At 48.4% G+C, this 114,066-nt stretch overlaps 3 protein-coding genes and 1 pseudogene across 3 annotated transcripts; 1 reads left to right on the forward strand and 3 right to left on the reverse strand.

Annotated features, from left to right (window-relative positions):
• Window positions 1-18,596: 18,596 nt before the first annotated feature.
• SLC37A3 (solute carrier family 37 member 3) lies at window positions 18,597-57,001 on the reverse strand. Its single transcript, XM_049774876.1, has 15 exons — window positions 56,926-57,001; window positions 47,588-47,751; window positions 45,765-45,873; window positions 41,489-41,581; window positions 38,234-38,317; window positions 37,717-37,862; window positions 36,404-36,500; window positions 33,259-33,343; window positions 32,165-32,349; window positions 27,953-28,094; window positions 25,938-26,039; window positions 25,505-25,552; window positions 23,990-24,141; window positions 20,663-20,728; window positions 18,597-19,891 (listed from the first exon to the last, which is right to left on the reverse strand). Exons 2-15 carry the CDS (start codon window positions 47,674-47,676, stop codon window positions 19,799-19,801), a joined length of 1,491 nt encoding a protein of 496 aa, XP_049630833.1. The 5' UTR covers window positions 47,677-47,751; window positions 56,926-57,001; the 3' UTR covers window positions 18,597-19,798.
• On the reverse strand, window positions 52,645-52,744 carry LOC126028680 (uncharacterized; annotated as a pseudogene).
• Window positions 57,002-60,603: 3,602 nt separating the features above from the next.
• On the forward strand, window positions 60,604-74,657 carry RAB19 (RAB19, member RAS oncogene family). The gene is made up of 4 exons (XM_049775585.1): window positions 60,604-60,681; window positions 64,460-64,687; window positions 66,459-66,642; window positions 74,365-74,657. Exons 2-4 carry the CDS (start codon window positions 64,487-64,489, stop codon window positions 74,631-74,633), a joined length of 654 nt encoding a protein of 217 aa, XP_049631542.1. The 5' UTR covers window positions 60,604-60,681; window positions 64,460-64,486; the 3' UTR covers window positions 74,634-74,657.
• A 6,220-nt stretch (window positions 74,658-80,877) lies between these two features.
• Window positions 80,878-108,060, reverse strand: MKRN1 (makorin ring finger protein 1). Its single transcript, XM_049774851.1, has 8 exons — window positions 107,957-108,060; window positions 95,813-95,941; window positions 87,617-87,846; window positions 86,858-87,084; window positions 84,475-84,689; window positions 83,640-83,750; window positions 82,896-83,034; window positions 80,878-82,576 (listed from the first exon to the last, which is right to left on the reverse strand). Exons 2-8 carry the CDS (start codon window positions 95,932-95,934, stop codon window positions 82,364-82,366), a joined length of 1,257 nt encoding a protein of 418 aa, XP_049630808.1. The 5' UTR covers window positions 95,935-95,941; window positions 107,957-108,060; the 3' UTR covers window positions 80,878-82,363.
• Between the last annotated feature and the right edge of the window lie 6,006 nt (window positions 108,061-114,066).

The raw sequence follows: 114,066 nt of genomic DNA on the forward strand, positions 1-114,066 counted from the left end.
TTTCCTGAAGAGGCCAATTTTCTGGCCATTCTTTATCAGAAATTACGGTAACCTGAGCACCCGTATCTATCATTCCATCAAAGGGTTTGCCTTCCAAGTGAAGTTTGATCATTGGGTGTTCATCTTTACATTTAGTAACCAGAGCCACGATTGGGTTTTGAGCAGCACCCGGATCTGTGCTTCCAAAACCTCCAATTCTAGTCTTATCTGAAGTCCCAAATTTGACATAAGGCACTATTACTATCTGGGCAATCGCTTCTCCTTTTTTAAAGGTCCATGTAACTGGTACAGTAATAACTACAATGATTTCTCCCATGGAATCTGAGTCAATGACACCAGTGATTACTGATATACCCTTTATGTTGAGGGAACTTCTGCCAAGAATCAAACCCATGGTATCTGGGGGTGGCGGGCCTACAATGCCAGTTTCTAACATGTAAGGGCATGCTCCTGGGTAAATTGTAATGTCCTCTGGGCATAATATATCTAATCCGGCACTCCCTGAAGTAGAGTGGATTAATTCCCTTATCGTGATGAATTTTCTTGGGCTGGGCTTGGAAGGATTATTGTCTGTGAACTTTGCCCCTGATTTGGAAGGGCCTGGGGGGAGGCCCTGTAGGCGTTTCCCTGCATCTTGTATGTGTGTTCTTGGGGAGCTGAATTTATAAGGAGACGACAATTTCTTTTGATATGTCCCTGTTTTCCACAATGGTAGCAGGTGATTTGCCTCCTGGGGACTGTGTTAAAACCTCTACTTAGGTTATTATTAATGAGGTTTCTGGATCTGCAATCTTTCGCCCAGTGGCGACCCCTTTTGCATTTTGGGCAAAGACCTGGTTTCCGGAAAGTGTTCTGTCCCCGAGGGGAGTAAGACATTGTTCCCTTGGTAACTGGGAAGGTTTGTACTGAGTCTGAGTGGGGTGGGGGTTGGGGTTCCACATAGACATTCCGGCAGGCATAAAGGTAATCATTCAGATCTGACTTTTCATTTAATGTATTCAATACTAATCTACAGGCTGAATTTGCATTATGATAGGCCACAGATTTTACTAGGAAGTTTCTTATCTCCTCATCTTCGACTTGTAACTTCAGAGCATCTTTAATCTTACCTACAAACTCTGCAAATGACTCATAAGGGCCTTGGGTGATTTTTAAAAAGTTTCCTCTACCAATGCTGTTAGAATCAATTTTTTCCCATGCTGACAATGCAATCTCCCTGATTAAATTTAAGATTTCCTTAGGTAAAGCTGCTTGTGTCTGAATATTTGCAAATTGATTTTCTGCCATTAATAATTCATACGATAGAGTAACACCTGCCACTTGCTTTTTCATACCATCCGGACTATATAATTTAGCTTTTACGCCTTCTGAATAGTACATTTCCCATTCAGTTCGCTGTTTAGACAACAGGCATATTTCAGCGATTCTTTTAAAATCATACAAAGTCCAAGATGAGTTATGACTCCAAAGTCTTAATAACTCCACACTGTATGGCGATTTTGGCCCATTTTCTTTACATGATCTTTTAAACCGATCTAATTCTTCCATCTGATAGGGTACATAGTTAGAAACATTTACCCCGTCTATAGGGGATAAGGCCTGATTAGCAAAATTACTCTGAATAGAGCTCTGAGACCGAGCATGTGGTTCATTTTTTGAATCTGCTCTGCTCTGCGATTCAATTTTGTGACTAGAAGGAGGCATACTTCGTGGAGTTAGCACTGGAGGTAGATCATTATCTGAGTCACTACTGTCAAGCAATTCACTAGAATCAGGCTTAACATTCTGAGTTGTTTTTCTTCCAGCAAAAATTTCTATATTGTTGATGGTGGGGCTGGATTCGTCAGCCTGCACCTTGGTCTGAGTTTTCGTCAGATAAATTTCCTTATTATCTATACTGGTTTTAGCCTCACCATTTCTACACTTTCTATTTCCTAAATAGAAATAACAGCAAATAACTATGCTCATAATAATAACGTTAGTCAACACAGAAATTCCACAAACTATGATGGCTAGAGACACTACACTTTTCATTTGAAATATAGACCACAACCATCCAACTGCAGTGATTGTCCTTAGATCAAAACCAATTAGTTTTAAACAAAATGGAATGATCCACTTGTATACTAGAGCACCAATGCGTAAGACTAAGGGTGGTAAAATCCACATGACTAACCACAGAAACCATTTGATGGTCAGCATAGGAAATTTCCAATGAAATATTTCACTTACAGTTCTGAGGGTCCAGGGTTCAGGTCCCTGTTCGGGCGCCATTATGTAGCAGGACAGCCCCTGAAGAGGTTGACTGATGGAGGGATGGAGAATGAGGCCCTTTTCTTCCAGCTCGGAGCACGTGTCTGCCACCCTGTCTAGCCCACGGTTCTGAGGTGAAACGGCGGGTAAACAGCTCGCAGACAGTCAGGCTCGTGGAAATATTTGCTTTATTCGGATGGACAAAACTGAAGTCCAAAGACTCAGCTTCAGTTCCAGCCAGCAAAAAAGCCCCCGCCTTCCACAGACCCTTGTTCTTATACTCCAGAGTCAGGTCCCACCCCATGGTGGGATCAGATACCAACCAATGGTGGAAGCAGAATCAGGTCCTACCCTAGGGTGGGGGCAGAATGCCAGGTCACACCCTAGGGTAGGGCACAATCATCTAATCAGATTAGGGTGAGCAACATAGTAATCCCCCAAAATATTTACATACACAACACCTCCAAAATGCTAGTTGTCGTGGATTGCCTTGGCCAGGGGAGCCAAGCAATTGGTGCTCTAGGAGACATTGTTGACAATCTTGAGGAACTATCACACTTCTCATGGTTCAGACCCACCACAAACATAGGGGCATCTGCAGAAGGGATAGAGATGATAACTCCGTTGGCTGCCCCCTTCAAGTGAACCAAGCCTTCTCCAGAGCAGTGAAGACCCCACTGCAATTCACAACATACTCAGTGTCAGTGTCACCCCATGATGTTGACCAGATCTCACTCCTGGAAGATAGAGATGGGCTTTCCATTAATAGCTTCCCATTCTCGACCCTGACTGTGCCACTAAACTTGCCATGGATGGAATCATCGGAACACATAGACCATGTGGTTGAGGTCAATGAAGGCATCATTGATGGTCCTTCATTTTCCACTTTGTGAGAAGTCAAGGCAGCCCAGGGAACCAGGCGGCCAATACAAGCAAATCTGTTCACTCCAGCTTCTATCATTGTGACTCAGGGATGCGGCTGGCACTGTGCAAGAAGAGGTGGCTTCTGTGGAATGGGGCAACAGGAACCCAAAGCTCCTTTATACAACCAAACATATGAGAATACAGTGGTTGAAGTGATAGTACAACAAGTAAGACACTTGCCTTGCACGTGGCTGACCCCGATTCAATCCTCAGCATCCCATATGATTTCCTGAGCCTGCCAGGGTTAATTCCTGAGTGTAACCCCTGAGCACCACTGAACATGGCTCAGAAAACGAAAACAAAAATTGAGAGAATACAACTTACATTATCTTTTCCCCCAGCTTTGGATGATGTTCAATGCTCTGTAGCTGAGGCCAGAGTAATAGCACAGCAGTAGGGCATCTGCCTTGCATGCAGCTGACCCAGGATGAACCTGAGTTTGATTCCCGACATCCCATTTGGTCCCTCGAGCCAGCCAGGAGCAATTTCTGAGCACAGAGCTAGGAGTAACCCCTGAGTGCTGCCAGGTGTGCCCCACCCCCAATATAGTTAATTTAGCACAGCTCATTTAGAGTGAAAGGTGATGAAAAGGAAGAAAGGGAAAGGAAAAGAAAGATAATCCATGTGATCAATCTGTTCTAATAAACTGAGAAGAAATGCTTGCAACTAATAGAGTTTTATTAGTGTGAACTATTCCTTGATGTAATTAGGATTCACAACTTTCCTGTATCTATAAGGGGCAGAGCAATAGCACAAAGGGTAGGGCATTTGCCTTCCATGTGGCAGACTTAGGTTCAATCCCAGGCATCCTGTATGCTACTCCGAGCCTGCCAGGAGTGATTTCTGTGCGGAGCCAGGAGTAACCTCTGAGGGGCTCTGAAACCTCTGAGTGGCCCCGAAACAAACAAACAAACAAACAAACAAAAAATCCTTGTATCTACAAATTCCAGAAATTACTCTTGGCAGGCTCAGTGTACTCTTCAGTTTCCTCATTTTCCTGTTCCTTTAAGGCCACAGGAAAGATGACTATCTGAAATGCATCTGAGGGTGTGAACAGTTCAGATTATTTTAGCCACCTTTCACTTTCTCTAGGAATTCTTCCCCTCCAACTCCCTCACCTGTCCTATTACTTTTCTCTGATAAAACCTGGAGCTATACCCATGGTTCCCACTCATTTTAGTGTCACAGACCAGTTTAACCTTTATAAAAGGAAGAAAATAGGATTTTTTAGCATTGTCTCTTTATTTTTCCATTAAAAATGTAAGGAAGCTTTTATTTTCAAATCCCAAAATACTAACAGCAAAGAAAAGGGTATCCAAACACCATCAAACTAAAAGGTGCAAAATCTCAAAGGATGTTTCCAAAATGATATAGTTGGCATCTTACTGTGTCTTATCAAAACAATATTATTACTATTTTTATTATTATTTTAGTTTTGGGTTTGCACCCAGTGCTGTTCAGGGCTTACCCTTGGCTCTGTGCTCATGGATAACTCTTGGTGGTGCTTAAGGGACCACATGGGGTGCTGAGGATTGAACCAAGTCAGCGTGTGCAAGGCAAGCATCCTACCCACCATATTATCTCTCTGGTCTTGCTTTCACCCTTCTAGAAATGATTTTTCCTTCCTTCCTTCCTTCCTTCCTTCCTTCCTTCCTTCCTTCCTTCCTTCCTTCCTTCCTTCCTTCCTTCCTTCCTTCCTTCCTTCCTTCCTTCCTTCCTTCCTTCCTTCCTTCTTTTATTTTTATTTTTTATTTATTTTTTGTTTTTTGGGTCACACTCGGCAGCACTCAGGGGTTACTCCTGGCTCTGTATTCAGAGATCGCACCTGGCAGGCTCAGGGGACCATATGGGATGCTGGGATTCGAACCACCATCTGTCCTGAATCAACTATGTGTAAGGCAAACACCCTACCGCTATACTATCTCTCTGGCCTCCTTCTAGGAATTTCTGCTCTAATAGAAATGACCCTTGTAGAATCACGGTCCTCTTCATCAGTCCTGGTGAGAAAACATGGCAGGTCATTTCCTTTCAAACAACCCCTCTTGGATCAAAATCTTCAGACCCAGATGCCCTTGGTCTGGGTCCCCTATAGGCACAAAGGTGCCTGGTTTTCCAAGTGTTGCATCTGTTGTCAACTTCAGAACTGGTGGGCAGGTCTGGGGCTGTGGAATTAATTGGACCCCATCCCACTCAGTATAATAGGCCTTGTTACTCACTGGTTGGAAACATCTTTTTTGTTAGTTTGTTTGTTTGTTTTTGAGCCACACCCGGTGACACTCAGGGGTTACTTCTGGTTTTGTGCTCAGAAATCGCCCCTGGCTTGGGGGACCATATGGGACACCATGGGAATCGAACTGCGGTCCATCCTAGGCTAGCGCAGGCAAGGCAGATGCCTTACGCCCTGCGCCACCACTCCAGCCATGGTTGGAAACATCTTTAAATGTAGTACCTTGGATTGTTTAGACCACCTAATTCCACCTCTGGGTGTGGTCTATTCCTTCTTAATAAATTTTTGGGTTTCAGGGCCCAGAGAGATAGCACAGCGGTGTTTGCCTTGCAAGCAGCCAATCCAGGACCTAAGGTGGTTGGTTCGAATTCCGGTGTCCCATATGGTCCCTCGTGCCTGCCAGGAGCTATTTCTGAGCAGACAGCCAGGAGTAACCCCGGAGCACCGCCAGGTGTGACCCAAAAACCAAAAAAAAAAAAAAAAAAAAAAAAAATTGGGGGGGTTTCAGAAAAATGTGTTCTTGCATTTCCAGACTTTCCATGGAGATTCCTGTTTCGTGTGTGTGTGTGTGTGTGTGTGTGTGTGTGTGTGTGTGTGTCCATGTCTCTCCAGTGTCCTGGCTTTGAAACCTGAGGCCTAATTCTAGATGGGTGTACCCAATAAATAGATGCAAACAGAACCAGAGTCTCTGGACGCCTCAACATAAGCGTGAAATAATACCAGCCTTCAGAACTCAGGATGAGCTCACAAAGTGCTTTCTGTATCTGTCTCCAAGTGTGACAACTGTCCTTGGCTAAAGTTGCTCTCCAGTAGTGCCCGGTAGAGAATGAACCGAGCACACTTCAGTGAAATGGGCTGAAAGACCTGAAATACGGAGATGAGCCACTTACTGGTCAAGGTGGCCAGTGGAAAGCCGTCCCGAGAAAGTTTGTACTCATTTGAAAAGGGAATCGGGTGGTGCTTGTCTGGGCCACACATGGCCCCTTGTACACACTCTGCTTTAGACACTGGGAAAATAGCATTGACAAAACTCTTTTTTTTTAGGGGAGGTTTGGGCCACACTGGTGGTGCTCAGGGGTTACTCCTGGCTCTGCACTCAGAAATCGCTCCTGGCAGGCTTGGGGGACCATATGGGATGCCGGGGATAGAACCCGGGTTCATCCTGGGTCTGCCATGTGCTATCTCTCCGATCCCTGACAAAAACTTATTTTCCTTTGTTTCTGACTAATGCCCTTTCTTGGGTGGACTGTTTCCTTCTGGAAGAGGCATTGAGTTTCTCACCCCAGCTGAGGATGAAGTAGTGATTCAAATTTATTCTTTTACATGTAGATGCAGACCTTACTTTTTGTTTCTATTTTGGGGAGGTGGGGGGGATTGGGTCATACTGAATAGGCTCAGGACTCTGTGCTCAGGGGTCACTCTTGGTAGTGCTAGGGGGCCATATGTCAGCTGATGATCAATCTTGGACTGACTGTGTGCAAGGCAGGTATCTTGGCCTCTGTACTATTTCTCTGGCCCCTATTTCTATTTCTTATTAACTTGTTCTCTGTATGATCTCATAACCCAGTTTTCCATAAATCACCTTTCAGACAATTTTCATCAGCCTGAAGTGCTAAAAAAAGAAAACCTTAATGAAGACATATTTTAAAATGAGGAAACGGTTAGCCCATTCCCAAGGGCCTCTAATCTGCAATTCATTTCTTTCCTTTTAGACTTTGCTTAGAACAGTCCACATGGACTCCATCATAACTCCACAAATTCATCTGTCCCCAAACCTCAGTTATTCAATTAAAAAAGTCAATATCAAGTCCAGAGCTCAGAGTTTTGCCTTGCATGCATCTGACCTGGGTTCACTCTTCATCATCCTATGGCATTCCCCTAAACCATCTAGGAGTGAACCAAGTGCAGAGCTAGGAGTAACCACTAAGCACTGCCAGTATGGCCCAAAACCTCCCCCAAAAGTCACAAAGACTAAAGACCAGACTGTTCCCTTGGGTCCCAGGAAATCAGCTCCAGGCAGGCAGAGCCTCTGCTCTAACCATCACAGTGGGATGAGGGACCATGTGAACTGATGCTGACACCAAGAGGTAGGGGCATGCTCGGATCCCTTGGTGAATTTGTTGCAGTGAAAATGTCACCGGATGCCATTAAAGACACTTGGGTCATGAATAGCCTCAGTAAGACTGTTTGATTCATCATCTGGAGACCACTGGAAATTGCTCTGAAGTTGCCTATAATGGCGAAAAGTGATGTTTGCCTGTGATCACATGGATGAGGACAAGCAAGAGAGAAAGGAGGCTGAAGTGGGGAGCAGGCAAGATCTAAGGAAGGGGATTCAGACAAAGATTAAGAAAGGGCCCAAGGGGGCCAGAAGAATAGTGCAGCAGGTAGAGCCTTGCATGTGGCTGACTCAAATCCAATCCTTGGTGTCCTATATTGTCTTCTGAGGACTGCCAGGAGTGACCCCTGAGTGCAGAGCTAGGAGTAACCCCTGAGCATCACTGGTTTTGGCCCCCACCAAAAACAAGAGGGGTGAAGAGCTGGAGTGACAGTATAGCAGGTTGAACATCTGCCTTGCAGCTGACCCAGGTTCGATATCCAGCACCCCAAATGGGTTCCTGAGCACTACCAGGAGTAAGCCCTGAGCACCACCAAATGTGGCACACATACACACCCCCAATACAAATAAAAGAAAGTCTAGGTGAAACAAGCCAGTGCTGGGGGCCAGGGTGATAGCACAGTGGTAATGCGTTTGCTTTGCACATAGTCCAACAAAGGACAGACGCTGGTTCGAATTCTGGCATCCCATATGGTCCCGAGTCTGCTAGGACTGACTTCTGAGCAAAGAGCCAAGAGTAACCCCTGAGCGCTGCCGGGTATAATCCAAAAACCAAAACCAACCCCCCCCCCCAAAAAAAAAAAAACAAGCCAGTGCCATCAGGAGAGAGTCTAGCCTCTACTGCAGACCAGATTCTCCAACACATGAGCCCAGGAGCAAATATTTTATTGTCATTTTATTTTGTTTTTGGGCCACACCAGGTGACACTCAGGGGTTACTCTTGGCTATGCGCTCAGAAATCGCTCCTGGCTTGGGGGACCATATGGGACACCTGGGGATAGAACCGTGGTCTGTCCTAAGCTGGCATGCACAGGGCAGACACCTTACCGCTTGCGCCACTGTTCTGGCCCCTTTTAATGTCATTTTTAAAGAGTGATAGCACCTCAGCAGGGTGTCTGCCTTGCACATGGCCAAACCAGGATGGACTCTGGTTCAATTCCCAGCATCCCATATGGTCCTCAGAGCCTGCCAGGGGCTATTTCAGGAGTAACCCCTGAGTGCCGCTGGGTGCGGCCCAAAAACAACAAAAAGATATCCAAAATGATAAAAATCATATTAAGTTACTGTTAGTCATCCCCAAAGGATACATTCTAGAGTGTTGTATGGGGTTCTAATGACTAGTAAAAGTACAATTAAAAATATTGCTTAGGGGTTCTGAGAGGATCACACCAGGCAGTGGGGTGCACAGGATTCAAATGCCCATTTTGGGGCACCAGCAACTGGTCACTTGCTGTGCTAGAGCTCAGAACAGAAATAAATGGCAGCTCAACTGGGAAGCAGCTCAGCATGAAGGCAACACCAGAAATCCAACTCACAGCCCCGTGCCTCAAGGCCCTACCATGGTAACACAAGCCTTGGGGCCCCTGGGCTCTAAAGTCTCATGTACCTTCAGCCTGTCTATTCTCTGGCCTCCTGCAGGGCTTGGCCACACAGCTGCAAGGCTTCCTCTGATGTAAACAGAAAGGAGGGGAGGGTCTTATCAACAACACCACTTTCTCTTGGTCTCAGGGTGGGCATCAGAAGCAGGAAATCCTTACCCTCCCCCCACAACCCCCAAGGAGAGCCACTACCACCCTGGTGCCATTCTGGAGGGCAGGATAGGCCCTCTCACCTGAGTATCAGTGAATTCCCAGCAGCAAGGTCTTTACTACAGAAAGTAGGGTGTGGGGTGGGCAGGTGCTCCCCAGATTAATCACAGACTGCTTTGTGTGCAGGGGGTCTGGGTTGAACCCTCCAACAACCTCCCCAGCACCAACAGGTGAATTCCAAGCCTTACTGTGCGGAAAGCAGATGGCCAGATGAAGCAGGACCCCTTTCTCAGCCTACTGGGCATTCAAGAGGGTCAAACTAAACTGTTAACTGCAGATTCATGGAGGACCTTTAGTGTGACTTGGGGAGGGGAACACAGGACCACCTCTCCAGGTCAGCCTTGTGATGTGGGATCCCCCCCAGCCTGCCTGATTTGGTCAATGCCCTGAATGCAGGGCAAAGAAGGGTAAGGAGAAAGGAACAAAGACAGAGTAACAAAGGGTGGTGGGGTGAGGCTAAAGACAGACTGAATTCATTTGTGGGATATTAAAAAAGATAGTATGGTAATAATGCCCAAGGACAATAGAGATGAGGGTCGGGAGGGCCAGTCCTTGATAAGAACCTTGCCACAAAATGCAGTTAGGGCAGAGAAGGAACCACAATGACAATGATAGTTGGAAATTATCATTCTGGACAAAAACCGGGTGCTGAAAGGAAGTAAAGCAATATGCATGATACACTGCTGCGGACAACTTGCGTCCCTAAGCAAAACCTTAGTGGGGTCAAAAAACCTCACTGGGAGAGAGCGGGTACATGAGGCAGACGGATATGAAATATAAAATAAATGAGACCACACAAAATGCATTGTATGGGGACCCATGTCCGTGAGACGAGAGACAAATTTTTTGGAAGAAATGTATTTGCAGTGGCTGGAAAATGGATTTTTGGGGGGACGGAAATAATTGTTTACTACCATAGAGCTAGACTCAGAAAAACAAGCTGTTGGTGCCAGGTTATACTTGAAGTAAGAGTCACAAATAGGGCCCGGAAAGATAGCACAGCGGCATTTGCCTTGCAAGCAGCCGATCCAGGACCAAAGGTGGTTGTTTCAAATCCCGGTATCCCATATGGTCCCCCGTGCCTGCCAGGAGCTATTTCTGAGTAGACAGCCAGGAGTGACCCCTGAGCACCACCGGGTGTGGCCCCAAAACAAAACAAAACAAAAAAGTCACAAATAAACTAGCCAGCAGGGAGCTTTTGGGGGGCTTTCTTTGGTACCGAAATTCCTTTGTGAGTGTAGAAAGGCTAAGGCCGAATTTCTGTAGTAGAAAAGAAGACAAAAATCAAATAAAAGGAAAAGAGAAAATGTAATGTCACAGCCGTGTCAGAATTATAGCCAGTAATCCACGCAAAGGGTCAATGATTTGATTTCTCTAACGGACCTTCTGGTAGATAATTTTTGAGAGGAAAATTAGGCACTGCACCAGGAAAGCCAAAAGCCATGTCTGGTGCGTGCTTCCTTAATAAATGGAGACATACCTTTGCGGGTAGTGACAATACACCTTCAGTAACACTATTTATTGCAAAGCACATTGCCTAAAGGGAAGAGAGAGAGAGAGAGGGAGAGAGAGAGGGAGAGAGAGAGAGAGAGAGAGAGAGAGGGAGAGAGAGAGAGAGAGGGAGAGAGAGAGAGACAGAGAGAGACAGAGAGAGAGAGAGAGAGAGAGAGAGAGAGAGAGAGAGAGAGAGAGAGAGAGAGAGAGAGAGAGAGAGAGAGAGAGAGAGAGAGAGAGAGAAGGAAAGTACCTGCCTTCAAGGCTGGCAAAGAGGAGGGCAGGAGGGAAACTGGGGACATTGGTGGTGGCAAATGTGCACTGGTGAAAGAAAGGTACTGGAGTACTGCATGACTGAAAGTCAATCATGAATAGCTTTGTATTAAAAAAATAAAAAGGTTAAAAAATAAAAAGATGGACAGAGATAGAATAAAGATGAGGACACATCCCTGCAGGCACCCACCCATGTTCCATTTCTGTACCCACATGGTGTCTCATGCATCACTGATGCAAACCTGAAGGTCCCAAGCACAGCTGGGGTACCCTGGGTATCCCCAGCACCACATCCTCGGGCCCCTGAACTAAACCAGTAGCCTCACTATATGAGAACTGCCCATCAGTGGGGGTTCCCTGAGCCTCCTAACCACCTAGGAGCTCCCTTCAAAAACAGATGCCAGAATATGGTGTGTGGGCTCCCCCTTAGGAATAATGCTCAGTACCACAGAACTACAGAGCAATTTAGACTTCTGTAGGTCCTTAACATGACTGCTATTTTTCAGTCCTCAGGGTTTCCCTTCTCTCCTAAATTTCCTGAGGGTTCAGTGCAGCTGGGATTAGGTGCCCTGCATGGCTGGCTCTGCCTCCTGCATCCGGGTCTGCCTAATGAGGGTGAGCACTGAAGTGAGGGGGTAGAAGTCTCGCCTGACTCATGCTGTCCTCAGCCTGGATCGAGGAGGGCAGGCTCCACTGTGATTCACCCAGAACTGTGTGGGCTATTTTGAAAGCTGCCAAGGCCCCAGATGCTGGCGCTGGCACTCTGGCATGCATCACAGAACCTCTCTCCTTCCGCCCCCTGCTGCCAGCACACAAGTGTGGCATCAATGGAGTATTTGGGTGGAGAGTGTGTGTGTTTGTGTGTGTGTGTGTGTTATTTATTTTTAAGTGCCAGACAGAAATGGTCTCACTCCTTCTCTTACTGCTTTCTTCCCAGTTCCTGAAAATCACTGCCAGGGTTGGAGGCCAGGCCTCTCCTTGCAAAGCCCTGGGGAGGACCTCCCTTGCGCAATTACCCAAGTGAATCATCAAGCTCTTTGTTCCCACAGAAAGTGCTCAAGAAGCGTGTGTATTCAAGTTCTTGCTTCTGCTATGGCCATGGCACGGGTCCCCAGCACTGATAGCCTCGGGACACCTGAATGCAGGTCTCCAGCCAGCCAGGAAGACTTCTGACCTCCCAGTCACAACGGTGTGAGCTGCTCAGAAATCTCAAACTGGCAGCATACTGCAGCCCTCGATTAACAGGAAAAGGAGGATTTTGTAATCATCTGGGCCATAAGCAGAACACAGTAACAAAACCATGTCTGCTATGTGCCAGACAAGGCCCTAAGGCTGTCCTAATTCTCCAGCCCAATCCAGTTTGTTTGTCTGGGGGGGAGGCACATCTGGCAGTACTCAGGATTTACTCCTAGCTCTGTGCTCAGGGATCACTCCTGGCAGTGACGAGGACGTGACGAGGGGTGCCAGGGATAGAATGCGGGTCAACTGCATGCAAGGGAAATGCCTTCTTCACTATATTATCATATCACCCCAGTCTATAGTTTTGAGGCACAAAAAGACAACAGATACAGGAAGTCCAACCGTAGCTGCCAGGTTGAGGCCAGGGCATGAGAGAGACTCCAGCACCTCTGTGAATCCTTTTGCCAAGAAAGGTAAATGTTCCTGGGCCTGGACACAGATCCCTGGTAGGCAGCTGCTATGAGTTCTGTTCCTTGCACCACCTACCTGTTAAGTGTGACTGTCATACTGGCACTGTTTAGTGGCATCTTCCAGGACCCAGCATGGTGAGACATACCACAGCCAAATGTGTGGCTCAGATGGCATAACAACAACAAAGGGTAGGGAAAAATTAAAAAAAAAATCAAGATTGGAGCCGAAGAGATAGCACATCAGTAGGGCATTAGCCTTGCACACAACTGATCCAAAACCGATGGTGGTTCAAATCCCAGCATCCCATATGGCCCCCGAGCCTGCCAGGAAAAATTTCTGAGCACAGAGCCCGGAGTAACCCCTGAGTACCACCGGGTGTGATCCAAAACCAAAGCAAAACAAAACAAAACAAAAAAAATCAAGATTATTTTCTAGGAACTGGAGCAAAAGTACAGTGCCTTGCACATGGTTGACAACCAGGCTTCGATCCCCAACATCCTATAAGGTCTCTGATGCACCTCCAGGAATAATTCCTGAGTATACGTAGAACTAGGAGAAAGCTCTGAGCGCTGTCAGGTATGAGCAAAAATACAAAATTATTTCTGGACCGGAGTGATAGAACAGCAGTGGAGTGTTTTCTTATATGTAGCCAGCCCAGGTCAGGCCTGGATTTGATCCCCAGCATCCCATAAGGTCCCCCAAGTCTGCCAGGAACACTTTCTGAGCACAGAACCAGGAGTAATCCCTAAGCACTGTCAGTTGTGGCCCCAAACAAACAAACAAAAAATAAATACTTCTAAGGTTCCATAGTATGATAGGCACCTGGCTAAATAGCTCTAAAGCAGGGGTCTCAAACTCCCGGCATTTTGTGGCCCTGCCCTAGAGGAATCTCTTTTTGTTTTGTTTTGTTTTAGTTGTTTGGGTCACACTCCCCAATGTTCAAGGCTTACTACTGACTTTGCACTCATGGATCACCCGACTTTGCCTCCTGCGGCCCCCAGGTAAATTGAGTGAGACCCCTGCGCCACAGAGACAATAACAAAACCCTAAATGTTACTAAGAAAAGATAATATACTCAAAAAAAAAAAAAAAGAAAGAAAAGATAATATAAAGGTTGATAAGCTTGCCTTGCAGGTAGCAGACCCTGGTTCAGTCCCAGGCACTGATTGCATATGGACATCAGAGTACCACCAGGAATGATCCCTGAGTGCAGAGCCAGGAGCAAGCCCTGAACACTGCCAGGTGTGGCCCCAAAATAAAAGGAAAGTAAAAAATGTACAACTAAAATGTATTCACTAAAACCAGACTACATGGGGCTGGAGAGATAGGACAGCGATAGGGCGTTTGCCTTTCATGCTGAAGGATGGTGGTTCGAATCCCATATGGTCCCCTGAGCCTGCCAGGAGCGACTTCTGAGCCTGGATCCAGGAGTAGACCCTGCACGCTGCCAGGTGTGACAAAAACAAAAAAAAAAAATAGTAATACCATATTTTCTGGCATATAAGACAACTTCTGAAACGAAAAAATGTCAACCGAAAATTGGGGTCGTCTTATACACCGAATATATCCCAAAAAAAGTTTCAATATGCCGCTAAACGAAAATCGTCTGGATATTGCCATGAAACGAATTTTCCAACTCGATCCTGCACCAATCACTGCAAGGCTGCTTGGACTGCCTCTAACTCAGCCAATCCAAGCAGGCTTTCTATGCATGCAAATTAGACAATGTTCGGGGCTGGAGAGATAGCATGGAGGTAAGGCGTTTGCCTTTCATGCAAGAGGTCATCGGTTCGAATCCCAGCGTCCCATATGGTCCCCCGTGCCTGCCAGGAGCAATTTCTGAGCATGGAGCCAGGAGTAACCCCTGAGCACTGCCGGGTGTGACCCAAAAACCACAAAAAAAAAAAAAAAAAAAAAAAAAAAATTAGACAATGTTCTGGACCTGAATCTACACTGTAAAAAGCCTGCTCAGATTGGCCAGAGTCGAGAGGAAGTCTAAAATTAGGGGGTCGTTTTATATGCCCGGTCATCTTATACACTGGAATATACAGTAGTAATAAAACCAGACTACAGGGGCCGGAGCTGTGGCGCTAGAGGTAAGGTGTCTGCCTTGCAAGTGGAAGCCTAGGATGGACGACGGTTCGATCCCATGACGTCCCATATGGTCCCCCAAGCCAGGAGCGATTTCAGAGTACAAAGCCAGGAGTAACCCCTGAGCGTCACCAGGTGTGGCCCAAAAACAAAACAAACAAACAAACAAAAAAAAAACCCAGACTACAAACTCAAAAGAATTTTTTTAAATAAGTAGGGGCCGGAAAGATAGCACAACAGTAGGGCGTTTGCCTTGCATGCGGCTGACCTGGGACCCGGTTTGATTTCCAGCATCCCATATGGTCCACCAGCCTGCTAGGGACGATTTCTGAGTGCAGAGCCAGGAGTAACTCCTGAGCATCGCCGGTGTGGCCCAAAAATCAATCAATCAATCAATCAATAAATAAAGTTTTAAAAAATAAATAAGCAAACCTAATCACACCCATGATTGGGGCTGTAGTTCGCTGGTCCCTCTGGGGCCTTACAGAAACTAGTAAACAGGCCAAGAAAGGCTTTTGAAGTCCTTAGATGAAAGGTTTTACCTAAATACAATTATCCCATTAAAATCCACAATACTCAAACAGGGTAGCCTTTTGATCAGCACCTGTGATAATTTGTTCACATGATTTCTGCTCTCCTTATCCAAGGGCAGAGAGGAAAAAGCCAACCCATGACATTTGCAAAACAAGACATTCATTTTTGCAGAGCAGAGTCATCCCACAGGCACAAGAACACAACAGCTGGGCTAGAGCGATAATCCAGTAGGTAAAATGCTTGTCTTGCACGAGGTTGACCTGGGTTCAAATCCTGGCATTCAATACAGTCTACAAAACATGCTAGGAATGAATGATTCCTGAGCACAGAGCCAGGAGTAACCCCTGAGCATTGCAGGATGTGGTGGCCCCCCCCCCAAAAAAAAAAAACCCCAAAGAACACAGTGGCTCTGAGCAGAGATGTGCATGTGAAAATGGCCACTCAGTTGCCTTACCTGGGAGAATGGCTTGCACACGAGCAGAAGCATGAGTGGAAGAGGCCACAGAGAAAAAGAAGCCATAGCTTAGTGGTGGCAAGTTAATCTGAATAGGAATAAAAATCACCACTCACGGGTGGTGAATGACAAAGCCAAGCCAACAGTGTACATTCCATTCTAGGCAATGCTCTCAGAAGACACAACACACAAATCTCGAAAACTATTTGAGCCCCTGTTCCTAGTTCGCACAGCATTTTCACAAAAGTCAAGATAGGAAATCAGGGGCTGGAGAGAAATCACAGCAGTAAGGTTTGCACGCTACCAACCCAGGAGACGGTGGTTCGAATCCCGGCATCCCATATGGTTCCCTGAGCTTACCAGGAACGATTTCTGAGCCCAGAGCCTGGCTCCTGGGCATGGTTGGGTGTGACACAAAAACCAAAAAAAAAAAAAAAAAGATAGGAAATCAACCTAAATGCACTGACCCAAAAACCAAAAAAAAAAAAAAAAAAAAAAAAAAAGATAGGAAATCAACCTAAATGCACATCAACAGGCAAATGGATGAAGAAGCTGAGTCAATCAGGGAATATTCTACTGTCAAAGAGGACTGGAAAGATAGAATAGTGGAGGTCTTCCTGGCATGCAGCTGAGCAGGGTTTGATCCCAGGTCATAGAGTCAGGTAAAGCCCTAAGCGTAGCCAGATGTGGTCTCCCAAACCCCCAGTCCCTGCTACCAAAAATAAAAAGAAAACTGCCTTTGGGGACCAAATGCTAGAGAGGGGATGTGATCCTAGGAGAAAAGAGGATAAAGCAAGACTTTCCTGGGCCATCATGGACCCTTATCATATTGGGCTCACAGAGGAAGTTGGCAGGAAGCAAACATAGCCCAGTAACTCATAGGGCTCGGTTGTGTAGAGAGCACAGCAATCAGGTACTATTTGGGATGAATGGGTTGAAGCTACAGTGTGTAGAGAATTTGCTTTGCACACAGTTGATCTGAATTTGATCCCCAGCATGTCATATGATCCCCCTGAGCACTCCCAGGAGTAATTCCTGAGTGCAGAGCCAGGAGTAACCCCTGCACATTACTGGTATTACCCAAAACTTAAAAAAAAAAAAAAAGATTCTATCGATGACTTCCATGCAGGAAAAGAGAACTAGAGTTTTCTAGAGGACAGAGTAGGAGCCCCCGATGAAAGCACCTGCAAGCTCCATCCCTGTAACGGGGAGCTTCTCACGAAACTATGCAGTAGTAGTAAGCACTGGAAAAGGCCTGAGTCCCACTAGTATCTGGTGCGTACCAGAGATGGCTAAGTCAGAGGAAGCACTTCCAGAACCTTCCTTGGTGGACAGAACCACCTGATCCTGCCATCCAAGCCTGTAAAGCCGTGGATCCACCCGCAGTATGGGACCCATGTGAATAGTCCACCTCTCATGGGACCCTGTGTGCACCCATCTGGCCCTGTCTACCAGGTCAGCAAAACCACACTACCACAGCAGTGTGCAGTGCATCCCTCCTGCACAGCCCACATCAATGTGCCTCAGCCTTACTCAAAACTCAGGCTGGGACAGCACGACTGCCCCAACCACACCTCATGAGCCCAGATGAGCCTCTGCCTCCTATTCAAGGGACAGTTTGTTTGAATCTCTCCCACATAGCCTGTAAACCCAGCATCACGTTCCTATGTAGAGCTGTCATCCAGGTCTGAGTGAGCCTGTTCAGCATCCTGGGTCCAGCTTGGGGGTCCAGAGAAATAAGAATTTGATCTCAGGGGCTGGAGTGATAGCACAGAAGTAGAGCATTTGTCCTGCATGTGGATGACCCGGGACGAACCTGGGTTTGTTGATCCCTGGCATCCCCAGAACCTGCCAGGAGCAACTTCTGAGCCCTAAGCCAGGAGTAACCCCTGAGCACCACCAGTAGGGCGTTTGCGGCCTACCCAGGACCTGCATCCCATATGGTCCCGAGCCTGCCAGGAGCGATTTCTGAGCATAGAACCAGGAGTAACCCCTGAGCGCCACTGGGTATGGTCCAAAAAAAAAAAAAAAAAAAAGATATGACCAAATTGATTATGTGTGGGGGAAATGACCTGGCCGAGTTCAGGGGTTGTTATTCCTGGCTCTGCACTTAGGAATCACTCCTGGCGAATTCAGGGACCATTTGAGATGCTGGCGCAATGAACCTTGGATCCAACAGGTGCAAGGCAAGTGCTCTACTTGCTACTTTATCTCTAGCACCTTTGTGATATTCTTTTTGTTTTGTTTTGGTGTTTTTTGGGCCACACCCGGTGATGATCAGGGGTTACTTGTGGCTATGTGCTTAGAAATCGTTCAAGGTTTGGGGACCACATGAGACAGCCATGGGCTAGGCAAATGCCCTACCGTTGCGCTATCATTCTGGCCCCGTTCGTGAGATTCTTGAATTACCTTGAAGCAAGTCTTCGATGCCTGGCCCAATTCCTCATTCTGCCAAAACTTTCCCACGCATCACGGAAACAGGAGATGATGCCGGGCAGTCTGGCAGCACCCTGAATCACCGCCAGGTCGGCTGGCCATGTGAGCAGGAAGCAGGAAGGCAGGACGCCTGTTCTAGAACTTGGAGCGCAGTTTTGAATATGTCAATACCAGGTGGACATGACTGTTACAAAAGTCAGTTTATTTTCTCTTCCTGTTTCTGATTTCCCTTTTGTGTCCCTAATGAGTGTGTGACTGATTAGAAACGCACCTGATTAAATAACACGCAAACAGCTTGTGACCACACCCCATTTTCGAGCATTAACACAAGAGGTGGAAGGAAATGGCTGGCCCCTTGCCTGATACATATATATATATGATATATACATGTACATACCATATATACATGTATGTATATATCAGATATATATGTATATATACATATATATGGAAGAAGCCTTTGAAATTTCATGTTTTCTTCCTAGCTTGCAGACATAATTTAAGACCTATGTACAGAATGACCTTAAAATATCCAACAGTGAGCAGAAAATTCATCGCCTCGAAGACATACCCTCTATGACTCCAGGAGAAATGCTGCTGGCCACTCACATGGGATAATCACAGATTAAAAGTCGACAAGGGGGGGGTTCTCCCTTTCCTCTACCTCCAATCTGGTGCTGAGGGACACCAGATTCCAGATGCCACAGGGAACAAGAATTCAACACCAAAGCTTCCCAATGGACCCCTGAGTCACTGGACAGCTGGACCACCACCCTGGAATGTCCCCCATAACCGGTAGTGTTCGCTGTGCCAGGAAAGGAAGTCAACATTGTGCACTCAGACAGGGTGACGGGAGATGGGTCGATGATCATTTGTAGGGATATCTGATTCAAGTGGAAAGTCTTGAGGTTAGATGGTGGGTTGGAGGTCCCCAGGTAGCTCCTGGGACCGGCCCCTCCAGAGTTCAGTCTTTCTGGGGTTGGGGGGAAGCATCTGCCACTTCCGGCATAAGTGCTCCAGCCAGACCCCATACAAGATGTTCTCAGCCACTCATCCATACCAGCTGATCTTCCTGTTAGCAGAGGCTTCACTGGCATCTCCTGGTCACTAGAAAATCACTGATGCAGGATGATGTCCTGGCCACAAAGTACTCAGAAGGTGAAGGGGCAAAATGTTCCAGGCCAGACCGAGACACAGGCTGCCCAGTACATCCCACGAAAGCGATCAAAACCATTCATTCATTCCTGTAGTGTAGGCAGGGTTCAATCCGCAGCACCACTTACGGTCACTTGAGCGATCCCTGAGCACAGAGCTAGGAGTAAGCCCTGAGCACCGCTGGATATGGCCCAAAAAAAAAAAAAAACAAAAATGATAATTCCTGTAGTGTAGAAAAATAGCCCTGCCTAGAGAGCTGCTCAGCACCGTGGGAGGCCGATGATGAGCTTTGGTGACACTGTCTTAAGAAAACCCGGACAGGTAAATTCCTAGAAACACCAGGCCTGCTGGCGCCTGCAACTTCTGTCCTGCGGGCATGGTCACTCGCTCAGCGTGTGCACTTGCTGTCTCTGCATTAGATGACGAATTTCCCTCACTATCAATGGCGAGATAAACAGAATTGTGCAGCTCGTCTGCAAAAAAGAAATGAAGCAATCAAGAAAGGAGTAGGGATAACAGAACTGATTCTGCCTGAGTGTCGTGTGTTAAACATAGTAAGGATTAGAAAACAATTTTGCAAGAGTCAGTATCATGGAACACTTGATGCTATGCCAGTCTCCAAACAAATCCAAACACACAGCAGCAGGCAGGGCGCTTGCCGAGCTCCTGGTTAACCCAGGTTCAACTCCTGGAGCTAGGGGCAGATACTAGGTGGACTCCTGGAACTAGGGCACCCCCCAGGGATGAAGTCTTCACTAACACTCAAAGAAGGCCCCTTCTAAGTTTTGACACCCCAAGTAAGTTAAGGAACATACCACAGGCTAATTCATAGAGATGTTCTAGGATGCCACTGGTTCAGCCCTGGGGCTGGCCTGAGACTATGTGGCTATTTCCTGAAGCTCGCCTCCATACCTTGACCTCCATAGAGGAACCCTTCCAGGCCCAAGTTGTTCAGTGCACACTGTCATTGCCATTGACACATTCTACTGGGCAAGTAGAATGTTCTGGAAGAGGATGCTGAGAAATGCCTGGCACCTCTGAGACTGGGGTGAAAGGCTAAGACTATGAGGAAAGGCCCTTCCTGTCCTCCCTGAAACAAGGTGTCCCTCAGACCAAGCCCTTTGTACAAAGGGCTCTTGTCTATTTAAGAAACCATTGGTGGATAGGCTTGGAGCTACATTCAGAAGAAAAATGATCAGTTTCTTTTTTTTTTAATGGTTTTTTTTTAAAAAGCATGCACTTACCATGAGAATGAAGAAGTAGAAAACCCACATCCATCCGAGGTTGTCCTGGATCAGAGACACTAAATACTGAGGGGGAAAGAAAGGAAATCAGGTCACTAAATGTGGACTTCCTGAGGCTGTTTTAGAACACAGGAAGAAAGAGGGCCTGGACTGTGGTTTTCAGTTTATTAAACTCTCCAACACACAGTCTTAGGCGCCCTTCTAGAAAGAGGGCCTAGACTGTGGTTTTCAGTTTATTAAACTCTGCAACACACACTCTTAGGTGCCCTTCTAGAGGGTACAAATATAAACACAGCATTAGGAGGTAAATCTGAGGGCCAGAGCGATAATACAGTGCGTAGGGCATTTGCCTTACACACAGGTGACTTCGGTTGCCAGGAGTTATCCCTAGGTGCAGAGCCAGGTGGATGCTCCAAAACAAAAAAGCAACAAAAAGATGAGGAGACTCAGAGGCCCAGGTTCATTCGCTGAGCTGTGAAGAGAGAGAGAAACCAGAGTCCTGGAACAAAGCTTAGGAACTAACTTCCAGTCTCATGAGGAAGACTCAATTCTCTTATCTTGGAAATAAGGAGGGAAGGCTGAGGGGGAGAAAATGGACAAATAGATAAAGTGATCTCAGGTGATTTAATGAGGGTGACTGGGGACAAAGCTGAGTATGTTTTTAATTTAGTTTTATTTTTTTTAAACTTTACTGATTAATTGATTGGGTTTTGGGCCACACCCAGAAGCACTCAGGGGTTACTCTGAGCTCTGTGCTCAGAAAGGGCCCCCAGCAGGCTGGGGGACCATATGGGATGGCGAGAATCAAACCAGGTCCCTCCCCCGGTTGGTAGCATGCAAGGCAAACGCCCCACTGTTGTGCTACTTCTCTGGCCCTCTGAGCATGTTTTTTAATACCAGGTCATGGAGCTGGGTATTTCACTGCTCAGGCACTGGAAGTCACCCATGATCAACACAGAAGGGAAATGAATGAGGCTGACAATGATTTACTCTCCACTCTGCTGCTGCACCCTATGGGAGTCAGTCCAGTCCTGGACTCAAGGTCACACCTGGGCTCTGAGCACAAACAAGCATTGTCTCTTGTACTTGAGACAGTCAAGATTATAAAATAATACCCAGCTATCAACCCCAAAGAAAGGTGTTCCCCCAACTTCCTCTTCCTAGTAACCTCTTCTTTTGGCATGTAAAGCCCACCAAAATTATTATAGGACCTTCCCCCCACCTGGTGGATTTGGTTCTGGAGAATAAAGGAAGAGCAGTTCTGGCTTTGGGGGCGCAGAGGGAGCACATGGCAGAAAGAGCCCATGAGGCAAAAAGCAGAATGAATCCTAGGACTCTTCCCTGACTGGCTTGGTATTATTTCTCTACCATTCGTTACCCTGCTTCATTAGACCTGTCAGCATAAGGGGTTAGAAACAGTGCCTGGGGGCCCGGAGAGATAGCACAGCGGTGTTTGCCTTGCAAGCAGCCAATCCAGGACCAAAGGTGGTTGATTCGAATCCCGGTGTCCCATATGGTCCCCCGTACCTGCCAGGAGCTATTTCTGAGCAGACAGCCAGGAGTAACCCCTAAGCACCGCTAGGTGTGGCCCAAAAAACAAAAAAACAAAAAACAAAACAAAACAAAAAAAGAAACAGTGCCTGGGGCAGTCTCACCACTCTACTCGTGGATTTTTATTTACACAAGATCAGCCTTCCACATCTGTTTCATACCTGTGACACAGCACCTGTCCTCTCTCCATCTGTGAAGCCCAGGGGAGCCCAGTGGTTTTCAAACTCCAATGACTATGAAGCAACAGCTGATGTCTGCTCCAAAAGAAGTTAATTAAATCCTTCCCCCTCCAAAAAAATAGACGTGTTTAAAAAAATATCATCTAGGGGCCAGAGAGAGTAAAGTGGGTAAGGCACTTGCCTTGCATATGGCCAACTCAGGTTCAATCTCCAGAACCTCAACACAATACCTCAAATCCCACAGCAGTAATCCCTGAGCTCAGATCCAGGGAAGCGCTGAGCACTGCCAGGTCTGGCTTCCAAAATATAAACAAGCAAACAAAGAAAACCTCATAAACTAATTCTGCCAAAATGCAATAATCTTAGGGATGCAACATAAAACAAAAGGGCCAGAGCGATGGCACAGTGGTAAGGCGTTTTGCCTTGCACATGGCCAACAGAGGACAGACCCCAGTTTGAATACCGGCATCCCATATGGTCCCCTGAGCCTGCAGCAGCGACTTCTGAGTGCAGAGCCAGGAGTAACTCCTAAGTGCCACTGGGTATGACTCAAAAACAAGAAAAACAAACAAACAAAAAAACACCAAACCATAAAACAAACAAACCTTCAAAAAAACATCAACCCTTAACTAAGGAAGGTGAATCTCCTAAAGGCCAGGATGATGCTAAGAAAGCTGAGCACCTGCTTTGCAGAGGGGAGCCCAGATTTGATTCTTGGCACTTCATGGTTCCCTGTGTAGTACAGGAAGCAAGCCCAAAGTTTCAGACACCAAAAGAAAACAAAGCCAAAGAAAAACTAACACCATAGGCCAGAGAGACAGGACAGCAGGTGGCCAGCCCAGGTTCAATCCCCAGCACCCCTAATGATTCCCTGAGTTTGGCCGGGAATGTTCCTATAGCACATAGAGCCAGGAGTAAGCCTTGAGCACTGCCAGGTCTGGCCCCCAAAATACAAATAAGCAAAACAAACAAACAAACAAAAAAACCCCATAAACTAACTCTGCCAAACTACAATAATCTGGGGCCGGAGAGATAGCATGGAGGTAAGGCGTTTGCCTTTCATGCAGAAGGACGGTGGTTCGAATCCCGGCATCCCATATGGTCCCCTGTGCCTGCCAGGAGCGATTTCTGAGCATAGAGCTAGGAGTAACCCCTGAGCACTGCCGGGTGTGACCCAAAAACCAAAAACCAAAACCAAAAAAAAAAAAAACCAAACTACAATAGTCTTAGCAATGCGCAATCCTTTCCTGACTCTCCCAGTCCCAATGATACAAGACATTCCCGACTGTCTTTAAGTCAGAGGAAGCAGAGCGGTTTGTCCTACCGGGGACCCAGCAGTGTAGATACAATTTCCTGTGGTGAAAGGCCAGAGCCAGGCTGGGAGGAAGGAGCATACTACAGAGGAACTGGCCTGATTCTAGAAAGGTCCTAAGAGGTTCAGGTACAAAGGAGTGATGTAGACTGACACCTTCTCCAGGCACCTGGGAGGGGCTCTGGGACGGCACACAGGTGCACTAGCGCCACCTACCGAAACCCACAGGCAAATGGTCAGTCATCCCACATATGCGCCTTCCACCCACTGCGACCCCATACTCACTTGGCCCACGGCAGCACCAATGCTCCCCGTCCCATCCACGATCCCCGTGACCGTCGCCAGAGCCTCGCTGCTCCCTTGAACCAGCTCTTGGCGACCCAGATCCGCTGAGATGGCAGAACTGATCATGTTCGAGGGGCCACCGATGAAAAACCCTGAAAGGCACCAAGATCAAACCCCCAAGTGACTCCTCGCGCTAACAGCAATCAATCTGGCAGGGTCTTAGCCCAGAATTTAGGTTAGGACATGGGAGAGTAGTAGGGAGAAAGGGAATTCTAGGTTTTTACAGTTTACAAACTATTGTTTTTGGTTTTGGTTTTTGGGTCACACCCCGCGGTTACTTCTGGCTCTGTGCTCAGAAATCGCTCCTGGCAGGCACGGGGAACAATATGGGATGCCAGGAATCACTGGTGTTCGTCGGGGGTTGGACACATGCAAGGCAAACAAATGCCCTCCTGCTGTGCTATGGATCTGGCCTCCAAACTATTGTTCTTAAGTATATTTGCCAGGTCACACCTGGCAGCGCTCAGGGGTCACTCCTGGCTCCACACTCAGAAATCACTCCTGGCAGGCTTGGGGGACCATATGGGATGCTGGGATTCGAACCACCAACCTTCTGCATGCAAGGCTAATGCCTTACCTCCATGCTATCTCTCCGGCCCCCAAAACTATTGATTTTAAGCAGCATCCAATCGCTTCTTCTCGAATGATGACTGGTTTATGTTTCAGAAAGGAGAGATCTGAGTGTGAACATGGCCTTTTGAACGCCAGGAAATGTGTTCTCATTAGGCTAATGTGCACTAATGATGCTTGCTGTCAAATTCTTTAACAGTGGCATTTCATCACATGGGAATCAGACTACTCACATCCAACCATGCAGAGTGAGAAAATGGCAAGAGGGAACCGAGGAGAAACCTAGCCCTCGGTGCTGGTGGTTCAGCTGGCTCCACTCACTGACAGGCCCAACTTAGACCAACAGACACCTGTCCCTGCCAATCAGACCATGGGACTCATGTCACAGGTTTCATGCGGCCAGCAGAGCCACCCTCCTCAAAACAGCTTCAGAGGTCCAGTGCAATAGTGCAGCCAGTAGGGCATTTGTCTTACATGGCACCCAAGTTTGATTCCCGGCATTCCATATGGTCCCCCAAGCCTGCCAGGAGTGATTTCTGTGTGCAGAGCCGGAGTAACCCGAGTGTCGTTGTACAGGAACGTTGTACAGGCCCAGAAACAAGAACAATACAAAACAAAGTTTCAGAGCAGACCATCTTTGCTGCCCCGCTTCCCAGGCCAGGGAAGTGGGGAGGCCAGAGAAAGGGCTGGCTCGAAGCAGATTACCCAGGTTTCGGCCCATCTCCACATTGAGAGGTGCTCCTGCACCCACGAGCCGAGGCGCTGCAGGGGCATCTTCCCGTGGGTTCTCTGAGGCCCCAGAACTCCGGCTTTCAGGGCACTTGAACTCGGGTTGACACCCCCTATCCCCCATCTTCCCTGAGAGGAACATGGAGCTGCCCATACCTGTCACAGCCATCAGGAGAGCGTTGATGGACTTGTCATTGGGAGAACCTGTGGGGGAGAAGAGTAGTTCAGGGAGGCAGTTCATGAAGGGGGATCCCCCGCTACCACCCAGGAAAACAAAGGGGCATGGCTCTGCACCCCAACCTCCTCCACTAAGGGGCCTTCTGTTCCCAGTTAATGAGTCCTTTAAAGAGCTCAAAAGGCCCTCCCTCCCACAGAGGAGTGGTGTGGACAGGCTGGGAACCCACTAATTACTACCCGCCTCTTTGGAAACCCTCCACATTTATGGCTTTATTGGCTCCATTGCTGGGCCCCTGGAGCCAGCTGTGGCCACAGAGAAGCAAAGGGAGATCAGTGTGAATGACAGCAGATGCCAGGACCTGGCTATCGCCAGTGGAGGGCCCAGGAGACAAGAAAGCAGAGGAACACTCACGGCTGTAGCCCACAAGAGAGCCAATGGCCAGGAGCAAGCTGAGGGCTAACACAGGTGCACGCTTCTGCAGCAGGTCCGAGATGAAGCCCTGGAGAGTCCCACCTTTAAGCAGAGAGAGAGGGAGAAAGAACAGAGCTCATGGCTGCTCTCTATGATGGTAGGAACATGCTGACCATGGCATCTCTGCCCCTCTCAGAATCCTGTCACTGGGCAACCCTGAGAGATCTTACAACTTTCCTCCATACGGATAAGGGGTTTGGTATCTGGCACCAGGTAGCCCCCACAACACCATGAAATGCAGGCCTAAAGGCCCCTAGGACCATGGAACCCGAGCAGGAAGTGCAACTTAAGCCTTGGCATTGAATAGCTAAATCAATCAACTGAAAGTCACCAGGCATAGTCCTGAAATCCTTTGAGAAGCCACTGGGTGTCTCTATATGCCCCACACAAATAAAAACAAACTTCCTTTATACATTTCTCTTTTGGAGGGTTTGGTCAGATCTGGCAGTGCTCAGGGGTTACTCCTGGCTCTGTGCTCAAAATTGCTCCTGGCTAGCTCGGGGGACCATATAGGACACCAGGAATGTAACCAGGGTCCATCCCAGGTTGGATGCGTGCAAAGCAAACACCCTACCACTGTGCTATCACTCCAGCTCCCCTTTACACATTTCTTCCAGGAAGATTCCTCAACTATTCATCACTGTGATGGCTGATGGATAAAGGACAACAGAAATCAAGACACCAGAATAAAACACAGGAAAATGCATCCACCTACCCATCATCCCTTGCTGCATCCCTTTCTCACACCAGCTGGGAAGCCTCCAGCTGGTTCTTGTGCATTTAGAAAAAGGGAAAAAGATAAGCCTGAGACTAATCCTCAAGAGGAGGACCAGTGAAGGTTTTCTCTGCAGGAGACACAGGTTCAATCTCTGACACCACAGAGTCCCCAGCATGAGGGGAGAACCAACCTATGAACACCTGAGCACCATCATGTGAGGCCCCAAACTCAAAATTTATCAAAAACAAATCACCTTCTTTGAGGCCAAAATGATGCCACAGTGGTAAGGTGTTTGCCTTGCATGCAGCTGACCAGGGACAGACCTGGATTTGATCTCCGGCATTCCATAGGGTCCCCCGAGCCTGCCAGGAGTGAGGAGCAATTTCTGAGTGCAGAGTCAAAGTAACGCTGGGTGTGGCCCAAAAACAAAAACAAAAACAAACAAACAAAAAATCACCTCCTGGTACTTTTCAAACCAGAGCAATTGGACACTCCAGAAACTGTTATTCATGACATTTTTCTTCTCTGGCCTGGGATGTTTCAGGACGAGGCAGGGGTCAGGACAGAACATTCACATGCTGACCTGGTCTGATACACACAATCAACTGTAGAATAAAGATGGCACTTAGGCATAAATGGTCCCACTGAGGAAGCCCCCAGGAGCGATTAGAGCCCAGACATTCCACACAGCATTCAGGTCCAGCTCCCATTCAGGGGGATGTCTTGTTTTCCAAGTTCGGCTTTTTACTGGGGGAATGAGCTGTGGGCTAAGGAATCAAACCTCTGTTCATGTTCTGCTTGGGGGCCACACCCAGCAGTGCTCAGGGGCTACTCCTGGCTTGGGCAGTGCTCAGGAACTATTCCTGGCAGTGTTTGGGGAATCAAACATGGCATCTCTTGCAAGCAGAGCAGATGCTCAGCCTCTCTGAACTTCTCTCAAGTCTAATTAATCACCAAGGCCAGTTTCAGAACCCAGTGAAAGGGATGAATGACTTTCTCTTTGTTACAGAAAACAGACAAAGCAAAAACGCAGCAGGTAAAGGTGCTTGCCTTGCTTGCAGCTGACCAAGTTTCAATCCCCAACAACCCATCTGGTCCCCTGAGCCTGCCAAGAGTGAACCCTGAGCTCAGAGCCAGGAGTAAGCACTGAGGACTTCGAGGTATGAGCCTGAAATGAGACAAAGGAAAAGACCCAAACAAACAAAACAAAACAAAATGACGCCTTGCAAACATTTACCTATGATTCCGCCAACGTCGTACCAAATGGACAGCTTATCTGCTTCGGCCTCCTTCCACCCAAAGTTGTTACTCAGATAAAAGGGCAGCCAGAAGAAGAAGGAGTAGTTTACCAACTTCAAGCAGGCATAAGCCAGCGAGTACTGCAACGAAACATTCAATGGGGCATCAGCATTCTGAACAAAACTGTAAAGCACAACTTAAAAAAAAAATCACAACATAACGAGCTTAAAACTAGAAACTAGGGGCTGGAGAGATAGCATGGAGGTAAGGTGTTTGCCTTTCATGCATAAGGACGGAGGTTCGAATCCCGGCATCCCATATGGTCCCCCGAGCCTGCCAGGAGTGATTTCTGAGCGTGGAGGCAGGAGTGACCCCTGAACAGTGCTGGTGTGACCCAAAAAACAAACCAAAACAAAACAAAAACAAAAAACTAGAAAGTAAAGTTTAAAAACGTGTTTAAATAAAAAACAAAACAAAAGCAAGATGTTCAGTATGAAGAGCACCTGGACTTTTCGTGGTTTTGTGCAAGTGTATGTTCTGTTTCTTGGGCCACATCTGGCAATACTCAGGGTTTACTCCTGGCTCTGTGCTTAGAAATTATTCTTGGAAGGTTCAGGGACCATATGGGATGCTGGGGATCAGACCCAGGCCAGCTGTAGTGCTAGGAAATGCCCTACCTACTGTACTATCACTCCAGACCCCAGCATTTGGACTTTATTTATTTTGTTTTTTGGTTTCTGGGCCACACCTGGCAGTGCTCAGGGGTTACTCCTGGCTCTGTGCTCAGAAATCGCTCCTGGAAGGCTCAGGATGGGATGTTGGGGATTGAATCCGCGTAGGTGCCAGGTCGGCTGCGTGCAAGGCAAATGCAGTGCTATCACTCCAGATCCCACTACCTGAACTTTAAATGACACATTGTATATGTACTACAGTTTCATATACACAATGGAATACTATGAAAGCCATCAGAAAAATGAAGTCATGAATTTTTCCTACACATGGATGGACTATTATGGACTATTATGCTGAAGGAAATAAGTCAGAGGGAGATAGACATAGAATAGTTTCACTCACCTGTGGAATTTAAGAAAAATAAAAGACAATATGGTAATAATACGTAGACACAATACAGATGAGGGCTAGAAGGACCAGCCCACAGTATGAAGCTTACCACAAAGAGTGGTGAGTTCAGTTAGAGAAACAACTACACTGACAACTACCATGACAGTGGTAGTAAGTGAGAAATAGAATGCCTGTCTCAAAGATAGGCAGGGCGTGGGGGAGGAAGGTGAAAGGGGGGGCATTGGTGATGAAAATGTTGCACTGGTGAAGTCTTTTTATGACTGAAACCCAACCAAAAACAAAAAAATCCCGAGACATTGTATACATTCCCATTGCCTGTCTCTTCCTAAAGTCCCCCCTCTGTACTTCCCATCTGCTCAGGAAAGACAGAGACAGGAGGCCCCCTTAGAATACAAAATGTGTATGACTATTTCTGAATTGTCCCCAGACTCTCCTCCTTTCAGTTCCAGTAGAAGCAACAAGAACTTTGAACCTACAAAGCAGGGAGGGCACATTCTCTTATTTCCTCAGTCAGACAAAGATAAAGGCATGAACGCCACACATGAGCATTAACCATGTGCAAATAAATCTGGCCCACGTCAGGCTCCCCTATTCCACAGCACAGACGGCCAAGTCTTCTCCAAGCGCTCTCCCTGCTCAACATTTTCAGAAACACAGAAAGCAATGGCAAATGAGCAAATGAGCCTGAAGGCCCGAGCAAGGCCCTCACAGAAAAGCTTCCCACATGCTCATTTCCAAGGGGATGTGTGGACCACAGCCAGTGGGAAGGGAAAGAAGTTGTCTGGAGAATTGTTTGGTAAGTCAGAAATGAAAGACCATGAAACCTGGGTCTGATTTAGGGGCAGACTTGAGTCTGATCTCCCCCACCTGATCCCTGGGAAATCCTGTCACCACCAAGGGAACTGGCTTCAAAGGGTGTCTGGCTGCTACATTCCTTTCCTTGGAGCAGCCAATAACTCCCTCGGCATCACTTGGGTTAATGCAGCTCCCCGGGCAGGACTCGTCCCACTGTGCATTTTGTCCAGACAGTCCACAATGACAGAGACAAAGGAATTCCGTGAAGTCAATTTTCTTTCTTTCCCAGGGCAGGGGACAAAAGGCTGGCAGATCTGGAGAACGCCATTCTCAGCCAGACAGGCTTCTGTCCTGTGTCAGGAATGAATTAGCAGTGGGGATTTGGGGGGGGGGGTGAGAAGGGAGCCACAATTGATGATGCTCAGGGGTTACTTTGTCTCTACACTCAGAAATTATCTCCGGCAATGCTCGGGAATGCTGGAGATGGAACCAAGGTTGGCTGCGTGCAAGACAAGCACCCTATCTGCTATTATATCAATTCAGCCTACCAGTGAGGCTATTCTTGCTAGTCTGTTTTTGGCTTTATGGGCCACAGCAGGCAGTGCTCAGGGGTTACTCCTGGCTCTGTGCTCAGAAATTATTACTGGCAGGCTCAGAAGAATGCATGGGATGCCAGGTTTAGAATCTGAGTTGGCAGAGTACAAGACAAACATCCTATTTGTTGTGCTATTGCTGGAGACCCTCTAATAACTAGTTGTTTTGTTTTGGTTTGGTTTGGTTTATTGGGCCACACCTGGTTATGCTCAGGGGTTACTCCTGGCTATGAGTTCAGAATTCGCTCTTGGCTTGGGGATCACATGGGACTCCAGGGAATTGAACCGTGGTTTGTTCTAGCCACGTGCAAGTCAAAAGCCCTATTGCTGTGCCACAACTCCCACCCCTCTAATAACTAGTTTTAAAGAAAAAAGAAAGCAAACCTTTAGCCTAAGAACAATCCTGCTATTTCCCTTATGCCACACATGCCACCCTTTGGGGCAAGAAATGTGGGGACTTGTGCTGGTTCTTCTAAGTCAGAGTGACCTGTCAGTTTGCTAAGGTCAGTCCTCACCTGGAGTCACAAAAAGAATGATCCAATGTGAAGCAAACCACGATCGGAACAGTGGGGACTTATCAAGTACTTGGTCGTGATACAATTGCACTCCATTCCAGTCCCCTTGGAAGGCTTTAAGGCAGTAGGGCTAGTGGCTAGTGAGGGTATGCCGAGTAAGTCAGCTCAGTTCTCAATGAGAGCTAGTGGGAAAAGCTAGGAAGGTAACCCCAGGCCCACTTCAGTTTGCTTGTTTTGGGATCACACTGTGAGGGGTGCTCAGGGCTTATTCCTGGCTCTGCACTCAGGGATCATTCCTGATGGTGCTCAGGACTATCTGAGATGTCAGGTATTGAATCTGATTGGACATATGCAAGGCAAACACCTTACCTGCTGTACTATTCCTCTGGCCCCAACCTAGGCCTCTTTAACTTCTGCTCCTGTGCATCCCAAGAAAACAATGATAGGCGAGATCAGTGTTGATGCCAGCATTCTAACAGCAGAGAGCAAGAAGGCATTGCTCTGAAGCTAGGCTCATAGAAGCTCTCTCCACAGCATGGTGAGAACACCATGGGGTCAAGGAAACTAGCTGACAGGACTGTGCAAATCATCCTAGCTGTATGGATGCACTCAAGTCTAGAATCCTTCAAGGGCCCCTGCGGTCTCTAGAAAAATACTGGTGTGGCCAACTTCTTCCAACTCCAGATCAGGTCTACAACCTGAAGCTGGAGGGCAATCCAGGCCAAGGCCTCATATTACTCTTCCCCCTGGGCTTTCCTATGCTCTTACTAGAACTGAACCGTCATGGGGCCAGAGTAATAGCACAGGGGTAGAGTATTTGTCTTGCATGCAGCCAACCCAGGACAGACCTGGGTTGGATCCCTGGCATCCCATATGATCCCCTGAGCCTGCCAGGAATGATTTCTGAACATAGAGTCAGGAGTAACACGAGTGCCGCCAGGTGTGGCTCAAAAACAAAAACAAAACAACAACAAAAACTGAGCCATCATGAGAGGCTGAATCTAAATCACGCTGTGGCCTTCCTCTGCCCCCACCCCCAGAATGGAAACTGGCACCTGGCACCAAAAATAAAGAGCAAACAGAATTTAACATTTTGGGGGTGACAAGGTAGAAGCTAGCTGAAGTGCATGCTGCCTCTGAAAAGCCCATTTCTGAAATGAAGTTTCAAAGGGCCGGAAGCTGAGAGATGGGCCCTCACTTGGAGGATCTCTTGCAATCACTTACCGGGATGACACCTGGAAGGCAACATGCCTGGTGGAAACTGATGGCCTGGGCAGGGGCAGCGGGGGTCACGGGGTCTTCCTGGATGGAGTAATTCGGGTCATACTCATCTTCGTTGTCCACCCCACTGATGAGTGGCCTGTGCGAGTCTTCTTCAGCATGCTGGTCAGCCTCAACCGCAGGGAGACCTGAAATGTCCCCCAAATCCCAGCATTAAGAATGTGACTTCTAGAAGGTCTGTGCCAGACAGAGCTCCCAGAAGGGTGGCAGGGTTTTCCTCTCCTGGGCTCTGAAACCGAGGTGGCCTCCTAAAATCCTGAAAGGTCACTCAAGAGCACATGTCCTGCACTTGGGTTTCCATAAAGCTGACAACATCAGAGTGAAGCTGCCTTTTTTTTTTGTTTGGTTGTTGTACTTTTTTTGTTTGTTTTATTTTGGGTCACACCCGGCAGCGCTCAGGGGTTCCTCCTGGCTCTTCACTCAGAAATCACTCCTGGCGGGGCCGGAGAGATAGCATGGAGGTAAGGCGTTTGCCTTTCATGCAGGAGGTCATCGGTTCGAATCCCGGCGTCCCATATGGTCCCCCGTGCCTGCCAGGAACAATTTCTGAGCCTGGAGCCAGGAATAATCTCTGAGCACTGCCGGGTGTGACCCAAAAACCACAAAAAAAAAAAAAAAAAAAAAAAAAAAAAAAAAAAAGAAATCACTCCTGGCAGGCTCAGGGGACCATGTGGGATGCTGGGATTCGAACCACCGTCCTTCTGCATGGAAGGCAAACGCCTTACCTCCGGCCCCAGAGTAAAGCTGCTTTAAGTGGGTGACATTCTTGATCATAAGATGGCTAATGAAGACTACTAATCTGACACCTCTGGTACCAAAGAGCCAGACAGCTCTTGGCCCCTGCAGCTCTGCTGCACTCGGAGAGAGGCCAGTTGCTTCCTGAGACTAGAGATGGCTGGCAACAGTTGAGATCCAGCCAGGGTCCCAACTGTGAATTAACTCCCTGCCTCAGACGTACGGCCATCCCATCTCAGGACCCCTAACCCAGGGGCCCAGAGCTCTGGGAAGAATGGCCACCACCATCCCCCAGTCCTCACCAATCTCTTCTGGTGACACCAGGAGCCCAAAGAAGATGACGATTCCGCCAGCAAGCTGTACAGCCGCTGTCACCAGGAAGGCATACTGCAAGAGAGGACATGTGGGGACAGTCACTAGGGGCAGAATCAGAGACAGGAAGACCCGGGGAAGGCCTGAGGGTTGTAAACTGTGAGCCTGAAGCACTTAAGTGGACTCTGTTCTCTCCCAAGCACTGAGGCCCCCGGGGCACTAGAGATGATGACAGTCTGGAAATAGGCAGGAACTCCTTGAATCTCTGCACCCTGGGAGGCATCTCAGGACAGCCAGGGCCTGTGGTTTCCCCATCCAAGGAGTACCAAGATCCAGGGAGTAACCAAGAGCAGGCACAGCAGCTGAGTCAGGGAGAGCCCAGCCCTGAGAGGCAGCTAGGGATGGAAGTGAGGAGAGAGGCAGTGAGGTCAGGCTCCGAGGAAGAGCTAGAAAAAAAAGGTATAGACAGCCCTGCTCTTGCACCCCAGCCGCAGGAGTGCAGTGGGGGACAGTAAAACATAGGGTTGGGGTTGGGGGTAGGAAGGAAGAGAAGGGATTCCAGGGAGGGTGAGCAAGAGACCCTCAGAGGGCCAAGTGCAGGCATGATTTTCTTGGACCCTGGTGGGGAAAGAGGGTTTGTATTTCTTTTATTTTCTTTTTGGGCCACACCCAGCAGTGTTCAGGGGTTACTCCTGACTTTGCACTCAGAAATCACTCCTGGCAGGCTCGGGGACCATATCAGATGCTAGGGATCGAACCAGGGTCAGTCCAGGTCATCCTCATGCAAAGCAAACACCCTACACACTGTGCTATCACTCCAGTCTGGGTTTGAATTTCTGAATAAGGCAGTATCCCCCCGGCCCCAAAAGTACATTTCTAGAAGTGAAATATGGGGTAGAGAGAGAGAATAAAGAAAAAGTTCGATCAGAATCAATAAAGACAACTCAGGGAAGATGCTGTGAAGCCTGGATGACCTTGTCTGGGGGACCATAAAGTCCCCGCTGTGGGCACTGGACTGGAAGTCTTCAGACACCAAACACTCAGGGAGCTGCTAAAAAATTTATCTCCTGTCGGAAGAGCCACTTACTTTTAATTATTTATGTTCTGAACCAGCAGTTGGCTCAGAGGATTCAGGCGACAGAGGCAGACGGAGAGTAAATACTGCCACCACCCAACCCTCATTTTCCCAACAGGTACCCAGTGTCACACCTAATTCCTACAGACAGAGACTTTCAGGCATATGCAAGCTAGCACACAGACACACATATTTAAGTTTCTGGGCCACACCTGCCATGCTAAGGCTCATGTCATGCCAGGTAGTGCTTGGGGGACCACACTTGGTGTACTGATTCAGACAAGGAGGGTCTGGGCCACAATCGAGCAAGCATCCTAACCTTTGTGCTCTCTTTTCCCACCCTACATATAACTATTTTTCTTCAGTTTGGGGCCACACAGAGGTTCTCTCCAGCCCAGTGTTTGGGGGTTTCTACTGGTGGTTCAGGGGATTATATAGTGCTAGGAATGGAACTGGAGCCATCATACATTAAGCAAGCACCTCCTGTCCTTTGAGCTGTCCATTGGCCTGTATGTCTGTATTCTTTCTTTATTTGGTCCAAATAGCCACACTCAACACGTGCCACTTTGGAAGCCTGTACCCCTTATTTGATGCTCTGTGTGAATCCTTCCCTGTAGATGAGTCACCCTATCTACCCGAGCCCTCCACCCAATGCATGGTCTCCACCTTGTTCACTAGCTAAGCCAGCTGAATAGTGGTCCCACCACCATCGTGGCTCTCCTATTACCATCCTGCTGGAGCAGACTATTGTGTCTGTAATCACTCCAGACTTGCAATCGCAAGACCTGTGTCACTCTCAGCAGGGAGCTGCTGACCCAGTGGTCAGTGCAGTGGCCATTTTGACAGAGGACACCCCTCTCATCTTATCCCCTCATCCCACCCCATGATTCCTTGGGTCTGCCCCTAACTGCCAACCAGGCTGCTCATTCCAACATCTTGGGAAACACAACTTGCCGGTGAAATTAAAGTTCTCATCTGGGAAGTGTACAGCGGGGTCTCCATGTCACCCTGTGGGGTGTGCACCCTTGTCCTATTCCTGTACAGGGCAACTCTGATGCACATGACGCTGCCTGCTAATGCCACCGCCCTCACAGGGCAGGCCCATCTCTGCTGCCCAGAACACTCTTTCTTCTCCCATTGAGCCTATGAGCACATAGAATGGCTGAATAAACATCTACTGAAAGGATGAAATCTTGATTCCCTGGGATCGCAGTGACTACGTGCCAGAAAAACCTGTCCACCTGCTCCAGGAGCTCTGCACTTACAAATTTTGCACCTTTGTGTGTGTGCATGTTGCTGGTCTCTCATCCACATGTGTGGTGATTCTTCGATGGTGGGGAGCTTAGATCTTCATCTGCAGAATTTACATGCTCCTTCTCCCACTGATGTACATTAGGATTCTCTCCACAAGTGATTTTTAGGGGTACAAATTGATCACACTAATCAAGATTGTCCCTTTTCCACACAAGCCTTGCACCACCCTTTCTTTGGTTTTTGGGTCACACCCAGCGCTCAGGGGTCATTCTTGGCTCTACACTCAGAAATCGCTCCTGACAGGCTCAGGTGCTGGGATTCGAACCACTGTCTTTCTGCATGCAAGGCAAATGCCTTACCTCCATGCTATCTCTCCGGCCCCTATTTTGTTTTTAGGCCACACCTGGTGGCGCTCAGGGGTTACTCCTGGCTCAGAGCTCAGAAATAGCTCCTGGCAGGCTCGGGGGACCATATGGGATACCAGGGATTGAACCCGGGTCTGTCTCAGTCCATCTGCATGCAAGGCAAACATCTTACCACTGTGCTATCACTCCAGCTCCATGGCAGTTCTTTATTTTATGTTTGGGAACACACCTAGTGGTGCTCAGGGACCATTTTTGGTGGGACTCCAGGGGCCAAAATGGGGTGGTGGGAATTGAACCTGCATTGGCCTAGTACAGTGCAAGCAACCACCCTCCCTGTTGTACTATTTCTGACCCATCAGCCTGGTAATTCTTAATAGTCACAGAATTTTTTCTTAGAAAATAAAGTCTATGCTCAAGAGAAATCTGGATGGTGACACCTACCTCATAGCCATACTGTAGGACAGAAGAGGCGAGGCAAGCTCCGAGAATGTTCCCTACCGACGCACAGGCACTCCAGAGGCCGAACACGACACCACGGCTGTGGAGATGATGGGGTCAGAGAGAACACTGGGATAAGAGGAGACTCTCAGTGCATTGTGAGTACAAAACACCCCAGTGACCTGCTGGCCCCTATCTGAGGCCCTGGGTTCCCACCCAGCACACCAATGATTAATGAAAAATCTAAACATGACTACCTCAAAAGTGAAGGTTCACAGGTCAATTAATCTGCATTCTCAGATGTTAGTCTCAATAATTTCTTTTTCTGTGTCTGTGGTTTTTGGGCCACACCCAGTAGTGCTCAGGGTTTACTCTTGCCTCTGCGCTTAGAAATCACTCCTGGCAGGCTCAGGGAACCATATGGTATGACGGTGATCAAACCCAGGTAGGCCGCATGCAAGAAAAATGCCCTATCTACTGTGCTATTGCTCTACTCTCGGCCAATCACTGGGTGTGGCCCCAAAACCTAAATAAATAGAATTAAAAAAAAAAAAAACTTTCTGGGAGCAAGACAGTGGTTGAGTGCTTGCCTTGCATGTGGCCAACCTCGGTTTGGTCTTTGGCACAGAATATGGTCTCCTGAGCACCTCCAAGAGTGATCGCTGAGTGTAGAACCACAAGTAAGCCCTGAGCACAGCTGGGTGTGGCCCCCAAACACATAAACGTAAAGGGAAGGCTGAAGCAATGGTACAGTGGTTAGGGTGCTTGTCTTGCACACGGCCGACCTGGGTTCAATCTCCAGCAACCATATGATCCCCCGAGCACCTCTAGGAATGATCCCTGAGTGCAGAGCCAGGAGTGACCCTCAGCATCACCAAACAATAACAATAAAAACAACAACAAAAACAAACAAGAAAAGGGCTGGAGCAATAGCATAGTAGGTAGGGCATTTGATTTACAAATCGACCCAGGTTCAATCCCCAGTATCCCATATGGTCCCCTGAGCCTGCCAGGAGTAATCCCTGAGCACTACTAGGTGGCCCCAAAACAAAATAAAACAAGAAAACCCATGAAAAGAAAGAAAATAATGAATTTCTTTGGCTTCACTCAGAATCTAACTGTGGCCAAGAGCAAGCCCTGACTATGTTCAAAGTACTGGATCAGCCCAAATCCACTTCACTCCCAAATGACAGGCAAGAACCACTCCCTGAGGGTCCCCACCATGACAGAGATTCTGCTAACAAACATCGATGGCTTAGAACATTCTGGCAACCCGGCTCAATCACAAGAGACGCAGGGGGAAAACGGAGGCCTACCCAGCTTTCCCGAACCAGTTGCCCATGACAGCGACCACGCAGGGCCAGCCCGTGGACTGCAGCAGGCCGTTGACTACCCACAGGCAGCAGTAGAGCCCCTTGTTGTAGAAGTGCAGCCACTCTGTGAGGGTGCCGAAGATAAACACCTGCGGGGATAGGGACACTGGGGTCATTAGAGGCTGGGGAGGCTACAGAGTTGCACAGATGGCAGCAGAAGAGAGAGCTCCTTGAGAGGCGGACAGCAGGGAGGCTCGAAGGGGAAGGACTCAAGAGGATACGGGGGAAACCGCCATGACACATGGCGCAGTGACAGAGGTGACTTGTGTGTGGCCTGTGTGTGTCTAGAGCATGGACTCTCCTAGGGGATGGCACTGCAGGAGACTCAGAACTGTATCCTGAAATCTCCTGCTACCAGAGGGACCCAAGGCAGAGCTTCCAGATCTCCACAAAGCAATAGATGTAGAACAACCTGGACCACTGGGTGGGGAAGGCAAGGACAATGCCCTTTGCCACTTACCACCAGGGCGGATGAGCACATGCCAAAGGACAGCACCCATCGCAGATTGAGGCGGTCCCCAACGATGCCACTGATGAACAGGCCCTGGAAGAAAGCTCATGTCAGGGCCAGAGCGATAGCACAGTGGGTTTGCCATGCATGCGACTGATCCAGGTTCGATCCCCGGCATTCCATATGGTCCCCCAAGCCTGCCAGGAGCAACTTCTAAGTGCATAGCCAGGACTAACCCCTGAGCACAGCTGAGTATGGCCCAACACCCCCAAAAACCCATGTCATGGGGTCCTGTCTAAGCAACTGTCTAAGCTACAGTATAGACCCGACAGACAGAGGGACTCAGTTAAACACGCTCCCAGGTCTAGAGGTGTCTACTAAGGGTTTCGTAAAACTACTATGGCCTCTGACACACTTCCAGACTCAGAGATCTTGGCCAAACCTGGGTGCTTTAGGACCCCCTAACCTCCTAAAAGGGGAGTTAAAAAGAAGTGAACAGATAAGGGCAACATTGGTTAAAAACCATGCATAACTGGGCATCTCAGCCCAAGGTATGAACTAATGGCGGCTCCTACTGCAGAGGGGCAGGTGGGAGAGGGAGGGCATTCAGCTGACCCTGTGTCCTTCCTTGTCCTCCGGGCCCTGGCACTGTGGTCAGGCCTGAGTAGCTAGAGAGAGTGGTAGAGTCTCGATGCCAAAGAGCAGCAGAACATAGATGGGCCACACACTCTAGGTTTCCCCTTAAATATGCCACATGATGGGCGATAGCACAGTGAGAGGGCATTTGCCTTGCATGCAGCCAACCTGGGTTCAATCCTTGGTAACCCATATGGTCCCCAGAGCACCTCAACAAATGACCCCTGAGCTAAGAGCCAAGAATAACCCGAGTATCATCGGGTGAGGCCCAAAAACAAAAATGCCTCATGAATGAAAATCTTGATTCCAAACCCATTTAGGTGCCAACACACTTAATAGCTCACTTGATGTTAGACCAGCCAGATGGCATGGGCTAGTCAAAAGCATCTCCCTCACTCTCGAGGCACCTTGAGGCCTGCAGGGCAGGGTGGGAGGATGAAAGAAGTTCAAGGGCCACTGTGACACAGATCAGAGACTACTAGGGCTACCCTCAAAGGTGCTGCGGGGCCAGGCATTAAACTTCTCAAGAGACCAGGCATGAAGTCTGCCTGGTCCCCAAAGAGCTATGATGCTGTTTTCTTTTGGCTTTTGGGGGTTACATCTGGTGAGATTGACAAATTCCTTATGGCTCTGAACTCAGATATCACTCCTGACCATGCTTGGGTACTACATAGGGTACTGGGGATAAACCAGGCCACACTTAGTGGCATTCAGGGATTACTCCTGGCTCTGTGCTCAAAAATAGCTCCTGGCAGGCTTGGGGGACCATATGGGATGCTGGGGATCCAACCTGGGTTCGTCCCAGTAGGCAAAATGCTCTATCCCTATGCTATTGCTCTGGCCCCCCATCACAATTTTATTTGGAATCCCAACGACCTTAAAATCAGCCTCACTGGGGCCAGCGAGGTGGCGCTAGAGGTAAGGTGTCTGCCTTGCAAGTGCTAGCCAAGGAAGGACCGAGGTTCCATCCCCCGGCGTCCCATATGGTCCCCCCAAGCCAGGAGCCATTTCTGTGCACTTAGCCAGGAGTAACCCCTGAGCATCAAATGGGTGTGGTCCGAAAAACAAAAAAAAATAAAATAAAATAAAAATGAGCCTCACTTTCTTTATTCTGCAGCTATTCTACCCATCCTCTGCCAACACAGACCCTGCAGAGCCAGCCCTCATCCTCTGCTACCCCCAGGACCCCGCACACCCTCAGGGACAGTCCCTATCACCTTCTGGCCTTATCCTTCAGCATATGGGTCACACTGAGCCACTGGCCTACTTCAGGTATCCCTGACTTAGCAGTCTTCCCAGCACCCTACTCTGATCCCAGCATCCTGTGTGGCTGCTGGTACCCCCTTCTGGACCACCTCATCTCCATAGCAATCAGTACCTCCAGGCACACCCTGTCATTTACTTTTGAGGAGAGGGTGTGGCCACTGAAGGTCCCTGAGTCCTTCCCCAAGAATAAAGACTTCAAATGTTTTTTTTTCCCCTTTGTCATTCTCTAATGGTTCATATTGGAAAAGTTCCCAGCACGAGCCATGTGCTCTGTACATGTTTCTCATGTTACAGGAGAGAAGGATCAATGGATGGAGACAGAGAGAATAGATGGATAGGGATGAACAGACAGAAGCAAGACTGAATGGAATGAAGGCAAGGGAAGACAGATGGATGCTTACTATTGGATGCCACATCCAGTAGTGCTTAGGGACCATTCCCTACAGGTGGATGAATATAACCTTTCTCCCAACTTCCTTTTTCCCTAACCTCTTCTTTTTTTGTTTGTCTGTTTGTTTTTGAGTCATGCCTGGCAGCACTCATCAGGAGTTACTCCTGGCTCTACACTCAGAAATCACTCCTGGCAGGCTCGGGTGACTATATGGAATGCCGGGATTCGAACCACCGTCCTTCTGCATGCAAGACAAACACCCTACTTCCATGCTATCTCTCGGGATGAGGGGGCCCTAACCTCTTCTTTTGGTATGTAAAAGCCCACCTGGATTATAGGACCTTCTCTCACCCTGGTAGGTGGGGTTCTGAATAATAAAGAACAGGTCTGGCTTTAGGGAAGAGACAGCACATGGCATGGCATAGGCAGCACATGGCAGAGAAAGACCTCAAGGCAAAAAAGCACACTAACTCCAATGAATCTTTAACTCACTAGCTTGGTGTACTATTTCCCCACAGCTACCTTGCTTCATCAGATATGTCCGCCTGAAGGATTAGAAACACAGTGCCTTGGAGGCCAAGAGAAAGCACAGCAGTAGGGCATTTGCAGAAGGACAGTGGTTCAAATCCTGGCATCCCATATGGTCCCCTGAGCCTGCCAGGAGCGATTTCTGAGCCTAGAGTCAGGAGTATCCCCTGTGACCCAAAAACCAAAAAAAAGAAAGAAAGAAAGGCGATGCCTGGGGTGGTCTCCAACTTGTGGATATATTTTTATTTTTATTTTACAGATGGAAAAATATATATGGCTGGAAAGAGGGATGGAGAGATGGGTGATGAACACATGGAGGGATTGAGGGACAGAAGGATGAAGGGAGGAGGTAGGAGGCAGTGGCTGGGAAAGGCAGGCTCATAGAAAGTAAAACTGAACCATACTAAATTCTGATCATACTGAATTCAGGCCATGAAACTCACCACGGCATAGGAGAAGAGAAAGATGGTGTCCAGCGTCCCAAGAAAGAGCGTGGCCTCCTCCGCACTGGGAAACAGGTGGTTGCGGCTCCAGATCTGTAGCAGACATAGGGCCATGCTGTCAGTCCCGTGCAGGCAGCAGGCAGAGAAAAGGGGCCACAGAGGCCAAATAGCACACCCCCCACAGAGGCCAAATAGCACCAAAATAGACCATATGTGACTTGCCTTTTCCATTCAATGATTCTTCCACAGATGCAGAAGCACTGAGGGTCGGGAGTGGGGCTCAGAAAGAAACAGCTGTGCTACTGATCTCAACATTCTTTTTTTTTTTTTTTTTTTTGCTTTTTGGGTCACACCACCCTGTGGCGCTCAGGGGTTACTCCTGGCTCTGTGCTCAGAAATCGCTGCTTGCAAAAAAAAAAAAGAAAGAAAGAAAGAAAAAAAGAAAGAAAAAGAAAAAGAGGGGCCAGAGAGATAGCATGGAGATAAGGCATTTGCCTTTCATGCAGAAGGTCATCGGTTCGAATCCAAGTGTCCCATATGGTCCCCGTGCCTGCCAGGAGCAATTTCTGAGCATGGAGCCAGGAGTAACCCCTGAGCACTGCCGGGTGTAACCCAAAAACCACAAAAAAAAAAAAAAAAAAAAAAAAAAAGAAACCGCTTCTGGTGGGCTCAGGGGACCATATGGGATGCCGGGATTTGAACCACCATCTGTCTTGGATCAGCTGTGTACAAGGCAAATGCCCTACTACTGTGCTATCTCTCTGGCCCCTCAGCCACAACACTCTTTACTGCCACAGTGCTCAGAGCTTAGACTTTTAGCTCTGTGCTCAGGGCTGACTCTTGGCAGGCTCAGAGAACCATATGGGATACTCAAGATTGAACCTGAGTTGGCTTCATGCAAGGCAAACACCCTACTTGCTGTACTATAGCTCCAGCTCTTCACCTGGCTTATTTTCTTTTGGGGGGGGGTTGGTTTGGGGGCCACATCTGGCAGTGCTCAGGGTTACTCCTGGCTCTGAGCTCAGGAATCACTCCTGGCAGGCTTAGGGAACAATATAGGATTGCAGGGATCAAATCTAGGTTGGCCATATGTGAGGCAAACACCCTACCCGCTGCGCTACAGCTCTGGCCTTTTCACTTGGCTTTTGAAAATAATGTTCTTGGGGGCCGGAGGGATAGCATGGAAGTAGTGCATTTGCCTTGCATGTAGAAGGACGGTGGTTTGAATTCTGGCAACCCATATGGTCCCCTGAGCCTGCCAGGAGCACTCTCTGAGCAGAGAGCCAGGAGTAACCCCTTAGCACTGCTGGGTGTGGAACCCCCCCCCCCCAAAAAAAAAAAAAAAGAAGAATGTTCTTGGGACAGAGGAAAAAAAACACAACACAGGCTTCATGGAGAGAAGGCTGGGTTTGAGCCCCAGCACTACATGGCCCTGAGCACCACTGACATGAGTATGACCAGGTATGGTCATATGAAGCACAGTCTCTGAGCAGCCACTGTCCTCATCACTGTGCTCCCAGCTACCACTATACTGGTCATGGTCACTGCACTCCCAGTCATGAGCCTTTTAGCAAAATCAAAACCTGGTCTTCCAGGGCAAAGAACACCATGAACACTCAGCTCTGCCCTCCCTAATGCCAGAAGTACAAAGGTACCACAGGCTAAGTCCAAGCTGGCCTCTGACAGAATCCGCATAACAATCAGTACATGGGATGGGCAGTTCTGGAACCAGAATGAAAAACCAGTCAGGGCAGGATGACCTCAGTAAACAGAGAGAGTCTACAGGAACCTCTAAGAGGGTGCTGAGGGTCAGGCGGGCCGGCTGGCTCTAGAAGGACTGGGAACCAGGCTGCTTTGGCCTCTGCACCCTACTGAGTGGGTACCACTACCCAGATACACAGCAGCTCTTCATGAAGGTGTCTTGTCCCACACTGTCCTCTTTGTGCCTTCATAGGACACTTCCCTGGGCCATCACAGCCTGCAGCAATGTTGCGGGGAGGGCAGTGGGGGGCTTCCCTGGCTGACCTCCCCCTGGAATAGAACTGCCCTTGCCTGTATGAGGTTCTGGGCTCAAACCCCAGCACCACAAACATGACAAACATCTGCACTGTGATGATATTCCGGGGTTCCTTAGCAATCATCAAACCTGAGGGGAAGGACTCCAATCCAGTCACTGACCATGTAAAGATAACCTCAGGGGGCCAGAGAGAGAATACAGTGGGGAAGGTGCTTTCCTGGTACACGGCCAACCCAGGTTCAATTCCCTAGTACTCCATATGGTCTCCTAACAATACCAAGACTGTTACCTGAGCACAAGTCAGGATTAAACCCTGCACACCAAGCTGGGTGTGCAAAAAAAGAAAAAAACGGGCTGGAGTGATATCACTGAAGTGGAGTGTTTGCCTTACATGCGGCCACTACAGGACAGGCCTGGCTTTAATCCCCAGCATCCCATATGGTCGGTCCCCCAAGCCTGTCAGGAGCAATTTCTGAGTACAGAGCCAGGGGTAACCTGAGTGCCATCGGGTGTGGCCCAAAAACAAAAAACAAAAACAACTACGCATAACAAGGACAACCTCAGGTTATTCACTGGATAACATATTCCCAGACCAAACCCTGCTGGCCAAATTATACTGAACAAACACAGAGGTATATTATCTAACTTGAAAACGGAGGCAGATAAGTTTTCTTCAAGTACTCAATAGACTATTATACAGCAGAAATTAGCTGAGTATGCATGGCTCAGGAAGGTACCAAAACAAAATTAAACAGAACACTTCTGCTCAATATAAGAATTTCCTGGGCCACAGAGCGCTCCCAAAGGGCTTTGCATGCAGGAGTCCTGGGTTCAATTCCCTAAGTCCTTCAAGTCCTTCACCAGAAACACCCCCAAAGTACCAAGCTGTTCCTTGTCATGTATGTCCAAAAATTTAAAAAAAAGGCGGGGGGCCAGAGAGATAGCATGGAGGTAAGGCATTTGCCTTGCATGCAGAAGGTCAGTGGTTCAAACCCCGGCATCCCATATGGTCCTGGTTCCAATCCCGGCATCCCATATGGTCCCCTGAGCCTGCCAGGAGTGATTTCTGAGCATGGAGCGAGGAGTAACCCCTGAGCAACGCCAGGTGTGACCCAAAAACAAACAAACAAAAAAAGCGGGAGGGTGGAGAAAAACTGAGGACATTGGTGGTGGAATATGTGCACTGGTGAAGTGTACTGTATACTCTATACTGAAACTCAATCAGGAACAATTTTGTAACTAAAAAAAAAATTGTATTATGAACAACTTTGCTAACCAAGGTATTAAAATAAAGTAATTTTTTAAAACTAAAAACAAGGAAGGCCCAGGACAATAGCACAGCAGGTAGAACATTTGCCTTATAATCTGCCAAAATAGATTTGCAGCCCCCAAATTAGAAATAAACAAACAACAACAAAAAAAGAATTTTCAAATATGAGTGCTGCATACAAATATAACTGTTCATCTCCAAAACAAGTGAGTTTTGGGGGCCAGAGATAGTACAGTGGTTAATGCAGTTCCCTGGCACCATATATGGTTCTCCAAGCACTTCCAGGAATAACCTGATTATCTCTGGGTATGGCCCAAACACCACTGTTCCAACCACCAGAAAGAAAAAAAATAAAAAGAGGATTGATGAGATAGTACATTGGCTAAAACATTGGCCGACCAGTATTCAACTCCCCAGCACTTGTAAGGGTCCCAACCCCCAGCACTGCTAGGAGTGATCCCAGAATACAGAGCCAGGAGTAAGCCATGAAAACAGGCAGGTGTTGTCCCTAAATAACAAAGAGTTTCCTTGATCCCTAATTAAGTCAAGAAACTAAGAGCCTGAGCTAAAGAAACAACTGGAAAGTCAGTCAAAGCCAAAATCTCAGACTAGGACACATTCAGAGGGAAAAACTCAAGAGAAGCCGGAGAACCCTGGAGAGGCAAAGAAGCATCCCGGCTTCACACAAAGGGAAAGGCAGAGTCAGGAAGTAAAAAAGGACATGTCTTGGCACAAGGCAGAAGCTCCAAGGCAGCCAGGAGCAGGTCTGTGCAGAACCTGCTGGAAAAGCCGGGCCAGCCTGTAGACACTGTGGATGGGGACAGGCCCCAAGGAGATGACACAGGTGACACCATGCAGAACAGGAAGCAGAGAGCCATGGGGGGGGGGGCATAAATGACAGGAAGAGGTGGGGGGAGGATGAGGTGAAAGGATGAAGGGGGAGGGGATGAGAGAAGGACATGGAGCTTGGGGCCCATGAAGCCTCTCACCTCAATGGGCAGCTCCAGTGACGTGTTGGCAACGCTGGGCGTCCACTGCTTAGAGATACTGACTTTGACATTGCTGAAGGTCTTCCTCGAGGCATGGAGCAATGAGTAGCTGCCAAACAGAGCCAAGACAGAACAGTGAATGGCAGGGACAGAGACCTGGAAAGGACAGCTAGACACCAGCCATTTAACTCAACCTCCAGAGCCTGCTCTTTTATTGTGGGGCATGAGGTTGGGGAGGAGGTCACATCCAGAGGTACTCAGGGCTGCCTCCTGGCTCTGCTCAGGAATGACACCTGGCAGTGCTCATGGCACTGGATGTAGTACCAGGAATTAGAACCAGGGTTACACCCCTCACAGCTGCACACAAGGTAAGTGCTTTACCTCCTGCACTCTCTCTGCCCAGGCTACTAAGGAAAAAGGAAAAGGGGACAAGGGGGTAGAAGAGGCAAGACAGACAACATCGATAAAACTTTAAAAAAAAAAAGAGCCAAATAATAACATAGCAGTACGCCATTTGCCTTGCACACGGCCAACCTGGGACAGACCCAGTTTGATTCCCGACATAACATATGGTCCCCCGAGCCTGCCAGGAGCGATTTTTGAGCGTAGATCCAGGGGTAACCCCTGAGTGCCACCAGTGTGGCCCAAAAACAAAAACAAACAAGAGATATAGCTCAACAGACTGAGCACATGCTTCTCCTGTAACCAACGTTGCTCCCCAGCTACAGGATCCCCCAATCTTCCAGGAGTAACCTGGAAGTACCACTTTGGGGAACAGCCATCAAAGCAAAATAAATAAAAGCGAGTATCTACTTAGAAGAAGTCAACAGAATAGCTGAGTTATATATATCCCTAATATACCCCTTCCTTTCAATAGTCAGAAGAAGTATTTTACTCCCCCCCACTACTGCTGAGAGCCTGGGGGGTCCACAGAGCCTTCTGTAGGGACAGCCTCGTCCCTGTTAGCCCACAGGGCACTGCCTGCCACAGTCCTACCCTGCTCCTGAGCACCAAAGCAGAGCCTAGAGTCCCCCTCCCCAAAGGTACAATGGCTCTGACTGGAACAGATGGGCTGGGAGGACCAAACAAAAGAACAGTCATGTGAATGGGATGGGGCCAAGGAAGGGCAGTAGGGGCTATTCTGGGCAGCTCCACTCTAAATCAGACCAGTGTTGGAATCTGACACTCCCAGTCGATCAAGTGTCCCAAGAAACATGCTCCAGGGCATCCCAGGAACATGCAGCTGGGATCTTCATCAAGGACAGGAGGGGGCCAGAGTGATACCAGAGTGGTAGGGCATTTGCCTTGCATGCAGTCAACCTGAGACAGACCGCGGTTTGATCTCCGGCATCCCATATGGTCCCCTTAGCCTCCCAGGAGCGTTTTCTGAGCACAGAGCCAAGAGTAACCCCTGAACGCCGCTGGGTATGATCCAAAAACTAAAACCAAAACAAAAAAAGGACTAGACAGTCCTAGGCTACTGTTAGGAAATGGGGGTGATGCCTGCACCCTGTATGATTTCAGGGGTACCCCTGATACCTTTTGAGAGCCAAATGCCAGGTACCTCCCCCAGACACCCCACCTGTGACACCCAAGCTATCTACAGGCCTACAAACAGGCAAACTGGTGCCAGAGCTCTTAAGCCCTCAAGGCTGGGTAGGTGGGTCGGCGCCAAGCTTAGGGCTCCCATCAGACAGGACACCCTGCCACTGGCTGAATTTGACTGGGGTTCTGGAAAGGAGAACCCAGCCCAGGTTACTCCCGCAGGAAGCACTCAGGCTGGCGGCTCTCCCAGAGGGCATGGCAGGGTGGCACAGACGGACCTGAAGAAAGTGAGCAGGAACACAGTGACATGGTGGTGGCTGAGGTGGGAGGGCGCAGCGCCCCGAGGAATCAGCTGTGGCCAGGCCATGCTCCCCCGATGGGTCCCTGCTGCAGGCTCTCACGTCTAGACTGAATAAACGAGTGCCTTACATCATTTCATCCTCTGCAAAGACAGACCATAGGATTTCTGTTACTTGAAATGAGAAGATTATCCCCCAAATTCAACTAAGATGCATTAAAGAACCTTGATATGAAATCTCAGGACAAACAAACCAGGGTGATAGCACAGAGGTAGGGTGTTTGCCTTGCACATGGCAGAACCAGGATTGACATGGGTTTGATCCCTGGTATCCCACATGGTCCCCTAAGCCTACCAGGAGCAATTTCTGAGCACAAAAAAAAAAAAAAAGAAAAGAAAAGAAAAGAAAAAAAAATAAACAAACCACCTTGGTATAAAGAATAAAGCCTGCTGGAGCAGAAGCGACTGTACAGTGAGTAGGGTAAGATAACGCGTCTGTCTTGCATGTGGGCCACTTGGATTAGATCTCGGCATCCCATATCCTTACCCAAGTCTGCCAGGAGCAATTCCTGAGTGAAGAGCCAGAAGTAACCCCTAAGCATCACTGGGTACGGCCTAAATACAATCAGCTCCCCGGCCCCCAAAATGCACCTCTGCCAAATGCACCCTTTGCCCAGGCAAGAAACAAGTAAACAACATTCCTAACTGTTCTTCCTCCAAGCAGTCACAAACCTGGGAGCTATTGGTATTCCAGTAAAAATGTCTCTAGAACCCAAATTAATAAAAACTGCAGGGGCCAGAGAGAGAGCATGAAGGTAAAGTGTTTGCCTTGCATGCAGAAGGACGGTGGTTCGAATCCCGGCATCCCATATGGTCCCCCAAGCCTGCCAGGAGCGATTTCTGAGTGTAGAGCCAGGAGTAATCCCTGAGAGATGTCAAGTGTGATCCAAAAACCAAAAATAAAATAAAATAAATAAAAACTGCAGGGTCCAGAGTAATAGCACAGCGGTAAGGCATTTGCCTTGCATGCAGCTGACCTGGGACAGAACCCCGGTTCAATCCCCGGCATCCCATATAGTCCATTGAGACTTCCAGGAGCAATCTGTGGAATAACCCCTGAGCGCAGTAGGGTGTGTGGGGCAAAAATGAAAAAAAGAAAAACTGCAGTGTATGTGCTGGTGTGTGTGTGTGTGTGTATGTGTGTGTGTGTGTGTGTGTGTGTGTTGTGCTGACTTTTGGTCCACACCTGACAATGCTCAGGGCGTGTGTGTGTGTGTGTGTGTGTGTGTGTGTGTGTGTGTGTGTGTGTGTGTTTGTGTGTGTGTGTGTGTGTGTGTGTTGTGCTGGCTTTTGGCCCACACCTGACAATGCTCAGGGCGTATGTGTGTGTGTGTGTGTGTGTTTGTGTGTGTGTGTGTGTGTGTGTCCCTAAGCTCAGGGATCACACCGGAAAGACTCAAGGAACCACCATACTGTGTGCTGGGGATCAAGCCCAGGTACATTGCATACAAAGAAAGCACCTATCCACCATACCATCTCTCTCGCTCTTAATCACTTTATGTAATGACCATCTGTACTTCATTCCTAAATAAATCATCTTTTTCTCTGCTATAGTGACAGGAGAAAAAAGCTTGATAATGAACTCTGAAGAAGAGTTTTAAACTTTTGCCCTCTCTTGGCAGAAAGCTATTTAAAACCAACATTACTATAATACATTGTCCTATGTAATTATAATTAATAATACCACCTTTTGGATCATTCAGATCAGCATAGTAAAGGCTTTTAATCATTCGGGGGCCCAGTTGTCTGAGACCTGGGATGCACAGACAGCTGTTACCAAACATAAATCTGCAATCATATCCCACTTTTGGAAGCAATCCTATTTTCTTCCTGGCTCAAAATTTAGACTAAATGTGTGCCTTTCTAACTTGTTTTGTTTTTAGGCCACACCCGGTGGTGTCCAAGGGTTACTCCTGGCTCTGGGCTCAAAAATTACTCCTGACAGGTTCGGGGTACCATATGGGATGCTGGGGATCAAACCCAGGTTGACCACATGCATGGCAAACACCCTACGTGCTGTGCTAACACCCTGGCCCCACCATCTCTTTTTTTTTTCTAATTAGATATTTTTCTTTTTTTTTTTAATATCTTTATTTAAACACCTGATTACAAGCATGATTATGGTTGAGCCCCACCATTTCTAACATTTAAAGTGTCTGAAAATGCTGCTGTACTAGAACCAAAATTCAGCTGAGGATTTCAGAACTAAAGTACAATGTCATCTGGTAGCTTCCTGATGCAAAGAAAGTACAGAACTGCCATATGAGAACAAAAAAATAACAACCAAGAGCCATAGAAATGGTTTCAGAATTAAAGCACTTGCTTTGCGTGGTCCCCAGGCAGTGCTGGGAGTGACCTCTCAGTACAGCCAAAAAGCCTTCAAGCACTACCAACGTCCAAAATTCCCGAAAATAAATGTTTTTTCTTTTGTTGATTTTGGTTTTATTGTTTTGTTTTGGTTTTGGGGGCCACACCTGGCAGTGCTCAGGGGTTACTCCTCACTGCACTAAGTAATCACTCCTGAAGGCCTTGAGGCACTATATGGGTATGGGATGCCAATGGTCAGTAACTGAACCCAAGTCAGCCATGTGCAAATCAAGTGCTTTACCTACTGCACTATTGTTCTGGCCTAGTCTTCTGTTGGTTTCTGGATTATACTTAGTGATGCTCAAGGCTGACTCCCGGCTCTGTGCTCAGAGAATCATATGTGGTCTCAGGGATCTAATCTGTATCAACTGCATGCAAGGCAAAAGCTTACATGATATACTATCTTTCTGGTCTGCAATTTTCTGATGTTTAATTTAATCTTTTTAAAGAAGACCACTGGTGAGGCTGGAGAAATAGCATAACAGGTAGGGCATTTGCCATGCACACAACCAACCCAGGTTTGATTCCCAGCATCCCATATGGTCCCCTGAGCCTGCTAGGAGTAATCAGAACAACACTGAGTGTGGCACAAAAATCAAAAACAAAAAGAGGGTCATAGAGACAGTGCCAGGTTAAGATATGTGAATGGCACATGGCTCACCCTAGTTCTATCCCCAGATTGTTCCTGGGAGGCTCAAAAGCTGAGCAGCACCATCCCCTTAGAACTGCCTGCCAAGGATCATAGGGTGGACCATCAGCCCAGAGCACCACTTGTGAGCCCCTCCACACACACAGTAAAAGAAAAAACAAACAACAACAACCAATTCATAACAATGTAGTCTTCTGGCTTTTTCACAAATCAGGTCCAAGCTCTCCAAAAAGTGTCAATACCACTAAGCCAGGTTCTCCTTCCCAAAGCCAGTTCCTGCTCACTGACTTTTCTCAGCCCAGAAGGCCACATTTATGGTTCTTTCCAGAACAAAACGCTCCATGTTGTGTGCCCAATGATGAGTAAGAGGCAGTTCAGGCATGATGTGGCAGGTGGAAAAGTCCATTATAAAACCCTGCCTGAGGGCCAGAACAGGTCAGGTCTTGCACCTGACCTTGCACCTGCCCAATCTGGGTTCCCCTGAGCACCACTAGGAGGGATTTCTGAGTACAAAGTTAAGAGTCACCCCTGAGCACTCTGGATGTGGCCCCAAGACAAACAAGCCTGCTTGAGGCCAGAGAGTTAGTTTCAGGTTATGGTGCTCGCCTTGTCCATGGCCCACTGCAGTTCAACCCCTGGTGCCACATGGTCTCCTGACAAAGCCAGAAGTAACCTCAGTACCACCATCTGTACTTCAAAGAAAAGATACCTACTCGAACAAAACACTGCAAACATGTTGCTTTCTATTTAGAGCCCAAACCAATCCAAATCAGAGAAGATTGAGGTTGCTCCTTCGGGCTAAGTAAGGGCAGAGCTGCAGTTGCCAAGACAGGCACAGCCTCAATCCTACAGGGCCCAGCACTCAGTGTGGCCTCCATGGCCACTAACACCAATGAAGTTTCATTTAGTACCGTGGCCTGACCACCATCTCCCAGCTGCTTCCGTGCTGTGGGGAGCTGAAGCCTAGTAAGTCTCTGGCAGACGCCTGAGGCCTAACAGTCTCTAGCAGTCTCTCAAAAGGCCTGTACAAGGATGCAGGCTGCCTTTACAAAGGTCAATCTAAAAGGTTACATGAGGCATTGTGACAAGCCAAAGGGAACAGTGAGGCCAGTAACCTTGGGAGAAAAACATACTTTAGACAGAACATATTCTACACACATTCTGTGGGTTGGGAGAAGCAATATTTGTTATCTATGTAGCCAGGTGCTAGGGGGAGTTATGTTAAGGGATCACTGTTAACTATGTAGCTAGAGGACTTGAAGAATTTTAGCGAAAAAAACTTATGCTATTATCTGTGTAACCACAAGCCTTGAGAAGTAGCTGGAAGTGTTTTGCTCTACACTTCTTTTTACTGCTCTTTGTTTGCCCCATCCACCCCGCCATTAATTATAATAATAATCTGCCCTCTTTACAATAAACGGAAGCTAGCTGATTCTCACTAGTTTTCTCCCCCCTTTTTTTTTGTCTGTGTGTGTTCCTTGTATGTTTTATTTTTGGGGTTTTTTTGGGTTTTATTTTTTTGGGGGGGGGGTTGGGTCACAGCAGGCAGAACTCAGGGGTTACTCCTGGCTCTACGCTCAGAAATTGCCCCTGGCAGGCTCAGGGAACCATATGTGATGCCGGGATTCAAACCACCGTCCTTTTGCATGCAAGGCAAATGCCTTACCTCCATGCTATTTCTCTGGCACCCTTTGTATGTTTTTTGTCCTCTTAAAAAATATGAAAAAAAAAAACAAATAAAAACAAAAACAAACGGGGGCTGGCGAGGTGGCGCTAGAGGTAAGGTGTCTGCCTTGCAAGCGCTAACCAAGGAAGGATCGCGACCCAGGTTCGATCCCCCGGCGTCCCATATTGTCCCCCAAGCCAGGGGCAATTTCTGAGTGCTTAGCCAGGAGTAACCCCTGAGCACCAAATGGGTGTGGCCCGAAAAACAAAAAACAAAAAAAAGAAAATATATGGAAAAAAATATGGAACGCTTCACAAATCTGTTTGTCATCCTTGCGCAAGGGCCATGCTAATGTGTCATTCCAATCTTAGTATATGTGCTGCCGAAGCGAGCACCCTTTGTATGTTTTAAACTCATATTCCCTCCAAGAAATTAACCTACATTTGTGGCTTCCCTGCAGGGACAAGGGAGCCCAAACCACACCACCATGGAAACAGCTACCACCGCCAGGTGGGTCACCCACTAGCCAGCAGTGTGTCCTCCTGGTCCCCACCAGGAACTGTGTCACTTCCCCGAAACTTCCTTCCTCTCCATGCATACAACTTACTTCCCTTGTCCCCTTCCTCGGTCACTCAAGGAACTGCCCGCACTCACGACCACTCGACTCCTCAAGCCTCCTGTGCTGACTCGAGCTTAAAGACTCCTACGAACTGGGAAGGCTCCCATTCTGCTTTCTTGCTGCCAGTCTCGGGCCTCCTTCTTGGCACCAAACAGCTGAGTGTGGCCAAAGAGAAAATCACACAGGCAGGCTGGTTTTCCTTGTTAGACTCAAACCACAAACCCCAAAGGGCATGCAATGCTGCCCAGCAAGTCAAGCCCACTTCCCTAATCTCTGCTTTCTCAACCTCGAAGTCAGGGTGTGCTTGTTGGCTACTCTCAGTCCTCAAACCCTCAATATGACCCTCAAGCCCACACATCTCTAACCTCTGGACCTCTAACCCAGCCCATCTCTAAACCTTCACATCTCTCTGTTCCTTTTATCTAGTCCAATGCCTTCTGCCAACGTCTTCCTAATCAGTGGCTCTAACACTAACCCAGATACTCTGAGGGTACCCCAGTCCAGCCAGCAGACCATCTGCTACTCTTTCATGCCTCCATCACTTCTTCCCTCTCTGCCCGCCCACCCAGGCTCCCTTCAACCCAGTTTGCGTCTACCGCCTGCTGCCTCTAAGCTGCCCTGGGAAACTGGCTTTAGTCCTCTGTTTGCTGCTTCCACCTTCAGCCCTAACTTCCTTCCAGAATGTACATCCAACCCCTCCCGCATCCCCCCCCATGCCAGTCCAAGGCCACAGCCCCCTGCAGGCTCCTTCTGTCACAACCTTAACCCTAATCCTACCCCACTGCCACACTAGCCAGAGACATCTGTGGGCACTTCTGGTCTGGGCTCCTGAGCCTGTATTTCATCCTCGTCCGCCCATTCAGGCAGTGGTGAGAGGGAAAAGAAAGAGGTTACAGTCTGAAGAGACTGGCTTACTTTTTTTTTTTTTGCATTACTAATTTTCTTTTCCTTTTTTTTTTTTGGGGGGGGGGGGGTCATGCCCAGCAGTGCTCAGGGTTACTCCTGGCTCTACGCTCAGAAATCGCTCCTAGCAGGCTCGGGGGACCATATGGGATGCCAGGATTTGAACCACCGTCCTTCTGTGTGTAAGGCAAATGCCCTACCGCTGTGCTATCTCTCCGACCCAGCATTACTAATTTTCAAAGAGCACCCAAAGGCCCACTGTGCTCACTCAGCCCACTGACCAGCTCCTATTACACCCTTGCACAATCACAAAGCACACATGAACAAGCACATGGACACACGCACACAGCTGCCCAGTGCTCTTGGGACCCTGTTATGGTGCTTTTTGTTATCTCCCCACCCTCCAGCTTACACCAGGAGGTAGCATTTCCTGTTTAATATCAGCCCATCTGCCTCACCTAATCCCTTCTTCCTCTGGATCCTTGGCTATACCACTGCCTAAAAAGCTTTCCTCAAGCAAGGTTTCCTCCAGAGCTTGGTTCATTCTGATGATGCCCCATCAATGACCACCTCTCTCATCACTCTCTCTTCCCTTCTCCACTGGTTGGTTACATTTACTCTAAGCTTCATCCAAATCTGTTAGAAAGCTTAAAGGAGGAGTCAGAGAGATAGTATAGCAGGTAGAGTGATTGCCTTGCCAGCTGCCAGTTTGCTCCCCACATCCCAAAGAAGATCCTAGAATTTGGAAAGGAGGACCTCTGAGGAGGTGAGTAGGTATTTAAACTCGAACCCACGCCCTATGCTGTGCTGTTGAAGAGGAAAAGTTCAAAGGGAAGAACCCAGGCTATAATTAGAAACCTCCCACTCAAAGGCAACAACGCAGAGCTATGAATCCAACATAAAAATGTCATTATGTATAGAAATGCAGGGAAAGCCAGGGAGCGAGCTCAAAGGTCTGGAGTTCAGGCTGGGGAGTGGAAGGCGCAGGCTGCAGAGCAGCACCCCCTGGGATGTAAACTCATAGGGAGTCCTCTGCATGGCACCAGGAGGTCCAAACCAGCAGTCCCACACTTCCAGAGAGTTTCCTTACTAATTACTTTAGGTTTTGGATTTAGGCCACAATTGGCAGTGCTTTAAGACTTTACTAATCCTGGCTCTGCACTCAGAAGCCAATCCTGGCAGTGCAGGGGGGAATCGTAGGGGGGAAGAAGGGGGAATCATATGGGGTGCAGGGAATGGAACACAGGTTTGCCTAGTGCAGGGCAAGTGCCCTACCTGTTGTACAATCTCTCCAGCCCTTCTGGGTTTTTCAAATCCCACATTACCTCATTTGATGCCCTTAACTAGTGTACTTTCATTCACTTAAATGGTTTCATGACCACAGATAAAAAGTACCTATCAGTTATCTGCAAAATACTCTTATTCCACTCTTGTTCCACCAAGCAACATTCTTCGTACTTGTTTTGAACAGATTCCAAAGACAACTTTTCTTTCTTCCTCTTTTTTGGGGGGTGTCTTTGTTTGTACTACATCCAGCTGTGTTCAGGGATAACTCCTGACAGCACTTTGGGGATCACATGTTATGCCTAGGATAGAACCCTGGTTGAAGATTTAACTCCTTTTCAAAATGAAAAAATCCTTTCCTTGCTATGGGTCTGGAGTGTTAGTATAGCAAGAAGGGCACTTGTCTTACACATGGCCAACCTGGGTTGGATCCCCAGCATTCCATATGGTCCCTGAGTGCAAAGCCAAGAATTAGCTCTGAGAACTGCAAAGTGTGCCCCCCACCTCAATAAACAAAACAAGCTACCAAAAAAAAATCCTTTCCTAGACAAGTAAATGGTCATTGCTGGAACATTCTATTATCACAGATGAACAGGGTGGATTCAGAATTCTGACATGACCTTTATCAAAGTAGTGTTTCAGGGTTATTTCCTGTGCTGGAAACTAGAGCTTACCGCACAGAAAAGCATCAGGACCTGCGTGTGAGCCACAAAATGGCATTTAAGATCAAGCTGGGGGCTAGCCATAGAACAGCGTTTGCCTTGTGGTCGATCTCTGGAATCCCATATGGTCCCCCCAGCACAGCCACAAGTAACCCCCGAGAACTGCTGGCTGTGGCCCACAAAAAAGTTAAGCTTCAATCCTCCACTGAAGACTTCTCTGAGCCTCAATTTCTTCCTTTCATGAAGAAATGAGATCATTGAGAGTTCTTACCATAGAATCTTGTTTAAGAAACAGCTACCTACTTGCCAGCCACCAAAAGGGAAAGATCGGGGGAGATTATTTAAACACCAAAATACTGAAGAAAGGTTTAGTCAGATCTTCACTCACCGAGTCAAGGAAATGTCTCCCCAAATACATTTCAGTTCGAGTTACCTCCCAAACCTCATTAGTCACTATTAAAAAGAGAAAAACACAGATCACATCGCACAAAGAACAATGAAGGCATGATGAAGTCATTAGCCCCAATTCCCTTACTGTAACTGTAAAAAAGAAGGGGGTGGGGGAAAGTTCCCAGACAGTGCAGCGAATCTTGCCTTACAGGCTCCAGACGTGGGTTCGATTCCCCCAGCATCCCATATGGACCCCCCTTGCCACCCCAGCCATGCCAGGTCAGATCCCAGAGCTCAGAGCCATTAGGTAAACCCTAAGCACCAGACAAGTGTGCCCCAAGCCCCCCCCCCACACACACACCCAAAAAAGAGACAAGAAAAAGTGATTCTTTCCCAAACCTTCCCACCTGACCTGCAAAAAGACCCTTCCACCTCTCCAGGTCAATGCATGCATGCATTGCAGGCCGGGGCCCAGGCCTCCGCCTCCCTTCTCCCCCCATGCCACCCCGCTCCCTTCTGCCCTGCAGGGCCTACAGCCAGCCAGGTTTAGTTGCAGAAAGCGGACAGACGCCACACCCATCGTGCATCCCCACGCCGCGCACGCGGTGCCAGGGATTGGGGTCCCCGGGACTCCCCTCGACGCCCCTGTTTGTCCCGCGGGGATCCCACCTCCCTCCGCCCAGAGCCGGGCTGCAGACCCCCTCCCCGGGTCGCGCACCCGCCAGGGGCTGAGCCCGCCGCGTCACACCCGATGGTGTAGGATCCGCACTCGGCTCGCTGATCGCCGCCCCCGCCCGCCACCTCACCCCCGGGCCGCGGCCAGGGTTTCCGGGCGCTCACGTGACCGCCCGCCCCGTGGCATGCCGGGAGTTGTAGTCCCGAGGCTCCAGCGCACCTGGGCTCCGGGTCGCTGGGAGCTGGAGGCAAACGGGTTGCAACTGCGAGCCAGCCGAGACCTCCCTGACCCTGACTATGGGCAGGGGAGGACCAAGGGTGTTAGTGAGTTGGAGAGAGACGGTGAGGAAAAACAGAATCTGGGAAGAAAATGCCTTGAAGATCATCTTTTCTCAAAAAAGAAAAGAAAAAGAAAAGCGCTTTTTAAATTTATTTCCGGCCGGGAGGTAGCACTCACCCTGCTGGTGCACTTGATTTTCGTGCAGCAAACCCGGGTTCAAGTCCCCCAGTACTGCTGCTGCAAGGTCCCTGGAGCAGCGCTGGAACCAATTCCCGGAGCAAAGGGCCAATAATGCACTCTTGAGTATTCTGCTGGTCGTGACCCCACCCCCCAAAAGACACCAAACAGGGCTTCAGAGTTAGTAAACACAGGTAAGGTGCTTGCCTTGCACGTGGCAGACCTAGGTTTTATCCTAGGTACCCCATATGGAGCCCCAAATGCCATTCTGCTGGTTGTGAAACCCTCTCCAAAGATATCAAAATTGGGCTTCAGAATTAGGAAAACAGGTAAGGCGTTTGCCTTGCACGTGGCAGACCTAAGTCGGATCCTTGGTAACCCATATGGTCCCCCCAGATGCTACTCGGAGTGATTTCTGAGCACAGAGCCTGAGTACTCCCGGGTGTGCCTTCACACATAGACAAATACACATACACACAACCAAAAAGTTTTAATGTGTTCTTTGTTGTTGATTTTTATTTTGGCCACTCCCAGCAGTGCTTGGCTGCGAGTGGGAGCTCTGTCTTGGGAGTCAATCTTGGCAGTTGCTAAGGTGCCAGGCTTGCCGGGGATTTAACCCAGGGGGCTCAGCCTCTGAGTTGTCTCCCATTGATTGATCTGCCAGTAGCAGGAATAGTCTTGAAATCCAAGCGCCACCCTCCACCACATCTTCAAAGAAGCTCGGACTCTTTGGGGCGGGAGGGCACCCCAGGAGGTACTCAGGGCTTACTCCTGGTTCTGTACTCAGAAATCACTTCTGGCTGCATGTGTGGTGCCAGGGACCCAAACTGGGTCAGCCCCATATAACCTGTTGTACTATCTCTCTGGCCCCTCTTTTTGGTTTTCTTTTGGTTTTCAGGCCACATTCATCATGGCTCTATACTTAGAGTGGTGCTCTGGGGACCAAATGCAATGTCAGGAATTGAATCTGGGTCCTCTGGGCTGTGTGCGAGGCAAACAAATAAATGCTTTTCACTTCCCTCCCTTGGGAATCACTCATCTTGAGGCTCAGGGGACCATAGGAGGAAGGAAAAAAGAAAGAAGGGAAATTTAATGCTGTCTCCCACCTCCACCCACAAGCCCAAATGCTTGTCCTCTCTCTGCACTTACCCAACATCCTGCCCATGAAGAGACAGGAAGAGAAAGACTCTCCCTGGCTTCTGGGGCTGGAGAGATAGCATGGAGGTAAGGCATTTGCCTTGCATGAAGAAGTCGGTGGTTTGAATCCCGGCATCCCATATGGTTCCCCCGAGCCTGCCAGGAGCATAGATCCAGGAGTAACCCCTGAGCGCTGCTGGGTGTGACCCCCCCAAAACAACAACAACAACAACAACAACGTTTGCCATTTGTTTCTACCCTCTAGAAAAAAATGGTAGTCACTCTCCAAGGTTTGGGTCTGAGTCATATGATGTTCTCTAAAGACTGTTACCAAAAGAAACAAACATTTAAACGTGTAAACTTTTTTGGGGGGGGCACAGCCAACGGTGTTCAGGGTTTACTCCTGGCTCTGCACACAGAAATCACTCCTGGCAGCCTTGGAGGACCACATGGGATATCAGGAATCGAACCTGAGTTGGCCGTGTGCTAAGCAAATGCCCTATCTGCTGTGCTATTGCTCTGGCCTGACAGGTTTTTTGTTTTGTTTTGTTTTTTAGGGGGCCACACTCTGTGGCTCTCAGGGGTTACTACTGACTCTGCACTCAGGAGTTATTCCTGGCAGGCTCTGGGGAACATATGGGTAGCCCTGGATTTGCAAGCAAGGCAAACGTCCTACCCACTATGCTATTGCTCTGGCCCTCGACAGTTTCTTTAGTGATGATTATTTGGGGCAGCAGAGAGTTCAAGCAAATATGGCAGGGGCTGTAGTGATAGCACAGTGGTAGGGCGTTTGCCTTGCACGCAGCCAAATCCAGGACGGATAGTGGTTCGAATCCTGACATCCCGTATGTTCCCACAAGCCAGGAGTGATTTCTGAGTGCAGAGCCAGGAGTAACCCCTGAGTATCACCGGGTGTAGCCCCAAAACAAACGAACAAAAAAGCAAGTATAGCAGATGGGGCATTTGCCTTGCATAGGCTAACCTGGGTTCCAGGTTCTATTCCCAAACTGCAGATAAAACTGCAGACTGCAAAAAAAACAATAACAACAACAAAAAAAAAAACCTGCAGACTGTGGAAAGCAAAACAACTCCCCCCCCCCCAATAATGCCTTCTAATGGGTTCCATTCTGCCCCTTCATCCCCTGTGTTGAATCCCACTGTACATTTCCAGGGAGGGGTGAGCTGAAATCAAACAGCAAATCAGAATCCATTCCCATGGGTGCTTGCCAAGGGCCATGTGGTTGGTGCTGGCGATCCAACCCAGGCCTCCTACATACACTGAGCCCATGGGACCGTCTCTCTGGCTCAAAAGCCACGTTTTACTATTTTCTGGGACAGTATCTTTTGTGTTTGTTTGTTTGTTTTGTTTTGTTTTGTTTTTTGGGCCACACCCGTTTGATGCTCAGGGGTTACTCCTGGCTTGGGGAACCATATGGGACGCCGGGGATTGAACCAAGGTCCGTCCTGGATCAGAATCGTGAAAGGTAAACGCCATACCGCTGCGCTATCGCTCCGGCTCCGACAGTATCTTTTTTTTAAAACCACATTCGACAGTGCTCAAGGGCTACTCCTGGCTCTGTGCTCAGAGGCCACTCCTGACATTGCTTGGGGAGGGGAGTGGGAAGCACAAGTGGCACCAGGCTTTGAACAGAGGTCGACAACATGCCAGGCAAGGGCTTTATCGGTTGTACTATCTGCTTCCTATTTACTTCACAGTCCTTTGGTTCGTTTCCTGTTTCAGTGGCCCTCCCTCAAACAATCTTTGCAGCCTCGGTGGCCCCTTAAAAACTCTTTCCAGCTCAATACAACCACTCCCTGTCTCCAATAACGTCCTGACCCCCACCTGGTCAATCAAGGGAACCCCAGGGAAAAAAATCAGAGGGTGGCACCCGAGGAGGCAAGGAGGGGGAAGGGCAGGGAGCTGGCAGTGCTGGCAGGTAAGCGCTGGAGTCTGGCCTTTGGCTGGGTGACAGCGTGGCCCGGCTCACCTGCTCACCTGTGCCTGTCGCAGCAGCAGCAGCGGACGCAGAGGGCGGGCGCTTTCCTTTGGCTTCCTCTGGGCGCCCAATCTGACCCTGGGGTGCTCAGAACTACAGTTCCCACCTCGCCACGAGGCAGGAGGAAGAAGGGGCGCCCGCAGGGAAAGAAAAGTGGAAACGTCTTACCTGGAGGAGGCCCCGGAGCGCGCAGGAGCGGTGCGCACAGGTGAGCGAGCAGGCTGGATGAAATGGGATGGGATGGGTGGGGACGCCTTCCTCCTGGCAGGGCCGTTTTGGGGAAGTGGGGGGACGGCTGGGGTCCAGTTCGAGGAGAGGGGATAGCGAAGGGGGGTGTCAGATTTCAGCTCAGGTTACAGGGATCAGGCCCCGGAAGTGGAATGGCTTTTCTTTATTGGAAAATGTGAGAAGGGCGCAAAGGGAGGGTTATGAGGTGGGTGGGTGGGCCGTGCGCCCTGGTGGCTCATCACTCAGTTCTGGCACTTCAGAACCTCCTGGGAGGACTTGGGGGCTGTATAGCGCAGGGCTTGGGGACTTGGTGTCACCCATGAGGTGTGATGAAATCTCTCCCTTTTCTAGAGCCTGGTCAGCGGGGGTAGGGGATTTGGAGAAGGAAGTTAGTTGCTCACGGTTCTGGTCGCAGGGACCTAATCAGGGCACAACGGGGAGGGCCAATGGCTCCAGGGCCAGGCTCTTGCTGAGAATATCTGCTGGGCTGTCATGTGGAAGGGTCACAAGCAGCCAGGGAGTGACCCACCCAAAGCCCATTGAAGCGCCTGAGCAGAACCCAGAGGCCAAAGTAATAGTTCAGAGGGGAGGGCGCTGGGAAGACTTTTGCCTTGCACATTGTTCAGCCAGGTTCAATCCTCGCCATCCCATAAGGTCCCCCAAGCACACCAGGACACCAGGAGTAATTCTGAGGGCAGAGCCAGGAACAGGAATTACATTTGCACAGGAAGGAAGGAAGGAAGGAAGGAAGGAAGGAAGGAAGGAAGGAAGGAAGGAAGGAAGGGAGGGAGGGAGGGAGGGAGGGAGGGAGGGAGGGAGGGCAGAGCCAGGAAGGAAGGAAGGAAGGAAGGAAGGAAGGAAGGAAGGAAGGAAGGAAGGAAGGAAGGAAGGAAGGAAGGAAGGAAGGAAGGGAGGGAGGGCAGAGCCAGGAACAGGAATTACATTTGCACAGGAAGGAAGGAAGGAAGGAAGGAAGGAAGGAAGGAAGGAAGGAAGGAAGGAAGGAAGGAAGGAAGGAAGGAAGGAAGGAAGGAAGGAAGGAAGGAAGGAAGGAGAAAAGAATCCTCTGGGGAGAGTGTGTGTAAATATATGGAGGACCTCAAGTAGATAGTGCAGCAGAACACCTGCCTTGCATCCTTACCATAACCAGCTGTGGCTCCAAGGTTTTTCCTCAAAAAATTTGCAATAGAGAGGCCAGAAGGATAGCATAGCAGGTAGCAACTTTGCCTTCCCTCTGGCTGACACAGGTTCAATCCCTAGTACCCTCATTTGGTCTTCCTAATCCTGACAAGAGTGAGCCCTAAGTACAGAGTAAATCCTAAGCACTGTGGGGTGTGATCCCAAAACCAAAATAAATGGGGCCAGAATGATAGTACAGCGATAGGGTGTTTGCTTTGCACGTGGACGACCCAGGACAGACTTGGGCCCAATCTCCAACATCCCATATGGTCCCCGAACCTGCCCGGAGCAATTTCTCAGCACAGAGCCAGGAGTAACCCCTGAGCGCTACCAGGTGTAACACAAAAACCAAAAACAAAAATCCATAAATAAACCCCAAAGTAAATAAAAATCAAATATACAATATAGTGTGTGTATTACATAGTCTAAGATGAACTTCAAATATTGGTATTATATGTTCTTTGGGTTTTGAGCCATATATGACCATGGTCAAGAATTACTCCTGATTTAGGGGTCACTCCCAATAGTGCTCCAAGGACAATGTGCTCAACTCCATGTGTCATTTGCTGGCCTCCACAATTTATCTTTGTCTCCTAGGCAATTATGATCATCTTTAATTAGGAAAATACTCCTAATACTCTTTCACATCCAGTGGTACTCAAGGCGTAATTCCCCCTGGTTCTGTACTGCACTCCTGGCAGTGCTTGTGAAGCCATGTGGTATACTGGGATCGAACGTGGGTGGGCTCTGTGCAAGGCCAACATCCTATCCACTATACTATTGTTCCAGACCCTCAATAGAAAATCTATTTTTTTTGTTTGTTTTTGGATCATACCCGGTGACACTCAGGACACCAAGCTCCTGGAGATCAAACCGTGGTCTGTCCTAGGTTAGTGTGTGCAAGGCAAAATGCCCTACTGCTTGCGCCACCGCTCCAGCCCCTCAATAGAAATTCTTTTTCTGGGGGTTGGGGTTGGTTTTTGGATTTGCTAACTTCTGATTCTGTGCTCAAGAATTACCCCTGGTGGGGCTTGGAATGCTGAAGATCAAACCCAGGAAAGCTGATTGTAAGACAGGTCCCTCATTAAAATTTTGGGGGGACTGGGTTTGGGCCACACCTGGCGGCATTCAGGAGTTGCTCTTGGCTCTGCAACTCAGAAATCACTCCTGGCAGGTGGACCATATGGGATGCTGGGAACCAAACCTGGGTCTGTCCGTTCGGGTCAGTCTCATGCAAGGCCCTACTACTGTGCTATCTCTCCATCCCCATTAGAAATCCTAAGGAATTTTCTGGTCTGTAGCTAAATATGCCATAAGCCTTCAAACCATAGATCTCATTTCAAATATTTACTTTGTTTGCTTGTTTGTTTGTTTTTGGGTCACACCCTGTGGCACTTAGAGATTACTTCTGGCTCTGCACTCAGAAATTACTCCTGGCAGGCTTGGGGGACCATATGGGATGCTCGAGATTGGACCTACATTGGCCAGGTGCAAGGCAAATATCTATCCCACTACCCAATCACTCAGTTCCCCACATGTGAAATATTTTCAACAACCTCATTTCCTGGTTAAGAAATATGAGGTCCTGGGGCCAGGAAGGTGGCGCTAGAGGTAAGGTGTCTGCCTTGCAGGCGCTAGCCTAGGACGAACTGCGGTTCCATTCCCCGGTGTCCCATATGGTCCCCCAAGCCAGGAGCGATTTCTAAGCGCATAGCCAGGGGTAACCCTTGAGGGTCAAATGGGTGTGGCCAAAAACAAACAAACAAAAAAAAAGAAATATGAGGTCCTAGGTCAGGAAGTGGCCAGCAGAAGAGCATGTGCTTTGCACATACAATGTCCTGAGTTCCTTCCCTGGCACCACACACACTCAGATGCCAATTAGAAGTAAAAGGTCATCCTGTTCCCTAAATGGCCAATTCTGTCACATCTTTTTGGGGGTGGCTGGAAGATAGTACAGTGGAAAGGGCAATTTACCTTGCCAAGTGGCTGGCCCGGGTTCAAATTCAGGCATACCATATGATCTAATGTGCCAGGAGTGATTCCTGAATGCAGAGCCAGGAGTAACCCCTGAGCACTGCCAAGTATCACCCCAAACAAACCAACAAAACAAAACAAAGCACTAAATTTTTTCTTTTCTCTGGTTTTGGGCTTTATCCAGCAGTGTTCCTGGTGGTGTTTAGGGGACCATACAGTGTTGGGGGTTAAAACCGGGTTTCCACAGGCAAAGCCTGTACTCAGCTTTGAGCTCCGTCTAAGCTGCCTGACAATTTTATCCCCCACTGGCTTTTGGGAGGCTAAGTGTCTTGTCTGCTCTCCCCACACCCCTCTGGAGATGGGCAGGAAATAGACATGAATCTTTCCACTGATGACAGCAAGTCTGCATGGCTGTGGGTGTCTCCTCTGGCCATGTGAACAGAGTGTGAGACATTCAGTGTCTCTAACCAAGGTTTTGATTGATGTCTTCATCCCCTAGTGTCTACTGCACCCAGGGCCAGGCAGAGGGTGGTGGGAGTGGTACATAAGTCCTGTGATGGTCTGGGAGTATGTCTTGATGAATGGCTTCCTCCTTTCCTTTCAAGCTTGGCACCTTTCAAGCAAACAGAGCCATGCAGTTTCCCACTCTTGGGAGGGCAGCGGATGAGAACTTCGACTACCTGTTTAAAGTCATCCTCATTGGGGACTCCAACGTGGGCAAAACGTGCGTGGTGCAGCACTTCACATCTGGGTTGTACAGTGAGGCGCAGCAGAACACCATTGGCGTGGACTTCACCGTGCGCTCCCTGGAGGTCAATGGCAAGAAAGTGAAGGTCGGGCGGCTTCACCTCTTTGGGCAGGGGTTTCCTTCAGCACACACAGACGGTTCAAGAATGAATGGTGGGAACAGAAAACATGAGCCCCCTAAAAATATCAGTGATTTCCCCCCAGCCCCCAAAAGCTTTGGGGCTATTTTGGGGGGAGTTACACCCAGCGGCACTTAGGGGTTACTCCTGGCTCTATGCTCAGAAATTGCTCCTGGAATGCTGGGGATCAAACCCGGGACCATCCCGGGTAGGCCAAGTTCAAGGCAAATGCCCTACCAGTGTGTTATCTCTCCAGCTCTCTTTGTGACTATTTAAAATCAGGGGTCGGGACCAGAGCGGTGGTGCAGGGCATAAGGCATCTGCCTTGTGCGTGCTAGCCTAGGATGTACTTCGGTTCAATCCCCCTGGCGTACCATATCCCTAAGCCAGTGGCAATTTCTGAGCGCATAGCTAGGAGTAACCCCTGAGTGTCACTGGGTGTGGCTCAATAAATAAATAAAATCAGGGGTAAAAGCCTAAATGGAACTACTCTCACTCACCTTTTAAAGGACAGACCTGTCCACTTCTCTGTATCTCTAGGAAGGTCAAATTCCTAATTGCTAAGATACCATGAACAAAGTCAAAAGATAAATGGCAAACACGGAACTTGGTAAATAGCTCCTGGCAGGCATGGGGGACCATATGAGATACCGAGATTCGAACCATCATCAGTCCTGGGTCGGCAGCATGCAAGGCAAACAAACGCCTTACTGTTGTGCTATCTCACCAACCCCCTGACTCTCTTTTTTTCTTTTTCTTTCATGTTTTTGTTTTGAGTTTGGGGCATACCAGGCAGTGCTCAGGGACTATTTCTGTCTTTGTGTTCAGGGATCACACCTGGCGGGATTCAGGGGACTATATGCGGTGACAGGGATGTAGTCTGGCCCTATCACCAGTGCTACCAGGAGTGACCGACCCCTAAGCACAAAGCCAGGAATAAACCCTGAACACCGCTGAGTGTAGCCCCTCCTCCCAAAAGACAAACACACACACACACACACACACACAAAGAAAATCTTGATGCCAAACAGAAAAACTTTCATGGTTCCCTGAATGCATCTGGAGGTGATCTCAAGGTCCCAGCTGAAATAGTCCCTAAGCCCACTGGGTGTAGCCCCAAGTCAGAAATAAAGCAAAAGATACCAGATCTCAGGAAAACAGCTTCATTTTCCTGACAAGTGTGCCTTAGGATGGTGGCCCAGAGGCCTACGTGTAAATTCTGTGTCTAGGGAAGTAAGAGAAAAAAATTAAGTCCTGGCCCAGTCAATCCCAGATGTGTAAGCTGAACCTTGTAAAAGTGAAGTACAAAAACCTGCCTTTTTAAAAATTCTAGCTCATAGGAGTAACCCCTGAGAGCTGCTGGGTGTGGACCCCCCCCCCCCAAAAAAAATTCTGGAGCTGGAGCGGTGGCACATGCAGTAAGACACCTGACTTGCTCATGCTAGCCAATGGTTCGATTCCCCGGTGTCCCATAAAGTCCCCCAAGCCAGGAGCGATTTCTTAGCGCATAACCAGGAGTAATCTCTGAGTGTCACCAGGTGTGACACTAACAACAACAACAACAACAAAAATCTGAAGGTAGGTGCTCAAGGGACCTTAAGGGATGCCAAGAAAAAGCCCAGATCAGCCATGAGTAAGGCACTATCCCACTGGACCAGAAAACGGTCCTTTTCAGACGAGGAGTGGCACTTCCCAGGAGTGGCAGCCCCTCAATCCGCCTTGTTCCTGCCCCCTCTAGATGCAGGTATGGGACACAGCGGGCCAGGAGCGCTTCCGGACTATCACACAGAGTTACTACCGCAGCGCCCATGCAGCCATCATCGCCTATGACCTCACACGGCGCTCCACGTTCGAGTCTGTCCCGCACTGGATCCACGAAATAGAGAAGTATGGGGCGGCCAACCTGGTCATCATGCTCATCGGTATGTGGGCCTCAGGGGAAGGGTGGAAGGGCGAAGGGCAGGTCTCTCTAGCACCCTCTGCAGGTGCTCAGCTTTCTTTGTGACCCTTTGCAAGAGGCAGTGAAGCTTGATGGCTGAAGGGGTCTAGGCCATTTCTTGCCTGTGCAAAGACCTTGAGTTCAATTCCCAGCACCTCGTGGTCCCCAGAGCACTGCTGGGTATATGCCCCATGGGCCCCACCCAATAACACCAAGCAAGCAGGGCTGTAACTCAACTCAATGGTAGATGAGTCCCTGGGTTTGATCCTTGGTCCCTTTAGTGCCACAACCCCCCCAAAAGTCCAAGCAGTAGACAAGAGTTCAGAACAAGTGGGGCCCAGAAATTAGCATGAGATTCAGTTTGAGATCTGGTGGGATTGAGGGATGGGATATGAACTCTTAAGAAAAAAGATTCTGGGGGCTGGAGAGACCATGGAGGTAGGACTTTTGCCTTACATGCAGAAGGACGGTGGTTCAGATCCCGGCATCCCATATGGTCCCCCGAGCCTGCCAGGAGTGATTTCTGAGCGTAGAGCCAGGAGAAACCCCTGCGCACTGTTGGGTGTGACCCAAAAACCAAAAAGAAAAAAAGATTCTGTGGGCTGGAGAGAAAGCACAGCAGTAGGGCTTTTGCCTTGCATGCTCTGGACCTGGGATGGACCCAGTTTGATCCCCAGCATCTCATATGGTCCCCCTGGGAGCCTGCCAGGAGCGATTTTTGAGCACAGAGCCAGAAGTAACCTGAGTGCCGCTGGGTGTGGCCCAAAAACCAAAAGAAAAAAAATAAAGATTCTGGAGGTTGGAGATAGGACATGAAGTAATAGCACTTGCCTTACACGTGGCTGACCCAGGTTCGATCCCTAGCACCCAATATGGTCCCCAAACCCTGACAGGTGTGATCCCTGGGCACAAAACCAGGAGCTAATAAGCACTTTCAAACCAGCAAAAAAAAAAAGAAAAGAAGAAGAAGAAGAAGAAGAGGAGGAGGAGGAGGAGGAGGAGAAGGAGAAGGAGGAGGAGGAGGAGGAGGAGGAGAAGGAGAAGGAGAAGAGAAGGAGAAGGAGAAGGAGGAGGAGGAGGAGGAGGAGGAGGAGAAGAAGAAGAAGAAGAAGAAGAAGAAGAAGAAGAAGAAGAAGAAGAAGAAGAAGAAGAAGAAGAAGAAGAAGAAGAAGAAGAAGAAGAAGAAGAAGAAGAAGAAGAAGAAGAAGACGACGACGACGACTGTGGGCTAGGAGACAACACAAATTGAAGGCACATGCTTAGTCTGCAGCCAACTAGAGTCACCCTGGACACCATGAGGTCCCTAAAGCATGACTGGGTGTACTCTGAAGGCGCTGAGCGCTGCTGGGTAAATCTGCACTGAAGGGATAAGCCTTCTATGAGTCCTTGCATTCAATGCCTGCTGCTTAATCAAGAATTGCTGGGGCTGGAGCAAGAGTGCAGTGGGTAGGGTGCTTGCCTTGCACTTGGCCAATCCAGGTTTGATCCCCAGCATCCCATATGGTCTCCTGAGCCCTGCCAGGAGTAATTCCTGAATTCCTGAGTGCAGAGCCAGGAGTCAGTCCCCCACTCCAAAAAGGAAGAAAGAGAAGGGAGGGAGAAAGACAGAGAGAGGAGTGTCAGAATAACCAGTTTTCATTCTGTTCAGGATCATTCTTCTTTGCTAGAAGAACTTCCAGATTGGTCCCTTACTCTCTGTTACCTATTACCCTTGGGACTGGTCTTTCACTTCCCAATAATGGCCTCAGGTCTCAGGGAGGAGCTTCTTTCAGTTTCTTTTCCACATCTAGGTTGTCAGAAGCAGGTATTTTTGCCTGCTGGCAAAAAGAGCTGTGGTGGAAGTTCCTGAACCTGTTTTATCTCTCTAACCGTGTGTGGATTATTTTATGTGTTGGTGTTGCTTCCAGACCCAATACATCTCCCCAGTTGGGATTGGGGCATGAAGGTTCCACTTCAGGAGAGAGAGAGAAAACTGAGAATTGTCAGTGGAGACCCCAGGCCCCCTGAGCACCCTCAAGAAGCTCCCCCTAATTATTCCCCCAAATATTTTTTCTAAAGGATAAAGAATACATGCTCCCTGGTACTCAGTTCCAGAAATCATGTGGGGTGTGGCCATTCAGAAGGAATGTCTTGCTAATGGGCATGTAGGTGCCTCAGGAAGCACCTGGAGTCTAGGTCATGCTCAGGCATCCCCAAAGCCTGCGTGGAGCTTGGAAGAGACCAGTTGTGGCACTCTGGAATGAGTTTTGACTTGTTCTGAGGGACACCCAGCAATGCTCAGGGCTTATTGCTCCTGGGTATGCACTCAGATCATTCCTGGTAGGGCTCCTGGCCAGCTGCATGCAAGGCAAGTACCCTGTCTGTTATACTATCACTTCAGCCCCCATAATGATATTTTTAGCTTTGTTTTTGGGCCACATCTGGCCTAGCTCTGTGGTCAGGAATCACTCTTGGTGGGCTTGGGGGACATGGGATATTGGGAATCAAGCCTGGGTTGGCTACATGCAAGGCAAATACCCTACCTGCTGTGTTATCACTCCGGTCCCTTAAAATGACTTTTTGTCAGAGCCAGTAAAGATGCCTCACAGGGCTAGTACACAGGTTTGGCATGCTAGAATCCCAGAGTACCATAGGGTCTCCTGATACCACTAGGAATGTACCTCAGGACCCCAGGTACCAAGAGAGTATCCCCTAAGCATTGCTACATGAGGGTTCAAACACACACACACACACACACACACACACACACACACACACACACACACACACACACACACACGGATCCAAAGTCAATTGAGACAAAGCATGAAACGAGCAGAAACTTTTATGGTTCACAGTGATTGAGCCTGGATTCTGGCAGGTCTGTGGCATCTTTCAGAAACTTGAACCAAGCTCTGGTCACTTCTGCTGCTTCAGTTGTGCAAGCAAGCAAAGCTGCCTTTTTACTTCCTCCTAAGTGTTCAGCTATGTGCCAAGGAGATGCTTCCTCTGGGCGGGTTGGCTCAAGCCCTACTGCACAGGGCAGTTTGAAGGCCAAAGGCATCCACTGCTGTAACTCAGCATGCAGGGGGCCTCCTGCTCCCTCTCAGGTCTGCTCAGATTGTTTTTGTCTTGTTTTGAGCCACACTCAAAACAGCAGCTGCTCGGGATCTCTGTGCTCAGAAATCACTCCTGGCAGGCTTGGGGGACCATGTGTGATGCTCAAGATTGAACCCAGGCTGGTAGAATGCAAGGCAAAGTCCCTACCGGCTATGCTATCATTTTGGCCCATGTTTTTTTTTTTTTTGTCATACCTGAAGTGCAAGGTCTATTCCTGGCTCTGCACTCAGAGGTTATTACTGATGGTGTTCAGGGGACCACATTGGATGTCGAAGATCAATCATGGGTTGGCCTTACCTGCTGTCCTATCTCTCTGATTTTTCATTTTAAAGGAATCCTATGACTAGAGAGACAGGCCTTGCCTGTCAAGAGGGCATTTGCCTCACATGTGACCTACCCTTAATGGTTTCCTGACATCACATATAGTCCCACAAGCATTGCTAGGGGTCACTCCTGAACACCCCCCACCCCCCCCAAAAAAAATATATATATATATAAAAGACTTGATATGGGCCAGAGAGATAGAATAGGACAGAAGGCACTTACCTTGCTGTGACTCTGGTTCAAATTCATGAGCACTGCCAGAGTCACAGAGGTAGGACTAGCCCTTTAATATTGCCCCCAAAACAAACAATAAAATTTAAGGGCTGGAGTAATAGCACAGTGGTAGGGCATTTGCCTTGCATGCAGCCAACCTGGGACAGACCCAGGTTCAATCCCTGGCATCCCATATGGTCCACCAAGCCACCAGGAGCGATTTCTGAGCACAGAGTCAGAAGTAACCCCTGAGTACTGCTGGGTGTGGCTCAAACACCAAACAAACAACAAAATTTAATGAAATGAGTATGTTTTCATGGCAATAAAAAGTGCTTAGTAAGGGACAGAGCAATAGAACAGCAGGTAGGGTGCTTGTTTTGCTATAGTTGACCTGGGTTTAATCCTTGGTGCCACATATAGTCCTAAAGACCTGACAGGAATGATCCCTGAGCACAGAACCAGTAGTAGCCCTGAGAATTCACTATGTGCAGCCCCAATTTCCTCCACCTCCCCCCCCATTTTGCTATCTGCACCATTCCTGTGGCTGTCTGCCCCCACAAGGCTGGGTTGGGGCTATGCTGGAGTCAACTTATATTTACTTGCAGTTCTCAAAGGTTTGCTCCAGCCACAGGACACTTGTCATTCTGATTCTGACCCCTGACCTCCACCCTTGATTTCGTGCCCTTCCTGTCCAGTCAGCGTTCTTATGGCCACCAGATGGTGCACGTACACCTGGCTGAGGTGTTGTGGGCATACCAGGGGTCGCATACCCTTTTGTTTGGATGCCCATAAGCCTGATCTCCCAGGGGTTGTGCCCTTTAGTGGTGGAGCTCACTAAGGGGCCACACCCTGTAGTGGCTGTGGCAACACACACTTGACTATACACAGCTAGATTGACCAGGACTCCTAGGCCACCCAGGCACTTAGTGGCCAACAGAACTTCCTCCTACGGACAAGTATGTCCTTATCTGACTGGTGGACATGACTTGTAATGCCCTGTTTATAGTGACAGAGCATCTTTTCAACCATGGGAGTGTCTCCTCATTATTTGAGGGGTTATTCAGTCTCCTGCCCTTTTTCGGAGGGGAGGGTGGTAGCAACTCACAGTGCTCAGGGATCAACTCAGGGACTCTTAGCGGGACACAGGGACCATTCCTAGAAGGGATATGGGGAACTTTTGCAGTACTAGGGATTGAACTTGGGTTGGCTGTATGTACGACAAGCACCTTAACCCCTGAACCACCCAGCTCCATTTGGTTAGACTGTAAATGTGATAAAATGACACCTTGAAGCTGGAGAGATGGTACAGGATAAGGCACTTGCATTGCACATGATTGAGCTGATCTTGGCTTGATCCCTGGCATTACGCATGGTCTCTTGAGCCCCGCCAGAAGTGATCCGGAGTAGAGCCAGGAGCAACCCAAGCACTGTCAGATGTACCCACCCCAAAACGTGTGACTAATTACACATATACACACCCATACATGTGTGCCTGTGCATGCACATACCACACACACACACACACACACACACACACACACACACACACACACACACACACGGGCATGCAAGTGTGACCTGAGGCCTGAGCCATATCTGTGGGTCGTGTCTGTTTTGTGTTGGGGCCACACTCGGCGGCGCTCAGGGGTTATTCCTGGCTCTACACTGAGAAATCACCCTGGGGGCCAGAGCGATAGCACAGCGGTAAGGTGTTTGCCTTGCATGTTGCCAACATAAGACAGACCCCAGTTCGATTCCCAGCATCTCATATGTCCCCTGAGCCTGCCAGGAGCAACTTCTGAGCAGAGTCAGGAGTATACCCCCTGAGCACTGTCGGGTGTGACCCAAAAACCAAAAAAAAAAAAAAAAAATCACCCCTGGCAGGCTTGGGGGACCATAGGAGGTGCAGGGTATCGGACAGAAGTCCGTCCTGTGTTGGCCGCGTGCAAGGAAACGCCTTATGCTGTGCTATCACTCTGGCCGTGTCAGCAATTTCCTGTTTTGTTTTCTCTTCAGTTTTTAATGAGACTTAGATGTGAGTGAGGGGAGAGAAAGGGAGAAGTATGTGTCAGAGAGAGAACATGGGCTTCTGTAGAGTAGAAATTGGCAATAAACAGACAATCAAGAGTAAGGGAAAGCAGGGGGCTTGAGATCAAGCCATTTCCAGGTTTTGATCTTGTACTTTGTATGTGTGTGTGGGGTAAACCGGGTAGTGGGTAACACGACTGTGTATTTGCAACTTCCTGCCAAGTCAACCCTGTCTCTGTTCAAATGTGGTCAAGTTTTTCCTGGGAGAGGAAAGTGGGGGGCGGTTTAAAAGGTTCCTCATAGGGCAATAATAAAAACCAGGTGCAGAAACCAGCTAGCCTGACTTCATTAGGCATCTTAACAAGGAGAGCAGTGCAAGGAATCCCATGTTCCAGAAGAGCTTTTGCCTTTGAATTCCTGCTTTTATAAATCAAAGTACACTGCCAGAATGGAGACAGGGATGGAAGCTCAGGCGCAGAAGAGATGGGACATTGACCCAAGAAGGCCAGGCCAGGCCTGCCCTGTCCTCAGTTTTCGATAAAATTAGGAATTTTTATTTTATTTTATTTTTTGGGTCACACCCGGCGGTGCTCAGGGGTTACTCCTGGCTGTCTGCTCAGAAATAGCTCCTGGCAGGCACGGGGGACCATATGGGACACCGGGATTCGAACCAACTACCTTTGGTCCTGGATCGGCTGCTTGCAAGGCAAACGCCACTGTGCTATCTCTCCGGGCCCTAGGAATGTTTTATGTCTGCAAAGATCGTGTCAAAGACATTGTCAAAGTCATTGAGAGGAAATACCACATATGTGCATTTTATTGTCTATTAATTCTCACCTAGGAAAAAATGTGAGGCTTCACAGAAAATACAGGAGTAAAACACATGCCTGGGGCGGAGAGATAGCACAGCAGTCAGGACGAACCCTGGTTCGATTCCCGGCAGTCAATATGGTCCCCCAAGCCTGCCAGGAGCCAGAGTAACCCCTAAACACTACTGTGTGACCTAAAAAAAAATGGGCATGCAATTGACTCCAACTTAATCCCCAGTACTGCATATGGTCCCCCAAGCACTGTCAGGAGTGATCCCTGAGCACAGAGCTAGGGGTAACCCTTGAGCACTGCCAGGTCCAAAGCAAATAAACCAACAAAAACAGATTTGTCACACCACAAAAGCATGCCCCTGCAGTTCAGACAACCTGCAGGACTCAGCTGAGTGATCTCTCTTCACTACTACTCCTGTTCCCAATAACTGCCTGCCCTCCATTTATGCAAGCAAGTGCATAAGCCCTGAATGAATGTTCTTCACCTCTTGTAGGGAAAGCAGATGGTCCGATTGGATGGGGATGCTTGCACCTGGTCAGATGGCCAAAGGGCTTGCACAGGGCCCCTTGCTTGGTCAGGAATGAGTCGCAGTTCCTGGCTGTAGTGCTTGCATGTGGCTGCTTGTGCATTAGGGAAGATGAGCAGTACAGGAATCAAACTCCAGGCCATGTGCATACTTCAAAGGCAGATTGTTTTTGCCAGAATACCTTCCCCACCCTAAAATGCTCACTGAGTCTGGATTGTTTTTTTGTTTATGTTTGGGGCCACATGAGCAGTGCTGGAGAGAGGGAAGTTACTCCTGGCTCTGCACTCAGGAATTACTCCTGGTAGTGCTCAGGGACCATATGGGATGCTAAGAACTGAGAGTCAAATCTGAGTCTGTTGAGTACAAGGCAAATGCCTTCCTTATCTGTTCTACTAGAGCTCCAACCTCTAAAGCCTACCTACCTTTTATGGTAGGAGGCACACCCAGTGGCCTCAGTAACTGTGCACACCCAGTTACTCAAGGGTAACTCCTGGCTGTGCTCAGAAATTACTCCTGGCAGGCTCAGAGAACCATATGAGATGCCGGGGATGAAACCTAGGTAGACCATATGCAAGGCAAAATGCCCTACTATGGCTCTGGACCCCAAACCTGCTTTTTTTTCCCCCCTAACCGAACAAGAAAACCACCAAGATCTGAAGAAGCTGCTGCTCATTGGCTTCTTTCCGCTTGCAGGGACCAAATCGGACCTGTGGGAGCAGCGGTGTGTGCTGTTTGAGGAAGCCTGCTCGCTGGCGGAGAAGCACGGCCTCCTGGCAGTGCTGGAGACATCGGCCAAGGAGTCCAGGAACATTAGCGAAGTCTTCCTGCTCATGGCCAGGGAGTTGGTTGCCCGCAACAGCCCACAGGCCTGTACTGATAGCAGCCCAAGCAATGTCCCCCACAGTTCTACCTCCATCATCCTGGCCCAGGAGTTGAGCGAGAAGACCCACTGCACTTGCTGACCATGCTTGTGAGGTGGCCTGCGGGGCCCTGAACCAAAGGCAGTCTGATCCCCAAGAGGTGCAGAGTATCCGAGATTCTGCTGAGCCCACTATCCGCTCAGTGTCTACTGAACCTCTTCTTACTGCATTGTACCCCCAGTGATATTAGTGTCCCAATATCAGCAGAGTGCCCCAAATCTGAGTTCCCCCATGTCCACTGAGTATCTTTGCTATTGAGTACTCCGGTATCTGCAGAGTGCCCCAGTGCTGTGCCTTCTGAGCCCCCATGTCTGCTATTGAGCCATATAGCATACCAGAGTGGACTTGCCACTCATTCTTAATCCTTGCCAAGAGGCCGAGTCCCTCTGCCTGGTCTCCCTCTAGCACACATACCAGAAAAGGCACCATGGCCCAGGGAAGCTGGAACTTAAGGCCCAGAGACGGATGATGGGTTTGTGTGTTTTTGCAAATGCCAGAGAACAAGTCCAGAGCTTCTGTGCTCTAGTGCAACATCCCAGCTCCAGCTTCCCTTCCCTGTCCCCTGCCCCTTCAGCTGTGTTCTACAGAGGTCAGGAAGTTTGGAACATTCCAGAGCCCTTCTCAGGAGCCCAGCTTGGGCAGATGGAGACATCAGCCTCAGGCTCAGTGATTCTGTGGGCACCAAGGTCAGGAGCTGTGCAGTGCAGGCCATAGGCTGAAATTGGATTCTGCCTCCCCATCTCTTCTCACCAAGCTCACATGATTGTAAGTGTCCAGAGTGTCCCAAGTTACCTTTATCTGGAATTAAAACAATTCTAAGTGTCTGGGAGGCCCAAGGGGCTGCAGCTTGCATACTCCATGAGCAATAAAACCTTTTTAGATAGAGCTGGGTGTTTGCTGCAGAGATGCCTCATGCGATGCTGGAAACTGGAGAAGCTGAGCTGGTCCTTCCCCAACACTGGCTCAAGACAAATATCTGTGGGGCTCACCTCTGGCCCAGGGACTATTCCCAAACATTTCCAGCTCTGAGTATTAATGCGATAGTGACCTGTACAGACAAGGCAGACCTACACAGACCTCGTGGGCAGCTCCACATTTTGCACGAAGCAGAGCTGTTGCAAAACGTGGATACCAAGGCACCCAAAAACGAATCTTCCTCATGGAGCTGGAGAAATAGTATTGGGGCCTATGGCCCAGGGACCAAGGCTTTTCCTACAGTGCCCACAGCTGACCTTGGTGTGTTCTAAGAACTCTCAGATATGGCCCAAACTCCTCCCCACAAGATATCTCAAGTGTGACTTAATGGTATGGACCCTCAAAATAAACAATCATTTTTCTCACTAGTTTTTTTTTTTTACTTTCTGGTGCTCAGGAATGATTATTGTGGTGTTTGGGGAAAGTAGTATATAGTACCAGGGATCTCATCATGCCAAGGGATGTAAGACAAGACCCTTAACCAATCCCTGGATTAGCTCTCTGGCTTTCTAGTCCTGCTGTTGGCTTATTTTCACATTGGATCAAGGAGGCCTGGTTTGACCAAGCAGCATACCTGGGCCCCCAGAACCACCAGGGGTGGCAACCTGAGCACTACTGGTGGCGCCAACTTCCCCTCCCAAAATGGAGGTAGAAATGCCAATGGCTGATTCAATTGCCAGAAGGAGCTAAGGAGTTGAAGGAAAGGTTGTGCCCAGTGGCGGGACAGGAAGACAGCAATCTTGGATGGTGACCTTGGTCCACAGTTCTTGAAGGCCCAGGTTGTGTCCCCTCAGGTTTGCCTCTAGTCACCACCTAAATATAGGTTAACAACCAGGAAACCAAAGGCAAATGATAGACTCAATTAAAATTCATTCCATTGTAAAGCTGAGATGCCACCGAACTCTTATAGAATTAAAATTACTGATGCAGGTGCCAAGCACATCGGAATCGTTCCATAAAATGAGGCTTAGGAGTCCAGTGGGCAGGGTGCCTGCCTTACATACATACAGCTAACCTGCTTTGGATCTCTGGCTCCCTATATGGAGCTATCCTGAGTGCAGAGCCTGGAGTGACTCCTGAGCACTGCTGGTGAATTTTCCAGATCAGCACACAATAATCACAAAACCATTGTTTTTTGGGGACCACACCTGGGGGCTGGATTAAGATCAGTAGTATCAAAGGTGAGAATCTTACCATGTTCTCTCAGGCCCAAAAAGTATTTTGGGGGGTGGTCGCTAGGCTGCACCCAGAGGTGCTCAAGGTTACTCCTGACTTTGCCCTCAGAAATTACTCCTGGCAGGTTCAAGAGACGATATGGGATACCAGAGATCTAACCTGGGTTGGTGTGTGCAAGGCAGTCAGTCCTACCTACTGTGCTACTGTTCTGGCCCCATGCCCCCAAAAAGCACTGTTAGGCAATCTGCAAATTTAAAGCAGAGGTGACATGAACACAACCCCCTTTTTTTGGCACAGGGGGTATAATCATCTGAAAAGGCTGAGGCATGAGTGCTCTTGAGACTAGATTTTTTTGTTTGTTTGTTTTTTCTTTTGTTTTTGGGTCACACCCGGCAGTGCTCAGGGGACCATATAGGATTCGGGGATTCAAATCACTGTCCTTCTGATGAAAAGCAAGCGCCTTACCTCCATGCTCTCTCTCTGGCCTGAGACTAGATTTTGGGTCAAGACTTACTCCAGGGGCCAGAGAGATAGCATGGAGGTAAGGCGCATTTGCCTTGCATGCAGAAGGGCGGTGGTTCAAATTCCAGCATCCCATATGGTCCCCTGAGCCTGCCAGGGGCGATTTCTGAGCGTAGAGCCAGGAGTAACCCCTGAGCACTGCTGCGTATGACCCAAAAACAAAAACAAACCAAAAAGACTTATTCCAGAGGGAAGGCTGACTTCCAGATGGTGAGTGGGGGAAGGGGCAACCAGTAAAATCAAAATGCAGATAGTACTTTGAGAGATGGGCAATTAAGGAGAGGATGTGGAGGGGCTGGGAGTATTATGCAAATATAAAATGAGCTGGAAGGTGCCTCAAAATGTCAGTTAGCAACTGGCCTCTGTCCACACAAGAGGAAGGAAACATGGCCACAGAAAACTTGGAAAGCAATTTGATCCAGAATGGACGCAAAAGTCTCTTAGCTGGAAGAGCAGCAAAAGGTGTCTTCACCATACCCTGGGATATTATTCATCCGTGAAAGGAACACCCAGCATTTTCTGATACACTGATACATTTTCTTTTTCTTTTTCTTTTTTTTTGGTTTTTGGGCCACACCCGGCGGTGCTCAGGGGTTACTCCTGGCTGTCTGCTCAGAAACTGCTCCTGGCAGGCACGGGGAACCATATGGGACACCGGGATTCAACCAACCACCTTTGGTCCTGAATCGGCTGCTTGCAAGGCAAACGCCGCTGCGCTATCTCTCCGGGCCCGATACATTTTCTGATGCAGTGTGAAAGCCACTTGCCTAGCAACAAGTGTCTTATATGAAATGTGCAAGGTCTGCAGCCAGTCTACAGGGAGGCACTTGCCTTGCACATGGCAGTGATCCCTCAGCAGTCAGGAGTCAGTCCCAAGTATGGCTTAGTGTGGCCTCCAAACCTCAAACAAGTCCAGAATGAACTCTCCAAATGGACAGTCACCTCTGTGGCATGACTGCAGGGGCTGAAGAAAAGAACAAGGAGCAATAGGAAGAAGGAATGTAGTCATGACAGAGGTAAAGGCCTCTACATACAAAACAAATGCTCTAAGCTTGAACCACATACCCCAATCCCTCCAATTATACTTTGAGGTTGGGGAAGAGGGCCTCAGTCAATGAGGTCGTGCTAGGGGATTAGCCCTAATCCTGTGATCTCTGAATGATCCCCAGGGGTGTTGGGGAACCATAATGGGTCAGTGCCTTACCTCCTATGCTCTCCAGTCCCCCTCAATTATACACTGCAAAGGAAGAGGTTAATTTGATGGTGTGTAATTATACCTCAAAACGTTTCCAAGAGAGAAATAATGTCAAATCAGGATTCAGGCTATGCTTACAGTTAAATCAAGAGGGCCAGAATAAGGGGACTGGAGAGGGACACAGGTCTAGTTCCAGAATTGTCTCAGTACCAAAGCTCCAAGGACCAGAAGCCTCAAAGTAATATCTGAGCACTATCAGGTTTGGCTCCAAAACCAAAATGGATAAAATAGAAAATTAAAAAATAAACACCATTTTGTGATTACATAGGAAAAATTTATATTTAGGCTTCACTTGGTGATCAAGAATTTTGGTTGCTTAAGCCCTGTAAATCATCTCCCTGACCCAGGAGACACTATCTTCTGGCTTTGTGCTCAAAGATTGTATCTGGTTGTGCTTGGGGGCCCATTACTTGACAGCAGTTTTATGTGGGGGAAAATACCCCACACCTGGTTGTGCTTGAGGGAACACACGTGTAGATAAATTAAACGTGGGTGACCCCAGCCAGCTGCTGTGCCATCTCTTCAACTCACCTACCCCAAGTAGCTCAATAGAAAGGTTTTATCTCATTATTTCACACTGTTTACAAGCACACACAGCAGCTTTACTGTGTGGTTTCTGCTGGCAGGTCAGAGAAAATACAAGAGGTAAGTAAAGCACTTGTTCTGCAAACGGCGGACCCTGGTCTGACCCCTGGGCTCCAAATCTGAATCCCTCCCTAAACCAATAGTAAACCCTGAGCACCACTGGGTTTGACTCCAAAGCAAAATTACTAGGCTGAGAAGGTAGTTTAGGACTAGCTCAATGTCAGATCTCAGAGCCTCAGCACCCTGGGCAGTGCCAGAAAGGTTGCCTAGCTATGATCGCACCAACAGCTGGTGTGACCCCACTAAAAAGCCTGTTAGTGGAAGAGAAAGTGAATATCGTGCTATGCAAATGGAAGCTAAAGTGCTACAGTTTTATCCCTAATTGTGAAGCCACACCCACATGTGCTCAGGAGACCATGCATGGTGCCAGGGTTGGCTGTCCCAGGTCAGCTGCTTGTAAAGCAGTGTCTTACCCCTATTCCCCCCCCCCCCCAGTCAATCCTGGGGGTTGCCAGAAATGAGCATTGTATAGGCCAGCCTGATTTCAGTTTCATATTTAAAACTCATTATTCCCAAGCAGACAAAGTTCAAACCTTTTGGAAGTTCATTTCTAAACACCCCCCAAACCTTAGCAGTTAACAGACACATATACCCCAAAACCTAAGCAGTGACCCGCCCCCCCTAAAAAAAAACTAAGTAGTAAACTCCTTTGCTGCTCAAAAGGGTTCTGGTATTTGAGTCACTTCAAAATCTATTGTCCAAAGCACAGCCTCAAAACTGCTCTCCCTTGATCCTCCAGGGGGATCAAGCTGAATCTCTGAGGGGCACTATCATAGTGTCTGAGGGACTCTATGGGGGGGGGGGGCGCACTGGAACTTCAGAAACAGACCACTATTGCCAAGATGACAATAAGCATGTGTACAAATCCTAGATTCTATAAAGTGTCCATAGGGGTTGAAGTGACAGTACAGAGGGGAGAGGGCTTGCTTTGCACACCAGACTTGGGTTGATTCTTGGCACCTCACATGGTCCCAAGCTCCACTAAGAATCATAACCCTGAGCGTGGTCAGGTGTGGCCCTGCCAAATAGTGTTGATATGTTTCATACTGAAACCCAGGAGCAAGAAAGTGCCAAGCTCTTGAAGTTGTCCAAGGAAGCGGCAGCACGGCTTTTAGGAATGTATGTGCCATGACACTGAATACCTTGAGTGTGTGGCAGCCCCCAGGAATCACGTAGTTGTGTAAAGCAGACATAAAGACAAAGCAACAGGGAGCTGGCACTGAATTCAATCCCCCAGAAATCAAGAGAGGGCCAGGATAGAGGGCACTCATCTTGCAGAGCAGACCCTAGTTCTATCCCTGACACCATATATGGACCCTATGCACTACTGGGCATGGCCCTACACCCTCAAGCCACCAAGGTAGGCTAGTAAATTCTCTTTTTTTTTTTGTTTTTGGGTCACATCCGGCAGCGCTCAGGGGTTACTCCTGACTCTACGCTCTATGCTGGAGGACCATATGAGATGCTGGGATTCGAACCACTGTCTTTCTGCATGCAAGGCAAAGGCCCTACCTCCATGCTATCTCTCCAGCCAGTTGGCCTGGGGGGCTTTATTGCAAACATTTTTCAGCAGGGAGGGAGAGGCAGTGTAGAGAAAGAGCCTCAGAAATAAGCCCAAAGGGGCACTGGACAGCAACAATCAAAGATCCAAGGGATGGCTTAACCTGGGCGCATTCCGAGACAAGACAGCTCATCACATGAAACAGAGCCAGCTTTGTTTTTATTGTTTTATTTGGGAAAAGTGCTTCTTACAAAAGGGCAGCTGCAAAATACAGAGACCTCTGCAACAATTCCTTGTTTTCTTAAAGTGAACAGGTGGGATCAAGGAATCAGAGCAGCAGATGGACAAATGAGGAGCATCTCCGAGTTATTTTTAGGAAATAGAGCAACACAACGCAAAGCTAAAACTTCCCTTTCAGGAATTCTAATAACTGGATTTTAGCTTGTCTTGTGAATGACCAACCCCCCCCTTTTAGTGGAAAAGCAGGACGTTATTACTGCAAACCAATGACTCCACTACAAGAAACACCTCGGGACGTAGCTTGGAATCACATCTGTCTACCCGCAAAGCTCGGGGATGGAAAGAGGCAAATACCCACAGAAACAAACACAAAAACCCGACAACAAAACCCCTCGAACGAGGACAAAGTTCATCAAAAAGTGCCCAGACTGGAAAGGCTAAGGGAGCAGAAAACATTAAATATAACTGTGTATCCAAGACCCAGTTTGTGTTAATATATGGGCTAACCAGACAGCGCTCACCTCTATGGCTACACCCGTTTCTCTATTTACATCAACAGAGCTGGCACTGCTCTAAAACAACTAGAATCCACAACTGCTGGTCCTCTCCTACTTTCCAACCCTGGACAGAACCAGAATGGCCAAGTTTTCCCCGCTAAAGAACACTGCATCTCTGCAGAGTGAGAAGCGGACTACCTGGGTGTGCCTGCTGGTTCAGCAGCCTTGGGGAGGGATGGGAGGTATCCCGTCCAGTTCTGCCTGCACCCAAGGCCAAAACCTAGCCCTTGTGTCCTCTCAACTTCCCATCGTGCTCCACATAGTGAAACTCCCAAGACCTTCACACTTGGTTCTGATTACCCAGTAGTATTTATTCCTTGTGTGCAACTGAACAAGAGACCCAAACCACAGATCGAGTGCACAGGGTAGGGGTGGCAGGGTAGAACAGATCAAAAAAACCAAAATACAGATGTGCAGATTTGACCAAAGCCTCAAGAAGACAGCCCTGAAGTCTGGAGCTGAAAACTTCTTGCCAGTTCAGATCCTTTCACCAACCCACCCCGTGCCCAGAGGCCGCAGCCATTACCTGAACCTGAGGTCCTCACCAAGAGTGTAGTAATTCCACACACATTCCCCTAGACTGAATCTGGCAACAAACCTACACTAACTGTCTGACAATCAAAACCATTACCAAAAACAAAAAGAAAAAACAAAACAAAACAAAAAAACCACAAACTAACTTTAAGATTGGTTTTTGAAACTTTTTTTGAACAGAGAAAACAACACACTCCTTGGGGGAAAGGTGGGGGGTCGAGAAGACAGGCCCTGGGTAGGAGGATCACGACAGCACCTGGAGTTTCGAGGCCTGCCTAGGAGAGGACCACGGGCACTGCCACACCAGCACAGGGACGGCTACTGTCTGGGGCTCAGCGAGCCCGGGGCACGCGGCCAGGCCAAGCTGCTATAGATCCAAGTCATAAAAATCTTCCAGCTCGTCATGAAATAAGTCCCACTCGTCTTCCGAGTCTGTCAGGTCGTCGTCCCCACCTGCAGCCAAAAGCATAAGCAACATCTCGCCCAGCTCAAAGGTGACAACCTCCTCTTCGTCGTGGTCAAAGGGGTTGCTGCTCTCTCTTTCCTCAATGAGCTCCCAGAAGTGGTTCCTTCGTTGGGCCTGTAAAAAACAAGGCCATGATAGGGATGGCACTGGCGCGTGGCATCTTCCTTCGATGCACTTGGGTTCTAAGGCACACCAGAGGGCCTGACGAACCAGACTTCCAAGTTAGGGCTTCCACTGTACCACTTCCTCCCCTGGGTTCTGCAGGGCCCGACGGCCAGGCTGCAGCTTATTAGACCTTCTGTAGGGCTGCCTTCTCACCCTCCCCGTGTCCTGAGGCCTCATTCTCTGGCTTCTCTCGCCCCTACCCCACGCAACTACGCAGGACTAAGAGTGCAGGACGGACTTTCCCCTCAAAGAAAACAGCGAGAGTTACCCGGTATCTGCTTGATGTTCCCACTTTCTGTCTCTGTGGCTCCTCTCTACGGCCATCAGGGTAGGCATGCTTGTAAAAACAGTTCCCTCCAAATGGACAGCTCCCGCGTCCTTCATCAAAATACCTGCACGCCTTGTTGCTGGAAAGGAAAATAGCGCAGCCCTTATTCACAGTGGATTTCAGGTCTCGTATTTGACTATCATCCGGGGTGTTATTTTTTTTAAACAAAAAAACAAAAAACAGGAAGAAACAAAACAGTACGTCTTATTTGGAGCCTGCCCCAGCCCCAACATGTGCTCTTAAAAGTGTGTACTCTAAGAATATGCAGGAAACACTAACTGCAAAGAGAGACTGTTCCATCAGTCTATACTGTGTAACAGTTCAGTGTGGCACCTAAGGCAAAGATCATCTAAGAAAGTTCATCCACAAGAATAAAGGACCACTGTAACAAGGATTCAGACAGTAAGGAAGGTAAATGCTCTTCAATGAGTGTGACCACCGGCAGTCCAGACTTCATTATGATACAGGCCCTTAGCAGGATAATACCCCCAGGGCTGTGTTCTATCTAGCAAGACACACACACAATACAGGGAAAAGTGTCATCAGGGCAACAAAATAAACTGTACTGGGAAGTAAAAGAAAGGGTAGGAAGGAGGTAGGAGTGTATAACGCAGCGCTGTTCTTTCTAAAGTCAGCCCTAGTTGGCCGGGCTCTGAGCTGAAGAAAAGGCTGCCGTGCTCATACCTCATTGCCTCCTTGTATTTCTGAATGAGTTTCTGCTTCTCTTCTTTCTCCTCCACCCAGTACTCACTTGGAATGACAAAGTTAGATGTGATCCGGCATTCTGGGCAGGACCTGGGAAACAATGAACAGGCTGCAGTGCAAATTCCCCTTCCCTGGCCCACGCTTCAAGGGACACACCCGGGTGCGCCACCTCCAGATTCAGAGATACACCAACACACACTGACCACTTCTTTTGAGGCAAAACAAACGCCTTCGTAAATCCAACTCAAAGGCTAGCCAGTTCATTTAAAAATAGTCATAATATCATAAATAACTTTGGTTTTTAATATGTTAAAAAAAAGCCAACAACAAAAGAAGACATTTCACACAGACTCCTTTTTCTTTCGTTTAAATAAATTTATTTCTTGTAACTTTGCTCTGTTTCGATTAAGTACTTTTTGTTCGGTTATGAGAACAATCTTTAAAGGATGGTGGATTATTGGCTAGCTTAATGAATGAAATAGGAAAGTGGAAAATGTCAAACGTCAGGAAACATACATTCAGAGCTAGGTACGTGTTCACTGAGCCTAAACTGGCTGATCCATTAAACACAATCTCCTCAGAAAAGCACGAAGATGCTAACGGATACAGAGGGTTTCCTCATTCCAATCAAGTAAATACACCAAACTAACCTAGAAGCTAGCAGCTGCAATACAAAGAAATCCCCTTAGAATACCCAGTTTTTGAGATAAAAGGCATGCATTTAAATGCGGTCCATCTGGTTGAGAGTTGGCACAAGATACTAAATTCTTCCCCAAAATAGAAAGCACAAACGAAGGTTGGGGAGGAGTCTCACTTTATGATCTTGCTCTCAAATTGCTTCGCACTCCTCCACTTGCGAATGCACTTGAGACAGTAGGTGTGGTTGCAGTTGGAAAGAATCCCAAAGCGGCGCTCACTGGGGTTGGCTTTCTCATAGACCACCTCCATGCAGATCCCACACACCATGTCCTTACTGCGCTGGACAGCAAATGAGAGCTCCATGTCTTTCTCATGGGCCTCAATGCAAGACTAGAAGAAGCGGAGAGATAAGACTGCATGAAGTCACTCATAGTTAGACTCAAACCCAACAGTCAACGACTCAGGCATGGAGTCTGATGAACTGCTGACGCCCCGGGGACATGGAGGACAGCCCTGATGTCCATGGCATCAAGGGGGGTTTTGGTAGTGGTGAGTCAGAATGTGAGGGCTCAACGTAAACAATTCCCATCCGCCCCCTATGGCAGCCCACCTCCTCTGCCTGTTACCTACAAGCAAGATGATTTTCTCATCAAAAAAAGCTCTTCTATATAATTATGAGACCACTGCACTCCCCCTTTTGGGGGTGGGTGGATCACCCCCAGCCGTGCTCAGGGCTTGGAGGGCAAGGCCCAGTACTCACTTCTTCAATGTACAACCAACCAGTTTTCTGGTTATGTCAGTTAACAACCATCACCACCAATTATTCCTGAATGAGACCATTTTCACCACTTCGTAAGAAACCCAGAGAGATAGCACAGCGGCGTTTGCCTTGCAAGCAGCCGATCCAGGACCAAAGGTGGTTGGTTCAAATCCTGGTGTCCCATATGGTCCCCCGTGCCTGCCAGGAGCTATTTCTGAGCAGACAGCCAGGAGTAACCCCTGAGCACTGCTGGGTGTGGTCCAAAAACAAACAAACAAAAAAAACAGAACTCTTGGGTGGGGGGGAAGGTCACTCATCTTTCCTAGCCCATTAACTGCTTTTATATGAGTTGCCTACCAGGGATACTTTAAATATGTGTGACCTTTTGTGACTGGCAGTTCACTGGGTATGTTTTCAACTTATTTGTGCTGTAGAATGGATCAATACTTCATCTGTTTCATGCCAAGTAAAGCCCTATTATAGATACTTCATTCTAATTGTCCACTGGGTCAGGTGATCAGCATTTAGATGCTTTTGGGCTAGTATGAAAAGTACTATCAAGAACACAGATGTATAGTGGAATGAGATCATTCATAATCATACTAATCACATTTTAGTGTATTTTGTCACTGATATTTAAAAATCCCACAGAAGGCACTATCTAATTTTCAGGTTAAAATTAAGCAACAATTCAATCTGTGAATCTCATGTAGCCAAATATATCAGATAGGTAGATAGGATTGTCTCAACTGCTGCTACAAATGCTCTTAAAATCAATCTCAGTGGCCTGAAGAGAGAACAATGGTTAAGGCACTGGCCTTGCAAGCAGAATATCCCAGGTACCACACCACATGATCCTGAATCTTTTCATCTGAGCACTGTCAGGAACAGCCTACTAGGTAGGCCAGAAAGGCCCCCTTGAGCTCTCAAGATCAAGAAACTCTTATTAAATACACAATACAAACACGGGCTCTCCACTCAAAACAACAAAACCTCAGCCAGAAACTCTTATATACTAGTCACCATATGACCAAGACAAACAAAGCCACATCCAAAAGAAACCTCCACACACATGCCCAGCACGTGTTCATAATAACCATAAGACAAAACCCATCTAAATGTCCATCAACTATAGAGTGGGAACAAAAAGTGCTGCCACAAATAAATGTGTGTAACTATTGCATGAATAAACTGAAATAATCCAGTCACAAAAGGCCACAGTAGATTCCACTCTTACACTACGTCTAGCACAATCAAATCCAGAACAGATCCATCAGATGAAGAATACAAATCATTGAGTCAGGAAGCTTGGGGTTTCTTTGAGGATGATAGAACACATTGGGCAAAATAATGGCAATGACTGGGCAATATAGTATGTACTTCACTGAACACCAATGAGAGGTGTAACTGAGAAGACTAAGCAATATGGCATAGGATTCAGGGGGGGGGGGGGAACCCTAATTTGAAGTCCTAAAATAATTTTTTGGGCCACGGGTCACCTTCCAAGCTGTTGGGGGGTGGGGGTGGGGTTCCAGGGATCACTACCAGGAAACCTTTCCCAACAGGCAAGAGAGTTCAATGTCTGGAGACAGAAAGCTGTGGATCACCAGGTCACCCCTGCAGGGAACCTAAAAGCATCTCTTGATCAAGCTTTTCAAGAAGCAGAGGAAGAAAAACACCCCCTCTTACAGATGTCCTTCCATACTTCAACACCTTTGCTCAGGCATTGGTCAGTCACAGGGTCACAAAGGAAGTAAGTTAGCTCACCCCTCATCTTCGAACATGAGCCCCCACTTACTTTGATGTGCTGTGACCTCTGGGCAGCATCCATGGGGTGCAGGACCTGCAGACCACACATGTCACAGGAGTCTCCGTGGAGGTACACACAGTTCTCCCCATAGCGGCACTCGCCCACAGCTGCGTAAGGGCACAGCTGTTTCTTGGTCTCCACTGCAGAGGGCTCCTTCTCAGCTTCCTCCTTGGTCACTGAGCCCTGCAGGGGCGCTTCGGTGCAGGAAGGGGCAGCTGAAATGTGTAAGAGGGTGATAAAAATCCAACATGGATAAGGCAGAAAGATGAATTGCAAGGTACCGAGCAGCTTATAGACATACTTTAATTAGCACACACAGTGCACCAACTTTTAATCTGTGACGAACTACTCAAGCATTCCAGTGCTTGCATCTCCAAAATTAGGTTTGGAATAAGCATTTTATCTGCAATCTGAATACTCAAAGAGGCTTCTCCAAACATTCTTTTTTTTTTTTTTTTGTGGTTTTGGGGACACACCCGGCAGTGCTCAGGGGTTGCTCCTGGCAGGCATGGGGGACCATTCGAACCAATGACCTTCTGCATGAAAGGCAAACGCCTTACCTCCATGCTATCTCTCCGGCCCCTCCAAACAATCTATTCACTGCTATTTGGTCTCCCAAGTTTACTATGTAAATCTTAGGTGATCCAGGTCCAAGTATTCAAATTAGAATAAATAGGGAAAGCAGGAAGGTGGGGTGACTGTTGGACTCTAAACTTTCTAGCTTGCTCTATTCTTCACAATACTCACTCCGGCCACAGTACGGCTGCCCAGGAACGAACTCAATGGCATTCACCCAGTCCTCCGAACCCACTCCTAGAGCGGCAAAGTTGGCATTCCTTGTCTCGGCTTCACCCGTATTCATTTCAGCGACTGGTCCGACTACTGATGAGAGACTTGAGGAAGCAGCAAGAGTTGGTTTTGCAGTTAGATCTGTAGCGGTCACTTCTTCCTGCTTCAATGGTTTGCTGTGTTCATATCTTAAAAGATTAAAAAACAAAAGTAATTCACGCTAACTCTAGATGCAATGTCCTATTTCCTAATACTGTACCAAAATTTTAAACAAATTGCTGAAACACTTTAACTACCTCTTTGCTTAGTCTGGAGCAGAGCTCTAAGTCCTGCATAATTGATAAGCCCCTTCCTTATACCAGATCACCCACAGCCAGTTCAGGGAACTTACTGAAGTAAAAGACTGTATTATAGATCAGAGGGTCAAATACTCATAGCACGTCAGACACACAGTCACAGCCATTTCAACTCTACAACTTAGTTCAAAGTCCCACAGGCATTACTGGAATAAATAACGGCTCTGGCTCCAATAAACCTTGATAAACACCAATCTGGAGCCAGCAGTTTTACAGAGTTCCCAGGCAGTCTCTGCAGACTAAATTGATTGGTAAGGACATCCAAAAATTCTGAACCAACAGGCAGTTTTTAAATAAATGATCCCTATTAGGAGGGGGAAGTAGGGTTGTTTTTACTGAGGAGGGAACCCAGTGACGCTCAAGGGTACTCCTGGCAGGCTCTGGGGATCATATAGAATGCCAGGGATTAAACCTGGGTCAGGTACATGCAAGGCAAGTACCCTGCCCGCTGTGCTATAGCTCTGACCCCAAGAAGCAGTTTTTAAATAAGTATTTCCTTCAACAGCACAATGATAGGGTGTGCCTGGCACATGGCCCACCTGGGGACAGACCAGGGTTTGATTCCCAGAATCCCATAGGTCCCCCAAGCCTGCCAGGGGCAATTTCTGAGCTCAGAGCCAGGAGTAACCCTGAGCTATGGACTGGTGTGACCCAAAAGCAACAAAAGAATTTGTTATGTGTATTAACTCAATTATAAACAGAGAAAGCCTTTAAAGACTAAATCAACATCAAGGGGCTGGAGAGATAGCATGCCTTTCATGCAGAAGGATGGTGGTTCGAAACCCGGCATCCCATATGGTCCCCGAGCCTGCCAGGAGCGATTTCTGAGCATCAAGCCAGGAGTAACCCCTGAGCGCTGCTGGGCGTGGCCCCAAAAAACCCAAAAATAAATAAACAAACAAACACCAAATAATCACCACTAAATAACTGGGTATACTTAGGTTGTGTTGTTGAAATCATGTAACACCTAAAATTCTGTAAAAATATTTTCTACAGGGGGCTCGAGCAATGGCACAGTGGTAGGGACATCCCAAGCCTAGCCTGCCAGGATTGATTTCTGAGCACAGAGTAATCCCTGAGGGCCACCAGGTGTGGCCCCAAAGCCAAAACATAAACAACTCATTAATTCACTCGATTACTTCCTCTCCGGAGTTCTTGCAAGGCAAACACCACTGTGCTCTCTCTCCCAACTCAGAGCTTTGAGCTTTTATTTATTTTTTGTTTTTGTTTTTTTTTCCAGGCCACACCCATCTGATGCTCAGGGGGACCATATGGGACACGGGGGGGGGGGGGGGTGTCAAACCACTGAGGTCCTTCCTTGGCTAGTGCTTGCAAGGCAGACACCTTACTTCTAGCACCACCTCACTGGCCCTGAGTTCTTGCTATTTACATTTATTTCCCTCTGCCTTTCTTCTGTAAAATTATTGTTAAATCACATCTCCAAATATAGTAAAACAACTTCCTTCAAGAAGCAACTTTCAGGGGCTGGAGCAGTGGCATGAAGAGGTAAGGTGTCTGCCTCGCCAGTGCTAGCCTAGGAAGGACCACGGTTCGATCCCCCATTCTATCCCCAGGCATCCCATATGGTCCCTCAAGCCAGGAGAGATTTCTGAGTGTCAGTAATAACCCCTGTGTATTACTGGGCGTGCCCAATCCCCCCCCCAAAAAGCAACTTTCCCCCAAAGAAAACTATTGAGCATTTACACTGATTTGTTCAGAAAAATGATATAGCAAACAGAATCCTGCTATAATACTATCGGTGGTTGCAATTAAATTCTATAGGCCTGCTTAAAACTACAAACTAAAGGGGCCAGAGAGATAGCATGGAGGTAAGGCGGTGCCTTGCATGCAGAAGGACAGTGGTTCAAATTCTGGCATCCCATATGGTCCCCCAAGCCTGCCCAGAGCGATTTCTGAGTGTAGAGCCAGGAGTAACCCCTGAGCACTGCCGGGTGTGACCCAAAAAACAACAACAACAACAACAAAAAAAATACAAACTAAAGATTATTCTTCAGCTTGAGGCTTCTATTTACAAAGTGGCTCAATCATTTTTTTTTTTTTTTTTTTTTGGTTTTTGGGCCACACCCGGCGGTGCTCAGGGCTCCTGGCTGTCTGCTCAGAAATAGCTCCTGGCAGGCACAGGGGACCATATGGGACACCGGGATTCGAACCAACCACCTTAGGTCCTGGATCGACTGCAAGGCTAGCACCACTGTGCTATCTCTCCGGGCCCAGGCTCAATCATTTTTATCATTTCAAATCTTACCCTGATTCTACTCTGCCTTGCAAAAGTAAGTAATTTGTGTTGTTACAGGAGACAACACCCACGTCTCACTCCATGAACCGGATATTTGCAAATGAAGGCTAAAGGGAAGGAGAAGTACTTTCACTAGTGCTTGACCCCAAAAGCCAGAGTATTTCATCATTTCAGAGCTACCAGATGACAGGATCAAAATTAGTGGCAGGTCTAAGTCAGGTGACTTTAAAGCTGCTTTGAATAAACAAAATGCAACTTTTGATCTTGTCTAAAATTTCAAAAGGGAGGCAGGGGTTGGGGTCAGAGAGATGCACAGTGGTGGGACGTTTGCTTTGGATTCAAGACAGATAGATGGTGGTTCGAATCCCAGCATCCCGTAAGGTCTGCTGAGCCGGCCAGGAGCAATTTCTGAGTGCAGAGCCTATAAGCGCTGCTGGGTGTGACCCAAATACCAATAAAATAAAATGGAGGCAGGGGCCCTTGAAGGACTTAAGACTATGTTTTAGAGCAGGGGTCTCAAACTCAATTTATCTGGGGACCGCAGGAGGCAAAGCAGGGGTGATCCTTGAATGCAAAGTCAGTAGTAAGCCTTGAACATTGGGGTGTGTGACCCAAACAACTAAAACAAAACAAAACAAAAAAAGATTCCTCTAGGATAGGGCCACAAAATGTTGTACGGAGGGCCGCTGCCCGCGAGTTTGAGACCCCTGCTTCAGAGAGAACCCTCGGGTCTGATCCTCAGCAAGGCAACACTCCCTAGCACATGGCCGGAAGCCACCAGCAAGGCTCACAGAGAAGGAACCTAGTAAAGGGACTAGTGTTGGAATACTGTCTGAAAATCAAGCCTAAAACACGGGCCCCGTTCACAAGTCAAAAAAGAAAATCTAGGGGCCGGAGAGATAGCATGGAGGTAAGGAGTTTGCCTTACACGCAGAAGGATGGTGGTTTGAATCCCTGCATCCCATATGGTCCCCTGAGCCTGCCAGGAATGATTTCTTTTTTTTTTTTTTTTTTGTGGTTTTTGGGTCACACCCGGCAGTGCTCAGGGGTTACTCCTGGCTCCATGCTCAGAAATTGCTCCTGGCAGGCACGGGGGACCATATGGGACGCCGGGATTCGAACCGATGACCTTCTGCATGAAAGGCAAATGCCTTACTTCCATGCTATCTCTCCGGCCCCAGGAATGATTTCTGAGCATAGAGCCAGGAGTAACCCCTGAGCACTGCCGGGTGTGACCCAAAAACAAAACAAAAACAAAATCTAGCCACAATATAGCCCACAGAGCCCTTGCCTGGCATGTAGTGGACAAGGGCAGGTCCCAAGATTAAAACAATTAACCACCCTGGGGGAAAAAAATCTTAAGAAATAATTCCTTCTACGAAATATTTTTTTAAATCATTGCCTATGACCAACCAGTGTCCACCAAGGTTTGCTTCAGGTAGAATCACTCTGTTCTAAACCAATAAAGCTATTTGTAAAACAAGTTATTTGCCATACAGAATGTAGACCTTAACAGATGGGTCTCTCACAGAGGTGCTGGGGGCAGAGGGAGGCATGTGTGGTGCTAGGGATAAATCTGTTTGTCTGGCCTGAAATATGTATCCTCCAGTCTCTTGGGTCCTCAGACAATTTTTATTCCTTTGACCACAAAATCCCATCTTTATGCTCAGGGTCACTCATACATGTGGTACTGGTCTAGCAAGCCAAGGTGCTGCATCAGGCAGCCAGAAGCCACAGGCACAGACAAGTCTCCAGTGCTGTTTTTCCCCCTTCTCTGGTGGGCAACTTAGATTCACTATGAACCATTAAGGAACCTGGTTGTACGCTAAGGTGGCCTAAAATCTGCCCTGTCCTATTAGCAAAATCTAGACCAACAGATGGTTCAAAGGGCCTGTCAGTACACATGCTTTGTGTGTCGGAACCCTGGGATTGACCCTGATATAAGCAGGATCCAAGTTCTGTGGCATAGAGAAAAAAACCTGCTCATTCATAACAGGATAGAGACTTGACATCTCCGACTTCCAAAATAACTGCACAGGGCTGGAGATAAAGTACAGAGAGGAGGAGGAGAGCACAGTCTTACATGTGGTTTGACACTGACATCCCCTATGGCCTCCTGAGCCATCTCCAGGTGTTATCTCTGAGCTCCTCCAGTATGAAGCCCTGAATGCTAAAGGGTGTGGCCTAAGATTCAAAACAAACCAAAAAACCAACATATGGAGCCAGATAAAGAATAGCAGGTAAAAACTTGTACATAGCTGACTGGTATGCAAAACCCTAGCACCCAAAAAGGCCTGAGCACTGACAGGCGTGACCCCTGAACATAGTGGTGACAGGAGTAAGCCCTGAACAAAACACAGCTGGGTATGGTCTCCACACAGAAAATTAAATTTAAAAAGGCCTAAGAGCCTGAGCAGTACAGGGAATTAAAGAGGGCAAGGCCCAGGCTTCAGAAGCAGCGAGGGGGAAAAAAAACTAATACTAAACCAACCACCAGCAACCAAAAAAAATCTCTCCAAAATATGTTATCAGGTTTGTTCTGAGTGGTGTCATTGTGTTTTTTCCCCAGTTCAGCAAAAGTACAACAAAAATTACCAGCACAAAGTGACTAAACTCAGGGGCCTGAAAGATAGTACAGAGGTAGGGCATTGGCCTTGCACATAGCCGACCTGGACAAATAGTGGTTGAATCCCAGCATCCCATCTGGTCCCACGAGTCTGCCAGGAGCGATTTCTGAGCACAGAGCCAGGAATAAACTCTGAGCTGCTGGGTGTGACCCAAAAATCCTAAACAAAATCAAAGTGACTAAACTCAAGATTAGGGTTTCCACAGAGCTTTCAACATTTTTTTTGGGGGGGGGGGGCGCACACCCATTTGATGCTCAGGGGTTACTCCTGGCTAAGGGCTCAGAAATTGCCCCTGGCTGAGGGGACCAAACCGCGGTCCTTCCTTGGCTAGCACTTGCAAGGCAGACACCTTACCTCTAGTGCCACCTTCCCGGCCCCAGCTTTCAACTTTCTTTTAGCTGTCCTATGGTGGGATGTCTTAGTGGGTGGGGAATTAAGGGATTCCTTAATTTCTTAATTCCCTACCCACTAAGAACTTTGTTTGACCAGTAAATACTTAAACTCCATAGCTGGCACAATTTCAAAATAGGGCACACAAAATGACTGACGTTGCCTGACTGAGCCTCACCTAGCATGACGGTCAGGAGTATGCTTGTACCTATGCAAGTGTGTGTGTGTGGTAGTTTGGGATCAGGTCATAGCTCCCCCAACAAGCTGGGTGTGATCCTGGTTTTAAATTGGAGGGACTGAAAGAAAGGGCTGTTCAATAAGCAGGACACTTGCCTGGATTGGCAACCCAGGTTTGATTTCCCAGCACCCTAGCTGGTCCCTTAAGCAAAGCCAGGTGGGGTTCCAAAACAAAAATAAGGTGAAAAGAAAAAAAAAAAAAAAAAAAAATAAGGTGGGAGTAGATATAGCTGGAGCCACCCAGCTATGCCCATCTGGGCTGTAAGCCTGCCCCCCCCCCCACCAAGTAATGGGGTTGTTTTGAGGGGCCACCCAATTACAAGTAATGAACTCTTCTTAAAGACACATTTGTGGGCCCGGAGAGATAGCACAGCGGCGTTTGCCTTGCAAGCAGTCGATCCAGGACCAAAGGTTCGAATCCCGGTGTCCCATATGGTCCCCCGTGCCTGCCAGGAGCTATTTCTGAGCAGACAGCCAGGAGTAACCCCTGAGCAAAGCCGGGTATGGCCCAAAAACCAAAAAAAAAAAAAAAACAACCAAACAAACAAACAAAAAAACACATTCCTGGCCTGGACTCTGTCATTCCTCAAATGTGGTAACTCCCAGGTAGCACATGCTGACCCTGAATGATACCCCTTGGCACTGCCAAGCCTACCCAGCAACACAGCACCACTTCCTGGTGTGGCTCTGGGGCCCTCCTGCTTGGCTGGCCAAAGAGAAAAAGGCCTCAAACCCCTATTTCTCAGTAGGATACACCACCACTAAACTGTACTAATAGAATTACCAACTCAATCAATGGAGGCAGGTAATTTAATGACTAATCCCTCCAGTCCTGAAACAGATTCTGTAACATTCCTGAGGAATTTCCCATCACTCTTAACCTAATTAGTTTTGGAACTGGGTGTTCACAAAGGTTTGGGCAGATTAACAACCTTCACACTAATACTTTCCTTAAATGCCCCCAAACCCCATTCTCTCCCTCGAGTTCAACTTGCTAGGACCTACTAGGGCCAAGGGCAGAGCTCAAGTGGGAGCACATGTCAAAAGTCAGAGAATCGGGGGCCGGGCGGTGGCGCTAAAGGTAAGGTGCCTGCCTTGCCTGCGCTAGCCTTGGACGGACCGAGGTTCGATCCCCCGGTGTCCCATATGGTCCCCCAAGCCAGGAGCAACTTCTGAGTGCATAGCCAGGAGTAACTCCTGAGCGTTACTGGGTGTGGCCCAAAAACCAAAAAAAAAAAAAAAAAAAAAGTCAGAGAATCAAGGGCCAGAAGTATAGCATGGAGGTAGGGCGTTCTGCCTTGCATGCAATATTCCGGCATCCTATATGGTCCCCCAGCCTGCCAGGAGTGATTTCTGAGTAACCCCTGAGCGATGCCTGGTGACCCAAAACCAAAACAAACAAACAAAAAAGAGAGAATCAGCACATGACTGACCCAAAACCCAGCACCTCACTTTCTCTGGCAGGGGCAACAGATAATTAATAGATTCACTTGAAGCCAACACAGCTTTGATCCCCAGCATTTCCCAGAGCAGAGCCAGGTATAGTCCAAAGCTCCTAATAACTTGTTTTTGTGACATATGACATCCTAAGCTCTATATGACCCTACCGTTCTACTGGTAGCACAGCCAGGTCAAAAGTTAAAACAAACAAACAAACAAAAACCCATAATAATGCAGGGTGCTTAGGGTGAGGAATAAGGCTGGAATTTAAGCAAAGCACATGGCAGACCTGATTCTATCACTACAGGGCTAGGTGCCAGCCAGCCAGCCACAAAGCATGGAGAGAATCCAAGGCTCTTTATAGCCAATACCTTGTGGTTCTCCCCTTAGCAGTTCTGGATGAACCCAAAACAAAACCAGTGAAAAAGTAACCTTGCGGGGAGGGGGTGGTAGTTCACAAGGTAGTAGATATATCTAGCATATTTGTGATACCCGAGGTTCAATTCCCCAGCACTGCCAAGTACGATTCTTTTAGAAGATACTACCTAGAGCTGGAGCTGGAAGGGCACTTGCCTTGCACGTAGCCTGCTAAGGTTTTATCCTCAGCCCTCCAGATGGCCCCCTGGACCCACCAGGAGCAAACCCTGAATGCAGAGCCAGGGGTAAGCCCTGGGCACCACCAGGTGGGTCTCAAAAATGAAAAGTTAAAACAATATGGGTCTGCTTATATAGCTAAGGTCTACTTTTGAAAGTACTCACGAAAGCTACGTAATTAGGCATTTTACTGCTTCTCCCCAAACCTTTCAACTGTCCCATAAAACAGAACTGATGAGAAATGAATACTTACCTGCAGCGGTCTCCGTAAATACAATATCCTCGCTGAAAATACTTGCACACTACACCGTACGGACTGTCAGAGAGGTCGTGTGAATAACGACAGTTATCTCCTTCCTTACAAACCCCATGCATGAAATACCTGTGAGACAAAGAACCACAAAGACGGTTAAACACCAAAGCCCAGGACAACAAAAGAACTCGTGGCTAACAGGCTCTTGAGGGCCAGATCATTGCTGCCTTACGGAAGCAGCAGAATCACCACGATATCCTACACACACCAGCTCGGAACACAGAACCCAGGCCAAAGAAATGAGATCCTAAGAACCAGCCACCACAAGATTTATACGAACCAACGGGGCCGTTCCAACCTCCTCCAAGAGGAATTTAAATGCACCAATCAGCGGAGCTCCCAGTCGCCTGGAGGTAATCTGCATGATAAGACCCTGAGCAATCCCCCAAGGCTAGGTGCTGAGGCCATAGAAAACCCTTTCTTTAACAAATATCTTGGTCCCGCAGTCTTTTGTGCTTGAAAAAAAATTTCCATTCTTTTTGTACTCCAAGAGCTAGAGGGGATATTTAAGGAACAGTTTAAAGGACCCTATGGAGTCAGAGACTAAACCTATCTAGGCTGCTTGCATGCGTGCACTCAGACACACACACACACACACACACACACACACACACACACAGACACACACACACACACACACACACACACCACAGACACACACAGGAACACACACAGGAATTCCGAGCCCAGAGGTAGGGCGAGGTAGGGCACAAGCCTTGTAAGACAACCCAGGTTGGATCCCCAACATCCTATATGGTCCCCCAAGGCTTCCAAGGAGTGACTCCTGAGTGCAGAGTAAGGAGGCAAGATCTGAGCTAATACCACTGGATATGGACCCAAAATTTAGAAATGTATAAGTAAATATTTCAAAAAGGAATTCTGTCTGGAAACTCTTGAGGTGCTGTGAGTCTGATTAGGGCAGACGAGCTCCGTTTACAGTCCCAGGGAGACAGACAACTGCTTATTTTCCACAAATGCAACTGCCAGGCCAGCTCTATCTCTAAAATCAAAGACACAGAATAGGTCCAAATACTAACTCACAGACAATAGGCTGTACTTCTTCAATGAACCATTTTTATTCCGTTTTGAAGCAAAACTGCTGCAACAGGGCCCAGAGAGATAGCACAGCGGCGTTTGCCTTGCAAGCAGCCGATCCAGGACCAAAGGTGGTTGGTTCGAATCCCGGTGTCCCATATGGTCCCCCGTGCCTGCCAGGAGCTATTTCTGAGCAGACAGCCAGGAGTAACCCCTGAGCACCACTGGGTGTGGCCCAAAAACAAAACAAAACTGCTGCAACAGCAGAGGAAAAGGAAAATCATCATTCCGTTCATAATCCTCTGCTTTAAAGGATTACACGTGGGCCTATGCTTCTACCTTAGGGAAGAGTGAAATTGAGTCTCCGGGACACGGGGTTATTGAGGGCAGGAAAGGACAAGGACCAAGATTCAGGAAGAACCTTTGACCTGCCCCTAAACTGCTTCCAAGAATGTAAACAGAGTGACCTCAGGAAGGGAACTATCTAGAAGCAGCTGGCACACCGAGGCTGCAGGAAGTGGGACTCAAATTCCAGGCCCATTGTTTTGGCCTGGCCAGGCCAGCATTTGTTTACTTCACAGTTGCTCTTCTCATCTTCCTAAGAACCATTTCACATCTTCCTCCTTTGGAGCCCCAAGCTCTCTCCCCTCAGCAAGAGGAGAAAAACCCCAGACGTCTGTCAGGAGACACCAAATCTTTGTAGGGTTCCTCGCCTGATAATGATCAGATCAGCCAAAGAACCTAAGAAGAGATGGGTAGGGAACTGGTCATGAAAAAGCCCAGGTTTGTTCCTCTCTAGTTTACATGGTCTCCCAATCCCAACAGGAGTAAACCCGAGCACTGCCAAGTGAGAGAAGGAGGTTAAGAAGGAAGGAGGGAAGGAGGGAAGAGGGAAGAAGGGTAGGAGGAGGATAATGAGGGTGAAAAGAGAAGGAAGGGAAGAGGGATGGAATGAAGAAAGGGTCTTTCTGCCATGGGGCCGGAGAGATAGCTTGGAGGTGGGCGTTGCATTGCATGCAGGATGGTGGTTTGAATCCCGGCACCCAATATGGTCCCCCGCCAGCCTGCTAGGAGCGATTTCTGAGCACAGAGCTGGGAGTAACCCCTGAGAACTGCTGGGTGTGACCCAAAAACCAAAACCAAAAACAAACAAAAATAAATAAATAAAGGGGCTTTCTGCCAATAACCAGATGTCGGAACATGACTCAGCAGTTTCCAAATAGTATCTGCAGGGCCAATCAGCGTTACCATCTGGGAATTTGCTAGAAATGAAAAATGAGCCCTTACCTCTGACCTGCTAAATCAATAAAGTGGGTGAAGGAAGATGGAGTGCAATTTCTTGAATACTGTGTGGGTTGGGAAGTGACACAGGCCTTTGCTTTCATAGAGAACATCATATACAAGTGTCTGGGTCACCCTCCACCCCAGCCATCCCTGGAACAAGGTTCATTTTCAGTCTCATAAGAAGCAACAGCAAGATCTCCATTCTATTTAGTTGGGCGCCCCAAAGCTAAACATCACCTATGAGCAAGCCTGTGTGCTGCCTTCAGAGTGAAGCCAGGTAACGACAAATATTTGACACTAGGGGCCAGAGAGATAGCATGGAGGTAGGGTGTTTGCCTTGCATGCAGAAGGACAGTGGTTCAAATCCCAGCATCCCATATGGTCCCCTGAGCGCTGCTTTTGGGTGTGACCCAAAGGGAAAAAAAAAGAGGGGAGGGGAGGGGAGGGGAGAGGGGAGAGGGGAGAGGGGAAGGGAGAGAGGAGGGGGAATGGAGGGGAGAGGAGGGGAGGGGAGAGGAGGGGAGGGGAGGGGAGGAAAGGAAAGAAAGACACTAGCAAGCTTGAAGGGCTGTGGTGCCTGTTTTGCCCCAGGTAAGCTGAGTAGAGCCGCTGAGCACCACTGGGCTTGTCCCCACCCCCTTGCAAAGAAGTTAACAGATAGGTGTTAACAGTTGTCTTGTCAAGGTCCTACAGCGCCCTACAGTTTTATTTATTTTTTGTTTTTTTGGGTCACACCCAGCAGCGCTGAGGGGTTACCCCTGGCTCCGGGCTCAGAAATTGCCCCTGGCAGGCACGAGGGACCATATGGGATGCTGGAATTTGAACCACTGTCCTTCTGCATGCAAGGCAATGCTCTACCTCCGTTATATCTCTCCGGCTCTTAAACTAACCATTTTTGATTCAAGCCACAAAAGTCATGTTTCAAACCCAAACAAGTCAAAGATAAATGTCATTGTTATCAGCTCTGCAGGATTATCACGAATGATTCTTTTGAAACAGAATCCAAAGAGTTCATTGTTAGCAAGATATTTCACTCCCGTTCTTTCTTTGGGGTGTGAGATGGAGGCAGCCTGGCCTTCCAAAGTGGTGATCCTTGAGTTGGTGCATGGAGAAAGCCTGAGGAAGTAGCAGTTGTACCTGATGCCAGCATTAAAGTAGAAATTAAAGCCCTGGTTTGCCTCACTCAAGGCACAGCCTTAAACTCTGCTATTTTGCTGAGTCTTTCACTCCCATTCTAAACAATAAAACAAACAGGTTTGTCCCTTTTAAAAATTCTTTGGGGGGTGCGGAGAGGTAGCATAGTGGTAGAGTGCTAGCCTTTCACACAGCTGATTCAGGACTGATGGTGGTTCGAATCCTGCATCCATTAAGGTCCCCCAGGCCAGCCAGGGGAGAATTTCTGAGTGCAAAGACAGGATTAATTTAAGCACCGATGAGTGTGACCCAAAAACAAAAACAAAAAGAAAGAAAAATTTTCTTTTGGGGGCCACACCCAGCAATGCTCAGGAGTTAAGCTGGCGGTGCTTGGGGGACTGTTTGGGATGCAGTGTGTCAAACACGAGTCGTCCATGTACTATCCACTGTGCAGGGGACTTCAGCTATTCTTTCTAGGGGTGCTCAAGATCTAACTCCTGGCAGTTTTGGGGAACCATGAGATCAAATCCAGGGATTTCCCCTTAATATAAGGTGTGTGTTTCCAGGTGCTCTTCAATATTTCTTTGTGGTCAATCAGAAATGCACATGCATACTAGTCAAGTTTTAAGTCTTCATCAACAGGGAACTCAAGCAGAAAAGTGGCCCCTAAATCTCAGCCACACACAGGAGCGCCCATGTCTGCCACTGAAAACTAGTTGCCAGGCTCTCCATTCAGCCAACTGTGGCACTCCGGTTTGTCAGGTTTTTTATTCATCATATCAAATTATGTCTCCTCTCAGCCAGCACCTCCCTGCTTACCCTGACCTCATTTTCCCCAATGAGATGAGATGCTTCAAGGAACTTAGCTCCCCAATTCACTGTTTGACCACATCCTTAGCACTTTTGCAACATCCACCCTTCAAATACTTTGGTCTTGTACAAGGGAGCAAATGGCCACTGGAATTATCCGGGGGCTCTATGTGGTCCAAGGAACTGAACTGAGGTCAGCAGAGGAGAGGCAACTTTAGATCTCTCTGGGCCACCACCAGGACTTTCTGAGATACCATGAAAACCGTCCTCCAGAAGTCAGTGACAGTGAAAGGAAATCTAACATGTTGAGGACCTGGCTTCAGTATATTCTAATATGGTACTTTTTAAGTACTTGGTCTTGTGAAGATTTTTTCCCACTCATGATCAAACCTTTTTGCCAAGAAATGTAACACAGGCGAACATCACCAGAAATAACTTCAGATGAATTAAGCTTCAAAAATAATTTTTTTTTGATTTTTTGGGCCCTACCCGGTGACGCTCAGGGGTTACTCCTGGCTGGGCGCTGGGGGAATCGAACTGTGGTCTGTCCTAGGCTGACACTTGCAAGGCAGAAGCCTTACCTCTAGTGCCACCACTCTGGCCCCCAAAATTTTAATTTGTGGTTGTTGAACTTTCGAAAACCTTTCACAGCTGCCAAAACTTTTGTGAACCCACTTTGAGTTACATGCCTTCAAATGGCATTGAGGGCCAGTTTGTAAGAAATGAGCATCCAGAGAATAATATAGCATTCTGACCAAGAGGGAAGAGAATAGAACACATTTGGTGGGCTAACAGGGTCAGTTACCCCAGGAACAAGGCTCAGTGGGTCAAGAAACCACTGAAGGATTTGAACCAAGTCTTTGGGGCCAGAGATAGCATAGTGGCTCAGGCACTTGCTGGATTTGATCCCAAAACTCCATTTGGTCCCCAAAACAATGAATGCCAGGAGTAATCCCAGAGCACAGAGCCAGGAGTAAGCTCTGAGAAGAGGCGGGTGTTGTGCCAAAAAAAAAAAAAAGAGAGAGAGAGAGAGATTCTCAACTTCATAGTACCCCATTCAACTCCCTTCCAAATGATGTGCCTTGGGCATCTTGAGTGTATGTGTGTATATATATACATGTAAATATATATATATATATACATGTATGTATGTATATTTGCATGGAAGGCTTTAGTTGATCCCAAGTTTCAAGAGCCACAGGATTAGAATGAGGTAGCTTTCCATTTTAGCTATCACCTATTACAGAACCCCAATAAGTCATTCTATCTTAATTTTATGGCCCTTTTAGATGAAAGGATTGAAGTCCTAGTAATAAATAAATAAGGTCATTGTATGTGAAGAAAAACTGCTGTGTCGCCCATATCATTTATTCTTCTCTCCTTCTATCTCTCCCTGCTCTGTCAGAACAGACCAGGTAGACGTTTTCCAGTTCAGTTTTTCAGTCCATACCTGTCCCTGCTGTGAGTCGCTCAGAGCAGTGCTTCTTCCATATTCTGAAGCTCCTTCACATTGCACTCCTGCCTTCTGAGCTATATCCCAGATCCAAATACACTTTCAGACATTGCATTTAAGCGAACATGCACAGATCAGTGCATGCCCTCTGGACTGCCTTGCAATCCAGAGGGCAAGAGAACTACATAATATGCCACTAGGTAAGTTCAACCAGATAAATAACCTTTGCCTGCACTCTTAACAAAGGGCATATAATTAGGAGACTCCCTCATACATCTGGCTCGATGTAAGGCAAGAGAAATTAACTATCCAGCAATGAACCACATTCTGGAATCACAGAAGAAACTCAAGCAGAAAAATAAAACCACGTTATCCTGAAAAATCAACAGCAACACTAGAATGCAAGCTTTACTCATTTATTACCTCTGAATACTGAGCAGCATTGTACATAGCTGCTTGGTACGTATGGTCTGGGTTTTGGGATAGTTTTGTCTTCCGTCTCTCAAATGATAGTAAAGAAGCCAGAAGAGAAAGGAAAAAAGGCAACTCACTTCCATAATATCTTCCCCAAACAAAATCAATCTAAAAGGTACTTTGGTGTAGAGGGACCAGACAGAGGAGCATGTCTTCAGCATCATTTCACAAGTTCCTTCCACCTTGAGGATTCACTAGCTCCAAGCAGACATTTATCAGTAGTAAAGACAAATAGAACTGACTCCATTCTATGCTGCTGTACCTCTGGGATACCCAAGCACGCTCATTAAGATCTAGGACAGGAAGTCCTAAGAGTAGCACAACAGAACCAAACAACTTCCAGAAACTAGTCAGCAGCTATAAAGCAGATTCTGAGAAAGCCTCATAGTACCTGTGTTCTGGTCACAGAACCACCACTCTTTGTATAAACCTGAAGATTTATTCAAAGTGCAAAAAGTTAATTTGGCACATTTCTATTTTGTTTTTGTTTTCATTCAAGGGAGAGGGGTTGGGGCCACACCCAGTGGTAAGCAACTGCTATCAAGGGCTCTGTGCTTAAATGTGACCTCTAGTAGTGAGTGCACAGAGGCTCATAGAGGGTACCAGCAATTCAAACTCAGGATGGTTACCACCCAGATAAGCGCCCTAACCCCTGTACTATCTCCCTGGCCCCAAGAAATTGATTCTGTATTTAATATTTGATGACTGTAACTTTTCTAAACTAGACAATAAATATCTGTCCCCCACCCTCTGCTAAAAATTTAATACTGGGGGACTGGAGCAATAGTACAGAAAGGGAAGGGCATTTGCCTTGGGTGTGGCTAATCCAGGGTTCAATCCCCAGTACTTTATCCCTGAGCCTACCAGAAATGATTCCAGAGCACAGAGCCAGAATTAAACCCTGAGCACAGCAGGTGTGGACATAGACAAAGCAAGAGAAAAGAAAAAAAAAAGCAATACTCATGTATTAACAGAAACTGTAGAAGTAGCTAAGTACATGCCATTCATGACTTTTTTTTTTTTTTTTTTTTTTTTGCGACAAATCACTTTTTCTTTCCTTGGCTAGAAGACCTTTTCACTGCCACCTAAGTGTCTGCTGCTCCCACTACCTGTCACAGCATACTCTATGGGGGGTGTGTGTGTGTGAATGGGCAGGGACATAATTAGACAGGATGGGTACAAGTGACTCACAGGGTGTGGTCCCAGGGGTTGCTGGCACAGCAGGAACCACCCCTCCAAAACATCACCATTTATTTTTCAAACAATGTATTTTATCGAGTATAGCACAGCAGTACATTGATAAAGAATTCCTGAAAGAATTTCTATCACTTTTATTTTATTTTTGGACCACACCCAGCAACAGTCAGGGGTTACTCCTGGCAGGCTTGGGAGACCATATGGGATGCCAGGGAATCAAAACCAGGTCACGGCCACCTGGAAAGCAAACACCCTACCCACTGTTCTATCGCTCCGGCCCCAGCATTTCTATTCTTTTTAAAACAATACAAAAATTAAACTTTAAAATTGACTTTTTGATTTGGGTTTTTTTTTTGGGGGGGTGTCACACACAGTGGTGCTCAGCTGTAACCCCTGCTCTACACTCAGAAATCGCTCCTGGCAAACACGGGAGACATATGGGATGCTGGGATTTGAACCACTGTCAGTCCTGGATCGGTCGCAAGCAAGCAAATACTCTACCACTGTGCTATGCTACCTCTCCAGCCCCAACTTAAAAAAATTTAAATGAATGGACCCGAGAGATAGCATGGAGGTAGGGTGTTTGTTTGCCTTGCATGCAGAAGGACGGTGGTTCGAATCCTGGCATCCCATATGGTCCCCCGAGCCAGGAGCAAATTCTGAGCATAGAGCCAGGAGTAACCCCTGAGCACTGCCAGGTGTGACCCAAAGAAAACAAAAAATAAATAAATAAAATGGAAGTTATTTTTCCTTTTAGTTTTAGTTTTTGGGCCACAACCACTCTCTTGACAGTCTGGGTGAGCCTCATGCAAAGCAAACACACTACTGGCTCTACTACTGCTTCAGTTTCTAAAATGAAAATGTTCTTGTATTTTGTGTAGGAATTGCCAGATCAAAGACTAATCTGCCATTCGGAAAGGAGGCAGTCTCCAAACTGAAGTTCACAAATGACAACTTTAAGTATGGTCTGTTTCAATACAACACAATTGAACCAGAACCAAGAGCAATGGTAAAATATCAACAACAGCCTGGTGGGGGCAGCACAGCACGGTTTATGGGGAAGGGCTCACTCGGTTTTCGCTTAAAACTGCAGAAACAAAACACAATGAAAGAGAATTTCAAGAGAAATATTTAGGGACTAGTAAGCAAGAAGAAAACGTGAATGACTAAGCAATTAGAAACAGCCATCATCCAAGAAACTCCTCTCTTCTAAGAGGATTAGACCCTACCTGAGGAAAACAGTCTTATCAAATTCCAAGATAGGCCAGGAAATTGGCACAAATACAGAAGAACACTCCACTTTGGTCCATTCCCTTCAAAGGAGGCTCAGCAACCAACATACTGAGAATGAACGAATGATTTCTTTTTCTTCCTTCCTTCCTTCCTTCCTTCCTTCCTTCCTTCCTTCCTTCCTCTCTCTTTCCTTTCTTTCTCTTCCTACCTTTCTTTTTCTCTCTATCTTTCCTTTTTTCTCTTTCTTCTTTCCTTCCTTCCTTCTTGAAATTTTTTTTTTTTTTTTTTTTTTTTTGGTTTTTTGGGTCACACCCGGCGGTGCTCAGGGGTTACTCCTGGCTGTCTGCTCAGAAATAGCTCCTGGCAGGCTCAGGGGACCATATGGGACACCGGGATTCGAACCAACCACCTTTGGTCCTGGATCGGCTGCTTGCAAGGCAAACACCGCTGTGCTATCTCTCCGGGCCCCTTCTTGAAATTTTTATTTCTCTTGTCTTTTTTGGGAAGGGAAGGGGGCTACCAACCAGTACTTGGGAGGTCCAGGGAACCCCACCAGCGACTCTCAGCCAATCGGACCCCAGTGGTTCAATTTGAGGGCCTGAGGACATGGTGCTGCTTGGGCCCTCTGGCCTGAGGACTCATCTTGGCAGTGGTGAGGGGCTCGCTGGTGCAGGGATCTAGCTGGCAATGCTTGGGGAGCCACCTGGTGCTGTGGAGGGAGCCAGGGTCAGGCACATGCCCTTACCGCTGTTCTATCTATCCCCAGGCCCTGAAGTTTTCATTTCTTTGGGATAAAGGCCCAGGATAGCAACTGTTGGGTGGCATGGGAATTGAACACTGAGAATACAGCACAGCACTACATCTATATAGCTGTATACCCTAATTTAGTGACAGAACTGAATACGGCTGTCACAGAAAGATAAACAGGGTCTTTGCTCCTTTGTCTTAGCTAGTTTACAATTGTGTTTGTTAGTAAGTGAAAACAGAGGTCCTTATAAACACATATTCAAAAGGTAGTTAGGTGGGCCCGGAGATATAGCACAGCGGGGAGAGATAGCACAGCAGCGTTTGCCTCGCAAGAAGCCGATCCAGGACCAAAGGTGGTTGGTTCAAATCCCGGTGTCCCATATGGTCCCCTGTGCCTGCCAGGAGCTATTTCTGAGCAGACAGCCAGGAGTAACCCCTGAGCAATGACAGGTGTGCCCCCCCCCCCAAAAAAAAAGGTAGTGAGGTTATCACTATCAGTCCACAATCTACTAAAACAGTAGCAATATACTGGGCCAAAGAGGTAGTATAGTGGGTAGAGTGCTTGCCATCCAAGGCACTCATGTTCCCTGATCACAGCCAGGTCTGATCCCTGCGCAGAGCCAGGAATAACCTCTGAGCAACACCAGGCATGATCCAAAAATCAAGTAAACAAAAGCTGCTTATATATACAAGAGTCTGGGTAAAACCTTACAAACACAACAATAAAAAAGGGTCCCAGCTCTGAGATCTTAGTCTAGAAAACATATTTGATATTCCTCTATTCAGACAAAAAAGCGTTTATAAATCACAACTGAAAACAATTTCAAAATAAAATCCGTGACATATTTAACTTCTATTTGCTTTTAGAGAACCATTCCAACAAATGCTCCCAAAAAATATCTATGTAGATATGTAATTTCACTAGCACATCTAACCTAAATATGGTAACACAATGATTCAAAGTACTAGATTGCTCTGTTAAATCTAGCTCTTAAATACATAAATCTTACAGTAAAGGGTTTTTTTTTTTTTTAATTCAGAAGCTAATGAGGAAGGAGAGATAAAAGGCAAGAGGAGAAATAAATATCTATTGGAGGGGAAGGAAAGGCAGAGGATGCTAAGTGGTCATCCCCCGCAGAGAAGAGCCCTTCCTGAGATCTCCAGTTACAGGCAGGATTCCGTCACTGCGGAGATGGGGAGATGGTGCAGAAACGTCAGACCTGGGGGCCGCGAACTCAGGGCCAGACAGACAGAACCGAGATTGGAGCAGCCTAGAGAAAATCGCAGCCTAGAGTCTTGGATCTTAAAAGAAACCCCCTTCCCAAGGAAGAATCATTTTCGGTGTAGCTGCCTGGGGCTGAAGGGGTGGATAGCTAGAAAGTTCTGGAATACAAAGGTTCACAATTGCTTTTTTTTTTCTTCCTCCCCCGGCTCCAACCGCCACATATAAATCAACTGCAGCACTGCAGCGCGGAGAAACGCAGACGCAGATACGAAGCAGGACGCAGAGACCAGAGATTTCTTTTCTTTTCCTTTAAAATAAATCCCCATTCCTCGAGATTCTGCCCTTGCTTCCATTCTTAGGCTCCGCAGATGACTGCTCACGAAAAGCCTTCCTTCTTTCGTGTCTGCAGCATCCTAGCGCTGAAAATAAACCCAATGACGCTCATCAGGCCCCAAACGTCGCCGGGCCCGGGCCCAGCAAGGTCCGATCGTGTCCGCGGATCTCTTAGGAGGCTGTTCACGCATTTGCGCATTGCATTGCCGGCCCAGGGGCTGGAAAACCGCCTTTCGGTTGACATCTCCCAACCCCCTCTCAACCGACAAAAACAAAAACAAAAAAAATTTAAAGGGGGTTGGGCCCAAGCTTCTAGTCTCTGCTGATTCCTTTCCAACGCAAAAACCCAATCGAACCAGCGAGTGCCGTTCGACCCAATTCAACCAACCAAGCCCCCCTTGCTGGGGCCAAGCTGTATCTTTTATTTGTTCGAAACCTGCGCACGGATGATGTCTAGAGAACCGAACCGTCATCCAAGAGCCAATCATATCCACCCCCCCAATGTATTTGTCTTTGAATCCCCTACCGGCCAGACACCCCCCCGACCCCAAAGATCCCCCCTAAAACCGACCCCACACCCTAAGGTGCTCCCTCCTCCCCTCCCATGCTATTGATCCCCGACTCCGGGGCCTCAAAACCATCTATCTCCCAGGGAGCTCCGTTTCGGACACGGGGATTCCATGTCGGGAGGGGGTCCCCGGCCAAGGAAAACCCGGGGTGCAGAGCTACGACCCCCTGACGGCCCAGCCAAGCCAGGCCAGGCCCGAAGGAGCTCGGTTCGAAGACAAAGCTCGGCACGAACCGGCCACAAGCCATCAAGACGAAAGGAGCAAAAATATGAATGCTGATGAAAGGGAGAAAAGCCGCCTCCGGGGGCGGGGCGGGACGGGACGGGACGCGGGGACGTTACCAACGGACGGCAGGGAAGGGACGGCGCTGGGCCTCGGGGGTCGGGGCGGTCGGACCGGCTGGGGCCGATCGGGGCGACTAGGCGACGAGGACCAGGAGGAGGAGAGCAGGAGGAGAGCAGCAGCAGGAGGAGGCGGCGGCGGAGGGCCCCGACCTCGTCCTCGGCGGCGGTGACAGCGCGCGGCCGGCGGGGGTCGGCGCGCCCTGGCGGATCGGGGTGTCGGGGCGGGTCCCCCCTCGGCCCCCTCACCTGCAGGTGACCTGCTTGGTCCAGCCGCCGCCGCCGCCGCCGCTGTCGCTGCCGCCGCCTCCCCCGGCGCCCGCCCCCGCGGACGGGGAGGTGGCGGCGGGGCTCGGGGCCGGGGCCGGGGCCGGGGCGGGGGGGGCCGAGGCCGAGGCCGCTGTCGCCGCTGCCGCTGTCGCCGCCGCCGCCGCCGCTGCCGCTGCTGCTGGTGTGGCTGTTGTTCCGGGAGCCGCAGCCTCCGCCATTACTGTTTATCCCACACAGCAATGGCACCGGAACTTCCGGGGTCACATAGTTCCGGTCCGGCGGCGGAGAGGAGAGGCCGGCGCGGCGCGGCGCGGCGCGGCAGGCGAGGCGAGGCGAGGCGGCGGCGGGCGAAGGGAAAGGACACCGAGCGCCCGCTCTCCCGCCCGCCCGCCCGCCCTCGAGCCGAGCCCCGCGGCGCGTCTCCGAGCGCGGTCACGGCGCCGGCTTGCGGGGGTCCTCCCGCCCCCCGAGACGAGCCGCCGCAGCGCCCGCGGCCCGCCCCCGGCGGCCTCTGATTGGCTGACGAGTCGGGGGCGTGTCTGTTCAAAGTAGAGCTCCGCCCCCAGTGGCCTCTGATTGGTGGGAGGCGGTTCGGCGAGGCGGGGGCGGGTCTTTCCCAGGTGGAGCTCCACCTCCCCGGCGGTCTCTGACTGGAGGGCTTGTTTCTTCCAGGTGCGGGTGAAACTCCACCCCCGGAGGCCTCTGATTGGTGGGCTCTCGCGGCGAGGGCGGGTCTCTTCCAGGCGGAGCTCCGCCCCCACGACACTCCCCCGCGAACCAAAGTGCAGATGGAGAAGCGCTGCTACTAGGGTGGAGCCTGGGTGTGGGAAGGACTTGGGACCTGGGTTTGATTTGGAACTTTTCCCATTTGTTGCCTCGATCACTTACTTATTTATTCCTTGCGAATTGGGATTCGAACTTCATCCCCGGTAGTCCGCTGGATCCTCAGTTTCCTCCCCTTTCTCCAAGGGGAGGCCAGAGGAGGCCAATGCCTGTTCCGTGGCAGCGCCCTCTTATTTTTGCAGGTGGCTCGTAGAGGGAAGGTTCTGATTCCTGAGCTTTTCTGGCTCCCCCATTCTTGTGCTGCCTTTAATTAAGCCCTTCCCGCTCTTGCTATGACCTCTAGGGAGGTCATAATAGTACTGTCCACCCTGGAGAGGGTTGAGAAAGTTTAAGCCTAGGACAAAGTTACAGTATAAGCGTAAAGTTAAATCATAGGCCAGTTTTCAACTTGATGGTCACAAATAATGAAAGAAAGGTGTCTCGGGGGGGCGGAGAGATAGCACGGAGGTAAGGCGTTTGCCTTTCAAGCAGAAAGTCAGTGGTTTGAATCCCAGCATCCCATATGGTCCCCCGAGCCTGCCAGGAGCGATTTCTGAGAATAGAGCCAGGAGTAACCCCCGAGCGCTGCCGGGTGTGACCCCCAAAAACCCAAAAAAAGAAAACAAAAATAAATAAATAAATAAATAAATAAATAAATAAATAAAGGTGTCTCGGAAAGCCCAGCTTCGAAGGAAGAGTTGGTGAAGGGGGGTGTTCTTTATATGACTGAAACCCAACTATAATCATGTTTGTAATCAAATTGTATGAAGACATTAATAAAGAAAAAATGATTTTCAGAAATACATAAAAAAAAAAACTCAAAAGGATGGACATTAAAACGATTTCGACTGTATGTTCAATATGCCCATTGTGTGTCTGCCTCTGACTTGGCCGCTTCTCGAGAGTCCTCCGGCTCCAGTAAGCTAAAGACCAGCCCCACTGACCGACCTGAGCACAGACACAATAGATCAGAAAATAATTGGGCCAAGACAAAGCCAACAGAAAATCATGTTTGTCCCAAGGCCATCATCCGTGGGCTGCAAAATAAGCCACTCCTCTTCTTTTGTGTCACTTCAGATTTTCTAACTCTGTGGGAGGGAAGGGCCTGCATGAAGGTCAGGTGTTGGAATGGGACTGCGTTGTGGAATGCAGAGCCCCACTTTCAGCTTCTTTTGGGGGAATTGGGTTTTTGAGCTACACCCAGCAGCGATCAGAGATTACTTCTGGCTCTCCTGGCAGGCTTAAGGGGCCATATGGGATGTCGGGGATTGAACCTGGGTCTATCCTTGGCTGGCAGCGTGCAAGGCAAACACTCTATCGCTGTGCTATTGCTCAGGCCCAGACACCCAATTTCTAAACTGTTCTCCCCATTACAGATGGTAGAGGTACCATCCTGTAGACAGCCAACAGGAACCTCCTCTTGGGAAAGGTGCCTCTCTACTCCTCTTATTGTTCTCCAATCCTGCTGGGCTAGTGGATAAGGTTTGAGGGTATGAAGGAGACATGCTGTGCTGACAGGGAGCAAAGCTCAGGGACCAGGGGGTCTAAACACTTATTTTATTTTATTTTTTTTTTTTTTGGATCACATCCAGCAATCAGGGTTGGTCTTGGCTCAGGAGACCATATGAGGCACACTGCTTTTATCAAAAAGGAAGAGTTAACAGAACCAGTAGCTGAAGTGATACTACAGTGGCTTATGTGCATAGTATTTGATTTAATCCCAGGATTTGATCCCAGGCACCCCATTTGATCCCCCAAATTCCTCCAGGTAGGAGTGAACCCTGAAGTTTGAGCCAGGAATAAGCCCTGAATACTTCAATCTAGTAACTCCTCTAGAAATCATAGAATGTTCATCTTATGTTACTTTATTTCCTAAGGCAGCTTCTTGATCCTAGGAGAACAATTTGTTTTCTCACAGAGGTCCTGTCTTTGTAAGCATTCCTTCCACAATTATTAGATTAAATACCACGCTTACCTTTGGCTTGTAACTACTGTTTGATTTGATTTGGTTTGGGGACCACACCTATTTGAAATTGTGGGGACAGACCTCAAGGTGATCACACCAGGAAGGAGCTTAGGTGTGGCTCTGAGCTGTTGTGTCAGCTGACAGGAAAACTCGCTTCTTCAAAGAGCAGGGTCTTTATGGATTAGGAGAGGACCTAGAGGGACATTGGAGGCACCCTGGTTCTGGGTTGGTGGACTTGCTGTATCAGTAACCATGTTCTCAAAAGCAAGCACCACACTTTTGAATCCCAGGGTGGCAGGGATTTGAAGAGACACCCTGATTGGTGCTGGGGTTTTGCTTCAAATCTCTGCCACTTTGAGGCAACCAGGCTAAGCTCACCCCAGACCTGGCTTTACTCTCCCCACTGTCAACTTGCAGAAGTGCTCATGGGGACACTGGGAGTTCATACATATACTAACACAGACACAAAGATCAGATCTCCTGGGACCAGGATCAGTGCAGAGTTAGCAACAGAGACCGAATTCATGACCTCATGCTTACAGGGCCAACGTTTATGCTACTGAGCCAGGCCGCAGACCCCTTGTCTACCTGTCTTCCTTCCTTTTTGTTTTTGTTTTTGGGTCACATCCGGCAGCACTCAGGGGTTATTCCTGGCTCTACACTCAGAAATCGCCCCTGGCAGGCACAGAGGACATATGGGATGCCGGGATTCGAACCAATGTCCTTTTGCATGAAAGGCAAAGGCCTTACCTCCATGCTATCTCTCCAGCCCATCTTCCTTCCTTCCTATTCATTCATTCCTTCCTCTCTCCCTCCCCCCTCCCCCTTCCTTTCTTCCATGAGAGGAGATAGAGTCTGGTAGTAGAACTCAGAGAGGGCATGTCTCACTTGCTGAGAGCCCTGGGTTGAATCCCCAGCAACACAGGAACAAAGAGAAAGGATAACAAAAATAGAAAGAGTTGGAGACTGGAGAGATATACTAACAGGTAGGCTCTTGCTTTGCCTGTGGTCAACCTCGGTTCGATCTCCAGCATATATTCAAAGTTCACCTGAATGATAGCTGGGAGTAGGCCTCAACTACCACCTGTTGTGACCCTTAAATCTTCCCCAACACACACACACACACACACACACACACACACACACACACACACGTAAAGAAACGTGACTCACTCACTGGAGAACTCAGTCTCAAATCGTATGCTTGAGCAGCTTCCACTCTTGTCACCTCCATCTAACTCTAGAACATCCTCATCTCTTTAAATAAGTGTTTCCTTAGTCTTAGCTGCAATAGGTGATGGTGAAACAGCAGCCTGGAGGTCACAGGGTCTCTCCCTGTGAGTGGAAGTCATAATGTGGGTGGAGGACTGAAGTGTTGCGGGCTAGGGTTGGGCAACTCTTGTGAGTTGGCATGTAACAAGGGAACACCCCCCACCCCTGCACTATCTCCCTGGACCACCTGCCTCAGAGGCATGCCATGCTTGGGAGTACAGCTGGTGTCAGTAGTTGGGAACTGAAAGGCCTTGTGGGGTGACTCCTTAACTGGTTATCAACATAGCCTGGTCTCTCACACATCTTATCTTGGGTTAAAGGTGGGGAGGGAGGGGCTGAAGTCATGGCATAGCAGGTAGGGCATTTGCCTTGCACATGGCTGACCTGGGTTTGACCCTCCAGACTCCCATATGGTCTCCTAAGCCTGTCAGGAGTGATTTCTAAGCACAGAGTCAGGCGTAACACGTGAGCACTGCCGAGAGAGAGAGAGAGAGAGAGAGAGAGAGAGAGCGAGAGCGAGAGAGAGAGAGAGAGAGAGAGAGAGAGAGAGAGAGAGAGAGAGAGAGAGAGAGAGAGGGAGGGAGGGAGGGAGGGAGGGAGGGAGGGAGGGAGGGAGGGAGGGAGGGAGGGAGGGAGGGAGGGAGGAAGAGAGAGAGAGGGAGGGAGGGAGGGAGGAAGAGAGAGAGAGGAGAGAGAGAGGGAGGGAGAGAGTTTTCATTTTGGGATCACACCAGCAGTGACTCTGGTGCTCAGGGATCACTCGATCACTCCTCGTAGGGTTGTGGATTGAACCTGGGTCAGCTAAGTTCAGGGCAAGGACTTTACTGCTGTGCTATCCCTGCAGCTCCAAGAGCAATTATTTGCCAGGGTTGGCATGTGCAGGAACTCCCCTTTTCCATCCCAGCACACAGACACCCACAGAGAAGCTTGGGACAGTGTCTGGCTTTGCTCTCCTGGCCCAGTCTCATCTTGTTCCTAAATTAGAGGTCCAGCCTTGAGGATCTGTAGCTGAGCAGAACCAGAGATATAGAGCATACAAACCCCCAGCTGCGGAGGTCAGAGACTGTGGAGAAGGTCAAAGAGTCACCTTAGGTGACTCTATGCCACCCCAGCAGTTGGCCTTGGCTTGGATGCTGCAGCCTTACTTCTGTCAGAGCTTTCTCTAGCCTGGGTAAACTGAGGCAAAGAGCAGCCTCTGCTGAGACCCAAGCAGAACAGTGGGAGGGAGAGGGCACAGGGCACTAAGGCACTCAGTCCTTTTGCCAAAATAGCTGTTACCAGTCCTGGTAGCCAGAGAGATGCCAGAGGCTGGCCTGGAGCCTCAGGGACTGATTGAGCCAGTATGAATTGGTCAGAGTAGCTGTCATGGGGAAGCAGCCCCACACCTCCAGACCTAGGCTCCTCCCTAGAACCACATGGGTGAGGCACTCTCTGCTCAGCACCTTTACTTAACCCCCCTGCTCTCCTAGCTCATGGTACTACAGTGCTCTTCTCAGAATTTGGGGGCAAGAGTGTGTTGGCTTTACTCAAAGCCTCCAGTATTTGAAGAGATTTTGTGTGTGTGTGGGGGGGGGGGTACTGGCTTTGCTCCTGGTTACATCTCTGTAACCCTGGCTTGAATTTCTAGCATCACAGAGGGTCCCTGAGTATTTCTGAGTGTCTTGCACACCCCCAAGAAATAACATTAAAAAAAGAAAACTTCAGGATTGGAGAGATAGCACGGAGGTAAGGTGCTTGCCTTTCATGCAGAAGGTCAGTGGTTCGAATCCCGGCATCCCGTATGGTCCCCTGTGCCTGTCAGGGGTGATTTCTGAGCATAGAGCTAGAAATAACCCGAGTGATGCCAGATGTGACCCCAAAACAAAAAACAAAAAAACAAAAAAGAAAACTTCACGGGGCTAGAGTTAGCATGAAAGTAGGGCATTTGCCATGCATGCAGAAGGACGGTGGTTTGAATCCCGGCATCCCATATGGTCCCCCAAGCCTGCCAGGAGCGATTTCTGAGTGTAGAGCTTACATGTAACCCCTG

Source organism: Suncus etruscus, chromosome 1, assembly GCF_024139225.1.
Source record: "Suncus etruscus isolate mSunEtr1 chromosome 1, mSunEtr1.pri.cur, whole genome shotgun sequence".
Taxonomy (NCBI): Eukaryota; Metazoa; Chordata; class Mammalia; order Eulipotyphla; family Soricidae; genus Suncus; species Suncus etruscus.

Coding starts and splice junctions, on each gene's coding strand:
- MKRN1 (XM_049774851.1), bottom strand. CDS start 95,934: ATGCATGGGGTTTGTAAGGAAGGAGATAACTGTCGTTATTCACACGAC. Junction 83,751..84,474: donor TTTGAGAGCAAGATCATAAA/GTGAGACTCCTC, acceptor ATTGTTTCCCAG/GTCCTGCCCAGAATGCCGGA. Junction 83,035..83,639: donor AAATACAAGGAGGCAATGAG/GTATGAGCACGG, acceptor TTTCCTTTCCAG/CAACAAGGCGTGCAGGTATT.
- RAB19 (XM_049775585.1), top strand. CDS start 64,487: ATGCAGTTTCCCACTCTTGGGAGGGCAGCGGATGAGAACTTCGACTAC. Junction 64,688..66,458: donor TCAATGGCAAGAAAGTGAAG/GTCGGGCGGCTT, acceptor TGCCCCCTCTAG/ATGCAGGTATGGGACACAGC. Junction 66,643..74,364: donor CCTGGTCATCATGCTCATCG/GTATGTGGGCCT, acceptor TTCCGCTTGCAG/GGACCAAATCGGACCTGTGG.
- SLC37A3 (XM_049774876.1), bottom strand. CDS start 47,676: ATGGCCTGGCCACAGCTGATTCCTCGGGGCGCTGCGCCCTCCCACCTC. Junction 41,582..45,764: donor CACTGGAGCTGCCCATTGAG/GTGAGAGGCTTC, acceptor TGTCTGCTACAG/ATCTGGAGCCGCAACCACCT. Junction 32,350..33,258: donor GGTGTCACCAGAAGAGATTG/GTGAGGACTGGG, acceptor GGGACATTTCAG/GTCTCCCTGCGGTTGAGGCT.